Source organism: Patagioenas fasciata, unplaced genomic scaffold (assembly GCF_037038585.1).
Source record: "Patagioenas fasciata isolate bPatFas1 unplaced genomic scaffold, bPatFas1.hap1 Unplaced_4, whole genome shotgun sequence".
NCBI classification, from domain to species: domain Eukaryota; kingdom Metazoa; phylum Chordata; class Aves; order Columbiformes; family Columbidae; genus Patagioenas; species Patagioenas fasciata.
This window is the reverse complement of record NW_027288756.1, coordinates 2,113,581-2,255,005: the sequence shown is the minus strand read 5'-3', so window position 1 is coordinate 2,255,005 and position 141,425 is coordinate 2,113,581.

The window sequence follows — 141,425 nt, the reverse complement described above, 5'->3', positions numbered from 1 at the left end:
AAAGCAGAAGCGAGTAGAAATTCATTAGCGGCTGCAGTATAATGAAATAAACCAGTGCCATACCACACAGCATCATCATGACCGCTGTCCAGTTTCTTGTTGTTATATAATGAATACGTCGATTCAGAAAGAAACACCAACACAGATATGGGATCAGCGAGCACAATGTAGAAAATAACTGATACAACTTTTGCCATAACATCTTTAAATCAATGTAATTCACTTTGCCTTAATACCACTAAATAATATCCAAAGCAAACAGACGCGCGAGTATCACAATTCTATGAGTTGGCACCGTGCCAAGAAAATTGAAAGGTACGTCAGAGCAGTAGAAAAGCCAAAAATCTCCAAATTTACTCCTTTCTCTTGCCCCACGTTGGGCGCCAATTATCTGTCGAGGGTTAGGATTGCGGGGTGACAATCAAACCCTGGCAGATGTATTGTTAACCTCCTCTCCCCCCCACTTCCCCCTTTTGCCCCTCCCTCTCCCCCCTTCCCACTCAGGACAGGCGATTGGGAGGGAAAGAAGGACAGAGAGAAGAGAGTTGGAAAAGTTAAAGATGTTTTACTAATGCTACTAATAAGAATAGAGAAAATAATACAAAATATACAAAACCAATCTTGTAAGTCTCAGCAACTGCAGAGCCAGCACCCAAAGTCCTGGATTAGACTCTGTAGCCAACCGGAGCTGGATTCAGTCTCTCACTAGGCCTCAGTTCGCAGGGACGACCAGCAAGGTCCTCTCCTAATGTCAGCCATGAGGAAAAAGGGAAAAAGGGCAAAAAGGGAAAAAAGGGGCCGAGATCCTCGTGATCTCCCACTTTTATATGAAGTATTCACGTGAATGGAATGTTATACACCATTGGTCAGTCTCTCGATCATCAGTTTCTCGTTGCCCCTCTCGCGAGATGTCCATCTGTGCTTATCAATAAGTTTGCATTCCATTGCTAGGTTTAACCAAAACATGTGTTGGGTTGTCCAGGAAAATGCAGCTAATACGAAGGCTTTAGCTGACAGGCAAAAAATCACTAAAAGAGAAACTTTTTTTTTAACAAAACCAGGACAAGGAGGAACTTGGTGATGCAGGACGATCTCTATCAGCACATGTGGTGTTTTCCTCTGTTGAAGATGGATTCAGTCTCTTGGCCCTCTGAAAGATAAGTGGAGGCTGGGGGGCTGGGAAGGGGTTGGGAACTGCAGGGAGCGGGGTTCTCTTTGGGGCAAGGGTGATCCAGGAACAGTCCCTTTTGGGCAGGCGAAGGGTCCAGGGAACTTCACAGTGCGATGCCAGCGTGTCCCGGGCAGGGCAGCTCCAGCCTAGTGTCAGCGTTGTATTGCAGGTCGGGAGGCTTGCATTGTGCCTGTCAGACGGTCCCGGGGTCTCGTCGCGCTTGAGGGACCCGACAGGCATCCCGGGCGCCATCCCGGGATCCGGAACGCCGGTGCCAGTTGGCGTAGCGCCAATCGGGTCCTGGTTTTCTTGTATCAGCAACTGAAAGCGTGGATGGTTTTTGCATTTTGGATGTTTCTGCGCAGTTGTGTTTTATGGTGTAGTTCTGGGCTGCATCGGCAGCTGTGCTCTGTACCCCTCCAGTCTAAGGGACTGGCACTTCTTCCCAGCATCTTGAAGTTTTTAAGTAGCGCCACCGTCTCCTCTGTGCGTGTGTGCGCCAGTGCCGCTCTGTTATAAGGGGCCGTGACGTAGAGAGTACTGAATGCTGCTCCGTGCTACTTCTCCTCCGGTGGCAAATGCTTCACAGTCGCCCGAGGAAAGACGCTTAGCAATCGATCTCCAAGAGAAACGAAACACATGATGCCATAAGGCGAAAGAATAGCAGGGCATCTCTTCACAAGCTTGTCGCTGATCTATAGCTGAGGGCAAACACTTGTGTGCTTGTGGGAGAGCCTGTGTCTTTCCTGGAAGCGTTTGGGAGTTTTGCTCAGACGCGTGTTTCCTCAAGTTCAAGAATCAAGATCTAGGATACCTGCAGACAGGTGCCTGTTTGTGTGGAGACAGTCTGCCTGAAACTCTGTGTTCCTTAGCGCCCGCTCGTTCTCCCCGTCGCTCCACACGCCTGTGAGTCCCTTTCATTCTCTCCACAAGCACGTGTGTTGACTTCGTCGCACACGTGCATCTGCACAAGCGTTGAACTCAGCGGATGGAGTGTGTCTCTTGACACTTGCTGTGCATTGGCTGTGTCTGCCTGCTCCAGTGAAGAGAGAAACGGGAAATCATCTTGGTAGAGGCAACAAAGCAAAAGCGAGGCAGGATTGACATCTGCTCAACAGAGACGGAATCCCCGCGCTGACACAGTTCACAGTTACACGAGAAGAAATCTGAGCGGTACATGGACCGGAGACGTGTTTCCGAAGAGGTCGTTTAGCGAGTGAACAGCAGTGTGCGCGACTTTCAGGAGTGTGCCAGAATCACCAGAGCCTCTGTTCAAAAGCTGCTGCCTCTGTGACTGCATTGAGGCACGTTCCCATGTCTGCGAGTGTATAGACGGCTCTTTCGTGTTCACTCCGAGGGAAACGGTCCGCTATTGCTTCTGTGCGTACAGATGCGATTCCCTTTTCTCTTGCGAACACAGGGAACTCTGTGCATCCAAATCTACAGGCTAAGGACGCGTCTGCATATGTTTTGGTGAACAATCGAGTGTGCGTGTTCTGACAGCTGCCTCTATGCAGACGTCTCCACAGAGCCACTTCTGAATGCCCCGCAACCCAGCACTGAATGGATACACTAACAAGTGGACCGGTGTGAGCAACCACATATGAAGAAGGACGTCTTTCATCTCACAGAAGCACGAACGTATTGGCGTTCAACCACATGGCAGAAAAAAGGTGTGAACAGATGAGCTGCTGCTATTTTCTCCGTTCGGCATGCTTCGTTGTAGCTCTCTTACCGGTCGCAAGAGCAACAGCTGACATAGAACCTTTGTCACAATGCCCGCTACCGTGGTGAGGATGTGGGCACTCTGTGTGCGTGATAGGGACACAGCAGGACTTGGTGTCAGCTCAGCAATTTCTCAGTTCCCCAAAGAAGCTGAATTCTGCAAATCGCTGCTGTTGCTCTTGAAATGATGTCATCAGGTGGGTGTTTTGGTGTAATACACTGAAAACCAGAGCAGAAATGCTGAAATGTTCCCATGGTATGCATGGTCTTAGGAGCAAAGCACCGTGACTCAGCCTAAGTAGATCTGCCGCTTATTCTTTTGTACTGCCAGCAGATTGTGGAAGTAGAGTATAAAAACCATCCTGATGGAGAGATCTTTGCATTTTAGGCTTAGTCTAAGTGTCTCAAGTAGCCGGGGTTTTTGATTGGGCCTAATCCATCAGGTCTGATGGCGTTCCTCCTCGTCTCCAGATGAATGTGGTAGAAAATATAAAGCAAGGAAACGTCCTTTCGCGTATTTTACCTTGCCTTATTTCCTTCTCATCCTGTTCTCCGTCCCAGCCTCTCTCACTAACCCCTCGTCTGGCTGCATGTCTCTTCTTTCCTCTCTCCTTTTCTCAAACTCTCCTGCTTCCTGGCTTTTGTCTTTCCATTCCTCCATTTCAGTCCTGCAGCCCGGCACTAGATTTTCCTCTTCCCTCCCTTTGGCTTGCTCCCTTCGCTTTCTCCCTTTGTTCCATATCCTTCTTTCCGACTTGTCTCTTGGAGACTTTTGGCCACGCTGGACCCAAGTCTGGGGATGTTTTGGAAACTTTTCAGAGGCCTCGCTGCTGACAGGGGGGACAGCAGGCAGTGACAGGCCCGGGGCTGACAGGCTCCCCCTCCCCTAGGGGGCGCTCGGCTGCCACACCCAGCTGACATAGAACCTTTGTCACAATGCCCGCTACCGTGGTGAGGCTGCGGGCACTCTGCAGGTGACAGGGACACAGCAGGCCTTGGTGTCAGCTCAGCAATTTCTCAGTTCCCCAAAGAAGCTGAATTCTGCAAATCGCTGGTGTTGCTCTTGAAATGATGTCATCAGGTGGGTGTTTTGGTGTAATACACTGAAAACCAGAGCAGAAATGCTGCAATATTCCCATGGTATGCATGGTCTTAGGAGCAAAGCACCGTGACTCAGCCTAAGTAGATCTGCCGCTTATTCTTTTGTACTGCCAGCAGATTGTGGAAGTAGAGTATAAAAACCATCCTGATGGAGAGATCTTTGCATTTTAGGCTTAGTCTAAGTGTCTCAAGTAGCCGGGGTTTTTGATTGGGCCTAATCCATCAGGTCTGATGGCGTTCCTCCTCGTCTCCAGATGAATGTGGTAGAAAACATAAAGCAAGGAAATGTCCTTTGGCCTAGACTTGCCTTGCCTTATTTCCTTCTCATCCTGTTCTCTCTCCCAGCCTCTCTCACTAACCCCTCGTCTGGCTGCATGTCTCTTCTTTCCTCTCTCCTTTTCTCAAACTCTCCTGCTTCCTGGCTTTTGTCTTTCCATTCCTCCATTTCAGTCCTGCAGCCCGGCACTAGATTTTCCTCTTCTCTCCCTTTGGCTTGCTCCCTTCGCTTTCTCCCTTTGTTCCATATCCTTCTTTCCGACTTGTCTCTTGGAGACTTTTGGCCACGCTGGACCCAAGTCTGGGGATGTTTTGGAAACTTTTCAGAGGCCTCGCTGCTGAGAAGAGGGGACAGCAGGCAGTGACAGGCCCGGGCCTGACAGGCTCCCCCTCCCCTAGGGGGCGCTCGGCTGCCACACCCAGCTGACATAGAACCTTTGTCACAATGCCCGCTACCGTGGTGAGGCTGCGGACACTCTGCGGGTGACAGGGACACAGCAGGACTTGGTGTCAGCTCAGCAATTGCTCAGTTCCCCAAAGAAGCTGAATTCTGCAAATCGCTGGTGTTGCTCTTGAAATGATGTCATCAGGTGGGTGTTTTGGTGTAATACACTGAAAACCAGAGCAGAAATGCTGCAATATTCCCATGGTATGCATGGTCTTAGGAGCAAAGCACCGTGACTCAGCCTAAGTAGATCTGCCGCTTATTCTTTTGTACTGCCAGCAGATTGTGGAAGTAGAGTATAAAAACCATCCTGATGGAGAGATCTTTGCATTTTAGGCTTAGTCTAAGTGTCTCAAGTAGCCGGGGTTTTTGATTGGGCCTAATCCATCAGGTCTGATGGCGTTCCTCCTCGTCTCCAGATGAATGTGGTAGAAAATATAAAGCAAGGAAACGTCCTTTCGCGTATTTTACCTTGCCTTATTTCCTTCTCATCCTGTTCTCTGTCCCAGCCTCTCTCACTAACCCCTCGTCTGGCTGCATGTCTCTTCTTTCCTCTCTCCTTTTCTCAAACTCTCCTGCTTCCTGGCTTTTGTCTTTCCATTCCTCCATTTCAGTCCTGCAGCCCGGCACTAGATTTTCCTCTTCCCTCCCTTTGGCTTGCTCCCTTCGCTTTCTCCCTTTGTTCCATATCCTTCTTTCCGACTTGTCTCTTGGAGACTTTTGGCCACGCTGGACCCAAGTCTGGGGATGTTTTGGAAACTTTTCAGAGGCCTCGCTGCTGACAGGGGGGACAGCAGGCAGTGACAGGCCCGGGGCTGACAGGCTCCCCCTCCCCTAGGGGGCGCTCGGCTGCCACACCCAGCTGACATAGAACCTTTGTCACAATGCCCGCTACCGTGGTGAGGATGCGGGCACTCTGCGGGTGACAGGGACACAGCAGGACTTGGTGTCAGCTCAGCAATTTCTCAGTTCCCCAAAGAAGCTGAATTCTGCAAATCGCTGGTGTTGCTCTTGAAATGATGTCATCAGGTGGGTGTTTTGGTGTAATACACTGAAAACCAGAGCAGAAATGCTGAAATATTCCCATGGTATGCATGGTCTTAGGAGCAAAGCACCGTGACTCAGCCTAAGTAGATCTGCCGCTTATTCTTTTGTACTGCCAGCAGATTGTGGAAGTAAAGTATAAAAACCATCCTGATGGAGAGATCTTTGCATTTTAGGCTTAGTCTAAGTGTCTCAAGTAGCCGGGGTTTTTGATTGGGCCTAATCCATCAGGTCTGATGGCGTTCCTACTCATCTCCAGATGAATGTGGTAGAAAATATAAAGCAAGGAAATGTCCTTTGGCCTAGACTTGCCTTGCCTTATTTCCTTCTCATCCTGTTCTCTGTCCCAGCCTCTCTCACTAACCCCTCGTCTGGCTGCATGTCTCTTCTTTCCTCTCTCCTTTTCTCAAACTCTCCTGCTTCCTGGCTTTTGTCTTTCCATTCCTCCATTTCAGTCCTGCAGCCCGGCACTAGATTTTCCTCTTCCCTCCCTTTGGCTTGCTCCCTTCGCTTTCTCCCTTTGTTCCATATCCTTCTTTCCGACTTGTCTCTTGGAGACTTTTGGCCACGCTGGACCCAAGTCTGGGGATGTTTTGGAAACTTTTCAGAGGCCTCGCTGCTGACAGGGGGGACAGCAGGCAGTGACAGGCCCGGGGCTGACAGGCTCCCCCTCCCCTAGGGGGCGCTCGGCTGCCACACCCAGCTGACATAGAACCTTTGTCACAATGCCCGCTACCGTGGTGAGGCTGCGGGCACTCTGCGGGTGACAGGGACACAGCAGGACTTGGTGTCAGCTCAGCAATTTCTCAGTTCCCCAAAGAAGCTGAATTCTGCAAATCGCTGGTGTTGCTCTTGAAATGATGTCATCAGGTGGGTGTTTTGGTGTAATACACTGAAAACCAGAGCAGAAATGCTGAAATATTCCCATGGTATGCATGGTCTTAGGAGCAAAGCACCGTGACTCAGCCTAAGTAGATCTGCCGCTTATTCTTTTGTACTGCCAGCAGATTGTGGAAGTAAAGTATAAAAACCATCCTGATGGAGAGATCTTTGCCTTTTAGGCTTAGTCTAAGTGTCTCAAGTAGCCGGGGTTTTTGATTGGGCCTAATCCATCAGGTCTGATGGCGTTCCTCCTCGTCTCCAGATGAATGTGGTAGAAAATATAAAGCAAGGAAATGTCCTTTGGCCTAGCCTTGCCTTGCCTTATTTCCTTCTCATCCTGTTCTCTGTGCCAGCCTCTCTCACTAACCCCTCGTCTGGCTGCATGTCTCTTCTTTCCTCTCTCCTTTTCTCAAACTCTCCTGCTTCCTGGCTTTTGTCTTTCCATTCTTCCATTTCAGTCCTGCAGCCCGGCACTAGATTTTCCTCTTCCCTCCCTTTGGCTTGCTCCCTTCGCTTTCTCCCTTTGTTCCATATCCTTCTTTCCGACTTGTCTCTTGGAGACTTTTGGCCACGCTGGACCCAACTCTGGGGATGTTTTGGAAACTTTTCAGAGGCCTCGCTGCTGACAGGGGGGACAGCAGGCAGTGACAGGCCCGGGGCTGACAGGCTCCCCCTCCCCTAGCGGGCGCTCGGCTGCCACACCCAGCTGACATAGAACCTTTGTCACAATGCCCGCTACCGTGGTGAGGCTGCGGGCACTCTGCGGGTGACAGGGACACAGCAGGACTTGGTGTCAGCTCAGCAATTTCTCAGTTCCCCAAAGAAGCTGAATTCTGCAAATCGCTGGTGTTGCTCTTGAAATGATGTCATCAGGTGGGTGTTTTGGTGTAATACACTGAAAACCAGAGCAGAAATGCTGAAATATTCCCATGGTATGCATGGTCTTAGGAGCAAAGCACCGTGACTCAGCCTAAGTAGATCTGCCGCTTATTCTTTTGTACTGCCAGCAGATTGTGGAAGTAAAGTATAAAAACCATCCTGATGGAGAGATCTTTGCATTTTAGGCTTAGTCTAAGTGTCTCAAGTAGCCGGGGTTTTTGATTGGGCCTAATCCATCAGGTCTGATGGCGTTCCTACTCATCTCCAGATGAATGTGGTAGAAAATATAAAGCAAGGAAATGTCCTTTGGCCTAGACTTGCCTTGCCTTATTTCCTTCTCATCCTGTTCTCTGTCCCAGCCTCTCTCACTAACCCCTCGTCTGGCTGCATGTCTCTTCTTTCCTCTCTCCTTTTCTCAAACTCTCCTGCTTCCTGGCTTTTGTCTTTCCATTCCTCCATTTCAGTCCTGCAGCCCGGCACTAGATTTTCCTCTTCCCTCCCTTTGGCTTGCTCCCTTCGCTTTCTCCCTTTGTTCCATATCCTTCTTTCCGACTTGTCTCTTGGAGACTTTTGGCCACGCTGGACCCAAGTCTGGGGATGTTTTGGAAACTTTTCAGAGGCCTCGCTGCTGACAGGGGGGACAGCAGGCAGTGACAGGCCCGGGGCTGACAGGCTCCCCCTCCCCTAGGGGGCGCTCGGCTGCCACACCCAGCTGACATAGAACCTTTGTCACAATGCCCGCTACCGTGGTGAGGCTGCGGGCACTCTGCGGGTGACAGGGACACAGCAGGACTTGGTGTCAGCTCAGCAATTTCTCAGTTCCCCAAAGAAGCTGAATTCTGCAAATCGCTGGTGTTGCTCTTGAAATGATGTCATCAGGTGGGTGTTTTGGTGTAATACACTGAAAACCAGAGCAGAAATGCTGAAATATTCCCATGGTATGCATGGTCTTAGGAGCAAAGCACCGTGACTCAGCCTAAGTAGATCTGCCGCTTATTCTTTTGTACTGCCAGCAGATTGTGGAAGTAAAGTATAAAAACCATCCTGATGGAGAGATCTTTGCCTTTTAGGCTTAGTCTAAGTGTCTCAAGTAGCCGGGGTTTTTGATTGGGCCTAATCCATCAGGTCTGATGGCGTTCCTCCTCGTCTCCAGATGAATGTGGTAGAAAATATAAAGCAAGGAAATGTCCTTTGGCCTAGCCTTGCCTTGCCTTATTTCCTTCTCATCCTGTTCTCTGTGCCAGCCTTTCTCACTAACCCCTCGTCTGGCTGCATGTCTCTTCTTTCCTCTCTCCTTTTCTCAAACTCTCCTGCTTCCTGGCTTTTGTCTTTCCATTCCTCCATTTCAGTCCTGCAGCCCGGCACTAGATTTTCCTCTTCTCTCCCTTTGGCTTGCTCCCTTCGCTTTCTCCCTTTGTTCCATATCCTTCTTTCCGACTTGTCTCTTGGAGACTTTTGGCCACGCTGGACCCAAGTCTGGGGATGTTTTGGAAACTTTTCAGAGGCCTCGCTGCTGACAGGGGGGACAGCAGGCAGTGACAGGCCCGGGGCTGACAGGCTCCCCCTCCCCTAGGGGGCGCTCGGCTGCCACACCCAGCTGACATAGAACCTTTGTCACAATGCCCGCTACCGTGGTGAGGCTGCAGGCACTCTGCGGGTGACAGGGACCCAGCAGGACTTGGTGTCAGCTCAGCAATTTCTCAGTTCCCCAAAGAAGCTGAATTCTGCAAATCGCTGCTGTTGCTCTTGAAATAATGTCATCAGGTGGGTGTTTTGGTGTAATACACTGAAAACCAGAGCAGAAATGCTGAAATATTCCCATGGTATGCATGGTCTTAGGAGCAAAGCACCGTGACTCAGCCTAAGTAGATCTGCCGCTTATTCTTTTGTACTGCCAGCAGATTGTGGAAGTAGAGTATAAAAACCATCCTGATGGAGAGATCTTTGCATTTTAGGCTTAGTCTAAGTGTCTCAAGTAGCCGGGGTTTTTGATTGGGCCTAATCCATCAGGTCTGATGGCGTTCCTCCTCGTCTCCAGATGAATGTGGTAGAAAATATAAAGCAAGGAAATGTCCTTTGGCCTAGCCTTGCCTTGCCTTATTTCCTTCTCATCCTGTTCTCTGTCCCAGCCTCTCTCACTAACCCCTCGTCTGGCTGCATGTCTCTTCTTTCCTCTCTCCTTTTCTCAAACTCTCCTGCTTCCTGGCTTTTGTCTTTCCATTCTTCCATTTCAGTCCTGCAGCCCGGCACTAGATTTTCCTCTTCCCTCCCTTTGGCTTGCTCCCTTCGCTTTCTCCCTTTGTTCCATATCCTTCTTTCCGACTTGTCTCTTGGAGACTTTTGGCCACGCTGGACCCAACTCTGGGGATGTTCTGGAAACTTTTCAGAGGCCTCGCTGCTGACAGGGGGGACAGCAGGCAGTGACAGGCCCGGGGCTGACAGGCTCCCCCTCCCCTAGGGGGCGCTCGGCTGCCACACCCAGCTGACATAGAACCTTTCTCACAATGCCCGCTACCGTGGTGAGGATGCGGGCACTCTGCAGGTGACAGGGACACAGCAGGACTTGGTGTCAGCTCAGCAACTTCTCAGTTCCCCAAAGAAGCTGAATTCTGCAAATCGCTGGTGTTGCTCTTGAAATGATGTCATCAGGTGGGTGTTTTGGTGTAATACACTGAAAACCAGAGCAGAAATGCTGAAATATTCCCATGGTATGCATGGTCTTAGGAGCAAAGCACCATGACTCAGCCTAAGTAGATCTGCCGCTTATTCTTTTGTACTGCCAGCAGATTGTGGAAGTAGAGTATAAAAACCATCCTGATGGAGAGATCTTTGCATTTTAGGCTTAGTCTAAGTGTCTCAAGTAGCCGGGGTTTTTGATTGGGCCTAATCCATCAGGTCTGATGGCGTTCCGCCTCGTCTCCAGATGAATGTGGTAGAAAACATAAAGCAAGGAAATGTCCTTTGGCCTAGACTTGCCTTGCCTTATTTCCTTCTCATCCTGTTCTCTGTGCCAGCCTCTCTCACTAACCCCTCGTCTGGCTGCATGTCTCTTCTTTCCTCTCTCCTTTTCTCAAACTCTCCTGCTTCCTGGCTTTTGTCTTTCCATTCCTCCATTTCAGTCCTGCAGCCCGGCACTAGATTTTCCTCTTCCCTCCCTTTGGCTTGCTCCCTTCGCTTTCTCCCTTTGTTCCATATCCTTCTTTCCGACTTGTCTCTTGGAGACTTTTGGCCACGCTGGACCCAAGTCTGGGGATGTTTTGGAAACTTTTCAGAGGCCTCGCTGCTGACAGGGGGGACAGCAGGCAGTGACAGGCCCGGGGCTGACAGGCTCCCCCTCCCCTAGGGGGCGCTCGGCTGCCACACCCAGCTGACATAGAACCTTTGTCACAATGCCCGCTACCGTGGTGAGGCTGCGGGCACTCTGCAGGTGACAGGGACACAGCAGGCCTTGGTGTCAGCTCAGCAACTTCTCAGTTCCCCAAAGAAGCTGAATTCTGCAAATCGCTGCTGTTGCTCTTGAAATGATGTCATCAGGTGGGTGTTTTGGTGTAATACACTGAAAACCAGAGCAGAAATGCTGAAATATTCCCATGGTATGCATGGTCTTAGGAGCAAAGCACCGTGACTCAGCCTAAGTAGATCTGCCGCTTATTCTTTTGTACTGCCAGCAGATTGTGGAAGTAGAGTATAAAAACCATCCTGATGGAGAGATCTTTGCATTTTAGGCTTAGTCTAAGTGTCTCAAGTAGCCGGGGTTTTTGATTGGGCCTAATCCATCAGGTCTGATGGCGTTCCTCCTCGTCTCCAGATGAATGTGGTAGAAAATATAAAGCAAGGAAATGTCCTTTGGCCTAGCCTTGCCTTGCCTTATTTCCTTCTCATCCTGTTCTCTGTCCCAGCCTCTCTCACTAACCCCTCGTCTGGCTGCATGTCTCTTCTTTCCTCTCTCCTTTTCTCAAACTCTCCTGCTTCCTGGCTTTTGTCTTTCCATTCTTCCATTTCAGTCCTGCAGACCGGCACTAGATTTTCCTCTTCCCTCCCTTTGGCTTGCTCCCTTCGCTTTCTCCCTTTGTTCCATATCCTTCTTTCCGACTTGTCTCTTGGAGACTTTTGGCCACGCTGGACCCAACTCTGGGGATGTTCTGGAAACTTTTCAGAGGCCTCGCTGCTGACAGGGGGGACAGCAGGCAGTGACAGGCCCGGGGCTGACAGGCTCCCCCTCCCCTAGGGGGCGCTCGGCTGCCACACCCAGCTGACATAGAACCTTTCTCACAATGCCCGCTACCGTGGTGAGGATGCGGGCACTCTGCAGGTGACAGGGACACAGCAGGACTTGGTGTCAGCTCAGCAACTTCTCAGTTCCCCAAAGAAGCTGAATTCTGCAAATCGCTGGTGTTGCTCTTGAAATGATGTCATCAGGTGGGTGTTTTGGTGTAATACACTGAAAACCAGAGCAGAAATGCTGAAATATTACCATGGTATGCATGGTCTTAGGAGCAAAGCACCATGACTCAGCCTAAGTAGATCTGCCGCTTATTCTTTTGTACTGCCAGCAGATTGTGGAAGTAGAGTATAAAAACCATCCTGATGGAGAGATCTTTGCATTTTAGGCTTAGTCTAAGTGTCTCAAGTAGCCGGGGTTTTTGATTGGGCCTAATCCATCAGGTCTGATGGCGTTCCTCCTCGTCTCCAGATGAATGTGGTAGAAAACATAAAGCAAGGAAATGTCCTTTGGCCTAGACTTGCCTTGCCTTATTTCCTTCTCATCCTGTTCTCTGTGCCAGCCTCTCTCACTAACCCCTCGTCTGGCTGCATGTCTCTTCTTTCCTCTCTCCTTTTCTCAAACTCTCCTGCTTCCTGGCTTTTGTCTTTCCATTCCTCCATTTCAGTCCTGCAGCCCGGCACTAGATTTTCCTCTTCCCTCCCTTTGGCTTGCTCCCTTCGCTTTCTCCCTTTGTTCCATATCCTTCTTTCCGACTTGTCTCTTGGAGACTTTTAGCCACGCTGGACCCAAGTCTGGGGATGTTTTGGAAACTTTTCAGAGGCCTCGCTGCTGACAGGGGGGACAGCAGGCAGTGACAGGCCAGGGGCTGACAGGCTCCCCCTCCCCTAGCGGGCGCTCGGCTGCCACACCCAGCTGACATAGAACCTTTCTCACAATGCCCGCTACCGTGGTGAGGCTGCGGGCACTCTGCAGGTGACAGGGACACAGCAGGCCTTGGTGTCAGCTCAGCAACTTCTCAGTTCCCCAAAGAAGCTGAATTCTGCAAATCGCTGGTGTTGCTCTTGAAATGATGTCATCAGGTGGGTGTTTTGGTGTAATACACTGAAAACCAGAGCAGAAATGCTGAAATATTCCCATGGTATGCATGGTCTTAGGAGCAAAGCACCGTGACTCAGCCTAAGTAGATCTGCCGCTTATTCTTTTGTACTGCCAGCAGATTGTGGAAGTAGAGTATAAAAACCATCCTGATGGAGAGATCTTTGCATTTTAGGCTTAGTCTAAGTGTCTCAAGTAGCCGGGGTTTTTGATTGGGCCTAATCCATCAGGTCTGATGGCGTTCCTCCTCGTCTCCAGATGAATGTGGTAGAAAACATAAAGCAAGGAAATGTCCTTTGGCCTAGACTTGCCTTGCCTTATTTCCTTCTCATCCTGTTCTCTGTGCCAGCCTCTCTCACTAACCCCTCATCTGGCTGCATGTCTCTTCTTTCCTCTCTCCTTTTCTCAAACTCTCCTGCTTCCTGGCTTTTGTCTTTCCATTCCTCCATTTCAGTCCTGCAGCCCAGCACTAGATTTTCCTCTTCCCTCCCTTTGGCTTGCTCCCTTCGCTTTCTCCCTTTGTTCCATATCCTTCTTTCCGACTTGTCTCTTGGAGACTTTTGGCCACGCTGGACCCAAGTCTGGGGATGTTTTGGAAACTTTTCAGAGGCCTCGCTGCTGACAGGGGGACAGCAGGCAGTGACAGGCCCGGGGCTGACAGGCTCCCCCTCCCCTAGGGGGCGCTCGGCTGCCACACCCAGCTGACATAGAACCTTTGTCACAATGCCCGCTACCGTGGTGACGCTGCGGGCACTCTGCGGGTGACAGGGACACAGCAGGACTTGGTGTCAGCTCAGCAATTTCTCAGTTCCCCAAAGAAGCTGAATTCTGCAAATCACTGCTGTTGCTCTTGAAATGATGTCATCAGGTGGGTGTTTTGGTGTAATACACTGAAAACCAGAGCAGAAATGCTGAAATATTCCCATGGTATGCATGGTCATAGGAGCAAAGCACCGTGACTCAGCCTAAGTAGATCTGCCGCTTATTCTTTTGTACTGCCAGCAGATTGTGGAAGTAGAGTGTAAAAACCATCCTTATGGAGATATCTTTGCATTTTAGGCTTAGTCTAAGTGTCTCAAGTAGCCGGGGTTTTTGATTGGGCCTAATCCATCAGGTCTGATGGCGATCCTCCTCATCTCCAGATGAATGTGGTAGAAAATATAAAGCAAGGAAATGTCCTTTGGCCTAGACTTGCCTTGCCTTATTTCCTTCTCATCCTGTTCTCTGTGCCAGCCTCTCTCACTAACCGCTCGTCTGGCTGCATGTCTCTTCTTTCCTCTCTCCTTTTCTCAAACTCTCCTGCTTCCTGGCTTTTGTCTTTCCATTCCTCCATTTCAGTCCTGCAGCCCGGCACTAGATTTTCCTCTTCCCTCCCTTTGGCTTGCTCCCTTCGCTTTCTTCCTTTGTTCCATATCCTTCTTTCCGACTTGTCTCTTGGAGACTTTTGGCCACGCTGGAACCAAGTCTGGGGATGTTTTGGAAACTTTTCAGAGGCCTCACTGCTGACAGGGGGGACAGCAGGCAGTGACAGGCCCGGGGCTGACAGGCTCCCCCTCCCCTAGGGGGCGCTCGGCTGCCACACCCAGCTGACATAGAACCTTTGTCACAATGCTCGCTACCGTGGTGAGGCTGCGGGCACTCTGCAGGTGACAGGGACACAGCAGGCCTTGGTGTCAGCTCAGCAACTTCTCAGTTCCCCAAAGAAGCTGAATTCTGCAAATCGCTGCTTTTGCTCTTGAAATGATGTCATCAGGTGGGTGTTTTGGTGTAATACACTGAAAACCAGAGCAGAAATGCTGAAATATTCCCATGGTATACATGGTCTTAGGAGCAAAGCACCGTGACTCAGCCTAAGTAGATCTGCCGCTTATTCTTTTGTACTGCCAGCAGATTGTGGAAGTAGAGTATAAAAACCATCCTGATGGAGAGATCTTTGCATTTTAGGCTTAGTCTAAGTGTCTCAAGTAGCCGGGGTTTTTGATTGGGCCTAATCCATCAGGTCTGATGGCGTTCCTCCTCGTCTCCAGATGAATGTGGTAGAAAACATAAAGCAAGGAAATGTCCTTTGGCCTAGCCTTGCCTTGCCTTATTTCCTTCTCATCCTGTTCTCTGTGCCAGCCTCTCTCACTAACCCCTCGTCTGGCTGCATGTCTCTTCTTTCCTCTCTCCTTTTCTCAAACTCTCCTGCTTCCTGGCTTTTGTCTTTCCATTCCTCCATTTCAGTCCTGCAGCCCGGCACTAGATTTTCCTCTTCCCTCCCTTTGGCTTGCTCCCTTCGCTTTCTCCCTTTGTTCCATATCCTTCTTTCCGACTTGTCTCTTGGAGACTTTTGGCCACGCTGGACCCAAGTCTGGGGATGTTTTGGAAACTTTTCAGAGGCCTCGCTGCTGACAGGGGGGACAGCAGGCAGTGACAGGCCCGGGGCTGACAGGCTCCCCCTCCCCTAGGAGGCGCTCGGCTGCCACACCCAGCTGACATAGAACCTTTGTCACAATGCCCGCTACCGTGGTGAGGCTGCGGGCACTCTGCGGGTGACAGGGACACAGCAGGACTTGGTGTCAGCTCAGCAATTTCTCAGTTCCCCAAAGAAGCTGAATTCTGCAAATCGCTGGTGTTGCTCTTGAAATGATGTCATCAGGTGGGTGTTTTGGTGTAATACACTGAAAACCAGAGCAGAAATGCTGAAATATTCCCATGGTATGCATGGTCTTAGGAACAAAGCACCGTGACTCAGCCTAAGTAGATCTGCCGCTTATTCTTTTGTACTGCCAGCAGATTGTGGAAGTAAAGTATAAAAACCATCCTGATGGAGAGATCTTTGCATTTTAGGCTTAGTCTAAGTGTCTCACGTAGCCGGGGTTTTTGATTGGGCCTAATCCATCAGGTCTGATGGCGTTCCTCCTCGTCTCCAGATGAATATGGTAGAAAATATAAAGCAAGGAAATGTCCTTTGGCCTAGCCTTGCCTTGCCTTATTTCCTTCTCATCCTGTTCTCTGTGCCAGCCTCTCTCACTAACCGCTCGTCTGGCTGCATGTCTCTTCTTTCCTCTCTCCTTTTCTCAAACTCTCCTGCTTCCTGGCTTTTGTCTTTCCATTCCTCCATTTCAGTCCTGCAGCCCGGCACTAGATTTTCCTCTTCCCTCCCTTTGGCTTGCTCCCTTCGCTTTCTCCCTTTGTTCCATATCCTTCTTTCCGACTTGTCTCTTGGAGACTTTTGGCCACGCTGGACCCAAGTCTGGGGATGTTTTGGAAACTTTTCAGAGGCCTCGCTGCTGACAGGGGGGACAGCAGGCAGTGACAGGCCTGGGGCTGACAGGCTCCCCCTCCCCTAGGGGGCGCTCGGCTGCCACACCCAGCTGACATAGAACCTTTGTCACAATGCCCGCTACCGTGGTGAGGCTGCGGGCACTCTGCAGGTGACAGGGACACAGCAGGCCTTGGTGTCAGCTCAGCAACTTCTCAGTTCCCCAAAGAAGCTGAATTCTGCAAATCGCTGCTGTTGCTCTTGAAATGATGTCATCAGGTGGGTGTTTTGGTGTAATACACTGAAAACCAGAGCAGAAATGCTGAAATATTCCCATGGTATGCATGGTCTTAGGAGCAAAGCACCATGACTCAGCCTAAGTAGATCTGCCGCTTATTCTTTTGTACTGCCAGCAGATTGTGGAAGTAGAGTATAAAAACCATCCTGATGGAGAGATCTTTGCATTTTAGGCTTAGTCTAAGTGTCTCAAGTAGCCGGGGTTTTTGATTGGGCCTAATCCATCAGGTCTGATGGCGTTCCTCCTCGTCTCCAGATGAATGTGGTAGAAAACATAAAGCAAGGAAATGTCCTTTGGCCTAGACTTGCCTTGCCTTATTTCCTTCTCATCCTGTTCTCTCTCCCAGCCTCTCTCACTAACCCCTCGTCTGGCTGCATGTCTCTTCTTTCCTCTCTCCTTTTCTCAAACTCTCCTGCTTCCTGGCTTTTGTCTTTCCATTCCTCCATTTCAGTCCTGCAGCCCGGCACTAGATTTTCCTCTTCTCTCCCTTTGGCTTGCTCCCTTCGCTTTCTCCCTTTGTTCCATATCCTTCTTTCCGACTTGTCTCTTGGAGACTTTTAGCCACGCTGGACCCAAGTCTGGGGATGTTTTGGAAACTTTTCAGAGGCCTCGCTGCTGAGAAGGGGGGACAGCAGGCAGTGACAGGCCAGGGGCTGACAGGCTCCCCCTCCCCTAGCGGGCGCTCGGCTGCCACACCCAGCTGACATAGAACCTTTCTCACAATGCCCGCTACCGTGGTGAGGCTGCGGGCACTCTGCAGGTGACAGGGACACAGCAGGCCTTGGTGTCAGCTCAGCAACTTCTCAGTTCCCCAAAGAAGCTGAATTCTGCAAATCGCTGGTGTTGCTCTTGAAATGATGTCATCAGGTGGGTGTTTTGGTGTAATACACTGAAAACCAGAGCAGAAATGCTGAAATATTCCCATGGTATGCATGGTCTTAGGAGCAAAGCACCGTGACTCAGCCTAAGTAGATCTGCCGCTTATTCTTTTGTACTGCCAGCAGATTGTGGAAGTAGAGTATAAAAACCATCCTGATGGAGAGATCTTTGCATTTTAGGCTTAGTCTAAGTGTCTCAAGTAGCCGGGGTTTTTGATTGGGCCTAATCCATCAGGTCTGATGGCGTTCCTCCTCGTCTCCAGATGAATGTGGTAGAAAACATAAAGCAAGGAAATGTCCTTTGGCCTAGACTTGCCTTGCCTTATTTCCTTCTCATCCTGTTCTCTGTGCCAGCCTCTCTCACTAACCCCTCATCTGGCTGCATGTCTCTTCTTTCCTCTCTCCTTTTCTCAAACTCTCCTGCTTCCTGGCTTTTGTCTTTCCATTCCTCCATTTCAGTCCTGCAGCCCAGCACTAGATTTTCCTCTTCCCTCCCTTTGGCTTGCTCCCTTCGCTTTCTCCCTTTGTTCCATATCCTTCTTTCCGACTTGTCTCTTGGAGACTTTTGGCCACGCTGGACCCAAGTCTGGGGATGTTTTGGAAACTTTTCAGAGGCCTCGCTGCTGACAGGGGGACAGCAGGCAGTGACAGGCCCGGGGCTGACAGGCTCCCCCTCCCCTAGGGGGCGCTCGGCTGCCACACCCAGCTGACATAGAACCTTTGTCACAATGCCCGCTACCGTGGTGACGCTGCGGGCACTCTGCGGGTGACAGGGACACAGCAGGACTTGGTGTCAGCTCAGCAATTTCTCAGTTCCCCAAAGAAGCTGAATTCTGCAAATCACTGCTGTTGCTCTTGAAATGATGTCATCAGGTGGGTGTTTTGGTGTAATACACTGAAAACCAGAGCAGAAATGCTGAAATATTCCCATGGTATGCATGGTCATAGGAGCAAAGCACCGTGACTCAGCCTAAGTAGATCTGCCGCTTATTCTTTTGTACTGCCAGCAGATTGTGGAAGTAGAGTGTAAAAACCATCCTTATGGAGATATCTTTGCATTTTAGGCTTAGTCTAAGTGTCTCAAGTAGCCGGGGTTTTTGATTGGGCCTAATCCATCAGGTCTGATGGCGATCCTCCTCATCTCCAGATGAATGTGGTAGAAAATATAAAGCAAGGAAATGTCCTTTGGCCTAGACTTGCCTTGCCTTATTTCCTTCTCATCCTGTTCTCTGTGCCAGCCTCTCTCACTAACCGCTCGTCTGGCTGCATGTCTCTTCTTTCCTCTCTCCTTTTCTCAAACTCTCCTGCTTCCTGGCTTTTGTCTTTCCATTCCTCCATTTCAGTCCTGCAGCCCGGCACTAGATTTTCCTCTTCCCTCCCTTTGGCTTGCTCCCTTCGCTTTCTCCCTTTGTTCCATATCCTTCTTTCCGACTTGTCTCTTGGAGACTTTTGGCCACGCTGGACCCAAGTCTGGGGATGTTTTGGAAACTTTTCAGAGGCCTCGCTGCTGACAGGGGGGACAGCAGGCAGTGACAGGCCCGGGGCTGACAGGCTCCCCCTCCCCTAGGAGGCGCTCGGCTGCCACACCCAGCTGACATAGAACCTTTGTCACAATGCCCGCTACCGTGGTGAGGCTGCGGGCACTCTGCGGGTGACAGGGACACAGCAGGACTTGGTGTCAGCTCAGCAATTTCTCAGTTCCCCAAAGAAGCTGAATTCTGCAAATCGCTGGTGTTGCTCTTGAAATGATGTCATCAGGTGGGTGTTTTGGTGTAATACACTGAAAACCAGAGCAGAAATGCTGAAATATTCCCATGGTATGCATGGTCTTAGGAACAAAGCACCGTGACTCAGCCTAAGTAGATCTGCCGCTTATTCTTTTGTACTGCCAGCAGATTGTGGAAGTAAAGTATAAAAACCATCCTGATGGAGAGATCTTTGCATTTTAGGCTTAGTCTAAGTGTCTCACGTAGCCGGGGTTTTTGATTGGGCCTAATCCATCAGGTCTGATGGCGTTCCTCCTCGTCTCCAGATGAATATGGTAGAAAATATAAAGCAAGGAAATGTCCTTTGGCCTAGCCTTGCCTTGCCTTATTTCCTTCTCATCCTGTTCTCTGTGCCAGCCTCTCTCACTAACCGCTCGTCTGGCTGCATGTCTCTTCTTTCCTCTCTCCTTTTCTCAAACTCTCCTGCTTCCTGGCTTTTGTCTTTCCATTCCTCCATTTCAGTCCTGCAGCCCGGCACTAGATTTTCCTCTTCCCTCCCTTTGGCTTGCTCCCTTCGCTTTCTCCCTTTGTTCCATATCCTTCTTTCCGACTTGTCTCTTGGAGACTTTTGGCCACGCTGGACCCAAGTCTGGGGATGTTTTGGAAACTTTTCAGAGGCCTCGCTGCTGACAGGGGGGACAGCAGGCAGTGACAGGCCTGGGGCTGACAGGCTCCCCCTCCCCTAGGGGGCGCTCGGCTGCCACACCCAGCTGACATAGAACCTTTGTCACAATGCCCGCTACCGTGGTGAGGCTGCGGGCACTCTGCAGGTGACAGGGACACAGCAGGCCTTGGTGTCAGCTCAGCAACTTCTCAGTTCCCCAAAGAAGCTGAATTCTGCAAATCGCTGCTGTTGCTCTTGAAATGATGTCATCAGGTGGGTGTTTTGGTGTAATACACTGAAAACCAGAGCAGAAATGCTGAAATTTTCCCATGGTATGCATGGTCTTAGGAGCAAAGCACCGTGACTCAGCCTAAGTAGATCTGCCGCTTATTCTTTTGTACTGCCAGCAGATTGTGGAAGTAGAGTGTAAAAACCATCCTTATGGAGAGATCTTTGCATTTTAGGCTTAGTCTAAGTGTCTCAAGTAGCCGGGGTTTTTGATTGGGCCTAATCCATCAGGTCTGATGGCGTTCCTCCTCGTCTCCAGATGAATGTGGTAGAAAACATAAAGCAAGGAAATGTCCTTTGGCCTAGCCTTGCCTTGCCTTATTTCCTTCTCATCCTGTTCTCTGTCCCAGCCTCTCTCACTAAGCCCTCGTCTGGCTGCATGTCTCTTCTTTCCTCTCTCCTTTTCTCAAACTCTCCTGCTTCCTGGCTTTCGTCTTTCAATTCCTCCATTTCAGTCCTGCAGCCCCGCACTACTTTTTCCTCTTGCCTCCCTTTGGCCTGCTCCCTTGGCTTTGTCCCTCTGTTCCATATCCTTCTTCCCGACTTGTCTCTTGGAGACTTCTGGCCACTTGGGAGCCAAGTCTGGGGATGTTTTGGAAACTTTTCAGAGGCCTCGCTGGTGACAGGGGGGACAGCAGGCAGTGACAGGCCCGGGGCTGACAGGCTCCCCCTCCCCTAGCGGGCGCTCGGCTGCCACACCCAGCTGACATAGAACCTTTGTCACAACGCCCGCTACCGTGGGGAGGATCTGGGCACTCTGCAGGTGACAGGGACCCAGCAGGACTTGCTGTCAGCTCAGCAATTGCTCAGTTCCCCAAAGAAGCTGAATTCTGCAAATTGCTGCTTTTGCTCTTGAAATGATGTCATCAGGTGGGTGTTTTGGTGTAATACACTGAAAACCAGAGCAGAAATGCTGAAATATTCCCATGATATGCATGGTCTCTGCACCAAACCACCATGAATCAGCCAACGTACATCTGCCGCTTGTTCTTCTGTACTGACAGCAGATTGTGGAGGTACAGTATAAAAACCATCTTTATGGAGAGATCTTTGTGGTTTAGCCTTAGTCTAAGTGTCTCAAGTAGCCGGGGCTTTTGTTTGGGCCTAATCCATAACGTCTGATGGCTTTCCTCCTCTTCTCAAGATGAATGTGGTAGAAAATATAAATCAAAGAAACGTCCTTTGGCCTAGCCTTGCCTTGCCTTGCCTTATTTCCTTCTCATCCTGTTCTCTGTCCCAGCCTCTCTCACTAACCCCTCGTCTGGCTGCATGTCTCTTCTTTCCTCTCTCCTTTTCTCAAACTCTCCTGCTTCCTGGCTTTCGTCTTTCAATTCCTCCATTTCAGTCCTGCAGCCCCGCACTACTTTTTCCTCTTGCCTTTCTTTGGCCTGCTCCCTTGGCTTTCTCCCTCTGTTCCATATCCTTCTTCCCGACTTGTCTCTTGGACACTTTTGGCCACTTGGGAGCCAAGTCTGGGGACGTTTTGGAAACTTTTCAGAGGCCTCGCTGGTGACAGGGGGGACAGCAGGCAGTGACAGGCCCGGGGCTGACAGGCTCCCCCTCCCCTAGCGGGCGCTCGGCTGCCACACCCAGCTGACATAGAACCTTTGTCACAATGCCCGCTACCGTGGGGAGGATGCGGGCACTGTGCAGGTGACAGGGACCCAGCAGGACTTGGTGTCAGCTCAGCAATTGCTCAGTTCCCCAAAGAAGCTGAATTCTGCAAATAGCTGCTTTTGCTCTTGAAATGATGTCATCAGGTGGGTGTTTTGGTGTAATACACTGAAAACCAGAGCACAAATGCTGAAATATTCCCATGATATGCATGGTCTCTGCACCAAACCACCATGACTCAGCCTACGTACATCTGCCGCTTGTTCTTCTGTACTGACAGCAGATTGTGGAGGTACAGTATAAAAACCATCTTTATGGAGAGATCTTTGTGGTTTAGGCTTAGTCTAAGTGTCTCAAGTAGCTGGGGCTTTTGTTTGGGCCTAATCCATAAGGTCTGATGGCTTTCCTCCTCATCTCAAGATGAATGTGGTAGAAAATATAAATCTAAGAAACGTCCTTTGGCCTAGCCTTGCCTTGCCTTGCCTTATTTCCTTCTCATCCTGTTCTCTGTCCCAGCCTCTCTCACTAAGCCCTCGTCTGGCTGCATGTCTCTTCTTTCCTCTCTCCTTTTCTCAAACTCTCCTGCTTCCTGGCTTTCCTCTTTCAATTCCTCCATTTCAGTCCTGCAGCCCTGCACTACTTTTTCCTCTTGCCTCCCTTTGGCCTGCTCCCTTGGCTTTCTCCCTCTGTTCCATATCCTTCTTCCCGACTTGTCTCTTGGAGACTTTTGGCCACTTGGGAGCCAAGTCTGGGGATGTTTTGGAAACTTTTCAGAGGCCTCGCTGGTGACAGGGGGGACAGCAGGCAGTGACAGGCCCGGGGCTGACAGGCTCCCCCTCCCCTAGCGGGCGCTCGGCTGCCACACCCAGCTGACATAGAACCTTTGTCACAATGCCCGCTACCGTGGGGAGGATGCGGGCACTCTGCAGGTGACAGGGACCCAGCAGGACTTGCTGTCAGCTCAGCAATTGCTCAGTTCCCCAAAGAAGCTGAATTCTGCAAATTGCTGCTTTTGCTCTTGAAATGATGTCATCAGGTGAGTGTTTTGGTGTAATACACTGAAAACCAGAGCAGAAATGCTGAAATATTCCCATGATATGCATGGTCTCTGCACCAAACCACCATGACTCAGCCTAAGTACATCTGCCGCTTGTTCTTCTGTACTGACAGAAGATTGTGGAGGTACAGTATAGAAACCATCTTTATGGAGAGATCTTGCTGGTTTAGGCTTAGTCTAAGTGTCTCAAGTAGCCGGGGCTTTTGTTTGGGTCTATTCCATAAGGTCTGATGGCTTTCCTCCTCATCTCAAGATGAATGTGGTAGAAAATATAAATCAAAGAAACGTCCTTTGGCCTAGCCTTGCCTTGCCTTGCCTTATTTCCTTCTCATCCTGTTCTCTGTCCCAGCCTCTCTCACTAAGCCCTCGTCTGGCTGCATGTCTCTTCTTTCCTCTCTCCTTTTCTCAAACTCTCCTGCTTCCTGGCTTTCCTCTTTCAATTCCTCCATTTCAGTCCTGCAGCCCCGCACTACTTTTTCCTCTTGCCTCCCTCTGGCCTGCTCCCTTGGCTTTCTCCCTCTGTTCCATATCCTTCTTCCCGACTTGTCTCTTGGAGACTTTTGGCCACTTGGGAGCCAAGTCTGGGGATGTTTTGGAAACATTTCAGAGGCCTCGCTGGTGACAGGGGGGACAGCAGGCAGTGACAGGCCTGGGGCTGACAGGCTCACCCTCCCCTAGCGGGCGCTCGGCTGCCACACCCAGCTGACATAGAACCTTTGTCACAATGCCCGCTACCGTGGGGAGGATGCGGGCACTCTGCAGGTGACAGGGACCCAGCAGGACTTGCTGTCAGCTCAGCAATTGCTCAGTTCCCCAAAGAAGCTGAATTCTGCAAATTGCTGCTTTTGCTCTTGAAATGATGTCATCAGGTGGGTGTTTTGGTGTAATACACTGAAAACCAGAGCACAAATGCTGAAATATTCCCATGGTATGCATGGTCTTAGGAGCAAAGCACCGTGACTCAGCCTAAGTAGATCTGCCGCTTATTCTTTTGTACTGCCAGCAGATTGTGGAAGTAGAGTCTAAAAACCATCCTGATGGAGAGATCTTTGCATTTTAGGCTTAGTCTAAGTGTCTCAAGTAGCCGGGGTTTTTGATTGGGCCTAATCCATCAGGTCTGATGGCGTTCCTCCTCGTCTCCAGATGAATGTGGTAGAAAACATAAAGCAAGGAAATGTCCTTTGGCCTAGCCTTGCCTTGCCTTATTTCCTTCTCATCCTGTTCTCTGTCCCAGCCTCTCTCACTAACCCCTCGTCTGGCTGCATGTCTCTTCTTTCCTCTCTCCTTTTCTCAAACTCTCCTGCTTCCTGGCTTTCGTCTTTCAATTCCTCCATTTCAGTCCTGCAGCCCCGCACTACTTTTTCCTCTTGCCTCCCTCTGGCCTGCTCCCTTGGCTTTCTCCCTCTGTTCCATATCCTTCTTCCCGACTTGTCTCTTGGAGACTTTTGGCCACTTGGGAGCCAAGTCTGGGGATGTTTTGGAAACTTTTCAGAGGCCTCGCTGGTGACAGGGGGGACAGCAGGCAGTGACAGGCCTGGGGCTGACAGGCTCACCCTCCCCTAGCGGGCGCTCGGCTGCCACACCCAGCTGACATAGAACCTTTGTCACAATGCCCGCTACCGTGGGGAGGATGCGGGCACTCTGCAGGTGACAGGGACCCAGCAGGACTTGCTGTCAGCTCAGCAATTGCTCAGTTCCCCAAAGAAGCTGAATTCTGCAAATTGCTGCTTTTGCTCTTGAAATGATGTCATCAGGTGGGTGTTTTGGTGTAATACACTGAAAACCAGAGCAGAAATGCTGAAATATTCCCATGGTATGCATGGTCTTAGGAGCAAAGCACCGTGACTCAGCCTAAGTAGATCTGCCGCTTATTCTTTTGTACTGCCAGCAGATTGTGGAAGTAGAGTCTAAAAACCATCCTGATGGAGAGATCTTTGCATTTTAGGCTTAGTCTAAGTGTCTCAAGTAGCCGGGGTTTTTGATTGGGCCTAATCCATCAGGTCTGATGGCGTTCCTCCTCGTCTCCAGATGAATGTGGTAGAAAACATAAAGCAAGGAAATGTCCTTTGGCCTAGCCTTGCCTTGCCTTATTTCCTTCTCATCCTGTTCTCTGTCCCAGCCTCTCTCACTAACCCCTCGTCTGGCTGCATGTCTCTTCTTTCCTCTCTCCTTTTCTCAAACTCTCCTGCTTCCTGGCTTTCCTCTTTCAATTCCTCCATTTCATTCCTGCAGCCCCGCACTACTTTTTCCTCTTGCCTCCCTCTGGCCTGCTCCCTTGGCTTTCTCCCTCTGTTCCATATCCTTCTTCCCGACTTGTCTCTTGGAGACTTTTGGCCACTTGGGAGCCAAGTCTGGGGATGTTTTGGAAACTTTTCAGAGGCCTCGCTGGTGACAGGGGGGACAGCAGGCAGTGACAGGCCTGGGGCTGACAGGCTCACCCTCCCCTAGCGGGCGCTCGGCTGCCACACCCAGCTGACATAGAACCTTTGTCACAATGCCCGCTACCGTGGGGAGTATGCGGGCACTCTGCAGGTGACAGGGACCCAGCAGGACTTGCTGTCAGCTCAGCAATTGCTCAGTTCCCCAAAGAAGCTGAATTCTGCAAATTGCTGCTTTTGCTCTTGAAATGATGTCATCAGGTGGGTGTTTTGGTGTAATACACTGAAAACCAGAGCAGAAATGCTGAAATATTCCCATGGTATGCATGGTCTTAGGAGCAAAGCACCGTGACTCAGCCTAAGTAGATCTGCCGCTTATTCTTTTGTACTGCCAGCAGATTGTGGAAGTAGAGTCTAAAAACCATCCTGATGGAGAGATCTTTGCATTTTAGGCTTAGTCTAAGTGTCTCAAGTAGCCGGGGTTTTTGATTGGGCCTAATCCATCAGGTCTGATGGCGTTCCTCCTCGTCTCCAGATGAATGTGGTAGAAAACATAAAGCAAGGAAATGTCCTTTGGCCTAGCCTTGCCTTGCCTTATTTCCTTCTCATCCTGTTCTCTGTCCCAGCCTCTCTCACTAACCCCTCGTCTGGCTGCATGTCTCTTCTTTCCTCTCTCCTTTTCTCAAACTCTCCTGCTTCCTGGCTTTCGTCTTTCAATTCCTCCATTTCAGTCCTGCAGCCCCGCACTACTTTTTCCTCTTGCCTCCCTCTGGCCTGCTCCCTTGGCTTTCTCCCTCTGTTCCATATCCTTCTTCCCGACTTGTCTCTTGGAGACTTTTGGCCACTTGGGAGCCAAGTCTGGGGATGTTTTGGAAACTTTTCAGAGGCCTCGCTGGTGACAGGGGGGACAGCAGGCAGTGACAGGCCTGGGGCTGACAGGCTCACCCTCCCCTAGCGGGCGCTCGGCTGCCACACCCAGCTGACATAGAACCTTTGTCACAATGCCCGCTACCGTGGGGAGGATGCGGGCACTCTGCAGGTGACAGGGACCCAGCAGGACTTGCTGTCAGCTCAGCAATTGCTCAGTTCCCCAAAGAAGCTGAATTCTGCAAATTGCTGCTTTTGCTCTTGAAATGATGTCATCAGGTGGGTGTTTTGGTGTAATACACTGAAAACCAGAGCAGAAATGCTGAAATATTCCCATGATATGCATGGTCTCTGCACCAAACCACCATGACTCAGCCTACGTACATCTGCCGCTTGTTCTTCTGTACTGACAGCAGATTGTGGAGGTACAGTATAAAAAACATCTTTATGGAGAGATCTTTGTGGTTTAGGCTTAGTCTAAGTGTCTCAAGTAGCCGGGGCTTTTGTTTGGGCCTAATCCATAACGTCTGATGGCTTTCCTCCTCCTCTCAAGATGAATGTGGTAGAAAATATAAATCAAAGAAACGTCCTTTGGCCTAGCCTTGCCTTGCCTTGCCTTATTTCCTTCTCATCCTGTTCTCTGTCCCAGCCTCTCTCACTAAGCCCTCGTCTGGCTGCATGTCTCTTCTTTCCTCTCTCCTTTTCTCAAACTCTCCTGCTTCCTGGCTTTCGTCTTTCAATTCCTCCATTTCAGTCCTGCAGCCCGGCACTACTTTTTCCTCTTGCCTCCCTTTGGCCTGCTCCCTTGGCTTTCTCCCTCTGTTCCATATCCTTCTTCCCGACTTGTCTCTTGGAGACTTTTGGCCACTTGGGAGCCAAGTCTGGGGATGTTTTGGAAACTTTTCAGAGGCCTCGCTGGTGACAGGGGGGACAGCAGGCAGTGACAGGCCCGGGGCTGACAGGCTCCCCCTCCCCTAGCGGGCGCTCGGCTGCCACACCCAGCTGACATAGAACCTTTGTCACAATGCCCGCTACCGTGGGGAGGATGCGGGCACTCTGCAGGTGACAGGGACCCAGCAGGACTTGCTGTCAGCTCAGCAATTGCTCAGTTCCCCAAAGAAGCTGAATTCTGCAAATTGCTGCTTTTGCTCTTGAAATGATGTCATCAGGTGGGTGTTTTGGTGTAATACACTGAAAACCAGAGCAGAAATGCTGAAATATTCCCATGGTATGCATGGTCTTAGGAGCAAAGCACCGTGACTCAGCCTAAGTAGATCTGCCGCTTATTCTTTTGTACTGCCAGCAGATTGTGGAAGTAGAGTATAAAAACCATCCTGATGGAGAGATCTTTGCATTTTAGGCTTAGTCTAAGTGTCTCAAGTAGCCGGGGTTTTTGATTGGGCCTAATCCATCAGGTCTGATGGCGTTCCTCCTCGTCTCCAGATGAATGTGGTAGAAAACATAAAGCAAGGAAATGTCCTTTGGCCTAGCCTTGCCTTGCCTTGCCTTATTTCCTTCTCATCCTGTTCTCTGTCCCAGCCTCTCTCACTAAGCCCTCGTCTGGCTGCATGTCTCTTCTTTCCTCTCTCCTTTTCTCAAACTCTCCTGCTTCCTGGCTTTCGTCTTTCAATTCCTCCATTTCAGTCCTGCAGCCCCGCACTACTTTTTCCTCTTGCCTCCCGCTGGCCTGCTCCCTTGGCTTTCTCCCTGTGTTCCATATCCTTCTTCCCGACTTGTCTCTTGGAGACTTTTGGCCACTTGGGAGCCAAGTCTGGGGATGTTTTGGAAACTTTTCAGAGGCCTCGCTGGTGACAGGGGGGACAGCAGGCAGTGACAGGCCCGGGGCTGACAGGCTCACCCTCCCCTAGCGGGCGCTCGGCTGCCACACCCAGCTGACATAGAACCTTTGTCACAATGCCCGCTACCGTGGGGAGGATGCGGGCACTCTGCAGGTGACAGGGACCCAGCAGGACTTGCTGTCAGCTCAGCAATTGCTCAGTTCCCCAAAGAAGCTGAATTCTGCAAATTGCTGCTTTTGCTCTTGAAATGATGTCATCAGGTGGGTGTTTTGGTGTAATACACTGAAAACCAGAGCACAAATGCTGAAATATTCCCATGGTATGCATGGTCTTAGGAGCAAAGCACCGTGACTCAGCCTAAGTAGATCTGCCGCTTATTCTTTTGTACTGCCAGCAGATTGTGGAGGTACAGTATGAAAACCATCTTTATGGAGAGATCTTTGTGGTTTAGGCTTAGTCTAAGTGTCTCAAGTAGCCGGGGCTTTTGTTTGGGCCTAATCCATAAGGTCTGATGGCTTTCCTCCTCATCTCAAGATGAATGTGGTAGAAAATATAAATCAAAGAAACGTCCTTTGGCCTAGCCTTGCCTTGCCTTGCCTTATTTCCTTCTCATCCTGTTCTCTGTCCCAGCCTCTCTCACTAACCCCTCATCTGGCTGCATGTCTCTTCTTTCCTCTCTCCTTTTCTCAAACTCTCCTGCTTCCTGGCTTTACTCTTTCAATTCCTCCGTTTCAGTCCTGCAGCCCCGCACTACTTTTTCCTCTTGCCTCCCTCTGGCCTGCTCCCTTGGCTTTCTCCCTCTGTTCCATATCCTTCTTCCCGACTTGTCTCTTGGAGACTTTTGGCCACTTGGGAGCCAAGTCTGGGGATGTTTTGGAAACTTTTCAGAGGCCTCGCTGGTGACAGGGGGGACAGCAGGCAGTGACAGGCCCGGGGCTGACAGACTCACCCTCCCCTAGCGGGCGCTCGGCTGCCACACCCAGCTGACATAGAACCTTTGTCACAATGCCCGCTACCGTGGGGAGGATGCGGGCACTCTGCAGGTGACAGGGACCCAGCAGGACTTGCTGTCAGCTCAGCAATTGCTCAGTTCCCCAAAGAAGCTGAATTCTGCAAATTGCTGCTTTTGCTCTTGAAATGATGTCATCAGGTGGGTGTTTTGGTGTAATACACTGAAAACCAGAGCAGAAATGCTGAAATATTCCCATGATATGCATGGTCTCTGCACCAAACCACCATGACTCAGCCTAAGTACATCTGCCGCTTGTTCTTCTGTACTGAGAGAAGATTGTGGAGGTACAGTATAGAAACCATCTTTATGGAGAGATCTTGCTGGTTTAGGCTTAGTCTAAGTGTCTCAAGTAGCCGGGGCTTTTGTTTGGGCCTAATCCATAAGGTCTGATGGCTTTCCTCCTCATCTCAAGATGAATGTGGTAGAAAATATAAATCAAAGAAACGTCCTTTGGCCTAGCCTTGCCTTGCCTTGCCTTATTTCCTTCTCATCCTGTTCTCTGTCCCAGCCTCTTTCACTAAGCCCTCGTCTGGCTGCATGTCTCTTCTTTCCTCTCTCCTTTTCTCAAACTCTCCTGCTTCCTGGCTTTCGTCTTTCAATTCCTCCATTTCAGTCCTGCAGCCCCGCACTACTTTTTCCTCTTGCCTCCTTTTGGCCTGCTCCCTTGGCTTTCTCCCTGTGTTCCATATCCTTCTTCCCGACTTGTCTCTTGGAGACTTTTGGCCACTTGGGAGCCAAGTCTGGGGATGTTTTGGAAACTTTTCAGAGGCCTCGCTGGTGACAGGGGGGACAGCAGGCAGTAACAGGCCCGGGGCTGACAGGCTCCCCCTCCCCTAGCGGGCGCTCGGCTGCCACACCCAGCTGACATAGAACCTTTGTCACAATGCCCGCTACCGTGGGGAGGATGCGGGCACTCTGCAGGTGACAGGGACCCAGCAGGACTTGCTGTCAGCTCAGCAATTGCTCAGTTCCCCAAAGAAGCTGAATTCTGCAAATTGCTGCTTTTGCTCTTGAAATGATGTCATCAGGTGGGTGTTTTGGTGTAATACACTGAAAACCAGAGCAGAAATGCTGAAATATTCCCATGGTATGCATGGTCTTAGGAGCAAAGCACCGTGACTCAGCCTAAGTAGATCTGCCGCTTATTCTTTTGTACTGCCAGCAGATTGTGGAAGTAGAGTATAAAAACCATCCTTATGGATAGATCTTTGCATTTTAGGCTTAGTCTAAGTGTCTCAAGTAGCCGGGGTTTTTGATTGGGCCTAATCCATCAGGTCTGATGGCGTTCCTCCTCGTCTCCAGATGAATGTGGTAGAAAACATAAAGCAAGGAAATGTCCTTTGGCCTAGCCTTGCCTTGCCTTATTTCCTTCTCATTCTGTTCTCTGTCCCAGCCTCTCTCACTAAGCCCTCGTCTGGCTGCATGTCTCTTCTTTCCTCTCTCCTTTTCTCAAACTCTCCTGCTTCCTGGCTTTCATCTTTCAATTCCTCCATTTCAGTCCTGCAGCCCCGCACTACTTTTTCCTCTTGCCTCCCTTTGGCCTGCTCCCTTGGCTTTCTCCCTGTGTTCCATATCCTTCTTCCCGACTTGTCTCTTGGAGACTTCTGGCCACTTGGGAGCCAAGTCTGGGGATGTTTTGGAAACTTTTTAGAGGCCTCGCTGGTGACAGGGGGGACAGCAGGCAGTGACAGGCCCGGGGCTGACAGGCTCCCCCTCCCCTAGCGGGCGCTCGGCTGCCACACCCAGCTGACATAGAACCTTTGTCACAATGCCCGCTACCGTGGGGAGGATGCGGGCACTCTGCAGGTGACAGGGATCCAGCAGGACTTGCTGTCAGCTCAGCAATTGCTCAGTTCCCCAAAGAAGCTGAATTCTGCAAATTGCTGCTTTTGCTCTTGAAATGATGTCATCAGGTGAGTGTTTTGGTGTAATACACTGAAAACCAGAGCAGAAATGCTGAAATATTCCCATGATATGCATGGTCTCTGCACCAAACCACCATGAATCAGCCAACGTACATCTGCCGCTTGTTCTTCTGTACTGACAGCAGATTGTGGAGGTACAGTATAAAAACCATCTTTATGGAGAGATCTTTGTGGTTTAGCCTTAGTCTAAGTGTCTCAAGTAGCCGGGGCTTTTGTTTGGGCCTAATCCATAACGTCTGATGGCTTTCCTCCTCATCTCAAGATGAATGTGGTAGAAAATATAAATCAAAGAAACGTCCTTTGGCCTAGCCTTGCCTTGCCTTGCCTTATTTCCTTCTCATCCTGTTCTCTGTCCCAGCCTCTCTCACTAACCCCTCGTCTGGCTGCATGTCTCTTCTTTCCTCTCTCCTTTTCTCAAACTCTCCTGCTTCCTGGCTTTCGTCTTTCAATTCCTCCATTTCAGTCCTGCAGCCCCGCACTACTTTTTCCTCTTGCCTCCCTCTGGCCTGCTCCCTTGGCTTTCTCCCTCTGTTCCATATCCTTCTTCCCGACTTGTCTCTTGGAGACTTTTGGCCACTTGGGAGCCAAGTCTGGGGATGTTTTGGAAACTTTTCAGAGGCCTCGCTGGTGACAGGGGGGACAGCAGGCAGTGACAGGCCCGGGGCTGACAGGCTCACCCTCCCCTAGCGGGCGCTCGGCTGCCACACCCAGCTGACATAGAACCTTTGTCACAATGCCTGCTACCGTGGGGAGGATGCGGGCACTCTGCAGGTGACAGGGACCCAGCAGGATTTGCTGTCAGCTCAGCAATTGCTCAGTTCCCCAAAGAAGCTGAATTCTGCAAATTGCTGCTTTTGCTCTTGAAATGATGTCATCAGGTGGGTGTTTTGGTGTAATACACTGAAAACCAGAGCAGAAATGCTGAAATATTCCCATGGTATGCATGGTCTTAGGAGCAAAGCACCGTGACTCAGCCTAAGTAGATCTGCCGCTTATTCTTTTGTACTGCCAGCAGATTGTGGAAGTAGAGTATAAAAACCATCCTTATGGATAGATCTTTGCATTTTAGGCTTAGTCTAAGTGTCTCAAGTAGCCGGGGTTTTTGATTGGGCCTAATCCATCAGGTCTGATGGCGTTCCTCCTCGTCTCCAGATGAATGTGGTAGAAAACATAAAGCAAGGAAATGTCCTTTGGCCTAGCCTTGCCTTGCCTTATTTCCTTCTCATCCTGTTCTCTGTCCCAGCCTCTCTCACTAACCCCTCGTCTGGCTGCATGTCTCTTCTTTCCTCTCTCCTTTTCTCAAACTCTCCTGCTTCCTGGCTTTCATCTTTCAATTCCTCCATTTCAGTCCTGCAGCCCCGCACTACTTTTTCCTCTTGCCTCCCTTTGGCCTGCTCCCTTGGCTTTCTCCCTGTGTTCCATATCCTTCTTCCCGACTTGTCTCTTGGAGACTTCTGGCCACTTGGGAGCCAAGTCTGGGGATGTTTTGGAAACTTTTCAGAGGCCTCGCTGGTGACAGGGGGGACAGCAGGCAGTGACAGGCCCGGGGCTGACAGGCTCCCCCTCCCCTAGCGGGCGCTCGGCTGCCACACCCAGCTGACATAGAACCTTTGTCACAATGCCCGCTACCGTGGGGAGGATGCGGGCACTCTGCAGGTGACAGGGACCCAGCAGGACTTGCTGTCAGCTCAGCAATTGCTCAGTTCCCCAAAGAAGCTGAATTCTGCAAATTGCTGCTTTTGCTCTTGAAATGATGTCATCAGGTGAGTGTTTTGGTGTAATACACTGAAAACCAGAGCAGAAATGCTGAAATATTCCCATGATATGCATGGTCTCTGCACCAAACCACCATGAATCAGCCAACGTACATCTACCGCTTGTTCTTCTGTACTGACAGCAGATTGTGGAGGTACAGTATAAAAACCATCTTTATGGAGAGATCTTTGTGGTTTAGCCTTAGTCTAAGTGTCTCAAGTAGCCGGGGCTTTTGTTTGGGCCTAATCCATAAGGTCTGATGGCTTTCCTCCTCATCTCAAGATGAATGTGGTAGAAAATATAAATCAAAGAAACGTCCTTTGGCCTAGCCTTGCCTTGCCTTGCCTTATTTCCTTCTCATCCTGTTCTCTGTCCCAGCCTCTCTCACTAACCCCTCGTCTGGCTGCATGTCTCTTCTTTCCTCTCTCCTTTTCTCAAACTCTCCTGCTTCCTGGCTTTCGTCTTTCAATTCCTCCATTTCAGTCCTGCAGCCCCGCACTACTTTTTCCTCTTGCCTCCCTCTGGCCTGCTCCCTTGGCTTTCTCCCTCTGTTCCATATCCTTCTTCCCGACTTGTCTCTTGGAGACTTTTGGCCACTTGGGAGCCAAGTCTGGGGATGTTTTGGAAACTTTTCAGAGGCCTCGCTGGTGACAGGGGGGACAGCAGGCAGTGACAGGCCCGGGGCTGACAGGCTCACCCTCCCCTAGCGGGCGCTCGGCTGCCACACCCAGCTGACATAGAACCTTTGTCACAATGCCTGCTACCGTGGGGAGGATGCGGGCACTCTGCAGGTGACAGGGACCCAGCAGGATTTGCTGTCAGCTCAGCAATTGCTCAGTTCCCCAAAGAAGCTGAATTCTGCAAATTGCTGCTTTTGCTCTTGAAATGATGTCATCAGGTGGGTGTTTTGGTGTAATACACTGAAAACCAGAGCAGAAATGCTGAAATATTCCCATGGTATGCATGGTCTTAGGAGCAAAGCACCGTGACTCAGCCTAAGTAGATCTGCCGCTTATTCTTTTGTACTGCCAGCAGATTGTGGAAGTAGAGTATAAAAACCATCCTTATGGATAGATCTTTGCATTTTAGGCTTAGTCTAAGTGTCTCAAGTAGCCGGGGTTTTTGATTGGGCCTAATCCATCAGGTCTGATGGCGTTCCTCCTCGTCTCCAGATGAATGTGGTAGAAAACATAAAGCAAGGAAATGTCCTTTGGCCTAGCCTTGCCTTGCCTTATTTCCTTCTCATCCTGTTCTCTGTCCCAGCCTCTCTCACTAACCCCTCGTCTGGCTGCATGTCTCTTCTTTCCTCTCTCCTTTTCTCAAACTCTCCTGCTTCCTGGCTTTCATCTTTCAATTCCTCCATTTCAGTCCTGCAGCCCCGCACTACTTTTTCCTCTTGCCTCCCTTTGGCCTGCTCCCTTGGCTTTCTCCCTGTGTTCCATATCCTTCTTCCCGACTTGTCTCTTGGAGACTTCTGGCCACTTGGGAGCCAAGTCTGGGCATGTTTTGGAAACTTTTCAGAGGCCTCGCTGGTGACAGGGGGGACAGCAGGCAGTGACAGGCCCGGGGCTGACAGGCTCCCCCTCCCCTAGCGGGCGCTCGGCTGCCACACCCAGCTGACATAGAACCTTTGTCACAATGCCCGCTACCGTGGGGAGGATGCGGGCACTCTGCAGGTGACAGGGACCCAGCAGGACTTGCTGTCAGCTCAGCAATTGCTCAGTTCCCCAAAGAAGCTGAATTCTGCAAATTGCTGCTTTTGCTCTTGAAATGATGTCATCAGGTGAGTGTTTTGGTGTAATACACTGAAAACCAGAGCAGAAATGCTGAAATATTCCCATGATATGCATGGTCTCTGCACCAAACCACCATGAATCAGCCTACGTACATCTGCCGCTTGTTCTTCTGTACTGAAAGCAGATTGTGGAGGTACAGTATAAAAACCATCTTTATGGAGAGATCTTTGTGGTTTAGCCTTAGTCTAAGTGTCTCAAGTAGCCGGGGCTTTTGTTTGGGCCTAATCCATAACGTCTGATGGCTTTCCTCCTCATCTCAAGATGAATGTGGTAGAAAATATAAATCAAAGAAACGTCCTTTGGCCTAGCCTTGCCTTGCCTTGCCTTATTTCCTTCTCATCCTGTTCTCTGTCCCAGCCTCTCTCACTAACCCCTCGTCTGGCTGCATGTCTCTTCTTTCCTCTCTCCTTTTCTCAAACTCTCCTGCTTCCTGGCTTTCCTCTTTCAATTCCTCCATTTCAGTCCTGCAGCCCCGCACTACTTTTTCCTCTTGCCTCCCTCTGGCCTGCTCCCTTGGCTTTCTCCCTCTGTTCCATATCCTTCTTCCCGACTTGTCTCTTGGAGACTTTTGGCCACTTGGGAGCCAAGTCTGGGGATGTTTTGGAAACTTTTCAGAGGCCTCGCTGGTGACAGGGGGGACAGCAGGCAGTGACAGGCCCGGGGCTGACAGGCTCACCCTCCCCTAGCGGGCGCTCGGCTGCCACACCCAGCTGACATAGAACCTTTGTCACAATGCCTGCTACCGTGGGGAGGATGCGGGCACTCTGCAGGTGACAGGGACCCAGCAGGACTTGCTGTCAGCTCAGCAATTGCTCAGTTCCCCAAAGAAGCTGAATTCTGCAAATTGCTGCTTTTGCTCTTGAAATGATGTCATCAGGTGGGTGTTTTGGTGTAATACACTGAAAACCAGAGCAGAAATGCTGAAATATTCCCATGGTATGCATGGTCTTAGGAGCAAAGCACCGTGACTCAGCCTAAGTAGATCTGCCGCTTATTCTTTTGTACTGCCAGCAGATTGTGGAAGTAGAGTATAAAAACCATCCTGATGGAGATATCTTTGCATTTTAGGCTTAGTCTAAGTTTCTCAAGTAGCCGGGGTTTTTGATTGGGCCTAATCCATCAGGTCTGATGGCTTTCCTCCTCATCTCAAGATGAATGTGGTAGAAAATATAAATCAAAGAAACGTCCTTTGGCCTAGCCTTGCCTTGCCTTGCCTTATTTCCTTCTCATCCTGTTCTCTGTCCCAGCCTCTCTCACTAACCCCTCGTCTGGCTGCATGTCTCTTCTTTCCTCTCTCCTTTTCTCAAACTCTCCTGCTTCCTGGCTTTCGTCTTTCAATTCCTCCATTTCAGTCCTGCAGCCCCGCACTACTTTTTCCTATTGCCTCCCTCTGGCCTGCTCCCTTGGCTTTCTCCCTCTGTTCCATATCCTTCTTCCCGACTTGTCTCTTGGAGACTTTTGGCCACTTGGGAGCCAAGTCTGGGGATGTTTTGGAAACTTTTCAGAGGCCTCGCTGGTGACAGGGGGGACAGCAGGCAGTGACAGGCCTGGGGCTGACAGACTCACCCTCCCCTAGCGGGCGCTCGGCTGCCACACCCAGCTGACATAGAACCTTTGTCACAATGCCCGCTACCGTGGGGAGGATGCGGGCACTCTGCAGGTGACAGGGACCCAGCAGGACTTGCTGTCAGCTCAGCAATTGCTCAGTTCCCCAAAGAAGCTGAATTCTGCAAATTGCTGCTTTTGCTCTTGAAATGATGTCATCAGGTGGGTGTTTTGGTGTAATACATTGAAAACCAGAGCACAAATGCTGAAATAGTCCCATGATATGCATGGTCTCTGCACCAAACCACCATGACTCAGCCTACGTACATCTGCCGCTTGTTCTTCTGTACTGACAGCAGATTGTGGAGGTACAGTATAAAAACCATCTTTATGGAGAGATCTTTGTGGTTTAGGCTTAGTCTAAGTGTCTCAAGTAGCCGGGGCTTTTGTTTGGGTGTATTCCATAAGGTCTGATGGCTTTCCTCCTCATCTCAAGATGAATGTGGTAGAAAATATAAATCGAAGAAACGTCCTTTGGCCTAGCCTTGCCTTGCCTTGCCTTATTTCCTTCTCATCCTGTTCTCTGTCCCAGCCTCTCTCACTAAGCCCTCGTCTGGCTGCATGTCTCTTCTTTCCTCTCTCCTTTTCTCAAACTCTCCTGCTTCCTGGCTTTCGTCTTTCAATTCCTCCATTTCAGTCCTGCAGCCCGGCACTACTTTTTCCTCTTGCCTCCCTTTGGCCTGCTCCCTTGGCTTTCTCCCTCTGTTCCATATCCTTCTTCCCGACTTGTCTCTTGGAGACTTTTGGCCACTTGGGAGCCAAGTCTGGGGATGTTTTGGAAACTTTTCAGAGGCCTCGCTGGTGACAGGGGGGACAGCAGGCAGTGACAGGCCCGGGGCTGACAGGCTCCCCCTCCCCTAGCGGGCGCTCGGCTGCCACACCCAGCTGACATAGAACCTTTGTCACAATGCCCGCTACCGTGGGGAGGATGCAGGCACTCTGCAGGTGACAGGGACCCAGCAGGACTTGCTGTCAGCTCAGCAATTGCTCAGTTCCCCAAAGAAGCTGAATTCTGCAAATTGCTGCTTTTGCTTTTGAAATGATGTCATCAGGTGGGTGTTTTGGTGTAATACACTGAAAATCAGAGCAGAAATGCTGAAATATTCCCATGATATGCGTGGTCTCTGCACCAAACCACCATGACTCAGCCTACGTACATCTGCCGCTTGTTCTTCTGTACTGACAGCAGATTGTGGAGGTACAGTATAAAAAACATCTTTATGGAGAGATCTTTGTGGTTTAGGCTTAGTCTAAGTGTCTCAAGTAGCTGGGGCTTTTGTTTGGGCCTAATCCATAAGGTCTGATGGCTTTCCTCCTCCTCTCAAGATGAATGTGGTAGAAAATATAAATCAAAGAAACGTCCTTTGGCCTAGCCTTGCCTTGCCTTGCCTTATTTCCTTCTCATCCTGTTCTCTGTCCCAGCCTCTCTCACTAACCCCTCATCTGGCTTCATGTCTCTTCTTTCCTCTCTCCTTTTCTCAAACTCTCCTGCTTCCTGGCTTTCGTCTTTCAATTCCTCCATTTCAGTCCTGCAGCCCCGCACTACTTTTTCCTCTTGCCTCCCTTTGGCCTGCTCCCTTGGCTTTCTCCCTCTGTTCCATATCCTTCTTCCCGACTTGTCTCTTGGAGACTTTTGGCCACTTGGGAGCCAAGTCTGGGGATGTTTTGGAAACTTTTCAGAGGCCTCGCTGGTGACAGGGGGGACAGCAGGCAGTGACAGGCCCGGGGCTGACAGGCTCACCCTCCCCTAGCGGGCGCTCGGCTGCCACACCCAGCTGACATAGAACCTTTGTCACAATGCCCGCTACCGTGGGGAGGATGCGGGCACTCTGCAGGTGACAGGGACCCAGCAGGACTTGCTGTCAGCTCAGCAATTGCTCAGTTCCCCAAAGAAGCTGAATTCTGCAAATTGCTGCTTTTGCTCTTGAAATGATGTCATCAGGTGGGTGTTTTGGTGTAATACACTGAAAACCAGAGCAGAAATGCTGAAATATTCCCATGATATGCATGGTCTCTGCACCAAACCACCATGACTCAGCCTAAGTACATCTGCCGCTTGTTCTTCTGTACTGACAGAAGATTGTGGAGGTACAGTATAGAAACCATCTTTATGGAGAGATCTTGCTGGTTTAGGCTTAGTCTAAGTGTCTCAAGTAGCCGGGGTTTTTGATTGGGCCTAATCCATCAGGTCTGATGGCTTTCCTCCTCATCTCAAGATGAATGTGGTAGAAAATATAAATCAAAGAAACGTCCTTTGGCCTAGCCTTGCCTTGCCTTGCCTCATTTCCTTCTCATCCTGTTCTCTGTCCCAGCCTCTCTCACTAACCCCTCGTCTGGCTGCATGTCTCTTCTTTCCTCTCTCCTTTTCTCAAACTCTCCTGCTTCCTGGCTTTCCTCTTTCAATTCCTCCATTTCAGTCCTGCAGCCCCGCACTACTTTTTCCTCTTGCCTCCTTTTGGCCTTCTCCCTTGGCTTTCTCCCTCTGTTCCATATCCTTCTTCCCGACTTGTCTCTTGGAGACTTTTGGCCACTTGGGAGCCAAGTCTGGGGATGTTTTGGAAACTTTTCAGAGGCCTCGCTGGTGACAGGGGGGACAGCAGGCAGTGACAGGCCCGGGGCTGACAGGCTCCCCCTCCCCTAGCGGGCGCTCGGCTGCCACACCCAGCTGACATAGAACCTTTGTCACAATGCCCGCTACCGTGGGGAGGATGCGGGCACTCTGCAGGTGACAGGGACCCAGCAGGACTTGCTGTCAGCTCAGCAATTGCTCAGTTCCCCAAAGAAGCTGAATTCTGCAAATTGCTGCTTTTGCTCTTGAAATGATGTCATCAGGTGGGTGTTTTGGTGTAATACACTGAAAACCAGAGCAGAAATGCTGAAATATTCCCATGATATGCATGGTCTCTGCACCAAACCACCATGACTCAGCCTACGTACATCTGCCGCTTGTTCTTCTGTACTGACAGCAGATTGTGGAGGTACAGTATAAAAACCATCTTTATGGAGAGATCTTTGTGGTTTAGGCTTAGTCTAAGTGTCTCAAGTAGCCGGGGCTTTTGTTTGGGCCTAATCCATAAGGTCTGATGGCTTTCCTCCTCATCTCAAGATGAATGTGGTAGAAAATATAAATCAAAGAAACGTCCTTTGGCCTAGCCTTGCCTTGCCTTGCCTTATTTCCTTCTCATCCTGTTCTCTGTCCCAGCCTCTCTCACTAAGCCCTCGTCTGGCTGCATGTCTCTTCTTTCCTCTCTCCTTTTCTCAAACTCTCCTGCTTCCTGGCTTTCATCTTTCAATTCCTCCATTTCAGTCCTGCAGCCCCGCACTACTTTTTCCTCTTGCCTCCCTTTGGCCTGCTCCCTTGGCTTTCTCCCTGTGTTCCATATCCTTCTTCCCGACTTGTCTCTTGGAGACTTCTGGCCACTTGGGAGCCAAGTCTGGGGATGTTTTGGAAACTTTTCAGAGGCCTCGCTGGTGACAGGGGGGACAGCAGGCAGTGACAGGCCCGGGGCTGACAGGCTCCCCCTCCCCTAGCGGGCGCTCGGCTGCCACACCCAGCTGACATAGAACCTTTGTCACAATGCCCGCTACCGTGGGGAGGATGCGGGCACTCTGCAGGTGACAGGGACCCAGCAGGACTTGCTGTCAGCTCAGCAATTGCTCAGTTCCCCAAAGAAGCTGAATTCTGCAAATTGCTGCTTTTGCTCTTGAAATGATGTCATCAGGTGAGTGTTTTGGTGTAATACACTGAAAACCAGAGCACAAATGCTGAAATATTCCCATGATATGCATGGTCTCTGCACCAAACCACCATGAATCAGCCTACGTACATCTGCCGCTTGTTCTTCTGTACTGACAGCAGATTGTGGAGGTACAGTATAAAAACCATCTTTATGGAGAGATCTTTGTGGTTTAGCCTTAGTCTAAGTGTCTCAAGTAGCCGGGGCTTTTGTTTGGGCCTAATCCATAACGTCTGATGGCTTTCCTCCTCATCTCAAGATGAATGTGGTAGAAAATATAAATCAAAGAAACGTCCTTTGGCCTAGCCTTGCCTTGCCTTGCCTTATTTCCTTCTCATCCTGTTCTCTGTCCCAGCCTCTCTCACTAACCCCTCGTCTGGCTGCATGTCTCTTCTTTCCTCTCTCCTTTTCTCAAACTCTCCTGCTTCCTGGCTTTCCTCTTTCAATTCCTCCATTTCAGTCCTGCAGCCCCGCACTACTTTTTCCTCTTGCCTCCCTCTGGCCTGCTCCCTTGGCTTTCTCCCTCTGTTCCATATCCTTCTTCCCGACTTGTCTCTTGGAGACTTTTGGCCACTTGGGAGCCAAGTCTGGGGATGTTTTGGAAACTTTTCAGAGGCCTCGCTGGTGACAGGGGGGACAGCAGGCAGTGACAGGCCCGGGGCTGACAGGCTCACCCTCCCCTAGCGGGCGCTCGGCTGCCACACCCAGCTGACATAGAACCTTTGTCACAATGCCTGCTACCGTGGGGAGGATGCGGGCACTCTGCAGGTGACAGGGACCCAGCAGGACTTGCTGTCAGCTCAGCAATTGCTCAGTTCCCCAAAGAAGCTGAATTCTGCAAATTGCTGCTTTTGCTCTTGAAATGATGTCATCAGGTGGGTGTTTTGGTGTAATACACTGAAAACCAGAGCAGAAATGCTGAAATATTCCCATGGTATGCATGGTCTTAGGAGCAAAGCACCGTGACTCAGCCTAAGTAGATCTGCCGCTTATTCTTTTGTACTGCCAGCAGATTGTGGAAGTAGAGTATAAAAACCATCCTTATGGATAGATCTTTGCATTTTAGGCTTAGTCTAAGTGTCTCAAGTAGCCGGGGTTTTTGATTGGGCCTAATCCATCAGGTCTGATGGCGTTCCTCCTCGTCTCCAGATGAATGTGGTAGAAAACATAAAGCAAGGAAATGTCCTTTGGCCTAGACTTGCCTTGCCTTATTTCCTTCTCATCCTGTTCTCTGTCCCAGCCTCTCTCACTAACCCCTCGTCTGGCTGCATGTCTCTTCTTTCCTCTCTCCTTTTCTCCAAACTCTCCTGCTTCCTGGCTTTCCTCTTTCAATTCCTCCATTTCAGTCCTGCAGCCCCGCACTACTTTTTCCTCTTGCCTCCCTCTGGCCTGCTCCCTTGGCTTTCTCCCTCTGTTCCATATCCTTCTTCCCGACTTGTCTCTTGGAGACTTTTGGCCACTTGGGAGCCAAGTCTGGGGATGTTTTGGAAACTTTTCAGAGGCCTCGCTGGTGACAGGGGGGACAGCAGGCAGTGACAGGCCCGGGGCTGACAGGCTCACCCTCCCCTAGCGGGCGCTCGGCTGCCACACCCAGCTGACATAGAACCTTTGTCACAATGCCTGCTACCGTGGGGAGGATGCGGGCACTCTGCAGGTGACAGGGACCCAGCAGGACTTGCTGTCAGCTCAGCAATTGCTCAGTTCCCCAAAGAAGCTGAATTCTGCAAATTGCTGCTTTTGCTTTTGAAATGATGTCATCAGGTGGGTGTTTTGGTGTAATACACTGAAAATCAGAGCAGAAATGCTGAAATATTCCCATGATATGCATGGTCTCTGCACCAAACCACCATGACTCAGCCTACGTACATCTGCCGCTTGTTCTTCTGTACTGACAGCAGATTGTGGAGGTACAGTATAAAAAACATCTTTATGGAGAGGTCTTTGTGGTTTAGGCTTAGTCTAAGTGTCTCAAGTAGCTGGGTCTTTTCTTTGGGCCTAATCCATAAGGTCTGATGGCTTTCCTCCTTCTCTCAAGATGAATGTGGTAGAAAATATAAATCAAAGAAACGTCCTTTGGCCTAGCCTTGCCTTGCCTTGCCTTATTTCCTTCTCATCCTGTTCTCTGTCCCAGCCTCTCTCACTAACCCCTCATCTGGCTTCATGTCTCTTCTTTCCTCTCTCCTTTTCTCAAACTCTCCTGCTTCCTGGCTTTCGTCTTTCAATTCCTCCATTTCAGTCCTGCAGCCCCGCACTACTTTTTCCTCTTGCCTCCCTTTGGCCTGCTCCCTTGGCTTTCTCCCTCTGTTCCATATCCTTCTTCCCGACTTGTCTCTTGGAGACTTTTGGCCACTTGGGAGCCAAGTCTGGGGATGTTTTGGAAACTTTTCAGAGGCCTCGCTGGTGACAGGGGGGACAGCAGGCAGTGACAGGCCCGGGGCTGACAGGCTCACCCTCCCCTAGCGGGCGCTCGGCTGCCACACCCAGCTGACATAGAACCTTTGTCACAATGCCCGCTACCGTGGGGAGGATGCGGGCACTCTGCAGGTGACAGGGACCCAGCAGGACTTGCTGTCAGCTCAGCAATTGCTCAGTTCCCCAAAGAAGCTGAATTCTGCAAATTGCTGCTTTTGCTCTTGAAATGATGTCATCAGGTGGGTGTTTTGGTGTAATACACTGAAAATCAGAGCAGAAATGCTGAAATATTCCCATGATATGCATGGTCTCTGCACCAAACCACCATGACTCAGCCTAAGTACATCTGCCGCTTGTTCTTCTGTACTGACAGAAGATTGTGGAGGTACAGTATAGAAACCATCTTTATGGAGAGATCTTGCTGGTTTAGGCTTAGTCTAAGTGTCTCAAGTAGCCGGGGCTTTTGTTTGGGCCTAATCCATAAGGTCTGATGGCTTTCCTCCTCATCTCAAGATGAATGTGGTAGAAAATATAAATCAAAGAAACGTCCTTTGGCCTAGCCTTGCCTTGCCTTGCCTCATTTCCTTCTCATCCTGTTCTCTGTCCCAGCCTCTCTCACTAAGCCCTCGTCTGGCTGCATGTCTCTTCTTTCCTCTCTCCTTTTCTCAAACTCTCCTGCTTCCTGGCTTTCGTCTTTCAATTCCTCCATTTCAGTCCTGCAGCCCCGCACTACTTTTTCCTCTTGCCTCCTTTTGGCCTGCTCCCTTGGCTTTCTCCCTGTGTTCCATATCCTTCTTCCCGACTTGTCTCTTGGAGACTTTTGGCCACTTGGGAGCCAAGTCTGGGGATGTTTTGGAAACTTTTCAGAGGCCTCGCTGGTGACAGGGGGGACAGCAGGCAGTGACAGGCCCGGGGCTGACAGGCTCCCCCTCCCCTAGCGGGCGCTCGGCTGCCACACCCAGCTGACATAGAACCTTTGTCACAATGCCCGCTATTGTGGGGAGGATGCGGGCACTCTGCAGGTGACAGGGACCCAGCAGGACTTGCTGTCAGCTCAGCAATTGCTCAGTTCCCCAAAGAAGCTGAATTCTGCAAATTGCTGCTTTTACTCTTGAAATGATGTCATCAGGTGCGTGTTTTGGTGTAATACACTGAAAACCAGAGCAGAAATGCTGAAATATTCCCATGGTATGCATGGTCTTAGGAGCAAAGCACCGTGACTCAGCCTAAGTAGATCTGCCGCTTATTCTTTTGTACTGCCAGCAGATTGTGGAAGTAGAGTATAAAAACCATCCTGATGGAGAGATCTTTGCATTTTAGGCTTAGTCTAAGTGTCTCAAGTAGCCGGGGTTTTTGATTGGGCCTAATCCATCAGGTCTGATGGCGTTCCTCCTCGTCTCCAGATGAATGTGGTAGAAAACATAAAGCAAGGAAATGTCCTTTGGCCTAGCCTTGCCTTGCCTTATTTCCTTCTCATCCTGTTCTCTGTCCCAGCCTCTCTCACTAACCCCTCGTCTGGCTGCATGTCTCTTCTTTCCTCTCTCCTTTTCTCAAACTCTCCTGCTTCCTGGCTTTCATCTTTCAATTCCTCCATTTCAGTCCTGCAGCCCCGCACTACTTTTTCCTCTTGCCTCCCTTTGGCCTGCTCCCTTGGCTTTCTCCCTGTGTTCCATATCCTTCTTCCCGACTTGTCTCTTGGAGACTTCTGGCCACTTGGGAGCCAAGTCTGGGGATGTTTTGGAAACTTTTCAGAGGCCTCGCTGGTGACAGGGGGGACAGCAGGCAGTGACAGGCCCGGGGCTGACAGGCTCCCCCTCCCCTAGCGGGCGCTCGGCTGCCACACCCAGCTGACATAGAACCTTTGTCACAACGCCCGCTACCGTGGGGAGGATGCGGGCACTCTGCAGTTGACAGGGACCCAGCAGGACTTGCTGTCAGCTCAGCAATTGCTCAGTTCCCCAAAGAAGCTGAATTCTGCAAATTGCTGCTTTTGCTCTTGAAATGATGTCATCAGGTGAGTGTTTTGGTGTAATACACTGAAAACCAGAGCAGAAATGCTGAAATATTCCCATGGTATGCATGGTCTCTGCACCAAACCACCATGACTCAGCCTACGTACATCTGCCGCTTGTTCTTCTGTACTGAGAGCAGATTGTGGAGGTACAGTATAAAAAACATCTTTATGGAGAGATCTTGCTGGTTTAGGCTTAGTCTAAGTGTCTCAAGTAGCCGGGGCTTTTGTTTGGGCCTAGTCCATAAGGTCTGATGGCTTTCCTCCTCATCTCAAGATGAATGTTGTAGAAAATATAAATCAAAGAAACGTCCTTTGGCCTAGCCTTGCCTTGCCTTGCCTCATTTCCTTCTCATCCTGTTCTCTGTCCCAGCCTCTCTCACTAACCCCTCGTCTGGCTGCATGTCTCTTCTTTCCTCTCTCCTTTTCTCAAACTCTCCTGCTTCCTGGCTTTCGTCTTTCAATTCCTCCATTTCAGTCCTGCAGCCCCGCACTACTTTTTCCTCTTGCCTCCCGCTGGCCTGCTCCCTTGGCTTTCTCCCTCTGTTCCATATCCTTCTTCCCGACTTGTCTCTTGGAGACTTTTGGCCACTTGGGAGCCAAGTCTGGGGATGTTTTGGAAACTTTTCAGAGGCCTCGCTGGTGACAGGGGGGACAGCAGGCAGTGACAGGCCTGGGGCTGACAGGCTCCCCCTCCCCTAGCGGGCGCTCGGCTGCCACACCCAGCTGACATAGAACCTTTGTCACAATGCCCGCTACCGTGGGGAGGATGCGGGCACTCTGCAGGTGACAGGGACCCAGCAGGACTTGCTGTCAGCTCAGCAATTGCTCAGTTCCCCAAAGAAGCTGAATTCTGCAAATTGCTGCTTTTGCTCTTGAAATGATGTCATCAGGTGGGTGTTTTGGTGTAATACACTGAAAACCAGAGCACAAATGCTGAAATATTCCCATGATATGCATGGTCTCTGCACCAAACCACCATGACTCAGCCTACGTACATCTGCCGCTTGTTCTTCTGTACTGACAGCAGATTGTGGAGGTACGGTATAAAAACCATCTTTATGGAGAGATCTTTCTGGTTTAGGCTTAGTCTAAGTGTCTCAAGTAGCTGGGGCTTTTGTTTGGGCCTAATCCATAAGGTCTGATGGCTTTCCTCCTCATCTCAAGATGAATGTGGTAGAAAATATAAATCAAAGAAACGTCCTTTGGCCTAGCCTTGCCTTGCCTTGCCTTATTTCCTTCTCATCCTGTTCTCTGTCCCAGCCTCTCTCACTAATCCCTCGTCTGGCTGCATGTCTCTTCTTTCCTCTCTCCTTTTCTCAAACTCTCCTGCTTCCTGGCTTTCCTCTTTCAATTCCTCCATTTCAGTCCTGCAGCCCCGCACTACTTTTTCCTCTTGCCTCCTTTTGGCCTGCTCCCTTGGCTTTCTCCCTCTGTTCCATATCCTTCTTCCCGACTTGTCTCTTGGAGACTTTTGGCCACTTGGGAGCCAAGTCTGGGGATGTTTTGGAAACTTTTCAGAGGCCTCGCTGGTGACAGGGGGGACAGCAGGCAGTGACAGGCCTGGGGCTGACAGGCTCCCCCTCCCCTAGCGGGCGCTCGGCTGCCACACCCAGCTGACATAGAACCTTTGTCACAATGCCCGCTACCGTGGGGAGGATGCGGGCACTCTGCAGGTGACAGGGACCCAGCAGGACTTGCTGTCAGCTCAGCAATTGCTCAGTTCCCCAAAGAAGCTGAATTCTGCAAATTGCTGCTTTTGCTCTTGAAATGATGTCATCAGGTGGGTGTTTTGGTGTAATACACTGAAAACCAGAGCAGAAATGCTGAAATATTCCCATGATATGCATGGTCTCTGCACCAAACCACCATGACTCAGCCTAAGTACATCTGCCGCTTGTTTTTCTGTACTGACAGCAGATTGTGGAGGTACAGTATAGAAACCATCTTTATGGAGAGATCTTGCTGGATTAGGCTTAGTCTAAGTGTCTCAAGTAGCCGGGGCTTTTGTTTGGGCCTAATCCATAAGGTCTGATGGCTTTCCTCCTCATCTCAAGATGAATGTGGTAGAAAATATAAATCGAAGAAACGTCCTTTGGCCTAGCCTTGCCTTGCCTTGCCTTATTTCCTTCTCATCCTGTTCTCTGTCCCAGCCTCTCTCACTAACCCCTCGTCTGGCTGCATGTCTCTTCTTTCCTCTCTCCTTTTCTCAAACTCTCCTGCTTCCTGGCTTTCGTCTTTCAATTCCTCCATTTCAGTCCTGCAGCCCCGCACTACTTTTTCCTCTTGCCTCCCGCTGGCCTGCTCCCTTGGCTTTCTCCCTCTGTTCCATATCCTTCTTCCCGACTTGTCTCTTGGAGACTTTTGGCCACTTTGCACCCAAGTCTGGGGATGTTTTGGAAACTTTTCAGAGGCCTCGCTGGTGACAGGGGGGACAGCAGGCAGTGACAGGCCCGGGGCTGACAGGCTCCCCCTCCCCTAGCGGGCGCTCGGCTGCCACACCCAGCTGACATAGAACCTTTGTCACAATGCCCGCTACCGTGGGGAGGATGCGGGCACTCTGCAGGTGACAGGGACCCAGCAGGACTTGCTGTCAGCTCAGCAATTGCTCAGTTCCCCAAAGAAGCTGAATTCTGCAAATTGCTGCTTTTGCTCTTGAAATGATGTCATCAGGTGGGTGTTTTGGTGTAATACACTGAAAACCAGAGCAGAAATGCTGAAATATTCCCATGATATGCATGGTCTCTGCACCAAACCACCATGACTCAGCCTAAGTACATCTGCCGCTTGTTCTTCTGTACTGACAGCAGATTGTGGAGGTACAGTATAAAAACCATCTTTTTGGAGAGATCTTTGTGGTTTAGGCTTAGTCTAAGTGTCTCAAGTAGCTGGGGCTTTTGTTTGGGCCTAATCCATAAGGTCTGATGGCTTTCCTCCTCATCTCAAGATGAATGTGGTAGAAAATATAAATCAAAGAAACGTCCTTTGGCCTAGCCTTGCCTTGCCTTGCCTTATTTCCTTCTCATCCTGTTCTCTGTCCCAGCCTCTCTCACTAACCCCTCGTCTGGCTGCATGTCTCTTCTTTCCTCTCTCCTTTTCTCAAACTCTCCTGCTTCCTGGCTTTCCTCTTTCAATTCCTCCATTTCAGTCCTGCAGCCCCGCACTACTTTTTCCTCTTGCCTCCTTTTGGCCTTCTCCCTTGGCTTTCTCCCTCTGTTCCATATCCTTCTTCCCGACTTGTCTCTTGGAGACTTTTGGCCACTTGGGAGCCAAGTCTGGGGATGTTTTGGAAACTTTTCAGAGGCCTCGCTGGTGACAGGGGGGACAGCAGGCAGTGACAGGCCCGGGGCTGACAGGCTCCCCCTCCCCTAGCGGGCGCTCGGCTGCCACACCCAGCTGACATAGAACCTTTGTCACAATGCCCGCTACCGTGGGGAGGATGCGGGCACTCTGCAGGTGACAGGGACCCAGCAGGACTTGCTGTCAGCTCAGCAATTGCTCAGTTCCCCAAAGAAGCTGAATTCTGCAAATTGCTGCTTTTGCTCTTGAAATGATGTCATCAGGTGGGTGTTTTGGTGTAATACACTGAAAACCAGAGCAGAAATGCTGAAATATTCCCATGATATGCATGGTCTCTGCACCAAACCACCATGACTCAGCCTACGTACATCTGCCGCTTGTTCTTCTGTACTGACAGCAGATTGTGGAGGTACAGTATAAAAACCATCTTTATGGAGAGATCTTTGTGGTTTAGGCTTAGTCTAAGTGTCTCAAGTAGCCGGGGCTTTTGTTTGGGCCTAATCCATAAGGTCTGATGGCTTTCCTCCTCATCTCAAGATGAATGTGGTAGAAAATATAAATCAAAGAAACGTCCTTTGGCCTAGCCTTGCCTTGCCTTGCCTTATTTCCTTCTCATCCTGTTCTCTGTCCCAGCCTCTCTCACTAAGCCCTCGTCTGGCTGCATGTCTCTTCTTTCCTCTCTCCTTTTCTCAAACTCTCCTGCTTCCTGCTTTCGTCTTTCAATTCCTCCATTTCAGTCCTGCAGCCCGGCACTACTTTTTCCTCTTGCCTCCCTTTGGCCTGCTCCCTTGGTTTTCTCCCTCTCTTCCATATCCTTCTTCCCGACTTGTCTCTTGGAGACTTTTGGCCACTTTGCACCCAAGTCTGGGGATGTTTTGGAAACTTTTCAGAGGCCTCGCTGGTGACAGGGGGGACAGCAGGCAGTGACAGGCCCGGGGCTGACAGGCTCCCCCTCCCCTAGCGGGCGCTCGGCTGCCACACCCAGCTGACATAGAACCTTTGTCACAATGCCCGCTACCGTGGGGAGGATGCGGGCACTCTGCAGGTGACAGGGACCCAGCAGGACTTGCTGTCAGCTCAGCAATTGCTCAGTTCCCCAAAGAAGCTGAATTCTGCAAATTGCTGCTTTTGCTCTTGAAATGATGTCATCAGGTGGGTGTTTTGGTGTAATACACTGAAAACCAGAGCACAAATGCTGAAATATTCCCATGATATGCATGGTCTCTGCACCAAACCACCATGACTCAGCCTAAGTACATCTGCCGCTTGTTCTTCTGTACTGACAGCAGATTGTGGAGGTACAGTATAAAAACCATCTTTATGGAGAGATCTTTGTGGATTAGGCTTAGTCTAAGTGTCTCAAGTAGCTGGGGCTTTTGTTTGGGCCTAATCCATAAGGTCTGATGGCTTTCCTCCTCATCTCAAGATGAATGTGGTAGAAAATATAAATCAAAGAAACGTCCTTTGGCCTAGCCTTGCCTTGCCTTGCCTTATTTCCTTCTCATCCTGTTCTCTGTCCCAGCCTCTCTCACTAAGCCCTCGTCTGGCTGCATGTCTCTTCTTTCCTCTCTCCTTTTCTCAAACTCTCCTGCTTCCTGGCTTTCGTCTTTCAATTCCTCCATTTCAGTCCTGCAGCCCCGCACTACTTTTTCCTCTTGCCTCCTTTTGGCCTTCTCCCTTGGCTTTCTCCCTCTGTTCCATATCCTTCTTCCCGACTTGTCTCTTGGAGACTTTTGGCCACTTGGGAGCCAAGTCTGGGGATGTTTTGGAAACTTTTCAGAGGCCTCGCTGGTGACAGGGGGGACAGCAGGCAGTGACAGGCCCGGGGCTGACAGGCTCCCCCTCCCCTAGCGGGCGCTCGGCTGCCACACCCAGCTGACATAGAACCTTTGTCACAATGCCCGCTACCGTGGGGAGGATGCGGGCACTCTGCAGGTGACAGGGACCCAGCAGGACTTGCTGTCAGCTCAGCAATTGCTCAGTTCCCCAAAGAAGCTGAATTCTGCAAATTGCTGCTTTTGCTCTTGAAATGATGTCATCAGGTGGGTGTTTTGGTGTAATACACTGAAAACCAGAGCAGAAATGATGAAATATTCCCATGATATGCATGGTCTCTGCACCAAACCACCATGACTCAGCCTACGTACATCTGCCGCTTGTTCTTCTGTACTGACAGCAGATTGTGGAGGTACAGTATAAAAACCATCTTTATAGAGAGATCTTTGTGGTTTAGGCTTAGTCTAAGTGTCTCAAGTAGCCGGGGCTTTTGTTTGGGCCTAATCCATAAGGTCTGATGGCTTTCCTCCTCATCTCAAGATGAATGTGGTAGAAAATATAAATCAAAGAAACGTCCTTTGGCCTAGCCTTGCCTTGCCTTGCCTTATTTCCTTCTCATCCTGTTCTCTGTCCCAGCCTCTCTCACTAAGCCCTCGTCTGGCTGCATGTCTCTTCTTTCCTCTCTCCTTTTCTCAAACTCTCCTGCTTCCTGCTTTCGTCTTTCAATTCCTCCATTTCAGTCCTGCAGCCCCGCACTACTTTTTCCTCTTGCCTCCCTTTGGCCTGCTCCCTTGGTTTTCTCCCTCTCTTCCATATCCTTCTTCCCGACTTGTCTCTTGGAGCATTTTGGCCACTTTGCACCCAAGTCTGGGGATGTTTTGGAAACTTTTCAGAGGCCTCGCTGGTGACAGGGGGGACAGCAGGCAGTGACAGGCCTGGGGCTGACAGGCTCCCCCTCCCCTAGCGGGCGCTCGGCTGCCACACCCAGCTGACATAGAACCTTTGTCACAATGCCCGCTACCGTGGGGAGGATGCGGGCACTCTGCAGGTGACAGGGACCCAGCAGGACTTGCTGTCAGCTCAGCAATTGCTCAGTTCCCCAAAGAAGCTGAATTCTGCAAATTGCTGCTTTTGCTCTTGAAATGATGTCATCAGGTGGGTGTTTTGGTGTAATACACTGAAAACCAGAGCACAAATGCTGAAATATTCCCATGATATGCATGGTCTCTGCACCAAACCACCATGACTCAGCCTACGTACATCTGCCGCTTGTTCTTCTGTACTGACAGCAGATTGTGGAGGTACAGTATAAAAACCATCTTTATGGAGAGATCTTTGTGGATTAGGCTTAGTCTAAGTGTCTCAGTTAGCTGGGGCTTTTGTTTGGGCCTAATCCATAAGGTCTGATGGCTTTCCTCCTCATCTCAAGATGAATGTGGTAGAAAATATAAATCAAAGAAACGTCCTTTGGCCTAGCCTTGCCTTGCCTTGCCTTATTTCCTTCTCATCCTGTTCTCTGTCCCAGCCTCTCTCACTAAGCCCTCGTCTGGCTGCATGTCTCTTCTTTCCTCTCTCCTTTTCTCAAACTCTCCTGCTTCCTGGCTTTCGTCTTTCAATTCCTCCATTTCAGTCCTGCAGCCCCGCACTACTTTTTCTTCTTGCCTCCCTTTGGCCTGCTCCCTTGGCTTTCTCCCTCTGTTCCATATCCTTCTTCCTGACTTGTCTCTTGGAGACTTTTGGCCACTTTGGAGCCAAGTCTGGAGATGTTTTGGAAACTTTTCAGAGGCCTCGCTGGTGACAGGGGGGACAGCAGGCAGTGACAGGCCCGGGGCTGACAGGCTCCCCCTCCCCTAGCGGGCGCTCGGCTGCCACACCCAGCTGACATAGAACCTTTGTCACAATGCCCGCTACCGTGGGGAGGATGCGGGCACTCTGCAGGTGACAGGGACCCAGCAGGACTTGCTGTCAGCTCAGCAATTGCTCAGTTCCCCAAAGAAGCTGAATTCTGCAAATTGCTGCTTTTGCTCTTGAAATGATGTCATCAGGTGGGTGTTTTGGTGTAATACACTGAAAACCAGAGCAGAAATGCTGAAATATTCCCATGATATGCATGGTCTCTGCACCAAACCACCATGACTCAGCCTACGTACATCTGCCGCTTGTTCTTCTGTACTGACAGCAGATTGTGGAGGTACAGTATAAAAACCATCTTTATGGAGAGATCTTTGTGGTTTAGGCTTAGTCTAAGTGTCTCAAGTAGCCGGGGCTTTTGTTTGGGCCTAATCCATAAGGTCTGATGGCTTTCCTCCTCATCTCAAGATGAATGTGGTAGAAAATATAAATCAAAGAAACGTCCTTTGGCCTAGCCTTGCCTTGCCTTGCCTTATTTCCTTCTCATCCTGTTCTCTGTCCCAGCCTCTCTCACTAAGCCCTCGTCTGGCTGCATGTCTCTTCTTTCCTCTCTCCTTTTCTCAAACTCTCCTGCTTCCTGGCTTTCGTCTTTCAATTCCTCCATTTCAGTCCTGCAGCCCCGCACTACTTTTTCCTCTTGCCTCCCGCTGGCCTGCTCCCTTGGCTTTCTCCCTCTGTTCCATATCCTTCTTCCCGACTTGTCTCTTGGAGACTTTTGGCCACTTGGGAGCCAAGTCTGGGGATGTTTTGGAAACTTTTCAGAGGCCTCGCTGGTGACAGGGGGGACAGCAGGCAGTGACAGGCCCGGGGCTGACAGGCTCCCCCTCCCCTAGCGGGCGCTCGGCTGCCACAGCCAGCTGACATAGAACCTTTGTCACAATGCCCGCTACCGTGGGGAGGATGCGGGCACTCTGCAGGTGACAGGGACCCAGCAGGACTTGCTGTCAGCTCAGCAATTGCTCAGTTCCCCAAAGAAGCTGAATTCTGCAAATTGCTGCTTTTGCTCTTGAAATGATGTCATCAGGTGGGTGTTTTGGTGTAATACACTGAAAACCAGAGCACAAATGCTGAAATATTCCCATGATATGCATGGTCTCTGCACCAAACCACCATGACTCAGCCTACGTACATCTGCCGCTTGTTCTTCTGTACTGACAGCAGATTGTGGAGGTACAGTATAAAAACCATCTTTATAGAGAGATCTTTGTGGTTTAGGCTTAGTCTAAGTGTCTCAAGTAGCCGGGGCTTTTGTTTGGGCCTAATCCATAAGGTCTGATGGCTTTCCTCCTCATCTCAAGATGAATGTGGTAGAAAATATAAATCAAAGAAACGTCCTTTGGCCTAGCCTTGCCTTGCCTTGCCTTATTTCCTTCTCATCCTGTTCTCTGTCCCAGCCTCTCTCACTAACCCCTCGTCTGGCTGCATGTCTCTTCTTTCCTCTCTCCTTTTCTCAAACTCTCCTGCTTCCTGGCTTTCGTCTTTCAATTCCTCCATTTCAGTCCTGCAGCCCCGCACTACTTTTTCCTCTTGCCTCCTTTTGGCCTGATCCCTTGGCTTTCTCCCTGTGTTCCATATCCTTCTTCCCGACTTGTCTCTTGGAGACTTTGGCCACTTTGCACCCAAGTCTGGGGATGTTTTGGAAACTTTTCAGAGGCCTCGCTGGTGACAGGGGGGACAGCAGGCAGTGACAGGCCCGGGGCTGACAGGCTCCCCCTCCCCTAGCGGGCGCTCGGCTGCCACACCCAGCTGACATAGAACCTTTGTCACAATGCTCGCTACCGTGGGGAGGATGCGGGCACTCTGCAGGTGACAGGGACCCAGCAGGACTTGCTGTCAGCTTAGCAATTGCTCAGTTCCCCAAAGAAGCTGAATTCTTCAAATTGCTGCTTTTGCTCTTGAAATGATGTCATCAGGTGGGTGTTTTGGTGTAATACACTGAAAACCAGAGCAGAAATGCTGAAATATTCCCATGATATGCATGGTCTCTGCACCAAACCACCATGACTCAGCCTACGTACATCTGCCGCTTGTTCTTCTGTACTGACAGCAGATTGTGGAGGTACAGTATAAAAACCATCTTTATGGAGAGATCTTTGTGGTTTAGGCTTAGTCTAAGTGTCTCAAGTAGCCGGGGCTTTTGTTTGGGCCTAATCCATAAGGTCTGATGGCTTTCCTCCTCATCTCAAGATGAATGTGGTAGAAAATATAAATCAAAGAAACGTCCTTTGGCCTAGCCTTGCCTTGCCTTGCCTTATTTCCTTCTCATCCTGTTCTCTGTGCCAGCCTCTCTCATTAACCCCTCGTCTGGCTGCACGTCTCTTCTTTCCTCTCTCCTTTTCTCAAACTCTCCTGCTTCCTGCATTCGTCTTTCAATTCCTCCATTTCAGTCCTGCAGCCCGGCACTACTTTTTCCTCTTCCCTCCCTTGGGCCTGCTCCCTTGGTTTTCTCCCTCTCTTCCATATCCTTCTTCCCGACTTGTCTCTTGGAGACTTCTGGCCACTTTGCACCCAAGTCTGGGGATGTTTTGGAAACTTTTCAGAGGCCTCGCTGGTGACAGGGGGGACAGCAGGCAGTGACAGACCTGGGGCTGACAGGCTCCCCCTCCCCTAGCGGGCGCTCGGCTGCCACAGCCAGCTGACATAGAACCTTTGTCACAATGCCCGCTACCGTGGGGAGGATGCGGGCACTCTGCAGGTGACAGGGACCCAGCAGGACTTGCTGTCAGCTCAGCAATTGCTCAGTTCCCCAAAGAAGCTGAATTCTGCAAATTGCTGCTTTTGCTCTTGAAATGATGTCATCAGGTGGGTGTTTTGGTGTAATACACTGAAAACCAGAGCAGAAATGCTGAAATATTCCCATGATATGCATGGTCTCTGCACCAAACCACCATGACTCAGCCTACGTACATCTGCCGCTTGTTCTTCTGTACTGACAGCAGATTGTGGAGGTACAGTATAAAAACCATCTTTATGGAGAGATCTTTGTGGTTTAGGCTTAGTCTAAGTGTCTCAAGTAGCCGGGGCTTTTGTTTGGGCCTAATCCATAAGGTCTGATGGCTTTCCTCCTCATCTCAAGATGAATGTGGTAGAAAATATAAATCAAGGAAACCTCGTTTGGCCTAGCTTTGCCTTGCCTTGCCTTGCCTTATTTCCTTCTCATCCTGTTCTCTGTCCCAGCCTCTCTCACTAACCCCTCGTCTGGCTGCATGTCTCTTCTTTCCTCTCTCCTTTTCTCAAACTCTCCTGCTTCCTGGCTTTCGTCTTTCAATTCCTCCATTTCAGTCCTGCAGCCCCTCACTAGTTTTTCCTCTTGCCTCCCTTGGGCCTGCTCCCTTGGCTTTCTCCCTCTCTTCCATATCCTTCTTCCCGACTTGTCTCTTGGAGACTTTTGGCCACTTTGGACCCAAGTCTGGGCATGTTTTGGAAACTTTTCAGAGGCCTCGCTGGTGACAGGGGGGACAGCAGGCAGTGACAGACCTGGGGCTGACAGGCTCCCCCTCCCCTAGCGGGCGCTCGGCTGCCACAGCCAGCTGACATAGAACCTTTGTCACAATGCCCGCTACCGTGGGGAGGATGCGGGCACTCTGCAGGTGACAGGGACCCAGCAGGACTTGCTGTCAGCTCAGCAATTGCTCAGTTCCCCAAAGAAGCTGAATTCTGCAAATTGCTGCTTTTGCTCTTGAAATGATGTCATCAGGTGGGTGTTTTGGTGTAATACACTGAAAACCAGAGCAGAAATGCTGAAATATTCCCATGATATGCATGGTCTCTGCACCAAACCACCATGACTCAGCCTACGTACATCTGCCGCTTGTTCTTCTGTACTGACAGAAGATTGTGGAAGTACAGTATAAAAACCATCTTTATGGAGAGATCTTTGTGGTTTAGGTTTAGTCTAAGTGTCTCAAGTAGCTGGCGCTTTTGTTTGGGCCTAATCCATAAGGTCTGATGGCTTTCCTCCTCATCTCAAGATGAATGTGGTAGAAAATATAAATCAAAGAAACATCCTTTGGCCTAGCCTTGCCTTGCCTTGCCTTATTTCCTTCTCATCCTGTTCTCTGTCCCAGCCTCTCTCACTAACCCCTCGTCTGGCTGCATGTCTCTTCTTTCCTCTCTCCTTTTCTCAAACTCTCCTGCTTCCTGGCTTTCGTCTTTCAATTCCTCCATTTCAGTCCTGCAGCCCGGCACTACTTTTTCCTCTTGCCTCCCTTGGGCCTGCTCCCTTGGCTTTCTCCCTCTCTTCCATATTCTTCTTCCCGACTTGTCTCTTGGAGACTTTTGGCCACTTGGGAGCCAAGTCTGGGGATGTTTTGGAAACTTTTCAGAGGCCTCGCTGGTGACAGGGGGGACAGCAGGCAGTGACAGGCCCGGGGCTGACAGGCTCCCCCTCCCCTAGCGGGCGCTCGGCTGCTACACCCAGCTGACATAGAACCTTTGTCACAATGCCCGCTACCGTGGTGAGGATGCGGGCACTCTGCAGGTGACAGGGACCCAGCAGGACTTGCTGTCAGCTCAGCAATTGCTCAGTTCCCCAAAGAAGCTGAATTCTGCAAATTGCTGCTTTTGCTCTTGAAATGATGTCATCAGGTGGGTGTTTTGGTGTAATACACTGAAAACCAGAGCAGAAATGCTGAAATATTCCCATGATATGCATGGTCTCTGCACCAAACCACCATGACTCAGCCTAAGTACATCTGCCGCTTGTTCTTCTGTACTGACAGCAGATTGTGGAGGTACAGTATAAAAACCATCTTTATGGAGAGATCTTTGTGGTTTAGGCTTAGTCTAAGTGTCTCAAGTAGCCGGGGCTTTTGTTTGGGCCTAATCCATAAGGTCTGATGGCTTTCCTCCTCATCTCAAGATGAATGTGGTAGAAAATATAAATCAAAGAAACGTCCTTTGGCCTAGCCTTGCCTTGCCTTGCCTTATTTCCTTCTCATCCTGTTCTCTGTCCCAGCCTCTCTCACTAAGCCCTCGTCTGGCTGCATGTCTCTTCTTTCCTCTCTCCTTTTCTCAAACTCTCCTGCTTCCTGGCTTTCGTCTTTCAATTCCTCCATTTCAGTCCTGCAGCCCCGCACTACTTTTTCCTCTTGCCTCCTTTTGGCCTGCTCCCTTGGCTTTCTCCCTCTGTTCCATATACTTCTTCCCGACTTGTCTCTTGGAGACTTTTGGCCACTTTGGAGCCAAGTCTGGGGATGTTTTGGAAACTTTTCAGAGGCCTCGCTGGTGACAGGGGGGACAGCAGGCAGTGACAGGCCCGGGGCTGACAGGCTCCCCCTCCCCTAGCGGGCGCTCGGCTGCCACACCCAGCTGACATAGAACCTTTGTCACAATGCCCGCTACCGTGGGGAGGATGCGGGCACTCTGCAGGTGACAGGGACCCAGCAGGACTTGCTGTCAGCTCAGCAATTGCTCAGTTCCCCAAAGAAGCTGAATTCTGCAAATTGCTGCTTTTGCTCTTGAAATGATGTCATCAGGTGCGTGTTTTGGTGTAATACACTGAAAACCAGAGCAGAAATGCTGAAATATTCCCATGATATGCATGGTCTCTGCACCAAACCACCATGACTCAGCCTAAGTACATCTGCCGCTTGTTCTTCTGTACTGACAGCAGATTGTGGAGGTACAGTATAAAAACCATCTTTATGGAGAGATCTTTGTGGTTTAGGCTTAGTCTAAGTGTCTCAAGTAGCCGGGGCTTTTGTTTGGGCCTAATCTATAAGGTCTGATGGCTTTCCTCCTCATCTCAAGATGAATGTGGTAGAAAATATAAATCAAAGAAACGTCCTTTGGCCTAGCCTTGCCTTGCCTTGCCTTATTTCCTTCTCATCCTGTTCTCTGTCCCAGCCTCTCTCACTAAGCCCTCGTCTGGCTGCATGTCTCTTCTTTCCTCTCTCCTTTTCTCAAACTCTCCTGCTTCCTGGCTTTCGTCTTTCAATTCCTCCATTTCAGTCCTGCAGCCCCGCACTACTTTTTCCTCTTGCCTCCCTTTGGCCTGCTCCCTTGGCTTTCTCCCTCTGTTCCATATCCTTCTTCCCGACTTGTCTCTTGGAGACTTTTGGCCACTTGGGAGCCAAGTCTGGGGATGTTTTGGAAACTTTTCAGAGGCCTCGCTGGTGACAGGGGGGACAGCAGGCAGTGACAGGCCCGGGGCTGACAGGCTCCCCCTCCCCTAGCGGGCGCTCGGCTGCCACACCCAGCTGACATAGAACCTTTGTCACAATGCCCGCTACCGTGGGGAGGATGCGGGCACTCTGCAGGTGACAGGGACCCAGCAGGACTTGCTGTCAGCTCAGCAATTGCTCAGTTCCCCAAAGAAGCTGAATTCTGCAAATTGCTGCTTTTGCTCTTCAAATGATGTCATCAGGTGGGTGTTTTGGTGTAATACACTGAAAACCAGAGCAGAAATGCTGAAATATTCCCATGATATGCATGGTCTCTGCACCAAACCACCATGACTCAGCCTACGTACATCTGCCGCTTGTTCTTCTGTACTGACAGCAGATTGTGGAGGTACAGTATAAAAGCCATCTTTATGGAGAGATCTTTGTGGTTTAGGCTTAGTCTAAGTGTCTCAAGTAGCCGGGGCTTTTGTTTGGGCCTAGTCCATAAGGTCTGATGGCTTTCCTCCTCATCTCAAGATGAATGTGGTAGAAAATATAAATCAAAGAAACGTCCTTTGGCCTAGCCTTGCCTTGCCTTGCCTTATTTCCTTCTCATCCTGTTCTCTGTCCCAGCCTCTCTCACTAACCCCTCGTCTGGCTGCATGTCTCTTCTTTCCTCTCTCCTTTTCTCAAACTCTCCTGCTTCCTGCATTCGTCTTTCAATTCCTCCATTTCAGTCCTGCAGCCCGGCACTACTTTTTCCTCTTCCCTCCCTTGGGCCTGCTCCCTTGGTTTTCTCCCTCTCTTTCATATCCTTCTTCCCGAATTGTCTCTTGGAGACTTTTGGCCACTTTGCACCCAAGTCTGGGGATGTTTTGGAAACTTTTCAGAGGCCTCGCTGGTGACACGGGGGACAGCAGGCAGTGACAGACCTGGGGCTGACAGGCTCCCCCTCGTCTAGCGGGCGCTCGGCTGTTACAGCCAGCTGACATAGAACCTTTGTCACAATGCCCGCTACCGTGGGGAGGATGCGGGCACTCTGCAGGTGACAGGGACCCAGCAGGACTTGCTGTCAGCTCAGCAATTGCTCAGTTCCCCAAAGAAGCTGAATTCTGCAAATTGCTGCTTTTGCTCTTGAAATGATGTCATCAGGTGGGTGTTTTGGTGTAATACACTGAAAACCAGAGCAGAAATGCTGAAATATTCCCATGATATGCATGGTCTCTGCACCAAACCACCATGACTCAGCCTACGTACATCTGCCGCTTGTTCTTCTGTACTGACAGCAGATTGTGGAGGTACAGTATAAAAACCATCTTTATGGAGAGATCTTTCTGGTTTAGGCTTAGTCTAAGTGTCTCAAGTAGCCGGGGTTTTTGTTTGGGCCTAATCCATATGGTCTGATGGCTTTCCTCTCATCTCAAGATGAATGTGGTAGAAAATATAAATCAAAGAAACGTCCTTTGGCCTAGCCTTGCCTTGCCTTGCCTTGCCTTATTTCCTTCTCATCCTGTTCTCTGTCCCAGCCTCTCTCACTAACCCCTCGTCTGGCTGCATGTCTCTTCTTTCCTCTCTCCTTTTCTCAAACTCTCCTGCTTCCTGGCTTTCGTCTTTCAATATCTCCATTTCAGTCCTGCAGCCCGGCACTACTTTTTCCTCTTGCCTCCCTTGGGCCTGCTCCCTTGGCTTTCTCCCTCTCTTCCATATTCTTCTTCCCGACTTGTCTCTTGGAGACTTTTGGCCACTTTGGACCCAAGTCTGGGCATGTTTTGGAAACTTTTCAGAGGCCTCGCTGGTGACAGGGGGGACAGCAGGCAGTGACAGGCCCGGGGCTGACAGGCTCCCCCTCCCCTAGCGGGCGCTCGGCTGCCACACCCAGCTGACATAGAACCTTTGTCACAATGCCCGCTACCGTGGGGAGGATGCGGGCACTCTGCAGGTGACAGGGACCCAGCAGGACTTGCTGTCAGCTCAGCAATTGCTCAGTTCCCCAAAGAAGCTGAATTCTGCAAATTGCTGCTTTTGCTCTTGAAATGATATCATCAGGTGGGTGTTTTGGTGTAATACACTGAAAACCAGAGCAGAAGTGCTGAAATAGTCCCATGATATGCATGGTCTCTGCACCAAACCACCATGACTCAGCCTAAGTACATCTTCCGCTTGTTCTTTTGTACTGCCAGCTGATTGTGAAAGTACAGTATAAAAACCATCTTTATGGAGAGATCTTTCTGGTTTAGGCTTAGTCTAAGTGTCTCAAGTAGCCGGGGCTTTTGTTTAGGCCTAATCCATAAGGTCTGATGGCTTTCCTCCTCATCTCAAGATGAATGTGGTAGAAAATATAAATCAAAGAAACATCCTTTGGCCTAGCCTTGCCTTGCCTTGCCTTATTTCCTTCTCATCCTGTTCTCTGTCCCAGCCTCTCTCACTAAGCCCTCGTCTGGCTGCATGTCTCTTCTTTCCTCTCTCCTTTTCTCAAACTCTCCTGCTTCCTGGCTTTCGTCTTTCAATTCCTCCATTTCAGTCCTGCAGCCCGGCACTACTTTTTCCTCTTGCCTCCCTTGGGCCTGCTCCCTTGGCTTTCTCCCTCTCTTCCATATCCTTCTTCCCGACTTGTCTCTTGGAGACTTTTGGCCACTTTGCACCCAAGTCTGGGGATGTTTTGGAAACTTTTCAGAGGCCTCGTTGGTGACAGGGGGGACAGCAGGCAGTGACAGGCCCGGGGCTGACAGGCTCACCCTCCCCTAGCGGGCGCTCGGCTGCCACACCCAGCTGACATAGAACCTTTGTCACAATGCCCGCTACCGTGGTGAGGATGCGGGCACTCTGCAGGTGACAGGGACCCAGCAGGACTTGCTGTCAGCTCAACAATTGCTCAGTTCCCCAAAGAAGCTGAATTCTGCAAATTGCTTCTTTTGCTCTTGAAATGATGTCATCAGGTGGGTGTTTTGGTGTAATACACTGAAAACCAGAGCAGAAATGCTGAAATATTCCCATGATATGCATGGTCTCTGCACCAAACCACCATGACTCAGCCTAAGTACATCTGCCGCTTGTTCTTCTCTACTGACAGCAGATTGTGGAAGTACAGTATAAAAACCATCTTTATGGAGAGATCTTTGTGGTTTAGGCTTAGTCTAAGTGTCTCAAGTAGCCGGGGCTTTTGTTTGGGCCTAATCCATAAGGCCTGATGGCTTTCCTCCTCATCTCAAGATGAATGTGGTAGAAAATATAAATCAAGGAAACCTCCTTTGGCCTAGCCTTGCCTTGCCTTGCCTTATTTCCTTCTCATCCTGTTCTCTGTCCCAGCCTCTCTCACTAACCCCTCGTCTAGCTGCATGTCTCTTCTTTCCTCTCTCCTTTTCTCAAACTCTCCTGCTTCCTGGCTTTCCTCTTTCAATTCCTCCATTTCAGTCCTGCAGCCCGGCACTACTTTTTTCTCTTGCCTCCCTTTGGCCTGCTCCCTTGGCTTTCTCCCTCTCTTCCATATCCTTCTTCCCGACTTGTCTCTTGGAGCCTTTTGGCCACTTGGGAGCCAAGTCTGGGAATGTTTTGGAAACTTTTCAGAGGCCTCGCTGGTGACACGGGGGACAGCAGGCAGTGACAGGCCCGGGGCTGACAGGCTCCCCCTCCCCTAGCGGGCGCTCGGCTGCCACACGCAGCTGACGTAGAACCTTTGTCACTATGCCCGCTACCGTGGTGAGGATGCGGGCACTCTGCAGGTGACAGTGACCCAGCAGGACTTGCTGTCAGCTCAGCAATTGCTCAGTTCCCCAAAGAAGCTGAATTCTGCAAATTGCTGCTTTTGCTCTTGAAATGATGTCATCAGGTGGGTGTTTTGGTGTAATACACTGAAAACCAGAGCAGAAATGCTGAAATATTCCCATGATATGCATGGTCTCTGCACCAAACCACCATGACTCAGCCTAAGTATGTCTGCCGCTTGTTCTTTTGTACTGCCAGCTGATTGTGGAAGTACAGTATAAAAACCATCTTTATGGAGAGATCTTTCTGGTTTAGGCTTAGTCTAAGTGTCTCAAGTAGCCGGGGTTTTTGTTTGGGCCTAATCCATATGGTCTGATGGCTTTCCTCTCATCTCAAGATGAATGTGGTAGAAAATATAAATCAAAGAAACGTCCTTTGGCCTAGCCTTGCCTTGCCTTATTTCCTTCTCATCCTGTTCTCTGTCCCAGCCTCTCTCACTAAGCCCTCGTCTGGCTGCATGTCTCTTCTTTCCTCTATCCTTTTCTCAAACTCTCCTGCTTCCTGGCTTTCGTCTTTCAATTCCTCCATTTCAGTCCTGCAGCCCGGCACTACTCTTTTCTCTTGCTTCCCTTGGGCCTGCTCCCTTGGCTTTCTCCCTCTCTTCCATATCCTTCTTCCCGACTTGTCTCTTGGAGACTTTTGGCCACTTGGGAGCCAAGTCTGGGCATGTTTTGGAAACTTTTCAGAGGCCTCGCTGGTGACACGGGGGACAGCAGGCAGTGACAGGCCCGGGGCTGACAGGCTCCCCCCTCCCCTAGGGGGCGCTCGGCTGCCACAGCCAGCTGACATAGAACCTTTGTCACAATGCCCGCTACCGTGGGGAGGATGCGGGCACTCTGCAGGTGACAGGGACCCAGCAGGACTTGCTGTCAGCTCAGCAATTGCTCAGTTCCCCAAAGAAGCTGAATTCTGCAAATTGCTGCTTTTGCTCTTGAAATGATGTCATCAGGTGGGTGTTTTGGTGTAATACACTGAAAACCAGAGCAGAAATGCTGAAATAGTCCCATGATATGCATGGTCTCTGCAGCAAACCACCATGACTCAGCCTACGTACATCTGCCGCTTGTTCTTCTGTACTGACAGCAGATTGTGGAGGTACAGTATAAAAAACATCTTTATGGAGAGATCTTTGTGGTTTACGCTTAGTCTAAGTGTCTCAAGTAGCCGGGGCTTTTGTTTGGGCCTAGTCCATAAGGTCTGATGGCTTTCCTCTCATCTCAAGATGAATGTGGTAAAAAATATAAATCAAAGAAACGTCCTTTGGCCTAGCCTTGCCTTGCCTTGCCTTATTTCCTTCTCATCCTGTTCTCTGTCCCAGCCTCTCTCACTAACCCCTCGTCTGGCTGCATGTCTCTTCTTTCCTCTCTCCTTTTCTCAAACTCTCCTGCTTCCTGCATTCGTCTTTCAATTCCTCCATTTCAGTCCTGCAGCCCGGCACTACTTTTTCCTCTTCCCTCCCTTGGGCCTGCTCCCTTGGTTTTCTCCCTCTCTTCCATATCCTTCTTCCCGACTTGTCTCTTGGAGACTTTTGGCCACTTTGGACCCAAGTCTGGGCATGTTTTGGAAACTTTTCAGAGGCCTCGCTGGTGACAGGGGGGACAGCAGGCAGTGACAGGCCCGGGGCTGACAGGCTCCCCCTCCCCTAGCGGGCGCTCGTCTGCCACACCCAGCTGACATAGAACCTTTCTCACAATGCCCGCTACTGTGGTGAGGATGCGGGCACTCTGCAGGTGACAGGGACCCAGCAGGACTTGCTGTCAGCTCAGCAATTGCTCAGTTCCCCAAAGAAGTTGAATTTTGCAAATTGCTGCTTTGCTCTTGAAATGATGTCATCAGGTGGGTGTTTTGGTGTAATACACTGAAACCCAGAGCAGAAATGCTGAAATATTCCCATGGTATGCATGGTCTCTGCACCAAACCACCATGTCTCAGCCTAAGTACATCTGCCGCTTGTTCTTTTGTACTGCCAGCTGATTGTGGAAGTACAGTATAAAAACCATCTTTATGGTAAGATCTTTGTGGTTTAGACTTAGTCTAAGTGTCTCAAGTAGCCGGGGCTTTTGTTTGGGCCTAATCCATAAGGTCTGATGGCTTTCCTCCTCATCTCAAGATGAATGTGGTAGAAAATATAAATCAAGGAAACCTCGTTTGGCCTAGCCTTGCCTTGCCTTGCCTTGCCTTATTTCTTTCTCATCCTGTTTTCTGTCCCAGCCTCTCTCACTAACCCCTCGTCTGGCTGCATGTCTCTTCTTTCCTCTCTCCTTTTCTCAAACTCTCCTGCTTCCTGGCTTTCGTCTTTCAATTCCTCCATTTCAGTCCTGCAGCCCGGCACTACTTTTTTCTCTTGCCTCCCTTGGGCCTGCTCCCTTGGCTTTCTCCCTCTCTTCCATATCCTTCTTCCCGACTTGTCTCTTGGAGACTTTTGGCCACTTTGGAGCCAAGTCTGGGGATGTTTTGGAAACTTTTCAGAGGCCTCGCTGGTGACAGGGGGGACAGCAGGCAGTGACAGGCCCGGGGCTGACAGGCTTCCCCTCCCCTAGCGAGCGCTCGGCTGCCACACCCAGCTGACGTAGAACCTTTGTCACAATGCCCGCTACCGTGGGGAGGATGCGGGCACTCTGCAGGTGACAGGGACCCAGCAGGACTTGCTGTCAGCTCAGCAATTGCTCAGTTCCCCAAAGAAGCTGAATTCTGCAAATTGATGTTTTTGCTCTTGAAATGATGTCATCAGGTGGGTGTTTTGGTGTAATACACTGAAAACCAGAGCAGAAATGCTGAAATATTCCCATGATATGCATGGTCTCTGCACCAAACCACCATGACTCAGCCTAAGTATGTCTGCCGCTTGTTCTTTTGTACTGCCAGCTGATTGTGGAAGTACAGTATAAAAAACATCTTTATGGAGAGATCTTTCTGGTTTAGGCTTAGTCTAAGTGTCTCAAGTAGCCGGGGCTTTTGTTTGGGCCTAATCCATATGGTCTGATGGCTTTCCTCTCATCTCAAGATGAATGTGGTAGAAAATATAAATCAAAGAAACGTCCTTTGGCCTAGCCTTGCCTTGCCTTATTTCCTTCTCATCCTGTTCTCTGTCCCAGCCTCTCTCACTAAGCCCTCGTCTGGCTGCATGTCTCTTCTTTCCTCTCTCCTTTTCTCAAACTCTCCTGCTTCCTGGCTTTCGTCTTTCAATTCCTCCATTTCAGTCCTGCAGCCCGGCACTACTTTTTTCTCTTGCCTCCCTTGGGCCTGCTCCCTTGGCTTTCTCCCTCTCTTCCATATCCTTCTTCCCGACTTGTCTCTTGGAGACTTTTGGCCACTTTGGAGCCAAGTCTGGGCATGTTTTGGAAACTTTTCAGAGGCCTCGCTGGTGACAGGGGGGACAGCAGGCAGTGACAGGCCCGGGGCTGACAGGCTTCCCCTCCCCTAGCGGGCCCTCGGCTGCCACACGCAGCTGACGTAGAACCTTTGTCACAATGCGCGCTACCGTGGTGAGGATGCGGGCACTCTGCAGGTGACAGGGACCCAGCAGGACTTGCTGTCAGCTCAGCAATTGCTCAGTTCCCCAAAGAAGCTGAAATCTGCAAATTGCTGCTTTTGCTCTTGAAATGATGTCATCAGGTGGGTGTTTTGGTGTAATACACTGAAAACCAGAGCAGAAATGCTGAAATATTCCCATGATATGCATGGTCTCTGCAGCAAACCACCATGTCTCAGCCTAAGTATGTCTGCCACTTGTTCTTTTGTACTGCCAGCTGATTGTGGAGGTACAGTATAAAAACCATCTTTATGGAGAGATCTTTGTGGTTTAGGCTTAGTCTAAGTGTCTCAAGTAGCCGGGGCTTTTGTTTGGGCCTAGTCCATAACGTCTGATGGCTTTCCTCTCATCTCAAGATGAATGTGGTAGAAAATAATTCAAGGAAACCTCGTTTGGCCTAGCCTTGCCTTGCCGTGCCTTGCCTTATTTCCTTCTCATCCTGTTCTCTGTCCCAGCCTCTCTCACTAAATCCTCGTCTGGCTGCATGTCTCTTCTTTCCTCTCTCCTTTTCTCAAACTCTCCTGCTTCCTGGCTTTCGTCTTTCAATTCCTCCATTTCAGTCCTGCAGCCCGGCACTACTTATTTCTCTTGCCTCCCTTGGGCCTGCTCCATTGGCTTTCTCCCTCTCTTCCATATCCTTCTTCCCGACTTGTCTCTTGGAGACTTTTGGCCACTTTGGACCCAAGTCTGGGCATGTTTTGGAAACTTTTCAGAGGCCTTGCTGGTGACACGGGGGACAGCAGGCAGTGACAGGCCCGGGGCTGACAGGCTCCCCCTCCCCTAGCGGGCGCTCGGCTGCCACACCCAGCTGACGTAGAACCTTTGTCACAATGCCCGCTACCGTGGTGAGGATGCGGGCACTCTGCAGGTGACAGGGACCCAGCAGGACTTGCTGTCAGCTCAGCAATTGCTCAGTTCTCCAAAGAAGCTGAATTCTACAAATTGCTGCTTTTGCTCTTGAAATGATGTCATCAGGTGGGTGTTTTGGTGTAATACACTGAAAACCAGAGCACAAATGCTGAAATATTCCCATGATATGCATGGTCTCTGCACCAAACCACCATGTCTCAGCCTAAGTATGTCTGCCGCTTGTTCTTTTGTACTGCCAGCTGATTGTGGAAGTACAGTATAAAAACCATCTTTATGGAGAGATCTTTCTGGTTTAGGCTTAGTCTAAGTGTCTCAAGTAGCCGGGGCTTTTGTTTGGGCCTAATCCATAACGTCTGATGGCTTTCCTCTCATCTCAAGATGAATGTGGTAGAAAATATAAATCAAAGAAACGTCCTTTGGCCTAGCCTTGCCTTGCCTTGCCTTATTTCCTTCTCATCCTGTTCTCTGTCCCAGCCTCTCTCACTAAGCCCTCGTCTGGCTGCATGTCTCTTCTTTCCTCTCTCCTTTTCTCAAACTCTCCTGCTTCCTGGCTTTCGTCTTTCAATTCCTCCATTTCAGTCCTGCAGCCCGGCACTACTTTTTTCTCTTGCCTCCCTTGGGCCTGCTCCCTTGGCTTTCTCCCTCTCTTCCATATCCTTCTTCCCGACTTGTCTCTTGGAGACTTTTGGCCACTTTGGAGCCAAGTCTGGGCATGTTTTGGAAACTTTTCAGAGGCCTCGCTGGTGACAGGGGGGACAGCAGGCAGTGACAGGCCCGGGGCTGACAGGCTCCCCCTCCCCTAGCGGGCGCTCGGCTGCCACACCCAGCTGACATAGAACCTTTGTCACAATGCCCGCTACTGTGGTGAGGATGCGGGCACTCTGCAGGTGACAGGGACCCAGCAGGACTTGCTGTCAGCTCAGCAATTGCTCAGTTCCCCAAAGAAGTTGAATTTTGCAAATTGCTGCTTTGCTCTTGAAATGATGTCATCAGGTGGGTGTTTTGGTGTAATACACTGAAAACCAGAGCAGAAATGCTGAAATATTCCCATGATATGCATGGTCTCTGCAGCAAACCACCATGTCTCAGCCTAAGTATGTCTGCCACTTGTTCTTTTGTACTGCCAGCTGATTGTGGAAGTACAGTATAAAAACCATCTTTATGGAGAGATCTTTGTGGTTTAGGCTTAGTCTAAGTGTCTCAAGTAGCCGGGGCTTTTGTTTGGGCCTAATCCATAACGTCTGATGGCTTTCCTCTCATCTCAAGATGAATGTGGTAGAAAATATAAATCAAAGAAACGTCCTTTGGCCTAGCCTTGCCTTGCCTTGCCTTATTTCCTTCTCATCCTGTTCTCTGTCCCAGCCTCTCTCACTAAGCCCTCGTCTGGCTGCATGTCTCTTCTTTCCTCTCTCCTTTTCTCAAACTCTCCTGCTTCCTGGCTTTCGTCTTTCAATTCCTCCGTTTCAGTCCTGCAGCCCGGCACTACTTTTTCCTCTTGCCTCCCTTTGGCCTGCTCCCTTGGCTTTCTCCCTCTCTTCCATATTCTTCTTCCCGACTTGTCTCTTGGAGACTTTTGGCCACTTTGGAGCCAAATCTGGGGATGTTTTGGAAACTTTTCAGAGGCCTCGCTGGTGACAGGGGGGACAGCAGGCAGTGACAGGCCCGGGGCTGACAGGCTCCCCCTCCCCTAGCGGGCGCTCGGCTGCCACACCCAGCTGACATAGAACCTTTGTCACAATGCCCGCTACCGTGGGGAGGATGCGGGCACTCTGCAGGTGACAGGAACCCAGCAGGACTTGCTGTCAGCTCAGCAATTGCTCAGTTCCCCAAAGAAGCTGAATTCTGCAAATTGCTGCTTTTGCTCTTGAAATGATGTCATCAGGTGGGTGTTTTGGTGTAATACACTGAAAACCAGAGCAGAAATGCTGAAATATTCCCATGATATGCATGGTTTCTGCACCAAACCACCATGACTCAGCCTAAGTCCATCTGCCGCTTGTTCTTTTGTACTGCCAGCTGATTGTGAAAGTACAGTATAAAAACCATCTTTATGGAGAGATCTTTGTGGTTTAGGCTTAGTCTAAGTGTCTCAAGTAGCCGGGGCTTTTGTTTGGGCCTAGTCCATAAGGTCTGATGGCTTTCCTCTCATCTCAAGATGAATGTGGTAGAAAATATACATCAAGGAAACCTCGTTTGGTCTAGCCTTGCCTTGCCTTGCCTTGCCTTATTTCCTTCTCATCCTGTTCTCTGTCCCAGCCTCTCTCACTAAATCCTCGTCTGGCTGCATGTCTCTTCTTTCCTCTCTCCTTTTCTCAAACTCTCCTGCTTCCTGGCTTTCGTCTTTCAATTCCTCCATTTCAGTCCTGCAGCCCGGCACTACTTTTTTCTCTTGCCTCCCTTGGGCCTGCTCCCTTGGCTTTCTCCCTCTCTTCCATATCCTTCTTCCCGACTTGTCTCTTGGAGACTTCTGGCCACTTGGGAGCCAAGTCTGGGCATGTTTTGGAAACTTTTCAGAGGCCTCGCTGGTGACACGGGGGACAGCAGGCAGTGACAGGCCCAGGGCTGACAGGCTCCCCCTCCCCTAGCGGGCGCTCGGCTGCCACACCCAGCTGACATAGAACCTTTGTCACAATGCCCGCTACCCTGAGGAGGATGCGGGCACTCTGCAGGTGGCAGGGACCCAGCAGGACTTGCTGTCAGCTCAGCAATTGCTCAGTTCCCCAAAGAAGCTGAATTCTGCAAATTGCTGCTTTTGCTCTTGAAATGATGTCATCAGGTGGGTGTTTTGGTGTAATACACTGAAAACCAGAGCAGAAATGCTGAAATATTCCCATGATATGCATGGTCTCTGCACCAAACCACCATGACTCAGCCTAAGTATGTCTGCCGCTTGTTCTTTTGTACTGCCAGCTGATTGTGGAAGTACAGTATAAAAACCATCTTTATGGAGAGATCTTTGTGGTTTCGGCTTAGTCTAAGTGTCTCAAGTAGCCGGGGCTTTTGTTTGGGCCTAGTCCATAAGGTCTGATGGCTTTCCTCTCATCTCAAGATGAATGTGGTAGAAAATATAAATCAAAGAAACGTCCTTGGCCTAGCCTTGCCTTGCCTTGCCTTATTTCCTTCTCATCCTGTTCTCTGTCCCAGCCTCTCTCACTAAGCCCTCGTCTGGCTGCATGTCTCTTCTTTCCTCTCTCCTTTTCTCAAACTCTCCTGCTTCCTGGCTTTCGTCTTTCAATTCCTCCATTTCGTTCCTGTAGCCCGGCACTACTTTTTCCTCTTGCCTCCCTTTGGTCTGCTCCCTTGGCTTTCTCCCTCTCTTCCATATCCTTCTTCCCGACTTCTCTCTTGGAGACTTTTGGCCACTTTGGACCCATGTCTGGGCATGTTTTGGAAACTTTTCAGAGGCCTCGCTGGTGACAGGGGGGACAGCAGGCAGTGACAGGCCCGGGGCTGACAGGGTCCCCCTCCCCTAGCGGGCACTCGGCTGCCACACCCAGCTGAAATAGAACCTTTGTCACAATGCCCGCTACCGTGGTGAGGATGCGGGCACTCTGCAGGTGACAGGGACCCAGCAGGACTTACAGTCAGCTCAGCAATTGCTCAGTTCCCCAAAGAAGCTGAATTCTGCAAATTGCTGCTTTTGCTCTTGAAATGATGTCATCAGGTGGGTGTTTTGGTGTAATACACTGAAAACCAGAGCAGAAATGCTGAAATATTCCCATGATATGCATGGTCTCTGCACCAAACCACCATGACTCAGCCTAAGTCCATCTGTCGCTTGTTCTTTTGTACTGCCAGCTGATTGTGGAAGTACAGTATAAAAACCATCTTTATGGAGAGATCTTTGTGGTTTACGCTTAGTCTAAGTGTCTCAAGTAGTCGGGTCTTTTGTTTGGGCCTAGTCCATAAGGTCTGATGGCTTTCCTCTCATCTCAAGATGAATGTGGTAGAAAATATACATCAAAGAAACGTCCTTTGGCCTAGCCTTGCCTTGCCTTGCCTTGCCTTATTTCCTTCTCATCCTGTTCTCTGTCCCAGCCTCTCTCACTAAGCCCTCGTCTGGCTGCATGTCTCTTCTTTCCTCTCTCCTTTTCTCAAACTCTCCTGCTTCCTGGCTTTCGTCTTTCAATTCCTCCATTTCAGTCCTGCAGCCCGGCACTACTTTTTCCTCTTGCCTCCCTTTGGCCTGCTCCCTTGGCTTTCTCCCTCTCTTCCATATCCTTCTTCCCGACTTGTCTCTTGGAGACTTTTGGCCACTTTGGAGCCAAGTCTGGGCATGTTTTGGAAACTTTTCAGAGGCCTCGCTGGTGACACGGGGGACAGCAGGCACTGACAGGCCCGGGGCTGACAGGCTCCCCCTCCCCTAGCGGGCGCTCGGCTGCCACACCCAGCTGACGTAGAACCTTTGTCACAATGCCCGCTACCGTGGGGAGGATGCGGGCACTCTGCAGGTGACAGGGACCCAGCAGGACTTACAGTCAGCTCAGCAATTGCTCAGTTCCCCAAAGAAGCTGAATTCTGCAAATTGCTGCTTTTGCTCTTGAAATGATGTCATCAGGTGGGTGTTTTGGTGTAATACACTGAAAACCAGAGCAGAAATGCTGAAATATTCCCATGATATGCATGGTCTCTGCACCAAACCACCATGACTCAGCCTAAGTATGTCTGCCGCTTGTTCTTTTGTACTGCCAGCTGATTGTGGAAGTACAGTATAAAAACCATCTTTATGGAGAGATCTTTGTGGTTTAGGCTTAGTCTAAGTGTCTCAAGTAGCCGGGGCTTTTCTTTGGGCCTAGTCCATAAGGTCTGATGGCTTTCCTCTCATCTCAAGATGAATGTGGTAGAAAATATAAATCAAAGAAATGTCCTTTGGCCTAGCCTTGCCTTGCCTTGCCTTATTTCCTTCTCATCCTGTTCTCTGTCCCAGCCTCTCTCACTAACCCCTCGTCTGGCTGCATGTCTCTTCTTTCCTCTCTCCTTTTCTCAAACTCTCCTGCTTCCTGGCTTTCGTCTTTCAATTCCTCCATTTCAGTCCTGCAGCCCGGCACTACTTTTTTCTCTTGCCTCCCTTGGGCCTGCTCCCTTGGCTTTCTCCCTCTCTTCCATATCCTTCTTCCCGACTTGTCTCTTGGAGACTTTTGGCCACTTTGGACCCAAGTCTGGGCATGTTTTGGAAACTTTTCAGAGGCCTCGCTGGTGACAGGGGGGACAGCAGGCAGTGACAGGCCCGGGGCTGACAGGCTCCCCCTCCCCTAGCGGGCGCTCGGCTGCCACACCCAGCTGACATAGAACCTTTGTCACAATGCCCGCTACCCTGAGGAGGATGCGGGCACTCTGCAGGTGGCAGGGACCCAGCAGGACTTGCTGTCAGCTCAGCAATTGCTCAGTTCCCCAAAGAAGCTGAATTCTGCAAATTGCTGCTTTTGCTCTTGAAATGATGTCATCAGGTGGGTGTTTTGGTGTAATACACTGAAAACCAGAGCAGAAATGCTGAAATATTCCCATGATATGCATGGTCTCTGCACCAAACCACCATGAGTCAGCCTAAGTATGTCTGCCGCTTGTTCTTTTGTACTGCCAGCTGATTGTGGAAGTACAGTATAAAAACCATCTTTATGGAGAGATCTTTGTGGTTTAGGCTTAGTCTAAGTGTCTCAAGTAGCCGGGGCTTTTGTTTGGGCCTAATCCATATGGTCTGATGGCTTTCCTCTCATCTCAAGATGAATGTGGTAGAAAATATAAATCAAAGAAACGTCCTTTGGCCTAGCCTTGCCTTTCCTTGCCTTATTTCCTTCTCATCCTGTTCTCTGTCCCAGCCTCTCTCACTAAGCCCTCGTCTGGCTGCATGTCTCTTCTTTCCTCTCTCCTTTTCTCAAACTCTCCTGCTTCCTGGCTTTCGTCTTTCAATTCCTCCATTTCAGTCCTGTAGCCCGGCACTACTTTTTTCTCTTGCCTCCCTTTGGCCTGCTCCCTTGGTTTTCTCCCTCTCTTCCATATTCTTCTTCCCGACTTGTCTCTTAGAGACATTTGGCCACTTTGGAGCCAAATCTGGGGATGTTTTGGAAACTTTTCAGAGGCCTCGCTGGTGACAGGGGGGACAGCAGGCAGTGACAGGCCCGGGGCTGACAGGCTCCCCCTCCCCTAGCGGGCGCTCGGCTGCCACATCCAGCTGACATAGAACCTTTGTCACAATGCCCGCTACCGTGGGGAGGATGCGGGCACTCTGCAGGTGACAGGGACCCAGCAGGACTTACTGTCAGCTCAGCAATTGCTCAATTCCCCAAAGAAGCTGAGATCTGCAAATTGCTGCTTTTGCTCTTGAAATGATGTCATCAGGTGGGTGTTTTGGTGTAATACACTGAAAACCAGAGCACAAATGCTGAAATATTCCCATGATATGCATGGTCTCTGCACCAAACCACCATGACTCAGCCTAAGTATGTCTGCCGCTTGTTCTTTTGTACTGCCAGCTGATTGTGGAAGTACAGTATAAAAACCATCTTTATGGAGAGATCTTTGTGGTTTAGGCTTAGTCTAAGTGTCTCAAGTAGCCGGGGTTTTTCTTTGGGCCTAATCCATATGGTCTGATGGCTTTCCTCTCATCTCAAGATGAATGTGGTAGAAAATATAAATCAAAGCAACGTCCTTTGGCCTAGCCTTGCCTTATTTCCTTCTCATCCTGTTCTCTGTCCCAGCCTCTCTCACTAAATCCTCGTCTGGCTGCATGTCTCTTCTTTCCTCTATCCTTTTCTCAAACTCTCCTGCTTCCTGGCTTTCGTCTTTCAATTCCTCCATTTCGTTCCTGTAGCCCGGCACTACTTTTTTCTCTTGCCTCCCTTGGGCCTGCTCCCTTGGCTTTCTCTCTCTCTTCCATATCCTTCTTCCCGACTTGTCTCTTGGAGACTTTTGGCCACTTTGGACCCAAGTCTGGGCATGTTTTGGAAACTTTTCAGAGGCCTCGCTGGTGACAGGGGGGACAGCAGGCAGTGACAGGCCCGGGGCTGACAGGCTCCCCCTCCCCTAGCGGGCGCTCGGCTGCCACACCCAGCTGACGTAGAACCTTTGTCACTATGCCCGCTACCGTGGTGAGGATGAGGGCACTCTGCAGGTGACAGGGACCCAGCAGGACTTGCTGTCAGCTCAGCAATTGCTCAGTTCCCCAAAGAAGCTGAATTCTGCAAATTGCTGCTTTTGCTCTTGAAATGATGTCATCAGGTGGGTATTTTGGTGTAATACACTGAAAACCAGAGCAGAAATGCTGAAATATTCCCATGATATGCATGGTCTCTGCAGCAAACCACCATGTCTCAGCCTAAGTATGTCTGCCGCTTGTTCTTTTGTACTGCCAGCTGATTGTGGAAGTACAGTATAAAAACCATCTTTATGGAGAGATCTTTGTGGTTTAGGCTTAGTCTAAGTGTCTCAAGTAGCCGGGGCTTTTGTTTGGGCCTAATCCATATGGTCTGATGGCTTTCCTCTCATCTCAAGATGAATATGGTAGAAAATATAAATCAAAGAAACGTCCTTTGGCCTAGCCTTGCCTTGCCTTGCCTTATTTCCTTCTCATCCTGTTCTCTGTCCCAGCCTCTCTCACTAACCCCTCGTCTGGCTGCATGTCTCTTTTTTCCTCTCTCCTTTTCTCAAACTCTCCTGCTTCCTGGCTTTCGTCTTTCAATTCCTCCATTTTGTTCCTGTAGCCCGGCACTACTTTTTCCTCTTGCCTCCCTTTGGCCTGCTCCCTTGGCTTTCTCCCTCTCTTCCATATTCTTCTTCCCGACTTGTCTCTTGGAGACTTTTGGCCACTTTGGAGCCAAATCTGGGGATGTTTTGGAAACTTTTCAGAGGCCTCGCTGGTGACAGGGGGGACAGCAGGCAGTGACAGGCCCGGGGCTGACAGGCTCCCCCTCCCCTAGCGGGCGCTCGGCTGCCACACCCAGCTGACATAGAACCTTTGTCACAATGCCCGCTACCGTGGTGAGGATGCGGGCACTCTGCAGGTGACAGGGACCCAGCAGGACTTGCTGTCAGCTCAGCAATTGCTCAGTTCCCCAAAGAAGCTGAATTCTGCAAATTGCTGTTTTTGCTCTTGAAATGATGTCATCAGGTGGGTGTTTTGGTGTAATACACTGAAAACCAGAGCAGAAATGCTGAAATATTCCCATGATATGCATGGTCTCTGCACCAAACCACCATGACTCAGCCTAAGTCCATCTGCCGCTTGTTCTTTTGTACTGCCAGCTGATTGTGGAAGTACAGTATAAAAACCATCTTTATGGAGAGATCTTTGTGGTTTAGGCTTAGTCTAAGTGTCTCAAGTAGCCGGGGCTTTTGTTTGGGCCTAATCCATAAGGTCTGATGGCTTTCCTCCTCATCTCAAGATGAATGTGGTAGAAAATATAAATCAAGGAAACCTCGTTTGGCCTAGCCTTGCCTTGCCTTGCCTTGCCTTATTTCCTTCTCATCCTGTTCTCTGTCCCAGCCTCTCTCACTAAGCCCTCGTCTGGCTGCATGTCTCTTCTTTCCTCTCTCCTTTTCTCAAACTCTCCTGCTTCCTGGCTTTCGTCTTTCAATTCCTCCATTTCATTCCTGCAGCCCGGCACTACTTTTTCCTCTTGCCTCCCTTTGGCCTGCTCCCTTGGCTTTCTCCCTCTCTTCCATATTCTTCTTCCCGACTTGTCTCTTGGAGACTTTTGGCCACTTTGGACCCAAGTCTGGGCATGTTTTGGAAACTTTTCAGAGGCCTCGCTGGTGACAGGGGGGACAGCAGGCAGTGACAGGCCCGGGGCTGACAGGCTCCCCCTCCCCTAGCGGGCGCTCGGCTGCCACACCCAGCTGACATAGAACCTTTGTCACAATGCCCGCTACCGTGGGGAGGATGCGGGCACTCTGCAGGTGACAGGGACCCAGCAGGACTTGCTGTCAGCTCAGCAATTGCTCAGTTCCCCAAAGAAGCTGAATTCTGCAAATTGCTGCTTTTGCTCTTGAAATGATGTCATCAGGTGGGTATTTTGGTGTAATACACTGAAAACCAGAGCAGAAATGCTGAAATATTCCCATGATATGCATGGTCTCTGCACCAAACCACCATGACTCAGCCTAAGTATGTCTGCCGCTTGTTCTTTTGTACTGCCAGCTGATTGTGGAAGTACAGTATAAAAACCATCTTTATGGAGAGATCTTTGTGGTTTCGGCTTAGTCTAAGTGTCTCAAGTAGCCGGGGCTTTTGTTTGGGCCTAGTCCATAAGGTCTGATGGCTTTCCTCTCATCTCAAGATGAATGTGGTAGAAAATATAAATCAAAGAAACGTCCTTGGCCTAGCCTTGCCTTGCCTTGCCTTATTTCCTTCTCATCCTGTTCTCTGTCCCAGCCTCTCTCACTAAGCCCTCGTCTGGCTGCATGTCTCTTCTTTCCTCTCTCCTTTTCTCAAACTCTCCTGCTTCCTGGCTTTCGTCTTTCAATTCCTCCATTTCGTTCCTGTAGCCCGGCACTACTTTTTCCTCTTGCCTCCCTTTGGTCTGCTCCCTTGGCTTTCTCCCTCTCTTCCATATCCTTCTTCCCGACTTCTCTCTTGGAGACTTTTGGCCACTTTGGACCCATGTCTGGGCATGTTTTGGAAACTTTTCAGAGGCCTCGCTGGTGACAGGGGGGACAGCAGGCAGTGACAGGCCCGGGGCTGACAGGCTCCCCCTCCCCTAGCGGGCGCTCGGCTGCCACATCCAGCTGACATAGAACCTTTGTCACAATGCCCGCTACCGTGGGGAGGATGCGGGCACTCTGCAGGTGACAGGGACCCAGCAGGACTTACTGTCAGCTCAGCAATTGCTCAATTCCCCAAAGAAGCTGAGATCTGCAAATTGCTGCTTTTGCTCTTGAAATGATGTCATCAGGTGGGTGTTTTGGTGTAATACACTGAAAACCAGAGCAGAAATGCTGAAATATTCCCATGATATGCCTGGTCTCTGCACCAAACCACCATGATTCAGCCTAAGTATGTCTGCCGCTTGTTCTTTTGTACTGCCAGCTGATTGTGGAAGTACAGTATAAAAACCATCTTTATGGAGAGATCTTTGTGGTTTAGGCTTAGTCTAAGTGTCTCAAGTAGCCGGGGCTTTTGTTTGGGCCTAGTCCATAAGGTCTGATGGCTTTCCTCTCATCTCAAGATGAATGTGGTAGAAAATATAAATCAAAGAAACGTCCTTGGCCTAGCCTTGCCTTGCCTTGCCTTATTTCCTTCTCATCCTGTTCTCTGTCCCAGCCTCTCTCACTAAGCCCTCGTCTGGCTGCATGTCTCTTCTTTCCTCTCTCCTTTTCTCAAACTCTCCTGCTTCCTGGCTTTCGTCTTTCAATTCCTCCATTTCATTCCTGCAGCCCGGCACTACTTTTTCCTCTTGCCTCCCTTTGGCCTGCTTCCTTGGCTTTCTCCCTCTCTTCCATATTCTTCTTCCCGACTTGTCTCTTGGAGACTTTTGGCCACTTTGGAGCCAAATCTGGGGATGTTTTGGAAACTTTTCAGAGGCCTCGCTGGTGACAGGGGGGACAGCAGGCAGTGACAGGCCCGGGGATGACAGGCTCCCCCTCCCCTAGCGGGCGCTCGGCTGCCACACCCAGCTGACATAGAACCTTTGTCACAATGCCCGCTACCGTGGTGAGGATGCGGGCACTCTGCAGGTGACAGGGACCCAGCAGGACTTGCTGTCAGCTCAGCAATTGCTCAGTTCCCCAAAGAAGCTGAATTCTGCAAATTGCTGCTTTTGCTCTTGAAATGATGTCATCAGGTGGGTGTTTTGGTGTAATACACTGAAAACCAGAGCAGAAATGCTGAAATATTCCCATGATATGCATGGTCTCTGCAGCAAACCACCATGTCTCAGCCTAAGTATGTCTGCCGCTTGTTCTTTTGTACTGCCAGCTGATTGTGGAAGTACAGTATAAAAACCATCTTTATGGAGAGATCTTTGTGGTTTAGGCTTAGTCTAAGTGTCTCAAGTAGCCGGGGTTTTTGTTTGGGCCTAATCCATATGGTCTGATGGCTTTCCTCTCATCTCAAGATGAATATGGTAGAAAATATAAATCAAAGAAACGTCCTTTGGCCTAGCCTTGCCTTGCCTTGCCTTATTTCCTTCTCATCCTGTCCTCTGTCCCAGCCTCTCTCACTAAGCCCTCGTCTGGCTGCATGTCTCTTTTTTCCTCTCTCCTTTTCTCAAACTCTCCTGCTTCCTGGCTTTCGTCTTTCAATTCCTCCATTTCGTTCCTGGAGCCCGGCACTACTTTTTCCTCTTGCCTCCCTTTGGCCTGCTCCCTTGGCTTTCTCCCTCTCTTCCATATTCTTCTTCCCGACTTGTCTCTTGGAGACTTTTGGCCAATTTGGAGCCAAATCTGGGGATGTTTTGGAAACTTTTCAGAGGCCTCGCTGGTGACAGGGGGGACAGCAGGCAGTGACAGGCCCGGGGATGACAGGCTCCCCCTCCCCTAGCGGGCGCTCGGCTGCCACACCCAGCTGACATAGAACCTTTGTCACAATGCCCGCTACCGTGGTGAGGATGCGGGCACTCTGCAGGTGACAGGGACCCAGCAGGACTTGCTGTCAGCTCAGCAATTGCTCAGTTCCCCAAAGAAGCTGAATTCTGCAAATTGCTGTTTTTGCTCTTGAAATGATGTCATCAGGTGGGTGTTTTGGTGTAATACACTGAAAACCAGAGCAGAAATGCTGAAATATTCCCATGATATGCATGGTCTCTGCACCAAACCACCATGACTCAGCCTAAGTCCATCTGCCGCTTGTTCTTTTGTACTGCCAGCTGATTGTGGAAGTACAGTATAAAAACCATCTTTATGGAGAGATCTTTCTGGTTTAGGCTTAGTCTAAGTGTCTCAAGTAGCCGGGGCTTTTGTTTGGGCCTAATCCATAAGGTCTGATGGCTTTCCTCCTCATCTCAAGATGAATGTGGTAGAAAATATAAATCAAGGAAACGTCCTTTGGCCTAGCCGTGCCTTGCCTTGCCTTGCCTTATTTCCTTCTCATCCTGTTCTCTGTCCCAGCCTCTCTCACTAAGCCCTCGTCTGGCTGCATGTCTCTTCTTTCCTCTCTCCTTTTCTCAAACTCTCCTGCTTCCTGGCTTTCGTCTTTCAATTCCTCCATTTCAGTCCTGCAGCCCGGCACTACTTTTTCCTTTTGCCTCCCTTGGGCCTGCTCCCTTGCCTTTCTCCCTCTCTTCCATATCCTTCTTCCCGACTTGTCTCTTGGAGACTTTTGGCCACTTTGGAGCCAAGTCTGGGCATGTTTTGGAAACTTTTCAGAGGCCTCGCTGGTGACAGGGGGGACAGTAGGCAGTGACAGGCCCGGGGCTGACAGGCTCCCCCTCCCCTAGCAGGCGCTCGGCTGCCACACCCAGCTGACATAGAACCTTTGTCACAATGCCCGCTACTGTGGTGAGGATGCGGGCACTCTGCAGGTGACAGGGACCCAGCAGGACTTACTGTCATCTCAGCAATTGCTCAGTTCCCCAAAGAAGCTGAATTCTGCAAATTGCTGCTTTTGCTCTTGAAATGATGTCATCAGGTGGGTGTTTTGGTGTAATACACTGAAAACCAGAGCAGAAATGCTGAAATATTCCCATGATATGCATGGCCTCTGCACCAAACCACCATGACTCAGCCTAAGTATGTCTGCCGCTTGTTCTTTTGTACTGCCAGCTGATTGTGGAAGTACAGTATAAAAACCATCTTTATGGAGAGATCTTTGTGGTTTAGGCTTAGTCTAAGTGTCTCAAGTAGCCGGGGCTTTTGTTTGGGCCTAATCCATATGGTCTGATGGCTTTCCTCTCATCTCAAGATGAATGTGGTAGAAAATATAAATCAAAGAAACGTCCTTTGGCCTAGCCTTGCCTTGCCTTGCCTTGCCTTATTTCCTTCTCATCCTGTTCTCTGTCCCAGCCTCTCTCACTAAGCCCTCGTCTGGCTGCATGTCTCTTCTTTCCTCTCTCCTTTTCTCAAACTCTCCTGCTTCCTGGCTTTCGTCTTTCAATTCCTCCATTTCAGTCCTGCAGCCCGGCACTACTTTTTCCTTTTGCCTCCCTTGGGCCTGCTCCCTTGGCTTTCTCCCTCTCTTCCATATCCTTCTTCCCGACTTGTCTCTTGGAGACTTTTGGCCACTTTGGAGCCAAGTCTGGGCATGTTTTGGAAACTTTTCAGAGGCCTCGCTGGTGACAGGGGGGACAGTAGGCAGTGACAGGCCCGGGGCTGACAGGCTCCCCCTCCCCTAGCAGGCGCTCGGCTGCCACACCCAGCTGACATAGAACCTTTGTCACAATGCCCGCTACTGTGGTGAGGATGCGGGCACTCTGCAGGTGACAGGGACCCAGCAGGACTTACTGTCATCTCAGCAATTGCTCAGTTCCTCAAAGAAGCTGAATTCTGCAAATTGCTGCTTTTGCTCTTGAAATGATGTCATCAGGTGGGTGTTTTGGTGTAATACACTGAAAACCAGAGCAGAAATGCTGAAATATTCCCATGATATGCATGGTCTCTGCAGCAAACCACCATGACTCAGCCTAAGTACATCTGCCGCTTCTTCTTTTGTACTGCCAGCTGATTGTGGAAGTACAGTATAAAAACCATCTTTATGGAGAGATCTTTGTGGTTTAGGCTTAGTCTAAGTGTCTCAAGTAGCCGGGGCTTTTGTTTGGGCCTAATCCATATGGTCTGATGGCTTTCCTCTCATCTCAAGATGAATGTGGTAGAAAATATAAATCAAAGAAACGTCCTTTGGCCTAGCCTTGCCTTGCCTTGCCTTGCCTTATTTCCTTCTCATCCTGTTCTCTGTCCCAGCCTCTCTCACTAAGCCCTCGTCTGGCTGCATGTCTCTTCTTTCCTCTCTCCTTTTCTCAAACTCTCCTGCTTCCTGGCTTTCGTCTTTCAATTCCTCCATTTCATTCCTGCAGCCCCTCACTAGTTTTTCCTCTTGCCTCCCTTGGGCCTGCTCCCTTGGCTTTCTCCCTCTCTTCCATATCCTTCTTCCCGACTTGTCTCTTGGAGACTTTTGGCCACATTGGACCCAAGTCTGGGCATGTTTTGGAAACTTTTCAGAGGCCTCGCTGGTGACAGGGGGGACAGCAGGCAGTGACAGGCCCGGGGCTGACAGGCTCCCCCTCCCCTAGCGGGCCCTCGGCTGCCACACCCAGCTGACATAGAACCTTTGTCACAATGCCCGCTACCGTGGGGAGGATGCGGGCACTCTGCAGGTGACAGGGACGCAGCAGGACTTGCTGTCAGCTCAGCAATTGCTCAGTTCCCCAAAGAAGCTGAATTCTGCAAATTGCTGCTTTTGCTCTTGAAATGATGTCATCAGGTGGGTGTTTTGGTGTAATACACTGAAAACCAGAGCAGAAATGCTGAAATATTCCCATGATATGCATGGTCTCTGCAGCAAACCACCATGACTCAGCCTAAGTATGTCTGCCGCTTCTTCTTTTGTACTGCCAGCTGATTGTGGAAGTACAGTATAAAAACCATCTTTATGGAGAGATCTTTGTGGTTTAGGCTTAGTCTAAGTGTCTCAAGTAGCCGGGGTTTTTGTTTGGGCCTAATCCATATGGTCTGATGGCTTTCCTCTCATCTCAAGATGAATATGGTAGAAAATATAAATCAAAGAAACGTCCTTTGGCCTAGCCTTGCCTTGCCTTGCCTTATTTCCTTCTCATCCTGTCCTCTGTCCCAGCCTCTCTCACTAAGCCCTCGTCTGGCTGCATGTCTCTTTTTTCCTCTCTCCTTTTCTCAAACTCTCCTGCTTCCTGGCTTTCGTCTTTCAATTCCTCCATTTCGTTCCTGGAGCCCGGCACTACTTTTTCCTCTTGCCTCCCTTTGGCCTGCTCCCTTGGCTTTCTCCCTCTCTTCCATATTCTTCTTCCCGACTTGTCTCTTGGAGACTTTTGGCCAATTTGGAGCCAAATCTGGGGATGTTTTGGAAACTTTTCAGAGGCCTCGCTGGTGACAGGGGGGACAGCAGGCAGTGACAGGCCCGGGGCTGACAGGCTCCCCCTCCCCTAGCGGGCGCTCGGCTGCCACACCCAGCTGACATAGAACCTTTGTCACAATGCCCGCTACCGTGGTGAGGATGCGGGCACTCTGCAGGTGACAGGGACCCAGCAGGACTTGCTGTCAGCTCAGCAATTGCTCAGTTCCCCAAAGAAGCTGAATTCTGCAAATTGCTGTTTTTGCTCTTGAAATGATGTCATCAGGTGGGTGTTTTGGTGTAATACACTGAAAACCAGAGCAGAAATGCTGAAATATTCCCATGATATGCATGGTCTCTGCACCAAACCACCATGACTCAGCCTAAGTCCATCTGCCGCTTGTTCTTTTGTACTGCCAGCTGATTGTGGAAGTACAGTATAAAAACCATCTTTATGGAGAGATCTTTCTGGTTTAGGCTTAGTCTAAGTGTCTCAAGTAGCCGGGGCTTTTGTTTGGGCCTAATCCATAAGGTCTGATGGCTTTCCTCCTCATCTCAAGATGAATGTGGTAGAAAATATAAATCAAGGAAACGTCCTTTGGCCTAGCCGTGCCTTGCCTTGCCTTGCCTTATTTCCTTCTCATCCTGTTCTCTGTCCCAGCCTCTCTCACTAAGCCCTCGTCTGGCTGCATGTCTCTTCTTTCCTCTCTCCTTTTCTCAAACTCTCCTGCTTCCTGGCTTTCGTCTTTCAATTCCTCCATTTCAGTCCTGCAGCCCGGCACTACTTTTTCCTTTTGCCTCCCTTGGGCCTGCTCCCTTGCCTTTCTCCCTCTCTTCCATATCCTTCTTCCCGACTTGTCTCTTGGAGACTTTTGGCCACTTTGGAGCCAAGTCTGGGCATGTTTTGGAAACTTTTCAGAGGCCTCGCTGGTGACACGGGGGACAGTAGGCAGTGACAGGCCCGGGGCTGACAGGCTCCCCCTCCCCTAGCAGGCGCTCGGCTGCCACACCCAGCTGACATAGAACCTTTGTCACAATGCCCGCTACTGTGGTGAGGATGCGGGCACTCTGCAGGTGACAGGGACCCAGCAGGACTTACTGTCATCTCAGCAATTGCTCAGTTCCCCAAAGAAGCTGAATTCTGCAAATTGCTGCTTTTGCTCTTGAAATGATGTCATCAGGTGGGTGTTTTGGTGTAATACACTGAAAACCAGAGCAGAAATGCTGAAATATTCCCATGATATGCATGGCCTCTGCACCAAACCACCATGACTCAGCCTAAGTATGTCTGCCGCTTGTTCTTTTGTACTGCCAGCTGATTGTGGAAGTACAGTATAAAAACCATCTTTATGGAGAGATCTTTGTGGTTTAGGCTTAGTCTAAGTGTCTCAAGTAGCCGGGGCTTTTGTTTGGGCCTAATCCATATGGTCTGATGGCTTTCCTCTCATCTCAAGATGAATGTGGTAGAAAATATAAATCAAAGAAACGTCCTTTGGCCTAGCCTTGCCTTGCCTTGCCTTGCCTTATTTCCTTCTCATCCTGTTCTCTGTCCCAGCCTCTCTCACTAAGCCCTCGTCTGGCTGCATGTCTCTTCTTTCCTCTCTCCTTTTCTCAAACTCTCCTGCTTCCTGGCTTTCGTCTTTCAATTCCTCCATTTCATTCCTGCAGCCCGGCACTACTTTTTCCTTTTGCCTCCCTTGGGCCTGCTCCCTTGGCTTTCTCCCTCTGTTCCATATCCTTCTTCCCGACTTGTCTCTTGGAGACTTTTGGCCACATTGGAGCCAAGTCTGGGCATGTTTTGGAAACTTTTCAGAGGCCTCGCTGGTGACAGGGGGGACAGTAGGCAGTGACAGGCCCGGGGCTGACAGGCTCCCCCTCCCCTAGCGGGCCCTCGGCTGCCACACCCAGCTGACATAGAACCTTTGTCACAATGCCCGCTACCGTGGTGAGGATGCGGGCACTCTGCAGGTGACAGGGACCCAGCAGGACTTACTGTCATCTCAGCAATTGCTCAGTTCCTCAAAGAAGCTGAATTCTGCAAATTGCTGCTTTTGCTCTTGAAATGATGTCATCAGGTGGGTGTTTTGGTGTAATACACTGAAAACCAGAGCAGAAATGCTGAAATATTCCCATGATATGCATGGCCTCTGCAGCAAACCACCATGACTCAGCCTAAGTATGTCTGCCGCTTGTTCTTTTGTACTGCCAGCTGATTGTGGAAGTACAGTATAAAAACCATCTTTATGGAGAGATCTTTGTGGTTTACGCTTAGTCTAAGTGTCTCAAGTAGCCGGGGCTTTTGTTTGGGCCTAATCCATAACGTCTGATGGCTTTCCTCTCATCTCAAGATGAATGTGGTAGAAAATATAAATCAAAGAAACGTCCTTTGGCCTAGCCTTGCCTTGCCTTGCCTTGTCTTATTTCCTTCTCATCCTGTTCTCTGTCCCAGCCTCTCTCACTAAGCCCTCGTCTGGCTGCATGTCTCTTCTTTCCTCTCTCCTTTTCTCAAACTCTCCTGCTTCCTGGCTTTCGTCTTTCAATTCCTCCATTTCATTCCTGCAGCCCCTCACTAGTTTTTCCTCTTGCCTCCCTTGGGCCTGCTCCCTTGGCTTTCTCCCTCTCTTCCATATCCTTCTTCCCGACTTGTCTCTTGGAGACTTTTGGCCACATTGGACCCAAGTCTGGGCATGTTTTGGAAACTTTTCAGAGGCCTCGCTGGTGACAGGGGGGACAGCAGGCAGTGACAGGCCCGGGGCTGACAGGCTCCCCCTCCCCTAGCGGGCCCTCGGCTGCCACACCCAGCTGACATAGAACCTTTGTCACAATGCCCGCTACCGTGGGGAGGATGCGGGCACTCTGCAGGTGACAGGGACGCAGCAGGACTTGCTGTCAGCTCAGCAATTGCTCAGTTCCCCAAAGAAGCTGAATTCTGCAAATTGCTGCTTTTGCTCTTGAAATGATGTCATCAGGTGGGTGTTTTGGTGTAATACACTGAAAACCAGAGCAGAAATGCTGAAATATTCCCATGATATGCATGGTCTCTGCAGCAAACCACCATGACTCAGCCTAAGTATGTCTGCCGCTTCTTCTTTTGTACTGCCAGCTGATTGTGGAAGTACAGTATAAAAACCATCTTTATGGAGAGATCTTTGTGGTTTAGGCTTAGTCTAAGTGTCTCAAGTAGCCGGGGCTTTTGTTTGGGCCTAGTCCATAAGGTCTGATGGCTTTCCTCTCATCTCAAGATGAATGTGGTAGAAAATATAAATCAAAGAAACGTCCTTTGGCCTAGCCTTGCCTTGCCTTGCCTTGCCTTATTTCCTTCTCATCCTGTTCTCTGTCCCAGCCTCTCTCACTAAGCCCTCGTCTGGCTGCATGTCTCTTCTTTCCTCTCTCCTTTTCTCAAACTCTCCTGCTTCCTGGCTTTCGTCTTTCAATTCCTCCATTTCAGTCCTGCAGCCCGGCACTACTTTTTCCTTTTGCCTCCCTTGGGCCTGCTCCCTTGGCTTTCTCCCTCTCTTCCATATCCTTCTTCCCGACTTGTCTCTTGGAGACTTTTGGCCACTTTGGAGCCAAGTCTGGGCATGTTTTGGAAACTTTTCAGAGGCCTCGCTGGTGACAGGGGGGACAGTAGGCAGTGACAGGCCCGGGGCTGACAGGCTCCCCCTCCCCTAGTAGGCGCTCGGCTGCCACACCCAGCTGACATAGAACCTTTGTCACAATGCCCGCTACTGTGGTGAGGATGCGGGCACTCTGCAGGTGACAGGGACCCAGCAGGACTTACTGTCATCTCAGCAATTGCTCAGTTCCTCAAAGAAGCTGAATTCTGCAAATTGCTGCTTTTGCTCTTGAAATGATGTCATCAGGTGGGTGTTTTGGTGTAATACACTGAAAACCAGAGCAGAAATGCTGAAATATTCCCATGATATGCATGGTCTCTGCAGCAAACCACCATGACTCAGCCTAAGTACATCTGCCGCTTCTTCTTTTGTACTGCCAGCTGATTGTGGAAGTACAGTATAAAAACCATCTTTATGGAGAGATCTTTGTGGTTTAGGCTTAGTCTAAGTGTCTCAAGTAGCCGGGGCTTTTGTTTGGGCCTAGTCCATAAGGTCTGATGGCTTTCCTCTCATCTCAAGATGAATGTGGTAGAAAATATAAATCAAAGAAACGTCCTTTGGCCTAGCCTTGCCTTGCCTTCCCTTGCCTTATTTCCTTCTCATCCTGTTCTCTGTCCCAGCCTCTCTCACTAAGCCCTCGTCTGGCTGCATGTCTCTTCTTTCCTCTCTCCTTTTCTCAAACTCTCCTGCTTCCTGGCTTTCGTCTTTCAATTCCTCCATTTCATTCCTGCAGCCCCTCACTAGTTTTTCCTCTTGCCTCCCTTGGGCCTGCTCCCTTGGCTTTCTCCCTCTGTTCCATATCCTTCTTCCCGACTTGTCTCTTGGAGACTTTTGGCCACATTGGACCCAAGTCTGGGCATGTTTTGGAAACTTTTCAGAGGCCTCGCTGGTGACAGGGGGGACAGCAGGCAGTGACAGGCCCGGGGCTGACAGGCTCCCCCTCCCCTAGCGGGCCCTCGGCTGCCACACCCAGCTGACATAGAACCTTTGTCACAATGCCCGCTACCATGGGGAGGATGCGGGCACTCTGCAGGTGACAGGGACGCAGCAGGACTTGCTGTCAGCTCAGCAATTGCTCAGTTCCCCAAAGAAGCTGAATTCTGCAAATTGCTGCTTTTGCTCTTGAAATGATGTCATCAGGTGGGTGTTTTGGTGTAATACACTGAAAACCAGAGCAGAAATGCTGAAATATTCCCATGATATGCATGGTCTCTGCAGCAAACCACCATGACTCAGCCTAAGTATGTCTGCCGCTTCTTCTTTTGTACTGCCAGCTGATTGTGGAAGTACAGTATAAAAACCATCTTTATGGAGAGATCTTTGTGGTTTAGGCTTAGTCTAAGTGTCTCAAGTAGCCGGGGCTTTTGTTTGGGCCTAGTCCATAAGGTCTGATGGCTTTCCTCTCATCTCAAGATGAATGTGGTAGAAAATATAAATCAAAGAAACGTCCTTTGGCCTAGCCTTGCCTTGCCTTGCCTTGCCTTATTTCCTTCTCATCCTGTTCTCTGTCCCAGCCTCTCTCACTAACCCCTTGCCTGGCTGCATGTCTCTTCTTTCCTCTCTCCTTTTCTCAAACTCTCCTGCTTCCTGGCTTTCGTCTTTCAATTCCTCCCTTTCAGTCCTGCAGCCCCGCACTACTTTTTCCTCTTGCCTCCCTTTGGCCTGCTCCCTTGGATTTCTCCCTCTCTTCCATATCCTTATTCCCGACTTGTCTCTTGGAGACTTTTGGCCACTTTGGACCCAAGTCTGGGCATGTTTTGGAAACTTTTCAGAGGCCTCGCTGGTGACACGGGGGACAGCAGGTAGTGACAGGCCCGGGGCTGACAGGCTCCCCCTCCCCTAGCGGGCGCTCGGCTGCCACACCCAGCTGACATAGAACCTTTGTCACAATGCCCGCTACCGTGGTGAGGATGCGGGCACTCTGCAGGTGACAGGGACCCAGCAGGACTTGCTGTCAGCTCAGCAATTGCTCAGTTACCCAAAGAAGCTGAATTCTGCAAATTGCTGCTTTTGCTCTTGAAATGATGTCATCAGCTGGGTGTTTTGGTGTAATACACTGAAAACCAGAGCAGAAATGCTGAAATATTCCCATGATATGCATGGTCTCTGCAGCAAACCACCATGTCTCAGCCTAAGTATGTCTGCCGCTTGTTCTTTTGTACTGCCAGCTGATTGTGGAAGTACAGTATAAAAAAACATCTTTATGGAGAGATCTTTGTGGTTTAGGCTTAGTCTAAGTGTCTCAAGTAGCCGGGGCTTTTGTTTGGGCCTAATCCATATGGTCTGATGGCTTTCCTCTCATCTCAAGATGAATGTGGTAGAAAATATAAATCAAAGAAACGTCCTTTGGCCTAGCCTTGCCTTGCCTTATTTCCTTCTCATCCTGTTCTCTGTCCCAGCCTCTCTCACTAAGCCCTCGTCTGGCTGCATGTCTCTTCTTTCCTCTCTCCTTTTCTCAAACTCTCCTGCTTCCTGGCTTTCGTCTTTCAATTCCTCCCTTTCAGTCCTGCAGCCCCGCACTACTTTTTCCTCTTGCCTCCCTTGGGCCTGCTCCCTTGGCTTTCTCCCTCTCTTCCATATCCTTCTTCCAGACTTGTCTCTTGGAGCCTTTTGGCCACTTTGGACCCAAGTCTGGGCATGTTTTGGAAACTTTTCAGAGGCCTCGCTTGTGACAGGGGGGACAGCAGGCAGTGACAGGCCCGGGGCTGACAGGCTCCCCCTCCCCTAGCGGGCGCTCCGCTACCACACCCAGCTGACATAGAACCTTTGTCACAATGCCCGCTACTGTGGTGAGGATGCGGGCACTCTGCAGGTGACAGGGACCCAGCAGGACTTACTGTCATCTCAGCAATTGCTCAGTTCCTCAAAGAAGCTGAATTCTGCAAATTGCTGCTTTTGCTCTTGAAATGATGTCATCAGGTGGGTGTTTTGGTGTAATACACTGAAAACCAGAGCAGAAATGCTGAAATATTCCCATGATATGCATGGTCTCTGCACCAAACCACCATGTCTCAGCCTAAGTATGTCTGCCGCTTGTTCTTTTGTACTGCCAGCTGATTGTGGAAGTACAGTATAAAAACCATCTTTATGGAGAGATCTTTGTGGTTTAGGCTTAGTCTAAGTGTCTCAAGTAGCCGGGGCTTTTGTTTGGGCCTAGTCCATAAGGTCTGATGGCTTTCCTCTCATCTCAAGATGAATGTGGTAGAAAATATAAATCAAAGAAACGTCCTTTGGCCTAGCCTTGCCTTGCCTTGCCTTGTCTTATTTCCTTCTCATCCTGTTCTCTGTCCCAGCCTCTCTCACTAAGCCCTCGTCTGGCTGCATGTCTCTTCTTTCCTCTCTCCTTTTCTCAAACTCTCCTGCTTCCTGGCTTTCGTCTTTCAATTCCTCCATTTCAGTCCTGCAGCCCGGCACTACTTTTTCCTCTTGCCTCCCTTTGGCCTGCTCCCTTGGCTTTCTCCCTCTCTTCCATATCCTTCTTCCCGACTTGTCTCTTGGAGACTTTTGGCCACTTTGGAGCCAAGTCTGGGCATGTTTTGGAAACTTTTCAGAGGCCTCGCTGGTGACAGGGGGGACAGCAGGCAGTGACAGGCCCGGGGCTGACAGGCTCCCCCTCCCCTAGCAGGCGCTCGGCTGCCACACCCAGCTGACATAGAACCTTTGTCACAATGCCCGCTACTGTGGTGAGGATGCGGGCACTCTGCAAGTGACAGGGATCCAGCAGGACTTACTGTCATCTCAGCAATTGCTCAGTTCCTCAAGGAAGCTGAATTCTGCAAATTGCTGCCTTAGCTCTTGAAATGATGTCATCAGGTGGGTGTTTTGGTGTAATACACTGAAAACCAGAGCAGAAATGCTGAAATATTCCCATGATATGCATGGTCTCTGCAGCAAACCACCATGACTCAGCCTAAGTACATCTGCCGCTTCTTCTTTTGTACTGCCAGCTGATTGTGGAAGTACAGTATAAAAAAACATCTTTATGGAGAGATCTTTGTGGTTTAGGCTTAGTCTAAGTGTCTCAAGTAGCCGGGGCTTTTGTTTGGGCCTAATCCATATGGTCTGATGGCTTTCCTCTCATCTCAAGATGAATGTGGTAGAAAATATAAATTAAAGAAACGTCCTTTCGCCTAGCCTTGCCTTGCCTTATTTCCTTCTCGTCCTGTTCTCTGTCCCAGCCTCTCTCACTAAGCCCTCGTCTGGCTGCATGTCTCTTCTTTCCTCTCTCCTTTTCTCAAACTCTCCTGCTTCCTGGCTTTCGTCTTTCAATTCCTCCATTTCAGTCCTGCAGCCCGGCACTACTTTTTCCTCTTGCCTCCCTTGGGCCTGCTCCCTTGGCTTTCTCCCTCTCTTCAATATCCTTTTTCCCGACTTGTCTCTTGGAGACTTTTGGCCACTTTGGAGCCAAGTCTGGGGATGTTTTGGAAACTTTTCAGAGGCCTCGCTGGTGACAGGGGGGACAGCAGGCAGTGACAGGCCCGGGGCTGACAGGCTCCCCCTCCCCTAGCAGGCGCTCGGCTGCCACACCCAGCTGACATAGAACCTTTGTCACAATGCCCGCTACCGTGGGGAGGATACGGGCACTCTGCAGGTGACAGGGACCCAGCAGGACTTGCTGTCAGCTCAGCAATTGCTCAGTTCCCCAAAGAAGTTGAATTCTGCAAATTGCTGCTTTAGCTCTTGAAATGATGTCATCAGGTGGGTGTTTTGGTGTAATACACTGAAAACCAGAGCAGAAATGCTGAAATAGTCCCATGATATGCATGGTCTCTGCACCAAACCACCATGACTCAGCCTAAGTACATCTTCCGCTTGTTCTTTTGTACTGCCAGCTGATTGTGAAAGTACAGTATAAAAACCATCTTTATGGAGAGATCTTTCTGGTTTAGGCTTAGTCTAAGTGTCTCAAGTAGCCGGGGCTTTTGTTTGGGCCTAATCCATAAGGTCTGATGGCTTTCCTCCTCATCTCAATATGAATGTGGTAGAAAATATAAATCAAAGAAACATCCTTTGGCCTATCCTTCCCTTGCCTTGCCTTATTTCCTTCTCATCCTGTTCTCTGTCCCAGCCTCTCTCACTAACCCCTTGTCTGGCTGCATGTCTCTTCTTTCCTCTCTCCTTTTCTCAAACTCTCCTGCTTCCTGGCTTTCGTCTTTCAATTCCTCCATTTCAGTCCTGCAGCCCGGCACTACTTTTTCCTCTTGCCTCCCTTGGGCCTGCTCCCTTGGCTTTCTCCCTCTCTTCCATATCCTTCTTCCCGACTTGTCTCTTGGAGACTTTTGGCCACTTTGGACCCAAGTCTGGGCATGTTTTGGAAACTTTTCAGAGGCCTCGCTGGTGACAGGGGGGACAGCAGGCAGTGACAGGCCCAGGGCTGACAGGCTCCCCCTCCCCTAGCGGGCGCTCGGCTGACACACCCAGCTGACATAGAACCTTTGTCACAATGCCCGCTACCGTGGTGAGGATGCGGGCACTCTGCAGGTGACAGGGACCCAGCAGGACTTGCTGTCAGCTCAGCAATTGCTCAGTTACCCAAAGAAGCTGAATTCTGCAAATTGCTGCTTTTGCTCTTGAAATGATGTCATCAGGTGGGTGTTTTGGTGTAATACACTGAAAACCAGAGCAGAAATGCTGAAATATTCCCATGATATGCATGGGCTCTGCACCAAACCACCATGACTCAGCCTAAGTATGTCTGCCGCTTGTTCTTTTGTACTGCCAGCTGATTGTGGAAGTACAGTATAAAAAACCATCTTTATGGAGAGATCTTTGTGGTTTAGGCTTAGTCTAAGTGTCTCAAGTAGCCGGGGCTTATGTTTGGGCCTAATCCATATGGTCTGATGGCTTTCCTCTCATCTCAAGATGAATGTGGTAGAAAATATAAATCAAAGAAACGTCCTTTGGCCTAGCCTTGCCTTGCCTTGCCTTATTTCCTTCTCATCCTGTTCTCTGTCCCAGCCTCTCTCACTAAGCCCTCGTCTGGCTGCATGTCTCTTCTTTCCTCTCTCCTTTTCTCAAACTCTCCTGCTTCCTGGCTTTCGTCTTTCAATTCCTCCATTTCAGTCCTGCAGCCCGGCACTACTTTTTTCTCTTGCCTCCCTTGGGCCTGCTCCCTTGGCTTTCTCCCTCTCTTCCATATCCTTCTTCCAGACTTGTCTCTTGGAGCCTTTTGGCCACTTTGGACCCAAGTCTGGGCATGTTTTGGAAACTTTTCAGAGGCCTCGCTTGTGACAGGGGGGACAGCAGGCAGTGACAGGCCCGGGGCTGACAGGCTCCCCCTCCCCTAGCGGGCGCTCCGCTACCACACCCAGCTGACATAGAACCTTTGTCACAATGCCCGCTACTGTGGTGAGGATGCGGGCACTCTGCAGGTGACAGGGACCCAGCAGGACTTACTGTCATCTCAGCAATTGCTCAGTTCCTCAAAGAAGCTGAATTCTGCAAATTGCTGCTTTTGCTCTTGAAATGATGTCATCAGGTGGGTGTTTTGGTGTAATACACTGAAAACCAGAGCAGAAATGCTGAAATATTCCCATGATATGCATGGTCTCTGCACCAAACCACCATGACTCAGCCTAAGTATGTCTGCCGCTTGTTCTTTTGTACTGCCAGCTGATTGTGGAAGTACAGTATAAAAACCATCTTTATGGAGAGATCTTTGTGGTTTAGGCTTAGTCTAAGTGTCTCAAGTAGCCGGGGCTTTTGTTTGGGCCTAGTCCATAAGGTCTGATGGCTTTCCTCTCATCTCAAGATGAATGTGGTAGAAAATATAAATCAAAGAAACGTCCTTTGGCCTAGCCTTGCCTTGCCTTGTCTTATTTCCTTCTCATCCTGTTCTCTGTCCCAGCCTCTCTCACTAAGCCCTCGTCTGGCTGCATGTCTCTTCTTTCCTCTCTCCTTTTCTCAAACTCTCCTGCTTCCTGGCTTTCGTCTTTCAATTCCTCCATTTCAGTCCTGCAGCCCGGCACTACTTTTTCCTCTTGCCTCCCTTGGGCCTGCTCCCTTGGCTTTCTCCCTCTCTTCCATATCCTTCTTCCCGACTTGTCTCTTGGAGACTTTTGGCCACTTTGGAGCCAAGTCTGGGCATGTTTTGGAAACTTTTCAGAGGCCTCGCTGGTGACAGGGGGGACAGCAGGCAGTGACAGGCCCGGGGCTGACAGGCTCCCCCTCCCCTAGCAGGCGCTCGGCTGCCACACCCAGCTGACATAGAACCTTTGTCACAATGCCCGCTACTGTGGTGAGGATGCGGGCACTCTGCAGGTGACAGGGATCCAGCAGGACTTACTGTCATCTCAGCAATTGCTCAGTTCCTCAAAGAAGCTGAATTCTGCAAATTGCTGCTTTTGCTCTTGAAATGATGTCATCAGGTAAGTGTTTTGGTGTAATACACTGAAAACCAGAGCAGAAATGCTGAAATATTCCCATGATATGCATGGTCTCTGCAGCAAACCACCATGACTCAGCCTAAGTACATCTGCCGCTTCTTCTTTTGTACTGCCAGCTGATTGTGGAAGTACAGTATAAAAAAACATCTTTATGGAGAGATCTTTGTGGTTTAGGCTTAGTCTAAGTGTCTCAAGTAGCCGGGGCTTTTGTTTGGGCCTAATCCATATGGTCTGATGGCTTTCCTCTCATCTCAAGATGAATGTGGTAGAAAATATAAATCAAAGAAACGTCCTTTCGCCTAGCCTTGCCTTGCCTTATTTCCTTCTCATCCTGTTCTCTGTCCCAGCCTCTCTCACTAAGCCCTCGTCTGGCTGCATGTCTCTTCTTTCCTCTCTCCTTTTCTCAAACTCTCCTGCTTCCTGGCTTTCGTCTTTCAATTCCTCCATTTCAGTCCTGCAGCCCGGCACTACTTTTTCCTCTTGCCTCCCTTGGGCCTGCTCCCTTGGCTTTCTCCCTCTCTTCCATATCCTTCTTCCCGACTTGTCTCTTGGAGACTTTTGGCCACTTTGGAGCCAAGTCTGGGGATGTTTTGGAAACTTTTCAGAGGCCTCGCTGGTGACAGGGGGGACAGCAGGCAGTGACAGGCCCGGGGCTGACAGGCTCCCCCTCCCCTAGCAGGCGCTCGGCTGCCACACCCAGCTGACGTAGAACCTTTGTCACAATGCCCGCTACTGTGGTGAGGATGCGGGCACTCTGCAGGTGACAGGGACCCAGCAGGACTTGCTGTCAGCTCAGCAATTGCTCAGTTCCCCAAAGAAGCTGAATTCTGCAAATTGCTGCTTTTGCTCTTGAAATGATGTCATCAGGTGGGTGTTTTGGTGTAATACACTGAAAACCAGAGCAGAAATGCTGAAATATTCCCATGATATGCATGGTCTCTGCAGCAAACCACCATGACTCAGCCTAAGTCCATCTGCCGCTTGTTCTTTTGTACTGCCAGCTGATTGTGGAAGTACAGTATAAAAACCATCTTTATGGAGAGATCTTTGTGGTTTAGGCTTAGTCTAAGTGTCTCAAGTAGCCGGGGCTTTTGTTTGGGCCTAGTCCATAAGGTCTGATGGCTTTCCTCTCATCTCAAGATGAATGTGGTAGAAAATATAAATCAAAGAAACGTCCTTTGGCCTAGCCTTGCCTTGCCTTGCCTTGTCTTATTTCCTTCTCATCCTGTTCTCTGTCCCAGCCTCTCTCACTAAGCCCTCGTCTGGCTGCATGTCTCTTCTTTCCTCTCTCCTTTTCTCAAACTCTCCTGCTTCCTGGCTTTCGTCTTTCAATTCCTCTATTTCAGTCCTGCATCCCGGCACTACTGTTTTCTCTTGCCTCCCTTTGGCCTGCTCCCTTGGCTTTCTCCCTCTCTTCCATATCCTTCTTCCCGACTTGTCTCTTGGAGACTTTTGGCCACTTTGGACCCAAGTCTGGGCATGTTTTAGAAACTTTTCAGAGGCCTCGCTTGTGACAGGGGGGACAGCAGGCAGTGACAGGCCCGGGGCTGACAGGCTCCCCCTCCCCTAGCGGGCGCTCCGCTGCCACACCCAGCTGACATAGAACCTTTGTCACAATGCCCGCTACTGTGGTGAGGATGCGGGCACTCTGCAGGTGACAGGGACCCAGCAGGACTTGCTGTCAGCTCAGCAATTGCTCAGTTCCCCAAAGAAGTTGAATTTTGCAAATTGCTGCTTTGCTCTTGAAATGATGTCATCAGGTGGGTGTTTTGGTGTAATACACTGAAAACCAGAGCAGAAATGCTGAAATATTCCCATGATATGCATGGTCTCTGCACCAAACCACCATGACTCAGCCTAAGTACATCTGCCGCTTGTTCTTTTGTACTGCCAGCTGATTGTGAAAGTACAGTATAAAAACCATCTTTATGGTAAGATCTTTGTGGTTTAGACTTAGTCTAAGTGTCTCAAGTAGCCGGGGCTTTTGTTTGGGCCTAATCCATATGGTCTGATGGCTTTCCTCTCATCTCAAGATGAATGTGGTAGAAAATATAAATCAAAGAAACGTCCTTTCGCCTAGCCTTGCCTTGCCTTGCCTTGCCTTATTTCCTTCTCATCCTGTTCTCTGTCCCAGCCTCTCTCACTAAGCCCTCGTCTGGCTGCATGTCTCTTCTTTCCTCTCTCCTTTTCTCAAACTCTCCTGCTTCCTGGCTTTCGTCTTTCAATTCCTCCATTTCAGTCCTGCAGCCCGGCACTACTTTTTTCTCTTGCCTCCCTTTGGCCTGCTCCCTTGCCTTTCTCCCTATGTTCCATATCCTTCTTCCCGATTTGTCTCTTGGAGACTTTTGGCCACTTTGCACCCAAGTCTGGGCATGTTTTGGAAACTTTTCAGAGGCCTCGCTGGTGAAAGGGGGGACAGCAGGCAGTGACAGGCCCAAGGCTGACAGGCTCCCCCTCCCCTAGCGGGCGCTCGGCTGCCACACCCAGCTGACATAGAACCTTTGTCACAATGCCCGCAACCGTGGTGAGGATGCGGGCACTCTGCAGGTGACAGGGACCCAGTAGGACTTGGTGTCAGCTCAGCAATTGCTCAGTTCCCCAAAGAAGTTGAATTCTGCAAATTGCTGCTTTTGCTCTTGAAATGATGTCATCAGGTGGGTGTTTTGGTGTAATACACTGAAAACCAGAGCAGAAATGCTGAAATATTCCCATGATATGCATGGTCTCTGCACCAAACCACCACGATACAGCCTAAATACATCTGCCGCTTGTTCTCTTGTACTGCCAGCAGATTGTGGAAGTACAGTGTAAAAACCATCTTTATGGAGAGATCTTTGTGGTTTAGGCTTAATCTAAGTGTCTCAAGTAGCCGGGGCTTTTGTTTGGGCCTAATCCATAAGGTCTGATGGCTTTCCTCCTCACTCAAGATGAATGTGGTAGAAAATATAAATCAAAGAAACGACCTTTGGCCTACCCTTGCCTTGCCTTGCCTTATTTCCTTCTCATCCTGTTCTCTGTCCCAGCCTCTCTCACTAACCCCTCGTCTGGCTGCATGTCTCTTCTTTCCTCTCTCCTTTTCTCAAACTCTCCTGCTTCCTGGCTTTCGTCTTTCAATTCCTCCATTTCAGTCCTGCAGCCCGGCACTACTTTTTCCTCTTGCCTCCCTTTGGCCTGCTCCCTTGCCTTTCTCCCTCTGTTCCATATCCTTCTTCCCGACTTGTCTCTTGGAGACTTTTGGCCACTTTGCACCCAAGTCTGGGGATGTTTTGGAAACTTTTCAGAGGCCTCACTGGTGAAAGGGGGGACAGCAGGCAGTGACAGGCCCGGGGCTGACAGGCTCCCCCTCCCCTAGCGGGCGCTCGGCTGCCACACCCAGCTGACATAGAACCTTTGTCACAATGCCCGCAACCGTGGTGAGGATGCGGGCACTCTGCAGGTGACAGGGACCCAGTAGGACTTGGTGTCAGCTCAGCAATTGCTCAGTTCCCCAAAGAAGTTGAATTCTGCAAATTGCTGCTTTTGCTCTTGAAATGATGTCATCAGGTGGGTGTTTTGGTGTAATACACTGAAAACCAGAGCAGAAATGCTGAAATATTCCCATGATATGCATGGTCTCTGCACCAAACCACCACGATACAGCCTAAATACATCTGCCGCTTGTTCTCTTGTACTGCCAGCAGATTGTGGAAGTACAGTGTAAAAACCATCTTTATGGAGAGATCTTTGTGGTTTAGGCTTAGTCTAAGTGTCTCAAGTAGCCGGGGCTTTTGTTTGGGCCTAATCCATAAGGTCTGATGGCTTTCCTCCTCACTCAAGATGAATGTGGTAGAAAATATAAATCAAAGAAACGACCTTTGGCCTACCCTTGCCTTGCCTTGCCTTATTTCCTTCTCATCCTGTTCTCTGTCCCAGCCTCTCTCACTAAGCCCTCGTCTGGCTGCATGTCTCTTCTTTCCTCTCTCCTTTTCTCAAACTCTCCTGCTTCCTGGCTTTCGTCTTTCAATTCCTCCATTTCAGTCCTGCAGCCCGGCACTACTTTTTCCTCTTGCCTCCCTTTGGCCTGCTCCCTTGGCTTTCTCCCTGTCTTCCATATCCTTCTTCCCGACTTCTCTCTTGGAGACTTTTGGCCACTTGGCACATAAGTCTGGGGATGTTTTGGAAACTTTTCAGAGGCCTCGCTGGTGACAGGGGGGACAGCAGGCAGTGACAGGCCCGGGGCTGACAGGCTCCCCCTCCCCTAGCGGGCGCTCGGCTGCCACACCCAGCTGACATATAACCTTTGTCACAATGCCCGCTACCGTGGGGAGGATGTGGGCACTCTGTAGGTGACAGGGACCCAGCAGGAATTGCTGTCAGCTCAGCAATTGCTCAGTTCCCCAAAGAAGCTGAATTCTGCAAATTGCTGCTTTTGCTCTTGAAATGATGTCATCAGGTGGGTGTTTTGGTGTAATACACTGAAAACCAGAGCAGAAATGCTGAAATAGTCCCATGATATGCATGGTCTCTGCACCAAACCACCACGATACAGCCTAAATACATCTGCCGCTTGTTCTCTTGTACTGCCAGCAGATTGTGGAAGTACAGTGTAAAAACCATCTTTATGGAGAGATCTTTGTGGTTTAGGCTTAGTCTAAGTGTCTCAAGTAGCCGGGGCTTTTGTTTGGGCCTAATCCATAAGGTCTGATGGCTTTCCTCCTCATCTCAAGATGAATGTGGTAGATAATACAAATCAAGGAAACGTCCTTTGGCCTAGCATTGCCTTGCCTTGCCTTATTTCCTTCTCATCCTGTTCTCTGTCCCTGCCTCTCTCACTAAGCCCTCGTCTGGCTGCATGTCTCTTCTTTCCTCTCTCCTTTTCTCAAACTCTCCTGCTTCCTGGCTTTCGTCTTTCAATTCCTCCATTTCAGTCCTGCAGCCCGGCACTACTTTTTCCTCTTGCCTCCCTTTGGCCTGCTCCCTTGCCTTTCTCCCTCTGTTCCATATCCTTCTTCCCGACTTGTCTCTTGGAGACTTTTGGCCACTTTGCACCCAAGTCTGGGGATGTTTTGGAAACTTTTCAGAGGCCTCGCTGGTGACAGGGGGGACAGCAGGCAGTGACAGGCCCGGGGCTGACAGCCTCCCCCTTCCCTAGCGGGCGCTCGGCTGCCACACCCAGCTGACATATAACCTTTGTCACAATGCCCGCTACCGTGGTGAGGATGCGGGCACTCTGCAGGTGACAGGGACCCAGCAAGACTTGGTGTCAGTTCAGCAATTGCTCAGTTCCCCAAAGAAGCTGAATTCTGCAAATTGCTGCTTTTGCTCTTGAAATGATGTCATCAGCTGGGTGTTTTGGTGTAATACACTGAAAACCAGAGCAGAAATGCTGAAATATTCCCATGATATGCATGGTCTCTGCACCAAACCACCATGACTCAGCCTAAGTATGTCTGCCGCTTTTTCTTTTGTACTGCCAGCTGATTGTGAAAGTACAGTATAAAAACCATCTTTATGGAGAGATCTTTCTGGTTTAGGCTTAGTCTAAGTGTCTCAAGTAGCCGGGGCTTTTGTTTGGGCCTAATCCATAAGGTCTGATGGCTTTCCTCCTCATCTCAAGATGAATGTGGTAGAAAATATAAATCAAATAAACGTCCTTTGGCCTAGCCTTGCCTTGCCTTGCCTTATTTCCTTCTCATCCTGTTCTCTGTCCCAGCCTCTCTCACTAAGCCCTCGTCTGGCTGCATGTCTCTTCTTTCCTCTCTCCTTTTCTCAAACTCTCCTGCTTCCTGGCTTTCGTCTTTCAATTCCTCCATTTCAGTCCTGCAGCCCGGCACTACTTTTTTCTCTTGCCTCCCTTGGGCCTGCTCCCTTGGCTTTCTCCCTCTCTTCCATATCCTTCTTCCCGACTTGTCTTTTGGAGACTTTTGGCCACTTTGGAGCCAAGTCTGGGGATGTTTTGGAAACTTTTCAGAGGCCTCGCTGGTGACAGGGGGGACAGCAGGCAGTGACAGGCCCGGGGCTGACAGGCTCCCCCTCCCCTAGCGGGCGCTCGGCTGCCACACCCAGCTGACATAGAACCTTTGTCACAATGCCCGCTACCGTGGTGAGGATGCGGGCACTCTGCAGGTGACAGGGACCCAGCAGGACTTGCTGTCAGCTCAGCAATTGCTCAGTTCCCCAAAGAAGTTGAATTTTGCAAATTGCTGCTTTGATCTTGAAATGATGTCATCAGGTGGGTGTTTTGGTGTAATACACTGAAAACCAGAGCAGAAATGCTGAAATATTCCCATGATATGCATGGTCTCTGCACCAAACCACCATGACTCAGCCTAAGTACATCTGCCGCTTGTTCTTTTCTACTGCCAGCTGATTGTGAAAGTACAGTATAAAAACCATCTTTATGGTAAGATCTTTGTGGTTTAGACTTAGTCTAAGTGTCTCAAGTAGCCGGGGCTTTTGTTTGGGCCTAATCCATATGGTCTGATGGCTTTCCTCTCATCTCAAGATGAATGTGGTAGAAAATATAAATCAAAGAAACGTCCTTTCGCCTAGCCTTGCCTTGCCTTGCCTTGCCTTATTTCCTTCTCATCCTGTTCTCTGTCCCAGCCTCTCTCACTAAGCCCTCGTCTGGCTGCATGTCTCTTCTTTCCTCTCTCCTTTTCTCAAACTCTCCTGCTTCCTGGCTTTCGTCTTTCAATTCCTCCATTTCAGTCCTGCAGCCCGGCACTACTTTTTCCTCTTGCCTCCCTTTGGCCTGCTCCCTTGCCTTTCTCCCTCTGTTCCATATCCTTCTTCCCGATTTGTCTCTTGGAGACTTTTGGCCACTTTGGAGCCAAGTCTGGGCATGTTTTGGAAACTTTTCAGAGGCCTCGCTGGTGAAAGGGGGGACAGCAGGCAGTGACAGGCCCGGGGCTGACAGGCTCCCCCTCCCCTAGCGGGCGCTCGGCTGCCACACCCAGCTGACATAGAACCTTTGTCACAATGCCCGCAACCGTGGTGAGGATGCGGGCACTCTGCAGGTGACAGGGACCCAGTAGGACTTGGTGTCAGCTCAGCAATTGCTCAGTTCCCCAAAGAAGTTGAATTCTGCAAATTGCTGCTTTTGCTCTTGAAATGATGTCATCAGGTGGGTGTTTTGGTGTAATACACTGAAAACCAGAGCAGAAATGCTGAAATATTCCCATGATATGCATGGTCTCTGCACCAAACCACCACGATACAGCCTAAATACATCTGCCGCTTGTTCTCTTGTACTGCCAGCAGATTGTGGAAGTACAGTGTAAAAACCATCTTTATGGAGAGATCTTTGTGGTTTAGGCTTAGTCTAAGTGTCTCAAGTAGCCGGGGCTTTTGTTTGGGCCTAATCCATAAGGTCTGATGGCTTTCCTCCTCACTCAAGATGAATGTGGTAGAAAATATAAATCAAAGAAACGACCTTTGGCCTACCCTTGCCTTGCCTTGCCTTATTTCCTTCTCATCCTGTTCTCTGTCCCAGCCTCTCTCACTAACCCCTCGTCTGGCTGCATGTCTCTTCTTTCCTCTCTCCTTTTCTCAAACTCTCCTGCTTCCTGGCTTTCGTCTTTCAATTCCTCCATTTCAGTCCTGCAGCCCGGCACTACTTTTTCCTCTTGCCTCCCTTTGGCCTGCTCCCTTGGCTTTCTCCCTGTCTTCCATATCCTTCTTCCCGACTTCTCTCTTGGAGACTTTTGGCCACTTGGCACATAAGTCTGGGGATGTTTTGGAAACTTTTCAGAGGCCTCGCTGGTGACAGGGGGGACAGCAGGCAGTGACAGGCCCGGGGCTGACAGGCTCCCCCTCCCCTAGCGGGCGCTCGGCTGCCACACCCAGCTGACATATAACCTTTGTCACAATGCCCGCTACCGTGGGGAGGATGCGGGCACTCTGCAGGTGACAGGGACCCAGCAGGAATTGCTGTCAGCTCAGCAATTGCTCAGTTCCCCAAAGAAGCTGAATTCTGCAAATTGCTGCTTTTGCTCTTGAAATGATGTCATCAGGTGGGTGTTTTGGTGTAATACACTGAAAACCAGAGCAGAAATGCTGAAATAGTCCCATGATATGCATGGTCTCTGCACCAAACCACCACGATACAGCCTAAATACATCTGCCGCTTGTTCTCTTGTACTGCCAGCAGATTGTGGAAGTACAGTGTAAAAACCATCTTTATGGAGAGATCTTTGTGGTTTAGGCTTAGTCTAAGTGTCTCAAGTAGCCGGGGCTTTTGTTTGGGCCTAATCCATAAGGTCTGATGGCTTTCCTCCTCATCTCAAGATGAATGTGGTAGAAAATACAAATCAAGGAAACGTCCTTTGGCCTAGCCTTGCCTTGCCTTGCCTTATTTCCTTCTCATCCTGTTCTCTGTCCCTGCCTCTCTCACTAAGCCCTCGTCTGGCTGCATGTCTCTTCTTTCCTCTCTCCTTTTCTCAAACTCTCCTGCTTCCTGGCTTTCGTCTTTCAATTCCTCCATTTCAGTCCTGCAGCCCGGCACTACTTTTTCCTCTTGCCTCCCTTTGGCCTGCTCCCTTGCCTTTCTCCCTCTGTTCCATATCCTTCTTCCCGACTTGTCTCTTGGAGACTTTTGGCCACTTTGCACCCAAGTCTGGGGATGTTTTGGAAACTTTTCAGAGGCCTCGCTGGTGACAGGGGGGACAGCAGGCAGTGACAGGCCCGGGGCTGACAGCCTCCCCCTTCCATAGCGGGCGCTCGGCTGCCACACCCAGCTGACATAGAACCTTTGTCACAGTGCCCGCTACCGTGGTGAGGATGCGGGCACTCTGCAGGTGACAGGGACCCAGCAAGACTTGGTGTCAGTTCAGCAATTGCTCAGTTCCCCAAAGAAGCTGAATTCTGCAAATTGCTGCTTTTGCTCTTGAAATGATGTCATCAGGTGGGTGTTTTGGTGTAATACACTGAAAACCAGAGCAGAAATGCTGAAATATTCCCATGATATGCATGGTCTCTGCACCAAACCACCATGACTCAGCCTAAGTATGTCTGCCGCTTGTTCTTTTGTACTGCCAGCAGATTGTGGAAGTACAGTGTAAAAACCATCTTTATGGAGAGATCTTTGTGGTTTAGGCTTAGTCTAAGTGTCTCAAGTAGCCGGCGGTTTTGTTTGGGCCTAATCCATAAGGTCTGATGGCTTTCCTCCTCACTCAAGATGAATGTGGTAGAAAATATAAATCAAAGAAACGTCCTTTGGCCTACCCTTGCCTTGCCTTGCCTTATTTCCTTCTCATCCTGTTCTCTGTCCCAGCCTCTCTCACTAAGCCCTCGTCTGGCTGCATGTCTCTTCTTTCCTCTCTCCTTTTCTCAAACTCTCCTGCTTCCTGGCTTTCGTCTTTCAATTCCTCCATTTCAGTCCTGCAGCCCGGCACTACTTTTTTCTCTTGCCTCCCTTGGGCCTGCTCCCTTGGCTTTCTCCCTCTCTTCCATATCCTTCTTCCCGACTTCTCTCTTGGAGACTTTTGGCCACTTTGGACCCAAGTCTGGGCATGTTTTGGAAACTTTTCAGAGGCCTCGCTGGTGACAGGGGGGACAGCAGGCAGTGACAGGCCCGGGGCTGACAGGCTCCCCCTCCCCTAGCGGGCGCTCGGCTGCCACACCCAGCTGACTTAGAACCTTTGTCACAATGCCCGCTACCGTGGTGAGGATGCGGGCACTCTGCAGGTGACAGGGACCCAGCAGGACTTGCTGTCAGCTCAGCAATTGCTCAGTTCCCCAAAGAAGCTGAATTCTGCAAATTGCTGCTTTTGCTCTTGAAATGATGTCATCAGGTGGGTGTTTTGGTGTAATACACTGAAAACCAGAGCAGAAATGCTGAAATATTCCCATGATATGCATGGTCTCTGCACCAAACCACCATGACTCAGCCTAAGTACGTCTGCCGCTTGTTCTATTGTACTGCCAGCTGATTGTGGAAGTACAGTATAAAAACCATCTTTATGGAGAGATCTTTCTGGTTTAGGCTTAGTCTAAGTGTCTCAAGTAGCCGGGGCTTTTGTTTGGGCCTAATCCATAACGTCTGATGGCTTTCCTCCTCATCTCAAGATGAATGTGGTAGAAAATATAAATCAAAGAAACGTCCTTTGGCCTAGCCTTGCCTTGCCTTGCCTTATTTCCTTCTCATCCTGTTCTCTGTCCCAGCCTCCCTCACTAAGCCCTCGTCTGGCTGCATGTCTCTTCTTTCCTCTCTCCTTTTCTCAAACTCTCCTGCTTCCTGGCTTTCGTCTTTCAATTCCTCCATTTCAGTCCTGCAGCCCGGCACTACTTTTTTCTCTTGCCTCCCTTGGGCCTGCTCCCTTGGCTTTCTCCCTCTCTTCCATATCCTTCTTCCCGACTTGTCTTTTGGAGACTTTTGGCCACTTTGGAGCCAAGTCTGGGGATGTTTTGGAAACTTTTCAGAGGCCTCGCTGGTGACAGGGGGGACAGCAGGCAGTGACATGCCCGGGGCTGACAGGCTCCCCCTCCCCTAGCGGGCGCTCGGCTGCCACACCCAGCTGACATAGAACCTTTGTCACAATGCCCGCTACCGTGGTGAGGATGCGGGCACTCTGCAGGTGACAGGGACCCAGCAGGACTTGCTGTCAGCTCAGCAATTGCTCAGTTCCCCAAAGAAGTTGAATTTTGCAAATTGCTGCTTTGATCTTGAAATGATGTCATCAGGTGGGTGTTTTGGTGTAATACACTGAAAACCAGAGCAGAAATGCTGAAATATTCCCATGATATGCATGGTCTCTGCACCAAACCACCACGATACAGCCTAAATACATCTGCCGCTTGTTCTCTTGTACTGCCAGCAGATTGTGGAAGTACAGTGTAAAAACCATCTTTATGGAGAGATCTTTGTGGTTTAGGCTTAGTCTAAGTGTCTCAAGTAGCCGGGGCTTTTGTTTGGGCCTAATCCATAAGGTCTGATGGCTTTCCTCCTCACTCAAGATGAATGTGGTAGAAAATATAAATCAAAGAAACGACCTTTGGCCTACCCTTGCCTTGCCTTGCCTTATTTCCTTCTCATCCTGTTCTCTGTCCCAGCCTCTCTCACTAAGCCCTCGTCTGGCTGCATGTCTCTTCTTTCCTCTCTCCTTTTCTCAAACTCTCCTGCTTCCTGGCTTTCGTCTTTCAATTCCTCCATTTCAGTCCTGCAGCCCGGCACTACTTTTTCCTCTTGCCTCCCTTTGGCCTGCTCCCTTGCCTTTCTCCCTCTGTTCCATATCCTTCTTCCCGACTTGTCTCTTGGAGACTTTTGGCCACTTGGCACATAAGTCTGGGGATGTTTTGGAAACTTTTCAGAGGCCTCGCTGGTGACAGGGGGGACAGCAGGCAGTGACAGGCCCGGGGCTGACAGGCTCCCCCTCCCCTAGCGGGCGCTCGGCTGCCACACCCAGCTGACATAGAACCTTTGTCACAATGCCCGCTACCGTGGGGAGGATGCGGGCACTCTGCAGGTGACAGGGACCCAGCAGGAATTGCTGTCAGCTCAGCAATTGCTCAGTTCCCCAAAGAAGTTGAATTCTGCAAATTGCTGCTTTTGCTCTTGAAATGATGTCATCAGGTGGGTGTTTTGGTGTAATACACTGAAAACCAGAGCAGAAATGCTGAAATATTCCCATGATATGCATGGTCTCTGCACCAAACCACCAAGTCTCATCCTAAGTACATCTGCCGCTTGTTCTCTTGTACTGCCAGCAGATTGTGGAAGTACAGTGTAAAAACCATCTTTATGGAGAGATCTTTGTGGTTTAGGCTTAGTCTAAGTGTCTCAAGTAGCCGGCGGTTTTGTTTGGGCCTAATCCATAAGGTCTGATGGCTTTCCTCCTCACTCAAGATGAATGTGGTAGAAAATATAAATCAAAGAAACGTCCTTTGGCCTAGCCTTGCCTTGCCTTGCCTTATTTCCTTCTCATCCTGTTCTCTGTCCCAGCCTCTCTCACTAAGCCCTCGTCTGGCTGCATGTCTCTTCTTTCCTCTCTCCTTTTCTCAAACTCTCCTGCTTCCTGGCTTTCGTCTTTCAATTCCTCCATTTCAGTCCTGCAGCCCGGCACTACTTTTTCCTCTTGCCTCCCTTTGGCCTGCTCCCTTGCCTTTCTCCCTCTGTTCCATATCCTTCTTCCCGACTTGTCTCTTGGAGACTTTTGGCCACTTTGCACCCAAGTCTGGGGATGTTTTGGAAACTTTTCAGAGGCCTCGCTGGTGACAGGGGGGACAGCAGGCAGTGACAGGCCCGGGGCTGACAGGCTCCCCCTCCCCTAGCGGGCGCTCGGCTGCCACACCCAGCTGACATAGAACCTTTGTCACAATGCCCGCTACCGTGGTGAGGATGCGGGCACTCTGCAGGTGACAGGGACCCAGCAGGACTTGCTGTCAGCTCAGCAATTGCTCAGTTCCCCAAAGAAGCTGAATTCTGCAAATTGCTGCTTTTGCTCTTGAAATGATGTCATCAGGTGGGTGTTTTGGTGTAATACACTGAAAACCAGAGCAGAAATGCTGAAATATTCCCATGATATGCATGGTCTCTGCACCAAACCACCATGACTCAGCCTAAGTATGTCTGCCGCTTGTTCTTTTGTACTGCCAGCTGATTGTGGAAGTACAGTATAAAAACCATCTTTATGGAGAGATCTTTGTGGTTTAGGCTTAGTCTAAGTGTCTCAAGTAGCCGGGGCTTTTGTTTGGGCCTAATCCATAAGGTCTGATGGCTTTCCTCCTCACTCAAGATGAATGTGGTAGAAAATATAAATCAAAGAAACGACCTTTGGCCTACCCTTGCCTTGCCTTGCCTTATTTCCTTCTCATCCTGTTCTCTGTCCCAGCCTCTCTCACTAAGCCCTCGTCTGGCTGCATGTCTCTTCTTTCCTCTCTCCTTTTCTCAAACTCTCCTGCTTCCTGGCTTTCGTCTTTCAATTCCTCCATTTCAGTCCTGCAGCCCGGCACTACTTTTTCCTCTTGCCTCCCTTTGGCCTGCTCCCTTGCCTTTCTCCCTCTGTTCCATATCCTTCTTCCCGACTTGTCTCTTGGAGACTTTTGGCCACTTGGCACATAAGTCTGGGGATGTTTTGGAAACTTTTCAGAGGCCTCGCTGGTGACAGGGGGGACAGCAGGCAGTGACAGGCCCGGGGCTGACAGGCTCCCCCTCCCCTAGCGGGCGCTCGGCTGCCACACCCAGCTGACATAGAACCTTTGTCACAATGCCCGCTACCGTGGGGAGGATGCGGGCACTCTGCAGGTGACAGGGACCCAGCAGGAATTGCTGTCAGCTCAGCAATTGCTCAGTTCCCCAAAGAAGTTGAATTCTGCAAATTGCTGCTTTTGCTCTTGAAATGATGTCATCAGGTGGGTGTTTTGGTGTAATACACTGAAAACCAGAGCAGAAATGCTGAAATATTCCCATGATATGCATGGTCTCTGCACCAAACCACCAAGTCTCATCCTAAGTACATCTGCCGCTTGTTCTCTTGTACTGCCAGCAGATTGTGGAAGTACAGTGTAAAAACCATCTTTATGGAGAGATCTTTGTGGTTTAGGCTTAGTCTAAGTGTCTCAAGTAGCCGGCGGTTTTGTTTGGGCCTAATCCATAAGGTCTGATGGCTTTCCTCCTCACTCAAGATGAATGTGGTAGAAAATATAAATCAAAGAAACGTCCTTTGGCCTAGCCTTGCCTTGCCTTGCCTTATTTCCTTCTCATCCTGTTCTCTGTCCTAGCCTCTCTCACTAAGCCCTCGTCTGGCTGCATGTCTCTTCTTTCCTCTCTCCTTTTCTCAAACTCTCCTGCTTCCTGGCTTTCGTCTTTCAATTCCTCCATTTCAGTCCTGCAGCCCGGCACTACTTTTTCCTCTTGCCTCCCTTTGGCCTGCTCCCTTGGCTTTCTCCCTCTCTTCCATATCCTTCTTCCCGACTTGTCTCTTGGAGACTTTTGGCCACTTTGGACCCAAGTCTGGGCATGTTTTGGAAACTTTTCAGAGGCCTCGCTGGTGACAGGGGGGACAGCAGGCAGTGACAGGCCCGGGGCTGACAGGCTCCCCCTCCCCTAGCGGGCGCTCGGCTGCCACACCCAGCTGACATAGAACCTTTGTCACAATGCCCGCTACCGTGGTGAGGATGCGGGCACTCTGCAGGTGACAGGGACCCAGCAGGACTTGCTGTCAGCTCAGCAATTGCTCAGTTCCCCAAAGAAGCTGAATTCTGCAAATTGCTGCTTTTGCTCTTGAAATGATGTCATCAGGTGGGTGTTTTGGTGTAATACACTGAAAACCAGAGCAGAAATGCTGAAATATTCCCATGATATGCATGGTCTCTGCACCAAACCACCATGACTCAGCCTAAGTATGTCTGCCGCTTGTTCTTTTGTACTGCCAGCTGATTGTGGAAGTACAGTATAAAAACCATCTTTATGGAGAGATCTTTCTGGTTTAGGCTTAGTCTAAGTGTCTCAAGTAGCCGGGGCTTTTGTTTGGGCCTAATCCATATGGTCTGATGGCTTTCCTCGCATCTCAAGATGAATGTGGTAGAAAATATAAATCAAAGAAACGACTTTTGGCCTACCCTTGCCTTGCCTTGCCTTATTTCCTTCTCATCCTGTTCTCTGTCCCTGCCTCTCTCACTAAGCCCTCGTCTGGCTGCATGTCTCTTCTTTCCTCTCTCCTTTTCTCAAACTCTCCTGCTTCCTGGCTTTCGTCTTTCAATTCCTCCATTTCAGTCCTGCAGCCCGGCACTACTTTTTCCTCTTGCCTCCCTTTGGCCTGCTTTCTTGCCTTTCTCCCTCTGTTCCATATCCTTCTTCCCGACTTGTCTCTTGGAGACTTTTGGCCACTTTGCACCCAAGTCTGGGGATGTTTTGGAAACTTTTCAGAGGCCTCGCTTGTGACACGGGGGACAGCAGGCAGTGACAGGCCCGGGGCTGACAGGCTCCCCCTCCCCTAGCGGGCGCTCGGCTGCCACACCCAGCTGACATAGAACCTTTGTCACAATGCCCACTACCGTGGTGAGGATGCGGGCACTCTGCAGGTGACAGGGACCCAGCAAGACTTGGTGTCAGTTCAGCAATTGCTCAGTTCCCCAAAGAGGCTGAATTCTGCAAATTGCTGCTTTTGCTCTTGAAATGATGTCATCAGGTGGGTGTTTTGGTGTAATACACTGAAAACCAGAGGAGAAATGCTGAAATATTCCCATGATATGCATGGTCTCTGCACCAAACCGCCATGTCTCAGCCTAAGTACATCTGCCGCTTGTTCTTTTGTACTGCCAGCTGATTGTGGAAGTACAGTATAAAAAACATCTTTATGGAGAGATCTTTCTGGTTTAGGCTTAGTCTAAGTGTCTCAAGTAGCCGGGGCTTTTGTTTGGGCCTAATCCATAACGTCTGATGGCTTTCCTCTCATCTCAAGATGAATGTGGTAGAAAATATAAATCAAAGAAACGTCCTTTGGCCTAGCCTTGCCTTGCCTTGCCTTATTTCCTTCTCATCCTGTTCTCTGTCCCAGCCTCTCTCACTAAGCCCTCGTCTGGCTGCATGTCTCTTCTTTCCTCTCTCCTTTTCTCAAACTCTCCTGCTTCCTGGCTTTCGTCTTTCAATTCCTCCATTTCAGTCCTGCAGCCCGGCACTACTTTTTTCTCTTGCCTCCCTTGGGCCTGCTCCCTTGCCTTTCTCCCTCTCTTCCATATCCTTCTTCCTGACATGTCTCTTGGAGACTTTTGGCCACTTTGGACCCAAGTCTGGGGATGTTTTGGAAACTTTTCAGAGGCCTCGCTGGTGACAGGGGGGACAGCAGGCAGTGACAGGCCCGGGGCTGACAGGCTCCCCCTCCCCTAGCGGGCGCTCGGCTGCCACACCCAGCTGACATAGAACCTTTGTCACAATGCCCGCTACCGTGGTGAGGATGCGGGCACTCTGCAGGTGACAGGGACCCAGCAGGACTTGCTGTCAGCTCAGCAATTGCTCAGTTCCCCAAAGAAGCTGAATTCTGCAAATTGCTGCTTTTGCTCTTGAAATGATGTCATCAGGTGGGTGTTTTGGTGTAATACACTGAAAACCAGAGCAGAAATGCTGAAATATTCCCATGATATGCATGGTCTCTGCACCAAACCACCATGTCTCAGCCTAAGTACATCTGCCGCTTGTTCTTTTGTACTGCCAGCTGATTGTGGAAGTACAGTATAAAAACCATCTTTATGGAGAGATCTTTCTGGTTTAGGCTTAGTCTAAGTGTCTTAAGTAGCCGGGGCTTTTGTTTGGGCCTAATCCATATGGTCTGATGGCTTTCCTCTCATCTCAAGATGAATGTGGTAGAAAATATAAATCAAAGAAACGTCCTTTGGCCTAGCCTTGCCTTGCCTTATTGCCTTCTCATCCTGTTCTCTGTCCCAGCCTCTCTCACTAAGCCCTCGTCTGGCTGCATGTCTCTTCTTTCCTCTCTCCTTTTCTCAAACTCTCCTGCTTCCTGGCTTTCGTCTTTCAATTCCTCCATTTAAGTCCTGCAGCCCGGCACTACTTTTTTCTCTTGCCTCCCTTGGGCCTGCTCCCTTGGCTTTCTCCCTCTCTTCCATATCCTTCTTCCCGACTTGTCTCTTGGAGACTTTTGGCCACTTTGGACCCAAGTCTGGGCATGTTTTGGAAACTTTTCAGAGGCCTCGCTGGTGACAGGGGGGACAGCAGGCAGTGACAGGCCCGGGGCTGACAGGCTCCCCCTCCCCTAGCGGGCGCTCGGCTGCCACACCCAGCTGACATAGAACCTTTGTCACAATGCCCGCTACCGTGGTGAGGATGCGGGCACTCTGCAGGTGACAGGGACCCAGCAGGACTTGGTGTCAGCTCAGCAATTGCTCAGTTCCCCAAAGAAGCTGAATTCTGCAAATTGCTGCTTTTGCTCTTGAAATGATGTCATTTGGTGGGGGTTTTGGTGTAATACACTGAAAACCAGAGCAGAAATGCTGAAATATTCCCATGATATGCATGGTCTCTGCACCAAACCACCATGTCTCAGCCTAAGTATGTCTGAGGCTTGTTCTTTTGTACTGACAGAAGATTGTGGAAGTACAGTATAAAAACCATCTTTATGGAGAGATCTTTCTGGTTTAGGCTTAGTCTAAGTGTCTTAAGTAGCCGGGGCTTTTGTTTGGGCCTAATCCATATGGTCTGATGGCTTTCCTCTCATCTCAAGATGAATGTGGTAGAAAATATAAATCAAAGAAACGTCCTTTGGCCTAGCCTTGCCTTGCCTTGCCTTATTTCCTTCTCATCCTGTTCTCTGTCCCAGCTTCTCTCACTAAGCCCTCGTCTGGCTGCATGTCTCTTCTTTCCTCTCTCCTTTTCTCAAACTCTCCTGCTTCCTGGCTTTCCTCTTTCAATTCCTCCATTTCAGTCCTGCAGCCCGGCACTACTTTTTTCTCTTGCCTCCCTTGGGGCTGCTCCCTTGGCTTTCTCCCTCTCTTCCATATCCTTCTTCCTGACTTGTCTCTTGGAGACTTTTGGCCACTTTGGACCCAAGTCTGGGCATGTTTTGGAAACTTTTCAGAGGCCTCGCTGGTGACAGGGGGGACAGCAGGCAGTGACAGGCCCGGGGCTGACAGGCTCCCCCTCCCCTAGCGGGCGCTCGGCTGCCACACCCAGCTGACGTAAAACCTTTGTCACAATGCCCGCTACCGTGGGGAGGATGCGGGCACTCTGCAGGTGACAGGGACCCAGCAGGACTTGCTGTCAGCTCAGCAATTGCTCAGTTCCCCAAAGAAGCTGAATTCTGCAAATTGCTGCTTTTACTCTTGAAATGATGTCATCAGGTGGGTGTTTTGGTGTAATACACTGAAAACCAGAGCAGAAATGCTGAAATATTCCCATGATATGCATGGTCTCTGCACCAAACCACCATGTCTCAGCCTAAGTACATCTGCCGCTTGTTCTTTTGTACTGCCAGCTGATTGTGGAAGTACAGTATAAAAACCATCTTTATGGAGAGATCTTTCTGGTTTAGGCTTAGTCTAAGTGTCTCAAGTAGCCGGGGCTTTTTTTTGGGCCTAATCCATAACGTCTGATGGCTTTCCTCTCATCTCAAGATGAATGTGGTAGAAAATATAAATCAAAGAAACATCCTTTGGCCTAGCCTTGCCTTGCCTTGCCTTATTTCCTTCTCATCCTGTTCTCTGTCCCAGCCTCTCTCACTAAGCCCTCGTCTGGCTGCATGTCTCTTCTTTCCTCTCTCCTTTTCTCTAACTCTCCTGCTTCCTGGCTTTCGTCTTTCAATTCCTCCATTTCAGTCCTGCAGCCCGGCACTACTTTTTTCTCTTGCCTCCCTTGGGCCTGCTCCCTTGGCTTTCTCCCTCTCTTCCATATCCTTCTTCCCGACTTGTCTCTTGGAGACTTTTGGCCTCTTTGGACCCAAGTCTGGGCATGTTTTGGAAACTTTTCAAAGGCCTCGCTGGTGACACGGGTGACAGCAGGCAGTGACAGGCCCGGGGCTGACAGGCTCCCCCTCCCCTAGCGGGCGCTCGGCTGCCACACCCAGCTGACATAGAACCTGTATCACAATGCCCGCTACCGTGGTGAGGTAGTGGGCACTCTGCAGGTGACAGGGACCCAGCAGGACTTGGTGTCAGCTCAGCAATTGCTCAGTTCCCCAAAGAAGCTGAATTCTGCAAATTGCTGCTTTGCTCTTGAAATGATGTCATCAGGTGGGTGTTTTGGTGTAATACACTGAAAACCAGAGCAGAAATGCTGAAATATTCCCATGATATGCATGGTCTCTGCACCAAACCACCATGACTCAGCCTAAGTACATCTGCCGCTTGTTCTTTTGTACTGCCAGCTGATTGTGAAAGTACAGTATAAAAACCATCTTTATGGTAAGATCTTTGTGGTTTAGACTTAGTATAAGAGTCTCAAGTAGCCGGGGCTTTTGTTTGGGCCTAATCCATATGGTCTGATGGCTTTCCTCTCATCTCAAGATGAATGTGGTAGAAAATATAAATCAAAGAAACGTCCTTTGGCCTAGCCTTGCCTTGCCTTATTTCCTTCTCATCCTGTTCTCTGTCCCAGCCTCTCTCACTAAGCCCTCATCTGGCTGCATGTCTCTTCTTTCCTCTCTCCTTTTCTCAAACTCTCCTGCTTCCTGGCTTTCGTCTTTCAATTCCTCCATTTCAGTCCTGCAGCCCGGCACTACTTTTTTCTCTTGCCTCCCTTGGGCCTGCTCCCTTGGCTTTCTCCCTCTCTTCCATATCCTTCTTCCTGACTTGTCTCCTGGAGACTTTTGGCCACTTTGGACCCAAGTCTGGGCATGTTTTGGAAACTTTTCAGAGGCCTCGCTGGTGACAGGGGGGACAGCAGGCAGTGACAGGCCCGGGGCTGACAGGCTCCCCCTCCCCTAGCGGGCGCTCGGCTGCCACACCCAGCTGACGTAAAACCTTTGTCACAATGCCCGCTACCGTGGTGAGGATGCGGGCACTCTGCAGGTGACAGGGACCCAGCAGGACTTGCTGTCAGCTCAGCAATTGCTCAGTTCCCAAAGAAGCTGAATTCTGCAAATTGCTGCTTTTACTCTTGAAATGATGTCATCAGGTGGGTGTTTTGGTGTAATACACTGAAAACCAGAGCAGAAATGCTGAAATATTCCCATGATATGCATGGTCTCTGCACCAAACCACCATGTCTCAGCCTAAGTACATCTGCCGCTTGTTCTTTTGTACTGCCAGCTGATTGTGGAAGTACAGTATAAAAACCATTTTTATGGAGAGATCTTTCTGGTTTAGGCTTAGTCTAAGTGTCTCAAGTAGCCGGGGCTTTTGTTTGGGCCTAATCCATAACGTCTGATGGCTTTCCTCTCATCTCAAGATGAATGTGGTAGAAAATATAAATCAAAGAAACATCCTTTGGCCTAGCCTTGCCTTGCCTTGCCTTATTTCCTTCTCATCCTGTTCTCTGTCCCAGCCTCTCTCACTAAGCCCTCGTCTGGCTGCATGTCTCTTCTTTCCTCTCTCCTTTTCTCAAACTCTCCTGCTTCCTGGCTTTCGTCTTTCAATTCCTCCATTTCAGTCCTGCAGCCCGGCACTACTTTTTTCTCTTGCCTCCCTTGGGCCTGCTCCCTTGGCTTTCTCCCTCTCTTCCATATCCTTCTTCCTGACTTGTCTCCTGGAGACTTTTGGCCACTTTGGAGCCAAGTCTGGGCATGTTTTGGAAACTTTTCAGAGGCCTCGCTGGTGACAGGGGGGACAGCAGGCAGTGACAGGCCCGGGCCTGACAGGCTCCCCCTCCCCTAGCGGGCGCTCGGCTGCCACACCCAGCTGACATAGAACCTTTGTCACAATGCCCGCTACCGTGGTGAGGATGCGGGCACTCTGCAGGTGACAGGGACCCAGCAGGACTTGGTGTCAGCTCAGCAATTGCTCAGTTCCCCAAAGAAGCTGAATTCTACAAATTGCTGCTTTTGCTCTTGAAATGATGTCATCAGGTGGGTGTTTTGGTGTAATACACTGAAAACCAGAGCAGAAATGCTGAAATATTCCCATGATATGCATGGTCTCTGCACCAAACCACCATGACTTAGCCTAAGTACATCTGCCGCTTGTTCTTTTGTACTGCCAGCTGATTGTGGAAGTACAGTATAAAAACCATCTTTATGGAGAGATCTTTGTGGTTTAGACTTAGACTAAGTGTCTCAAGTAGCCGGGGCTTTTGTTTGGGCCTAATCCATATGGTCTGATGGCTTTCCTCTCATCTCAAGATGAATGTGGTAGAAAATATAAATCAAGGAAACCTCGTTTGGCCTAGCCTTGCCTTGCCTTGCCTTGCCTTATTTCCTTTTCATCCTGTTCTCTGTCCCAGCCTCTCTCACTAAGCCCTCGTCTGGCTGCATGTCTCTTCTTTCCTCTCTCCTTTTCTCAAACTCTCCTGCTTCCTGGCTTTCGTCTTTCAATTCCTCCATTTCAGTCCTGCAGCCCGGCACTACTTTTTTCTCTTGCCTCCCTTTGGCCTGCTCCCTTGGCTTTCTCCCTCTCTTCCATATCCTTCTTCCCGACTTGTCTCTTGGAGACTTTTGGCCACTTTGGAGCCAAGTCTGGGGATGTTTTGGAAACTTTTCAGAGGCCTTGCTGGTGACAGGGGGGACAGCAGGCAGTGACAGGCCCGGGGCTGACAGGCTCCCCCTCCCCTAGCGGGCGCTCGGCTGCCACACCCAGCTGACATAGAACCTTTGTCACAATGCCCGCTACCGTGGTGAGGATGCGGGCACTCTGCAGGTGACAGGGACCCAGCAGGACTTGCTGTCAGCTCAGCAATTGCTCAGTTCCCCAAAGAAGTTGAATTTTGCAAATTGCTGCTTTGCTCTTGAAATGATGTCATCAGGTGGGTGTTTTGGTGTAATACACTGAAAACCAGAGCAGAAATGCTGAAATATTCCCATGATATGCATGGTCTCTGCACCAAACCACCATGTCTCAGCCTAAGTATGTCTGCCGCTTGTTCTTTTGTACTGCCAGCTGATTGTGGAAGTACAGTATAAAAACCATCTTTATGGAGAGATCTTTCTGGTTTAGGCTTAGTCTAAGTGTCTCAAGAAGCCGGGGCTTTTGTTTGGGCCTAATCCATAACGTCTGATGGCTTTCCTCTCATCTCAAGATGAATGTGGTAGAAAATATAAATCAAAGAAACGTCCTTTGGCCTAGCCTTGCCTTGCCTTATTTCCTTCTCATCCTGTTCTCTGTCCCAGCCTCTCTCACTAACCCCTCATCTGGCTGCATGTCTCTTCTTTCCTCTCTCCTTTTCTCAAACTCTCCTGCTTCCTGGCTTTCCTCTTTCAATTCCTCCATTTCATTCCTGCAGCCCGGCACTACTTTTTCCTCTTGCCTCCCTTTGGCCTGCTCCCTTGGCTTTCTCCCTCTCTTCCATATCCTTCTTCCCGACTTGTCTCTTGGAGACTTTTGGCCACTTTGGAGCCAAGTCTGGGAATGTTTTGGAAACTTTTCAGAGGCCTTGCTGGTGACAGGGGGGACAGCAGGCAGTGACAGGCCCGGGGCTGACAGGCTCCCCCTCCCCTAGCGGGCGCTCGGCTGCCACACCCAGCTGACATAGAACCTTTGTCACAATGCCCGCTACCGTGGTGAGGATGCGGGCACTCTGCAGGTGACAGGGACCCAGCAGGACTTGGTGTCAGCTCAGCAATTGCTCAGTTCCCCAAAGAAGTTGAATTCTGCAAATTGCTGCTTTTGCTCTTGAAATGATGTCATCAGGTGGGTGTTTTGGTGTAATACACTGAAAACCAGAGCAGAAATGCTGAAATATTCCCATGATATGCATGGTCTCTGCACCAAACCACCATGACTTAGCCTAAGTACATCTGCCGCTTGTTCTTTTGTACTGCCACCTGATTGTGAAAGTACAGTATAAAAACCATCTTTATGGTAAGATCTTTGTGGTTTAGACTTAGACTAAGTGTCTCAAGTAGCCGGGGCTTTTGTTTGGGCCTAATCCATATGGTCTGATGGCTTTCCTCTCATCTCAAGATGAATGTGGTAGAAAATATAAATCAAGGAAACCTCGTTTGGCCTAGCCTTGCCTTGCCTTGCCTTGCCTTATTTCCTTTCCATCCTGTTCTCTGTCCCAGCCTCTCTCACTAAGCCCTCGTCTGGCTGCATGTCTCTTCTTTCCTCTCTCCTTTTCTCAAACTCTCCTGCTTCCTGGCTTTCGTCTTTCAATTCCTCCATTTCAGTCCTGCAGCCCAGCACTACTTTTTTCTCTTGCCTCCCTTGGGCCTGCTCCCTTGGCTTTCTCCCTCTCTTCCATATCCTTCTTCCCGACTTGTCTCTTGGAGACTTTTGGCCACTTTGGACCCAAGTCTGGGCATGTTTTGGAAACTTTTCAGAGGCCTCGCTGGTGACACGGGGGACAGCAGGCAGTGACAGGCCCGGGGCTGACAGGCTCCCCCTCCCCTAGCGGGCCCTCGGCTGCCACACCCAGCTGACATAGAACCTTTGTCACAATGCCCGCTACCGTGGTGAGGATGCGGGCACTCTGCAGGTGACAGGGACCCAGCAGGTCTTGCTGTCAGCTCAGCAATTGCTCAGTTCCCCAAAGAAGTTGAATTTTGCAAATTGCTGCTTTGCTCTTGAAATGATGTCATCAGGTGGGTGTTTTGGTGTAATACACTGAAAACCAGAGCAGAAATGCTGAAATATTCCCATGATATGCATGGTCTCTGCACCAAACCACCATGACTCAGCCTAAGTACATCTGCCGCTTGTTCTTTTGTACTGACAGAAGATTGTGGAAGTACAGTATAAAAACATCTTTATGGAGAGATCTTTCTGGTTTAGGCTTAGTCTAAGTGTCTCAAGTAGCCGGGGCTTTTGTTTGGGCCTAATCCATATGGTCTGATGGCTTTCCTCCTCATCTCAAGATGAATGTGGTAGAAAATATAAATCAAAGAAACGTCCTTTGGCCTACCCTTGCCTTGCCTTGCCTTATTTCCTTCTCATCCTGTTCTCTGTCCCAGCCTCTCTCACTAAGCCCTCGTCTGGCTGCATGTCTCTTCTTTCCTCTCTCCTTTTCTCAAACTCTCCTGCTTCCTGGCTTTCGTCTTTCAATTCCTCCATTTCAGTCCTGCAGCCCGGCACTACTTTTTTCTCTTGCCTCCCTTTGGCCTGCTCCCTTGGCTTTCTCCCTCTCTTCCATATCCTTCTTCCCGACTTGTCTCTTGGAGACTTTTGGCCACTTTGGACCCAAGTCTGGGCATGTTTTGGAAACTTTTCTGAGGCCTCGCTGGTGACAGGGGGGACAGCAGGCAGTGACAGGCCCGGGGCTGACAGGCTCCCCCTCCCCTAGCGGGCGCTCGGCTGCCACACCCAGCTGACATAGAACCTTTGTCACAATGCCCGCTACCGTGGGGAGGATGCGGGCACTCTGCAGGTGACAGGGACCCAGCAGGACTTGCTGTCAGCTCAGCAATTGCTCAGTTCCCAAAAGAAGTTGAATTCTGCAAATTGTTGCTTTGCTCTTGAAATGATGTCATCAGGTGGGTGTTTTGGTGTAATACACTGAAAACCAGAGCAGAAATGCTGAAATATTCCCATGATATGCATGGTCTCTGCACCAAACCACCATGTCTCAGCCTAAGTATGTCTGCCGCTTGTTCTTTTGTACTGCCAGCTGATTGTGGAAGTACAGTATAAAAACCATCTTTATGGAGAGATCTTTCTGGTTTAGGCTTAGTCTAAGTGTCTCAAGTAGCCGGGGCTTTTGTTTGGGCCTAATCCATATGGTCTGATGGCTTTACTCTCATCTCAAGATGAATGTGGTAGAAAATATAAATCAAGGAAACCTCGTTTGGCCTAGCCTTGTTTTGCCTTGCCTTGCCTTATTTCCTTTTCATGCTGTTCTCTGTCCCAGCCTCTCTCACTAAGCCCTCGTCTGGCTGCATGTCTCTTCTTTCCTCTCTCCTTTTCTCAAACTCTCCTGCTTCCTGGCTTTCGTCTTTCAATTCCTCCATTTCAGTCCTGCAGCCCGGCACTACTTTTTTCTCTTGCCTCCCTTGGGCCTGCTCCCTTGGCTTTCTCCCTCTCTTCCATATCCTTCTTCCCGACTTGTCTCTTGGAGACTTTTGGCCACTTTGGACCCAAGTCTGGGCATGTTTTGGAAACTTTTCAGAGGCCTCGCTGGTGACACGGGGGACAGCAGGCAGTGACAGGCCCGGGGCTGACAGGCTCCCCCTCCCCTAGCGGGCCCTCGGCTGCCACACCCAGCTGACATAGAACCTTTGTCACAATGCCCGCTACCGTGGTGAGGATGCGGGCACTCTGCAGGTGACAGGGACCCAGCAGGACTTGCTGTCAGCTCAGCAATTGCTCAGTTCCCCAAAGAAGCTGAATTCTGCAAATTGCTGCTTTTGCTCTTGAAATGATGTCATCAGGTGGGTGTTTTGGTGTAATACACTGAAAACCAGAGCAGAAATGCTGAAATATTCCATGATATGCATGGTCTCTGCACCAAACCACCATGTCTCAGCCTAAGTATTTCTGCCGCTTTTTCTTCTGTACTGCCACCTGATTGTGGAAGTACAGTATAAAAACCATCTTTATGGAGAGATCTTTGTGGTTTAGGCTTAGTCTAAGTGTCTCAAGTAGCCGGGGCTTTTGTTTGGGCCTAATCCATATGGTCTGATGGCTTTCCTCTCATCTCAAGATGAATGTGGTAGAAAATATAAATCAAGGAAACCTCGTTTGGCCTAGCCTTGCCTTGCCTTGCCTTGCCTTATTTCCTTTCCATCCTGTTCTCTGTCCCAGCCTCTCTCACTAAGCCCTCGTCTGGCTGCATGTCTCTTCTTTCCTCTCTCCTTTTCTCAAACTCTCCTGCTTCCTGGCTTTCGTCTTTCAATTCCTCCATTTCAGTCCTGCAGCCCGGCACTACTTTTTTCTCTTGCCTCCCTTTGGCCTGCTCCCTTGGCTTTCTCCCTCTCTTCCATATCCTTCCTCCCGACTTGTCTCTTGGAGACTTTTGGCCACTTTGGACCCAAGTCTGGGCATGTTTTGGAAACTTTTCAGAGGCCTCGCTGGTGACAGGGGGGACAGCAGGCAGTGACAGGCCCGGGGCTGACAGGCTCCCCCTCCCCTAGCGGGCGCTCGGCTGCCACACCCAGCTGACATAGAACCTTTGTCACAATGCCCGCTACCGTGGTGAGGATGCGGGCACTCTGCAGGTGACAGGGACCCAGCAGGACTTGCTGTCAGCTCAGCAATTGCTCAGTTCCCCAAAGAAGTTGAATTTTGCAAATTGCTGCTTTGCTCTTGAAATGATGTCATCAGGTGGGTGTTTTGGTGTAATACACTGAAAACCAGAGCAGAAATGCTGAAATATTCCCATGATATGCATGGTCTCTGCACCAAACCACCATGTCTCAGCCTAAGTATGTCTGCCGCTTGTTCTTTTGTACTGCCAGCTGATTGTGGAAGTACAGTATAAAAACCATCTTTATGGAGAGATCTTTCTGGTTTAGGCTTAGTCTAAGTGTCTCAAGTAGCCGGGGCTTTTGTTTGGGCCTAATCCATATGGTCTGATGGCTTTACTCTCATCTCAAGATGAATGTGGTAGAAAATATAAATCAAGGAAACCTCGTTTGGCCTAGCCTTGCCTTGCCTTGCCTTGCCTTATTTCCTTTTCATCCTGTTCTCTGTCCCAGCCTCTCTCACTAAGCCCTCGTCTGGCTGCATGTCTCTTCTTTCCTCTCTCCTTTTCTCAAACTCTCCTGCTTCCTGGCTTTCGTCTTTCAATTCCTCCATTTCAGTCCTGCAGCCCGGCACTACTTTTTTCTCTTGCCTCCCTTGGGCCTGCTCCCTTGGCTTTCTCCCTCTCTTCCATATCCTTCTTCCCGACTTGTCTCTTGGAGACTTTTGGCCACTTTGGAGCCAAGTCTGGGCATGTTTTGGAAACTTTTCAGAGGCCTCGCTGGTGACAGGGGGGACAGCAGGCAGTGACAGGCCCGGGGCTGACAGGCTCCCCCTCCCCTAGCGGGCCCTCGGCTGCCACACCCAGCTGACATAGAACCTTTGTCACAATGCCCGCTACCGTGGTGAGGATGCGGGCACTCTGCAGGTGACAGGAACCCAGCAGGACTTGGTGTCAGCTCAGCAATTGCTCAGTTCCCCAAAGAAGCTGAATTCTGCAAATTGCTGCTTTTGCTCTTGAAATGATGTCATCAGGTGGGTGTTTTGGTGTAATACACTGAAAACCAGAGCAGAAATGCTGAAATATTCCCATGATATGCATGGTCTCTGCACCAAACCACCATGTCTCAGCCTAAGTATTTCTGCCGCTTTTTCTTTTGTACTGCCAGCTGATTGTGGAAGTACAGTATAAAAACCATCTTTATGGAGAGATCTTTGTGGTTTAGGCTTAGTCTAAGTGTCTCAAGTAGCCAGGGCTTTTGTTTGGGCCTAATCCATATGGTCTGATGGCTTTCCTCTCATCTCAAGATGAATGTGGTAGAAAATATAAATCAAGGAAACCTCGTTTGGCCTAGCCTTGCCTTGCCTTGCCTTGCCTTATTTCCTTTCCATCCTGTTCTCTGTCCCAGCCTCTCTCACTAAGCCCTCGTCTGGCTGCATGTCTCTTCTTTCCTCTCTCCTTTTCTCAAACTCTCCTGCTTCCTGGCTTTCGTCTTTCAATTCCTCCATTTCAGTCCTGCAGCCCGGCACTACTTTTTTCTCTTGCCTCCCTTTGGCCTGCTCCCTTGGCTTTCTCCCTCTCTTCCATATCCTTCTTCCCGACTTGTCTCTTGGAGACTTTTGGCCACTTTGGACCCAAGTCTGGGCATGTTTTGGAAACTTTTCAGAGGCCTCGCTGGTGACAGGGGGGACAGCAGGCAGTGACAGGCCCGGGGCTGACAGGCTCCCCCTCCCCTAGCGGGCGCTCGGCTGCCACACCCAGCTGACATAGAACCTTTGTCACAATGCCCGCTACCGTGGTGAGGATGCGGGCACTCTGCAGGTGACAGGGACCCAGTAGGACTTGCTGTCAGCTCAGCAATTGCTCAGTTCCCCAAAGAAGTTGAATTTTGCAAATTGCTGCTTTGCTCTTGAAATGATGTCATCAGGTGGGTGTTTTGGTGTAATACACTGAAAACCAGAGCAGAAATGCTGAAATATTCCCATGATATGCATGGTCTCTGCACCAAACCACCATGTCTCAGCCTAAGTATGTCTGCCGCTTGTTCTTTTGTACTGACAGAAGATTGTGGAAGTACAGTATAAAAACCATCTTTATGGAGAGATCTTTCTGGTTTAGGCTTAGTCTAAGTGTCTTAAGTAGCCGGGGCTTTTGTTTGGGCCTAATCCATATGGTCTGATCGCTTTCCTCTCATCTCAAGATGAATGTGGTAGAAAATATAAATCAAAGAAACGTCCTTTGGCCTAGCCTTGCCTTGCCTTGCCTTATTTCCTTCTCATCCTGTTCTCTGTCCCAGCCTCTCTCACTAAGCCCTCGTCTGGCTGCATGTCTCTTCTTTCCTCTCTCCTTTTCTCAAACTCTCCTGCTTCCTGGCTTTCCTCTTTCAATTCCTCCATTTCAGTCCTGCAGCCCGGCACTACTTTTTTCTCTTGCCTCCCTTGGGCCTGCTCCCTTGGCTTTCTCCCTCTCTTCCATATCCTTCTTCCCGACTTGTCTCTTGGAGACTTTTGGCCACTTTGGACCCAAGTCTGGGCATGTTTTGGAAACTTTTCAGAGGCCTCGCTGGTGACACGGGGGACAGCAGGCAGTGACAGGCCCGGGGCTGACAGGCTCCCCCTCCCCTAGCGGGCCCTCGGCTGCCACACCCAGCTGACATAGAACCTTTGTCACAATGCCCGCTACCGTGGTGAGGATGCGGGCACTCTGCAGGTGACAGGGACCCAGCAGGACTTGCTGTCAGCTCAGCAATTGCTCAGTTCCCCAAAGAAGTTGAATTTTGCAAATTGCTGCTTTGCTCTTGAAATGATGTCATCAGGTGGGTGTTTTGGTGTAATACACTGAAAACCAGAGCAGAAATGCTGAAATATTCCCATGATATGCATGGTCTCTGCACCAAACCACCATGTCTCAGCCTAAGTATGTCTGCCGCTTGTTCTTTTGTACTGCCAGCTGATTGTGGAAGTACAGTATAAAAACCATCTTTATGGAGAGATCTTTCTGGTTTAGGCTTAGTCTAAGTGTCTCAAGTAGCCGGGGCTTTTGTTTGGGCCTAATCCATATGGTCTGATGGCTTTACTCTCATCTCAAGATGAATGTGGTAGAAAATATAAATCAAGGAAACCTCGTTTGGCCTAGCCTTGCCTTGCCTTGCCTTGCCTTATTTCCTTTTCATCCTGTTCTCTGTCCCAGCCTCTCTCACTAAGCCCTCGTCTGGCTGCATGTCTCTTCTTTCCTCTCTCCTTTTCTCAAACTCTCCTGCTTCCTGGCTTTCGTCTTTCAATTCCTCCATTTCAGTCCTGCAGCCCGGCACTACTTTTTTCTCTTGCCTCCCTTGGGCCTGCTCCCTTGGCTTTCTCCCTCTCTTCCATATCCTTCTTCCCGACTTGTCTCTTGGAGACTTTTGGCCACTTTGGACCCAAGTCTGGGCATGTTTTGGAAACTTTTCAGAGGCCTCGCTGGTGACAGGGGGGACAGCAGGCAGTGACAGGCCCGGGGCTGACAGGCTCCCCCTCCCCTAGCGGGCGCTCGGCTGCCACACCCAGCTGACATAGAACCTTTGTCACAATGCCCGCTACCGTGGTGAGGATGCGGGCACTCTGCAGGTGACAGGGACCCAGCAGGACTTGCTGTCAGCTCAGCAATTGCTCAGTTCCCCAAAGAAGTTGAATTTTGCAAATTGCTGCTTTGCTCTTGAAATGATGTCATCAGGTGGGTGTTTTGGTGTAATACACTGAAAACCAGAGCAGAAATGCTGAAATATTCCCATGATATGCATGGTCTCTGCACCAAACCACCATGTCTCAGCCTAAGTATTTCTGCCGCTTTTTCTTTTGTACTGCCAGCTGATTGTGGAAGTACAGTATAAAAACCATCTTTATGGAGAGATCTTTGTGGTTTAGGCTTAGTCTAAGTGTCTCAAGTAGCCAGGGCTTTTGTTTGGGCCTAATCCATATGGTCTGATGGCTTTCCTCTCATCTCAAGATGAATGTGGTAGAAAATATAAATCAAGGAAACCTCGTTTGGCCTAGCCTTGCCTTGCCTTGCCTTGCCTTATTTCCTTTCCATCCTGTTCTCTGTCCCAGCCTCTCTCACTAAGCCCTCGTCTGGCTGCATGTCTCTTCTTTCCTCTCTCCTTTTCTCAAACTCTCCTGCTTCCTGGCTTTCGTCTTTCAATTCCTCCATTTCAGTCCTGCAGCCCGGCACTACTTTTTTCTCTTGCCTCCCTTTGGCCTGCTCCCTTGGCTTTCTCCCTCTCTTCCATATCCTTCTTCCCGACTTGTCTCTTGGAGACTTTTGGCCACTTTGGACCCAAGTCTGGGCATGTTTTGGAAACTTTTCAGAGGCCTCGCTGGTGACAGGGGGGACAGCAGGCAGTGACAGGCCCGGGGCTGACAGGCTCCCCCTCCCCTAGCGGGCGCTCGGCTGCCACACCCAGCTGACATAGAACCTTTGTCACAATGCCCGCTACCGTGGTGAGGATGCGGGCACTCTGCAGGTGACAGGGACCCAGTAGGACTTGCTGTCAGCTCAGCAATTGCTCAGTTCCCCAAAGAAGTTGAATTTTGCAAATTGCTGCTTTGCTCTTGAAATGATGTCATCAGGTGGGTGTTTTGGTGTAATACACTGAAAACCAGAGCAGAAATGCTGAAATATTCCCATGATATGCATGGTCTCTGCACCAAACCACCATGTCTCAGCCTAAGTATGTCTGCCGCTTGTTCTTTTGTACTGACAGAAGATTGTGGAAGTACAGTATAAAAACCATCTTTATGGAGAGATCTTTCTGGTTTAGGCTTAGTCTAAGTGTCTTAAGTAGCCGGGGCTTTTGTTTGGGCCTAATCCATATGGTCTGATCGCTTTCCTCTCATCTCAAGATGAATGTGGTAGAAAATATAAATCAAAGAAACGTCCTTTGGCCTAGCCTTGCCTTGCCTTGCCTTATTTCCTTCTCATCCTGTTCTCTGTCCCAGCCTCTCTCACTAAGCCCTCGTCTGGCTGCATGTCTCTTCTTTCCTCTCTCCTTTTCTCAAACTCTCCTGCTTCCTGGCTTTCCTCTTTCAATTCCTCCATTTCAGTCCTGCAGCCCGGCACTACTTTTTTCTCTTGCCTCCCTTGGGCCTGCTCCCTTGGCTTTCTCCCTCTCTTCCATATCCTTCTTCCCGACTTGTCTCTTGGAGACTTTTGGCCACTTTGGACCCAAGTCTGGGCATGTTTTGGAAACTTTTCAGAGGCCTCGCTGGTGACACGGGGGACAGCAGGCAGTGACAGGCCCGGGGCTGACAGGCTCCCCCTCCCCTAGCGGGCCCTCGGCTGCCACACCCAGCTGACATAGAACCTTTGTCACAATGCCCGCTACCGTGGTGAGGATGCGGGCACTCTGCAGGTGACAGGGACCCAGCAGGACTTGCTGTCAGCTCAGCAATTGCTCAGTTCCCCAAAGAAGTTGAATTTTGCAAATTGCTGCTTTGCTCTTGAAATGATGTCATCAGGTGGGTGTTTTGGTGTAATACACTGAAAACCAGAGCAGAAATGCTGAAATATTCCCATGATATGCATGGTCTCTGCACCAAACCACCATGTCTCAGCCTAAGTATGTCTGCCGCTTGTTCTTTTGTACTGCCAGCTGATTGTGGAAGTACAGTATAAAAACCATCTTTATGGAGAGATCTTTCTGGTTTAGGCTTAGTCTAAGTGTCTCAAGTAGCCGGGGCTTTTGTTTGGGCCTAATCCATATGGTCTGATGGCTTTACTCTCATCTCAAGATGAATGTGGTAGAAAATATAAATCAAGGAAACCTCGTTTGGCCTAGCCTTGCCTTGCCTTGCCTTGCCTTATTTCCTTTTCATCCTGTTCTCTGTCCCAGCCTCTCTCACTAAGCCCTCGTCTGGCTGCATGTCTCTTCTTTCCTCTCTCCTTTTCTCAAACTCTCCTGCTTCCTGGCTTTCGTCTTTCAATTCCTCCATTTCAGTCCTGCAGCCCGGCACTACTTTTTTCTCTTGCCTCCCTTGGGCCTGCTCCCTTGGCTTTCTCCCTCTCTTCCATATCCTTCTTCCCGACTTGTCTCTTGGAGACTTTTGGCCACTTTGGACCCAAGTCTGGGCATGTTTTGGAAACTTTTCAGAGGCCTCGCTGGTGACAGGGGGGACAGCAGGCAGTGACAGGCCCGGGGCTGACAGGCTCCCCCTCCCCTAGCGGGCGCTCGGCTGCCACACCCAGCTGACATAGAACCTTTGTCACAATGCCCGCTACCGTGGTGAGGATGCGGGCACTCTGCAGGTGACAGGGACCCAGCAGGACTTGCTGTCAGCTCAGCAATTGCTCAGTTCCCCAAAGAAGTTGAATTTTGCAAATTGCTGCTTTGCTCTTGAAATGATGTCATCAGGTGGGTGTTTTGGTGTAATACACTGAAAACCAGAGCAGAAATGCTGAAATATTCCCATGATATGCATGGTCTCTGCACCAAACCACCATGTCTCAGCCTAAGTATTTCTGCCGCTTTTTCTTTTGTACTGCCAGCTGATTGTGGAAGTACAGTATAAAAACCATCTTTATGGAGAGATCTTTGTGGTTTAGGCTTAGTCTAAGTGTCTCAAGTAGCCAGGGCTTTTGTTTGGGCCTAATCCATATGGTCTGATGGCTTTCCTCTCATCTCAAGATGAATGTGGTAGAAAATATAAATCAAGGAAACCTCGTTTGGCCTAGCCTTGCCTTGCCTTGCCTTGCCTTATTTCCTTTCCATCCTGTTCTCTGTCCCAGCCTCTCTCACTAAGCCCTCGTCTGGCTGCATGTCTCTTCTTTCCTCTCTCCTTTTCTCAAACTCTCCTGCTTCCTGGCTTTCGTCTTTCAATTCCTCCATTTCAGTCCTGCAGCCCGGCACTACTTTTTTCTCTTGCCTCCCTTTGGCCTGCTCCCTTGGCTTTCTCCCTCTCTTCCATATCCTTCTTCCCGACTTGTCTCTTGGAGACTTTTGGCCACTTTGGACCCAAGTCTGGGCATGTTTTGGAAACTTTTCAGAGGCCTCGCTGGTGACAGGGGGGACAGCAGGCAGTGACAGGCCCGGGGCTGACAGGCTCCCCCTCCCCTAGCGGGCGCTCGGCTGCCACACCCAGCTGACATAGAACCTTTGTCACAATGCCCGCTACCGTGGTGAGGATGCGGGCACTCTGCAGGTGACAGGGACCCAGTAGGACTTGCTGTCAGCTCAGCAATTGCTCAGTTCCCCAAAGAAGTTGAATTTTGCAAATTGCTGCTTTGCTCTTGAAATGATGTCATCAGGTGGGTGTTTTGGTGTAATACACTGAAAACCAGAGCAGAAATGCTGAAATATTCCCATGATATGCATGGTCTCTGCACCAAACCACCATGTCTCAGCCTAAGTATGTCTGCCGCTTGTTCTTTTGTACTGACAGAAGATTGTGGAAGTACAGTATAAAAACCATCTTTATGGAGAGATCTTTCTGGTTTAGGCTTAGTCTAAGTGTCTTAAGTAGCCGGGGCTTTTGTTTGGGCCTAATCCATATGGTCTGATCGCTTTCCTCTCATCTCAAGATGAATGTGGTAGAAAATATAAATCAAAGAAACGTCCTTTGGCCTAGCCTTGCCTTGCCTTGCCTTATTTCCTTCTCATCCTGTTCTCTGTCCCAGCCTCTCTCACTAAGCCCTCGTCTGGCTGCATGTCTCTTCTTTCCTCTCTCCTTTTCTCAAACTCTCCTGCTTCCTGGCTTTCCTCTTTCAATTCCTCCATTTCAGTCCTGCAGCCCGGCACTACTTTTTTCTCTTGCCTCCCTTGGGCCTGCTCCCTTGGCTTTCTCCCTCTCTTCCATATCCTTCTTCCCGACTTGTCTCTTGGAGACTTTTGGCCACTTTGGACCCAAGTCTGGGCATGTTTTGGAAACTTTTCAGAGGCCTCGCTGGTGACACGGGGGACAGCAGGCAGTGACAGGCCCGGGGCTGACAGGCTCCCCCTCCCCTAGCGGGCCCTCGGCTGCCACACCCAGCTGACATAGAACCTTTGTCACAATGCCCGCTACCGTGGTGAGGATGCGGGCACTCTGCAGGTGACAGGGACCCAGCAGGACTTGCTGTCAGCTCAGCAATTGCTCAGTTCCCCAAAGAAGTTGAATTTTGCAAATTGCTGCTTTGCTCTTGAAATGATGTCATCAGGTGGGTGTTTTGGTGTAATACACTGAAAACCAGAGCAGAAATGCTGAAATATTCCCATGATATGCATGGTCTCTGCACCAAACCACCATGTCTCAGCCTAAGTATGTCTGCCGCTTGTTCTTTTGTACTGCCAGCTGATTGTGGAAGTACAGTATAAAAACCATCTTTATGGAGAGATCTTTCTGGTTTAGGCTTAGTCTAAGTGTCTCAAGTAGCCGGGGCTTTTGTTTGGGCCTAATCCATATGGTCTGATGGCTTTACTCTCATCTCAAGATGAATGTGGTAGAAAATATAAATCAAGGAAACCTCGTTTGGCCTAGCCTTGCCTTGCCTTGCCTTGCCTTATTTCCTTTTCATCCTGTTCTCTGTCCCAGCCTCTCTCACTAAGCCCTCGTCTGGCTGCATGTCTCTTCTTTCCTCTCTCCTTTTCTCAAACTCTCCTGCTTCCTGGCTTTCGTCTTTCAATTCCTCCATTTCAGTCCTGCAGCCCGGCACTACTTTTTTCTCTTGCCTCCCTTGGGCCTGCTCCCTTGGCTTTCTCCCTCTCTTCCATATCCTTCTTCCCGACTTGTCTCTTGGAGACTTTTGGCCACTTTGGACCCAAGTCTGGGCATGTTTTGGAAACTTTTCAGAGGCCTCGCTGGTGACAGGGGGGACAGCAGGCAGTGACAGGCCCGGGGCTGACAGGCTCCCCCTCCCCTAGCGGGCGCTCGGCTGCCACACCCAGCTGACATAGAACCTTTGTCACAATGCCCGCTACCGTGGTGAGGATGCGGGCACTCTGCAGGTGACAGGGACCCAGCAGGACTTGCTGTCAGCTCAGCAATTGCTCAGTTCCCCAAAGAAGTTGAATTTTGCAAATTGCTGCTTTGCTCTTGAAATGATGTCATCAGGTGGGTGTTTTGGTGTAATACACTGAAAACCAGAGCAGAAATGCTGAAATATTCCCATGATATGCATGGTCTCTGCACCAAACCACCATGTCTCAGCCTAAGTATGTCTGCCGCTTGTTCTTTTGTACTGCCAGCTGATTGTGGAAGTACAGTATAAAAACCATCTTTATGGAGAGATCTTTCTGGTTTAGGCTTAGTCTAAGTGTCTCAAGTAGCCGGGGCTTTTGTTTGGGCCTAATCCATATGGTCTGATGGCTTTACTCTCATCTCAAGATGAATGTGGTAGAAAATATAAATCAAGGAAACCTCGTTTGGCCTAGCCTTGCCTTGCCTTGCCTTGCCTTATTTCCTTTTCATCCTGTTCTCTGTCCCAGCCTCTCTCACTAAGCCCTCGTCTGGCTGCATGTCTCTTCTTTCCTCTCTCCTTTTCTCAAACTCTCCTGCTTCCTGGCTTTCGTCTTTCAATTCCTCCATTTCAGTCCTGCAGCCCGGCACTACTTTTTTCTCTTGCCTCCCTTGGGCCTGCTCCCTTGGCTTTCTCCCTCTCTTCCATATCCTTCTTCCCGACTTGTCTCTTGGAGACTTTTGGCCACTTTGGACCCAAGTCTGGGCATGTTTTGGAAACTTTTCAGAGGCCTCGCTGGTGACACGGGGGACAGCAGGCAGTGACAGGCCCGGGGCTGACAGGCTCCCCCTCCCCTAGCGGGCCCTCGGCTGCCACACCCAGCTGACATAGAACCTTTGTCACAATGCCCGCTACCGTGGTGAGGATGCGGGCACTCTGCAGGTGACAGGGACCCAGCAGGACTTGCTGTCAGCTCAGCAATTGCTCAGTTCCCCAAAGAAGCTGAATTCTGCAAATTGCTGCTTTTGCTCTTGAAATGATGTCATCAGGTGGGTGTTTTGGTGTAATACACTGAAAACCAGAGCAGAAATGCTGAAATATTCCCATGATATGCATGGTCTCTGCACCAAACCACCATGTCTCAGCCTAAGTATTTCTGCCGCTTTTTCTTTTGTACTGCCAGCTGATTGTGGAAGTACAGTATAAAAACCATCTTTATGGAGAGATCTTTGTGGTTTAGGCTTAGTCTAAGTGTCTCAAGTAGCCGGGGCTTTTGTTTGGGCCTAATCCATATGGTCTGATGGCTTTCCTCTCATCTCAAGATGAATGTGGTAGAAAATATAAATCAAGGAAACCTCGTTTGGCCTAGCCTTGCCTTGCCTTGCCTTGCCTTATTTCCTTTCCATCCTGTTCTCTGTCCCAGCCTCTCTCACTAAGCCCTCGTCTGGCTGCATGTCTCTTCTTTCCTCTCTCCTTTTCTCAAACTCTCCTGCTTCCTGGCTTTCGTCTTTCAATTCCTCCATTTCAGTCCTGCAGCCCGGCACTACTTTTTTCTCTTGCCTCCCTTTGGCCTGCTCCCTTGGCTTTCTCCCTCTCTTCCATATCCTTCTTCCCGACTTGTCTCTTGGAGACTTTTGGCCACTTTGGAGCCAAGTCTGGGCATGTTTTGGAAAATTTTCAGAGGCCTCGCTGGTGACACGGGGGACAGCAGGCAGTGACAGGCCCGGGGCTGACAGGCTCCCCCTCCCCTAGCGGGCGCTCGGCTGCCACACCCAGCTGACATAGAACCTTTGTCACAATGCCCGCTACCGTGGGGAGGATGCGGGCACTCTGCAGGTGACAGGGACCCAGCAGGACTTGCTGTCAGCTCAGCAATTGCTCAGTTCCCCAAAGAAGTTGAATTTTGCAAATTGCTGCTTTGCTCTTGAAATGATGTCATCAGGTGGGTGTTTTGGTGTAATACACTGAAAACCAGAGCAGAAATGCTGAAATATTCCCATGATATGCATGGTCTCTGCACCAAACCACCATGTCTCAGCCTAAGTATGTCTGCCGCTTGTTCTTTTGTACTGACAGAAGATTGTGGAAGTACAGTATAAAAACCATCTTTATGGAGAGATCTTTCTGGTTTAGGCTTAGTCTAAGTGTCTTAAGTAGCCGGGGCTTTTGTTTGGGCCTAATCCATATGGTCTGATCGCTTTCCTCTCATCTCAAGATGAATGTGGTAGAAAATATAAATCAAAGAAACGTCCTTTGGCCTAGCCTTGCCTTGCCTTGCCTTATATCCTTCTCATCCTGTTCTCTGTCCCAGCCTCTCTCACTAAGCCCTCGTCTGGCTGCATGTCTCTTCTTTCCTCTCTCCTTTTCTCAAACTCTCCTGCTTCCTGGCTTTCCTCTTTCAATTCCTCCATTTCAGTCCTGCAGCCCGGCACTACTTTTTTCTCTTGCCTCCCTTGGGCCTGCTCCCTTGGCTTTCTCCCTCTCTTCCATATCCTTCTTCCTGACTTGTCTCTTGGAGACTTTTGGCCACTTTGGACCCAAGTCTGGGCATGTTTTGGAAACTTTTCAGAGGCCTCGCTGGTGACAGGGGGGACAGCAGGCAGTGACAGGCCCGGGGCTGACAGGCTCCCCCTCCCCTAGCGGGCGCTCGGCTGCCACACCCAGCTGACGTAAAACCTTTGTCACAATGCCCGCTACCGTGGTGAGGATGCGGGCACTCTGCAGGTGACAGGGACCCAGCAGGACTTGCTGTCAGCTCAGCAATTGCTCAGTTCCCCAAAGAAGCTGAATTCTGCAAATTGCTGCTTTTGCTCTTGAAATGATGTCATCAGGTGGGTGTTTTGGTGTAATACACTGAAAACCAGAGCAGAAATGCTGAAATATTCCCATGATATGCATGGTCTCTGCACCAAACCACCATGTCTCAGCCTAAGTATGTCTGCCGCTTGTTCTTTTGTACTGCCAGCTGATTGTGGAAGTACAGTATAAAAACCATCTTTATGGAGAGATCTTTCTGGTTTAGGCTTAGTCTAAGTGTCTCAAGTAGCCGGGGCTTTTGTTTGGGCCTAATCCATATGGTCTGATGGCTTTACTCTCATCTCAAGATGAATGTGGTAGAAAATATAAATCAAGGAAACCTCGTTTGGCCTAGCCTTGCCTTGCCTTGCCTTGCCTTATTTCCTTTTCATCCTGTTCTCTGTCCCAGCCTCTCTCACTAAGCCCTCGTCTGGCTGCATGTCTCTTCTTTCCTCTCTCCTTTTCTCAAACTCTCCTGCTTCCTGGCTTTCGTCTTTCAATTCCTCCATTTCAGTCCTGCAGCCCGGCACTACTTTTTTCTCTTGCCTCCCTTGGGCCTGCTCCCTTGGCTTTCTCCCTCTCTTCCATATCCTTCTTCCCGACTTGTCTCTTGGAGACTTTTGGCCACTTTGGACCCAAGTCTGGGCATGTTTTGGAAACTTTTCAGAGGCCTCGCTGGTGACACGGGGGACAGCAGGCAGTGACAGGCCCGGGGCTGACAGGCTCCCCCTCCCCTAGCGGGCCCTCGGCTGCCACACCCAGCTGACATAGAACCTTTGTCACAATGCCCGCTACCGTGGTGAGGATGCGGGCACTCTGCAGGTGACAGGGACCCAGCAGGACTTGCTGTCAGCTCAGCAATTGCTCAGTTCCCCAAAGAAGTTGAATTTTGCAAATTGCTGCTTTGCTCTTGAAATGATGTCATCAGGTGGGTGTTTTGGTGTAATACACTGAAAACCAGAGCAGAAATGCTGAAATATTCCCATGATATGCATGGTCTCTGCACCAAACCACCATGTCTCAGCCTAAGTATGTCTGCCGCTTGTTCTTTTGTACTGCCAGCTGATTGTGGAAGTACAGTATAAAAACCATCTTTATGGAGAGATCTTTCTGGTTTAGGCTTAGTCTAAGTGTCTCAAGTAGCCGGGGCTTTTGTTTGGGCCTAATCCATATGGTCTGATGGCTTTACTCTCATCTCAAGATGAATGTGGTAGAAAATATAAATCAAGGAAACCTCGTTTGGCCTAGCCTTGCCTTGCCTTGCCTTGCCTTATTTCTTTTTCATGCTGTTCTCTGTCCCAGCCTCTCTCACTAAGCCCTCGTCTGGCTGCATGTCTCTTCTTTCCTCTCTCCTTTTCTCAAACTCTCCTGCTTCCTGGCTTTCGTCTTTCAATTCCTCCATTTCAGTCCTGCAGCCCGGCACTACTTTTTTCTCTTGCCTCCCTTGGGCCTGCTCCCTTGGCTTTCTCCCTCTCTTCCATATCCTTCTTCCCGACTTGTCTCTTGGAGACTTTTGGCCACTTTGGACCCAAGTCTGGGCATGTTTTGGAAACTTTTCAGAGGCCTCGCTGGTGACACGGGGGACAGCAGGCAGTGACAGGCCCGGGGCTGACAGGCTCCCCCTCCCCTAGCGGGCCCTCGGCTGCCACACCCAGCTGACATAGAACCTTTGTCACAATGCCCGCTACCGTGGTGAGGATGCGGGCACTCTGCAGGTGACAGGGACCCAGCAGGACTTGCTGTCAGCTCAGCAATTGCTCAGTTCCCCAAAGAAGCTGAATTCTGCAAATTGCTGCTTTTGCTCTTGAAATGATGTCATCAGGTGGGTGTTTTGGTGTAATACACTGAAAACCAGAGCAGAAATGCTGAAATATTCCCATGATATGCATGGTCTCTGCACCAAACCACCATGTCTCAGCCTAAGTATTTCTGCCGCTTTTTCTTTTGTACTGCCAGCTGATTGTGGAAGTACAGTATAAAAACCATCTTTATGGAGAGATCTTTCTGGTTTAGGCTTAGTCTAAGTGTCTCAAGTAGCCGGGGCTTTTGTTTGGGTCTAATCCATATGGTCTGATGGCTTTCCTCTCATCTCAAGATGAATGTGGTAGAAAATATAAATCAAGGAAACCTCGTTTGGCCTAGCCTTGCCTTGCCTTGCCTTGCCTTATTTCCTTTTCATCCTGTTCTCTGTCCCAGCCTCTCTCACTAAGCCCTCGTCTGGCTGCATGTCTCTTCTTTCCTCTCTCCTTTTCTCAAACTCTCCTGCTTCCTGGCTTTCGTCTTTCAATTCCTCCATTTCAGTCCTGCAGCCCGGCACTACTTTTTTCTCTTGCCTCCCTTGGGCCTGCTCCCTTGGCTTTCTCCCTCTCTTCCATATCCTTCTTCCCGACTTGTCTCTTGGAGACTTTTGGCCACTTTGGACCCAAGTCTGGGCATGTTTTGGAAACTTTTCAGAGGCCTCGCTGGTGACAGGGGGGACAGCAGGCAGTGACAGGCCCGGGGCTGACAGGCTCCCCCTCCCCTAGCGGGCGCTCGGCTGCCACACCCAGCTGACATAGAACCTTTGTCACAATGCCCGCTACCGTGGTGAGGATGCGGGCACTCTGCAGGTGACAGGGACCCAGCAGGACTTGCTGTCAGCTCAGCAATTGCTCAGTTCCCCAAAGAAGTTGAATTTTGCAAATTGCTGCTTTGCTCTTGAAATGATGTCATCAGGTGGGTGTTTTGGTGTAATACACTGAAAACCAGAGCAGAAATGCTGAAATATTCCCATGATATGCATGGTCTCTGCACCAAACCACCATGTCTCAGCCTAAGTATGTCTGCCGCTTGTTCTTTTGTACTGCCAGCTGATTGTGGAAGTACAGTATAAAAACCATCTTTATGGAGAGATCTTTCTGGTTTAGGCTTAGTCTAAGTGTCTCAAGTAGCCGGGGCTTTTGTTTGGGCCTAATCCATATGGTCTGATGGCTTTCCTCTCATCTCAAGATGAATGTGGTAGAAAATATAAATCAAGGAAACCTCGTTTGGCCTAGCCTTGCCTTGCCTTGCCTTGCCTTATTTCCTTTTCATCCTGTTCTCTGTCCCAGCCTCTCTCACTAAGCCCTCGTCTGGCTGCATGTCTCTTCTTTCCTCTCTCCTTTTCTCAAACTCTCCTGCTTCCTGGCTTTCGTCTTTCAATTCCTCCATTTCAGTCCTGCAGCCCGGCACTACTTTTTTCTCTTGCCTCCCTTTGGCCTGCTCCCTTGGCTTTCTCCCTCTCTTCCATATCCTTCTTCCCGACTTGTCTCTTGGAGACTTTTGGCCACTTTGGAGCCAAGTCTGGGCATGTTTTGGAAAATTTTCAGAGGCCTCGCTGGTGACACGGGGGACAGCAGGCAGTGACAGGCCCGGGGCTGACAGGCTCCCCCTCCCCTAGCGGGCCCTCGGCTGCCACACCCAGCTGACATAGAACCTTTGTTACAATGCCCGCTACCGTGGTGAGGATGCGGGCACTCTGCAGGTGACAGGGACCCAGCAGGACTTGCTGTCAGCTCAGCAATTGCTCAGTTCCCCAAAGAAGTTGAATTTTGCAAATTGCTGCTTTGCTCTTGAAATGATGTCATCAGGTGGGTGTTTTGGTGTAATACACTGAAAACCAGAGCAGAAATGCTGAAATATTCCCATGATATGCATGGTCTCTGCACCAAACCACCATGTCTCAGCCTAAGTATGTCTGCCGCTTGTTCTTTTGTACTGCCAGCTGATTGTGGAAGTACAGTATAAAAACCATCTTTATGGAGAGATCTTTCTGGTTTAGGCTTAGTCTAAGTGTCTCAAGTAGCCGGGGCTTTTGTTTGGGCCTAATCCATATGGTCTGATGGCTTTCCTCTCATCTCAAGATGAATGTGGTAGAAAATATAAATCAAGGAAACCTCGTTTGGCCTAGCCTTGCCTTGCCTTGCCTTGCCTTATTTCCTTTTCATCCTGTTCTCTGTCCCAGCCTCTCTCACTAAGCCCTCGTCTGGCTGCATGTCTCTTCTTTCCTCTCTCCTTTTCTCAAACTCTCCTGCTTCCTGGCTTTCGTCTTTCAATTCCTCCATTTCAGTCCTGCAGCCCGGCACTACTTTTTTCTCTTGCCTCCCTTTGGCCTGCTCCCTTGGCTTTCTCCCTCTCTTCCATATCCTTCTTCCCGACTTGTCTCTTGGAGACTTTTGGCCACTTTGGAGCCAAGTCTGGGCATGTTTTGGAAAATTTTCAGAGGCCTCGCTGGTGACACGGGGGACAGCAGGCAGTGACAGGCCCGGGGCTGACAGGCTCCCCCTCCCCTAGCGGGCCCTCGGCTGCCACACCCAGCTGACATAGAACCTTTGTTACAATGCCCGCTACCGTGGTGAGGATGCGGGCACTCTGCAGGTGACAGGGACCCAGCAGGACTTGCTGTCAGCTCAGCAATTGCTCAGTTCCCCAAAGAAGTTGAATTTTGCAAATTGCTGCTTTGCTCTTGAAATGATGTCATCAGGTGGGTGTTTTGGTGTAATACACTGAAAACCAGAGCAGAAATGCTGAAATATTCCCATGATATGCATGGTCTCTGCACCAAACCACCATGACTCAGCCTAAGTACATCTGCCGCTTGTTTTTTGTACTGCCAGCTGATTGTGAAAGTACAGTATAAAAACCATCTTTATGGAGAGATCTTTCTGGTTTAGGCTTAGTCTAAGTGTCTCAAGTAGCCGGGGCTTTTGTTTGGGCCTAATCCATAAGGTCTGATGGCTTTCCTCCTCATCTCAAGATGAATGTGGTAGAAAATATAAATCAAAGAAACGTCCTTTGGCCTAGCCTTGCCTTGCCTTGCCTTATTTCCTTCTCATCCTGTTCTCTGTCCCAGCCTCTCTCACTAAGCCCTCGTCTGGCTGCATGTCTCTTCTTTCCTCTCTCCTTTTCTCAAACTCTCCTGCTTCCTGGCTTTCCTCTTTCAATTCCTCCATTTCAGTCCTGCAGCCCGGCACTACTTTTTTCTCTTGCCTCCCTTTGGCCTGCTCCCTTGGCTTTCTCCCTCTCTTCCATATCCTTCTTCCCGACTTGTCTCTTGGAGACTTTTGGCCACTTTGGACCCAAGTCTGGGCATGTTTTGGAAACTTTTCAGAGGCCTCGCTGGTGACAGGGGGGACAGCAGGCAGTGACAGGCCCGGGGCTGACAGGCTCCCCCTCCCCTAGCGGGCGCTCGGCTGCCACACCCAGCTGACATAGAACCTTTGTCACAATGCCCGCTACCGTGGTGAGGATGCGGGCACTCTGCAGGTGACAGGGACCCAGCAGGACTTGGTGTTCGCTCAGCAATTGCTCGGTTCTCCAAAGAAGCTGAATTCTGCAAATTGCTGCTTTTGCTCTTGAAATGATGTCATCAGGTGGGGGTTTTGGTGTAATACACTGAAAACCAGAGCAGAAATGCTGAAATATTCCCATGATATGCATGGTCTCTGTACCAAACCACCATGTCTCAGCCTAAGTATGTCTGCCGCTTGTTCTTTTGTACTGACAGAAGATTGTGGAAGTACAGTATAAAAACCATCTTTATGGAGAGATCTTTCTGGTTTAGGCTTAGTCTAAGTGTCTTAAGTAGCCGGGGCTTTTGTTTGGGCCTAATCCATATGGTCTGATGGCTTTCCTCTCATCTCAAGATGAATGTGGTAGAAAATATAAATCAAAGAAACGTTTTTTGGCCTAGCCTTGCCTTGCCTTATTTCCTTCTCATCCTGTTCTCTGTCCCAGCCTCTCTCACTAAGCCCTCGTCTGGCTGCATGTCTCTTCTTTCCTCTCTCCTTTTCTCAAACTCTCCTGCTTCCTGGCTTTCGTCTTTCAATTCCTCCATTTCAGTCCTGCAGCCCGGCACTACTTTTTTCTCTTGCCTCCCTTTGGCCTGCTCCCTTGGCTTTCTCCCTCTCTTCCATATCCTTCTTCCTGACTTGTCTCTTGGAGACTTTTGGCCACTTTGGACCCAAGTCTGGGCATGTTTTGGAAACTTTTCAGAGGCCTCGCTGGTGACAGGGGGGACAGCAGGCAGTGACAGGCCCGGGGCTGACAGGCTCCCCCTCCCCTAGCGGGCGCTCGGCTGCCACACCCAGCTGACATAGAACCTTTGTCACAATGCCCGCTACCGTGGTGAGGATGCGGGCACTCTGCAGGTGACAGGGACCCAGCAGGACTTGCTGTCAGCTCAGCAATTGCTCAGTTCCCCAAAGAATTTGAATTTTGCAAATTGCTTCTTTTGCTCTTGAAATGATGTCATCAGGTGGGTGTTTTGGTGTAATACACTGAAAACCAGAGCAGAAATGCTGAAATATTCCCATGATATGCATGGTCTCTGTACCAAACCACCATGTCTCAGCCTAAGTATGTCTGCCGCTTGTTCTTTTGTACTGACAGAAGATTGTGGAAGTACAGTATAAAAACCATCTTTATGGAGAGATCTTTCTGGTTTAGGCTTAGTCTAAGTGTCTCAAGTAGCCGGGGCTTTTGTTTGGGCCTAATCCATATGGTCTGATGGCTTTCCTCTCATCTCAAGATGAATGTGGTAGAAAATATAAATCAAAGAAACGTCCTTTGGCCTAGCCTTGCCTTGCCTTGCCTTATTTCCTTCTCATCCTGTTCTCTGTCCCAGCCTCTCTCACTAAGCTCTCGTCTGGCTGCATGTCTCTTCTTTCCTCTCTCCTTTTCTCAAACTCTCCTGCTTCCTGGCTTTCGTCTTTCAATTCCTCCATTTAAGTCCTGCAGCCCGGCACTACTTTTTTCTCTTGCCTCCCTTGGGCCTGCTCCCTTGGCTTTCTCCCTCTCTTCCATATCCTTCTTCCCGACTTGTCTCTTGGAGACTTTTGGCCACTTTGGACACAAGTCTGGGCATGTTTTGGAAACTTTTCAGAGGCCTCGCTGGTGACAGGGGGGACAGCAGGCAGTGACAGGCCCGGGGCTGACAGGCTCCCCCTCCCCTAGCGGGCGCTCGGCTGCCACACCCAGCTGACGTAAAACCTTTGTCACAATGCCCGCTACCGTGGTGAGGATGCGGGCACTCTGCAGGTGACAGAGACCCAGCAGGACTTGCTGTCAGCTCAGCAATTGCTCAGTTCCCCAAAGAAGCTGAATTCTGCAAATTGCTGCTTTTACTCTTGAAATGATGTCATCAGGTGGGTGTTTTGGTGTAATACACTGAAAACCAGAGCAGAAATGCTGAAATATTCCCATGATATGCATGGTCTCTGCACCAAACCACCATGTCTCAGCCTAAGTACATCTGCCGCTTGTTCTTTTGTACTGCCAGCTGATTGTGGAAGTACAGTATAAAAACCATCTTTATGGAGAGATCTTTCTGGTTTAGGCTTAGTCTAAGTGTCTCAAGTAGCCGGGGCTTTTGTTTGGGCCTAATCCATAACGTCTGATGGCTTTCCTCTCATCTCAAGATGAATGTGGTAGAAAATATAAATCAAAGAAACATCCTTTGGCCTAGCCTTGCCTTGCCTTGCCTTATTTCCTTCTCATCCTGTTCTCTGTCCCAGCCTCTCTCACTAAGCCCTCGTCTGGCTGCATGTCTCTTCTTTCCTCTCTCCTTTTCTCTAACTCTCCTGCTTCCTGGCTTTCGTCTTTCAATTCCTCCATTTCAGTCCTGCAGCCCGGCACTACTTTTTTCTCTTGCCTCCCTTGGGCCTGCTCCCTTGGCTTTCTCCCTCTCTTCCATATCCTTCTTCCCGACTTGTCTCTTGGAGACTTTTGGCCTCTTTGGACCCAAGTCTGGGCATGTTTTGGAAACTTTTCAGAGGCCTCGCTGGTGACACGGGGGACAGCAGGCAGTGACAGGCCCGGGGCTGACAGGCTCCCCCTCCCCTAGCGGGCGCTCGGCTGCCACACCCAGCTGACATAGAACCTTTGTCACAATGCCCGCTACCGTGGTGAGGTAGTGGGCACTCTGCAGGTGACAGGGACCCAGCAGGACTTGGTGTCAGCTCAGCAATTGCTCAGTTCCCCAAAGAAGCTGAATTCTGCAAATTGCTGCTTTGCTCTTGAAATGATGTCATCAGGTGGGTGTTTTGGTGTAATACACTGAAAACCAGAGCAGAAATGCTGAAATATTCTTATGATATGCATGGTCTCTGCACCAAACCACCATGACTCAGCCTAAGTACATCTGCCGCTTGTTCTTTTGTACTGCCAGCTGATTGTGAAAGTACAGTATAAAAACCATCTTTATGGTAAGATCTTTGTGGTTTAGACTTAGTATAAGAGTCTCAAGTAGCCGGGGCTTTTGTTTGGGCCTAATCCATATGGTCTGATGGCTTTCCTCTCATCTCAAGATGAATGTGGTAGAAAATATAAATCAAAGAAACGTCCTTTGGCCTAGCCTTGCCTTGCCTTATTTCCTTCTCATCCTGTTCTCTGTCCCAGCCTCTCTCACTGACCCCTCATCTGGCTGCATGTCTCTTCTTTCCTCTCTCCTTTTCTCAAACTCTCCTGCTTCCTGGCTTTCGTCTTTCAATTCCTCCATTTCAGTCCTGCAGCCCGGCACTACTTTTTTCTCTTGCCTCCCTTGGGCCTGCTCCCTTGGCTTTCTCCCTCTCTTCCATATCCTTCTTCCTGACTTGTCTCCTGGAGACTTTTGGCCACTTTGGAGCCAAGTCTGGGCATGTTTTGGAAACTTTTCAGAGGCCTCGCTGGTGACACGGGGGACAGCAGGCAGTGACAGGCCCGGGGCTGACAGGCTCCCCCTCCCCTAGCGGGCCCTCGGCTGCCACACCCAGCTGACATAGAACCTTTGTCACAATGCCCGCTACCGTGGTGAGGATGCGGGCACTCTGCAGGTGACAGGGACCCAGCAGGACTTGGTGTCAGCTCAGCAATTGCTCAGTTCCCCAAAGAAGCTGAATTCTGCAAATTGTTGCTTTTGCTCTTGAAATGATGTCATCAGGTGGGTGTTTTGGTGTAATACACTGAAAACCAGAGCAGAAATGCTGAAATATTCCCATGATATGCATGGTCTCTGCACCAAACCACCATGTCTCAGCCTAAGTATGTCTGCCGCTTGTTCTTTTGTACTGCCAGCTGATTGTGGAAGTACAGTATAAAAACCATCTTTATGGAGAGATCTTTCTGGTTTAGGCTTAGTCTAAGTGTCTCAAGTAGCCGGGGCTTTTGTTTGGGCCTAATCCATATGGTCTGATGGCTTTCCTCTCATCTCAAGATGAATGTGGTAGAAAATATAAATCAAAGAAACGTCCTTTGGCCTAGCCTTGCCTTGCCTTGCCTTATTTCCTTCTCATCCTGTTCTCTGTCCCAGCCTCTCTCACTAAGCCCTCGTCTGGCTGCATGTCTCTTCTTTCCTCTCTCCTTTTCTCAAACTCTCCTGCTTCCTGGCTTTCCTCTTTCAATTCCTCCATTTCAGTCCTGCAGCCCGGCACTACTTTTTTCTCTTGCCTCCCTTGGGCCTGCTCCCTTGGCTTTCTCCCTCTCTTCCATATCCTTCTTCCTGACTTGTCTCTTGGAGACTTTTGGCCACTTTGGACCCAAGTCTGGGCATGTTTTGGAAACTTTTCAGAGGCCTCGCTGGTGACAGGGGGGACAGCAGGCAGTGACAGGCCCGGGGCTGACAGGCTCCCCCTCCCCTAGCGGGCGCTCGGCTGCCACACCCAGCTGACGTAAAACCTTTGTCACAATGCCCGCTACCGTGGTGAGGATGCGGGCACTCTGCAGGTGACAGGGACCCAGCAGGACTTGCTGTCAGCTCAGCAATTGCTCAGTTCCCCAAAGAAGTTGAATTCTGCAAATTGCTGCTTTTACTCTTGAAATGATGTCATCAGGTGGGTGTTTTGGTGTAATACACTGAAAACCAGAGCAGAAATGCTGAAATATTCCCATGGTATGCATGGTCTCTGCACCAAACCACCATGTCTCAGCCTAAGTACATCTGCCGCTTGTTCTTTTGTACTGTCAGCTGATTGTGGAAGTACAGTATAAAAACCATCTTTATGGAGAGATCTTTCTGGTTTAGGCTTAGTCTAAGTGTCTCAAGTAGCCGGGGCTTTTGTTTGGGCCTAATCCATAACGTCTGATGGCTTTCCTCTCATCTCAAGATGAATGTGGTAGAAAATATAAATCAAAGAAACATCCTTTGGCCTAGCCTTGCCTTGCCTTGCCTTATTTCCTTCTCATCCTGTTCTCTGTCCCAGCCTCTCTCACTAAGCCCTCGTCTGGCTGCATGTCTCTTCTTTCCTCTCTCCTTTTCTCTAACTCTCCTGCTTCCTGGCTTTCGTCTTTCAATTCCTCCATTTCAGTCCTGCAGCCCGGCACTACTTTTTTCTCTTGCCTCCCTTGGGCCTGCTCCCTTGGCTTTCTCCCTCTCTTCCATATCCTTCTTCCCGACTTGTCTCTTGGAGACTTTTGGCCTCTTTGGACCCAAGTCTGGGCATGTTTTGGAAACTTTTCAGAGGCCTCGCTGGTGACACGGGGGACAGCAGGCAGTGACAGGCCCGGGGCTGACAGGCTCCCCCTCCCCTAGCGGGCGCTCGGCTGCCACACCCAGCTGACATAGAACCTTTGTCACAATGCCCGCTACCGTGGTGAGGTAGTGGGCACTCTGCAGGTGACAGGGACCCAGCAGGACTTGGTGTCAGTTCAGCAATTGCTCAGTTCCCCAAAGAAGCTGAATTCTGCAAATTGCTGCTTTGCTCTTGAAATGATGTCATATGGTGGGTGTTTTGGTGTAATACACTGAAAACCAGAGCAGAAATGCTGAAATATTCCCATGATATGCATGGTCTCTGCACCAAACCACCATGACTCAGCCTAAGTACATCTGCCGCTTGTTCTTTTGTACTGCCAGCTGATTGTGAAAGTACAGTATAAAAACCATCTTTATGATAAGATCTTTGTGGTTTAGACTTAGTATAAGAGTCTCAAGTAGCCGGGGCTTTTGTTTGGGCCTAATCCATATGGTCTGATGGCTTTCCTCTCATCTCAAGATGAATGTGGTAGAAAATATAAATCAAGGAAACCTCGTTTGGCCTAGCCTTGCCTTGCCTTATTTCCTTTTCATCCTGTTCTCTGTCCCAGCCTCTCTCACTAAGCCCTCGTCTGGCTGCATGTCTCTTCTTTCCTCTCTCCTTTTCTCAAACTCTCCTGCTTCCTGGCTTTCGTCTTTCAATTCCTCCATTTCAGTCCTGCAGCCCGGCACTACTTTTTTCTCTTGCCTCCCTTGGGCCTGCTCCCTTGGCTTTCTCCCTCTCTTCCATATCCTTCTTCCCGACTTGTCTCTTGGAGACTTTTGGCCACTTTGGAGCCAAGTCTGGGCATGTTTTGGAAACTTTTCAGAGGCCTCGCTGGTGACACGGGGGACAGCAGGCAGTGACAGGCCCGGGGCTGACAGGCTCCCCCTCCCCTAGCGGGCGCTCGGCTGCCACACCCAGCTGACATAGAACCTTTGTCACAATGCCCGCTACCGTGGGGAGGATGCGGGCACTCTGCAGGTGACAGGGACCCAGCAGGACTTGGTGTCAGCTCAGCAATTGCTCAGTTCCCCAAAGAAGTTGAATTCTGCAAATTGCTGCTTTGCTCTTGAAATGATGTCATCAGGTGGGTGTTTTGGTATAATACACTGAAAACCAGAGCAGAAATGCTGAAATATTCCCATGATATGCATGGTCTCTGCACCAAACCACCATGTCTCAGCCTAAGTACGTCTGCCGCTTGTTCTTTTGTACTGCCAGCTGATTGTGGAAGTACAGTATAAAAACCATCTTTATGGAGAGATCTTTCTGGTTTAGGCTTAGTCTAAGTGTCTCAAGTAGCCGGGGCTTTTGTTTGGGCCTAATCCATATGGTCTGATGGCTTTCCTCTCATCTCAAGATGAATGTGGTAGAAAATATAAATCAAGGAAACCTCGTTTGGCCTATCCTTTCCTTGCCTTGCCTTGCCTTATTTCCTTTTCATCCTGTTCTCTGTCCCAGCCTCTCTCACTAAGCCCTCGTCTGGCTGCATGTCTCTTCTTTCCTCTCTCCTTTTCTCAAACTCTCCTGCTTCCTGGCTTTCGTCTTTCAATTCCTCCATTTCAGTCCTGCAGCCCGGCACTACTTTTTTCTCTTGCCTCCCTTTGACCTGCTCCCTTGGCTTTCTCCCTCTCTTCCATATCCTTCTTCCCGACTTGTCTCTTGGAGACTTTTGGCCACTTTGGACCCAAGTCTGGGCATGTTTTGGAAACTTTTCAGAGGCCTCGCTGGTGACACGGGGGACAGCAGGCAGTGACAGGCCCGGGGCTGACAGGCTCCCCCTCCCCTAGCGGGCGCTCGGCTGCCACACCCAGCTGACATAGAACCTTTGTCACAATGCCCGCTACCGTGGTGAGGATGCGGGCACTCTGCAGGTGACAGGAACCCAGCAGGACTTGGTGTCAGCTCAGCAATTGCTCAGTTCCCCAAAGAAGCTGAATTCTGCAAATTGCTGCTTTGCTCTTGAAATGATGTCATCAGGTGGGTGTTTTGGTGTAATACACTGAAAACCAGAGCAGAAATGCTGAAATATTCCCATGATATGCATGGTCTCTGCACCAAACCACCATGACTCAGCCTAAGTCCATCTGCCGCTTGTTCTTTTGTACTGCCAGCTGATTGTGAAAGTACAGTATAAAAACCATCTTTATGGTAAGATCTTTGTGGTTTAGACTTAGTCTAAGTGTCTCAAGTAGCCGGGGCTTTTGTTTGGGCGTAATCCATATGGTCTGATGGCTTTCCTCTCATCTCAAGATGAATGTGGTAGAAAATATAAATCAAAGAAACGTCCTTTGGCCTAGCCTTGCCTTGCCTTATTTCCTTCTCATCCTGTTCTCTGTCCCAGCCTCTCTCACTAAGCCCTCGTCTGGCTGCATGTCTCTTCTTTCCTCTCTCCTTTTCTCAAACTCTCCTGCTTCCTGGCTTTCGTCTTTCAATTCCTCCATTTCAGTCCTGCAGCCCGGCACTACATTTTTCTCTTGCCTCCCTTGGG